The following is a 119,907-nucleotide window of genomic DNA, read 5'->3' as shown; positions in this document are numbered from 1 at the left end:
AGGTCTTAAAGCACAATGTGACTCAACACACCCATCCCTATCGCCCTCACTACACTTCAAAAGCTTCACAAAGTCTGCGTTTCCTCCAGGCTTTGCATGCTCCGATCTCAATAAATGAAGTATTTCAGTGACATTAATTTCACAGGGAAGGTTTGGGAGGAGGGGCTCTTGATCAGGGAGTGCAGGGATAGGACAAAGGATAACTGTTCTAAGCTGAATAAGGGGAGATCTAGATTAGATGTTAGGAAGAAGTGTTTTCCTATAGGGGTGGTGAGGCACTGGCACAGGTTGCCCAGAGGAGCTGTGGCTGCCCCATCCTTGGAGGTGTTCAAGGCCAGGTTGGAAAGGCTTTGAACAACCTGATCCAGTGGGAGGTGTCCCAACCCATGTGAGGGGGATGGAACTGGGTGTTCTTTAAGGTCCCTTCTAACCCAAAGCGTTCTATTTCTCTTAGCTCCCAAGGAAATAAACAACCACAGCCCAACTTGATAAATTACCGTAACAGTGCTTTTCCAACTAACAGAGCTCAGACAACAGAAACAGATTTTTCAAGTAACTTCTTGCTGCATCACCTCAGTGATCTAACAAGCCATTAGAGAAGTGTTTTGTCTTGCTTTCCTTCAGTATCATGTCAGAAAAAAACCACTGCAAAGACCTTTTTGCCACAAAAAGGGCACTGAGAAATGTCATTTGTCTTAATATGCTAAGCTGCTGATCTAAATACTTTGGAAACAACGAAACAACTGCATAAATTACATCTTTCTGCTCAGGTGACATTTTGTTTTCATGCATAATGTCAATAAACTGATTCTCAAAGTCAAAGGGGTAGACACATGCCCTGATGGTGAAGTAGGAACTGAAAAAATGGGGAAAAAAAATAAACCTATGACTAGGATTTCAGTCAGGCATCCTAGAATGTAATTGATATTCTGTTGAGGATGCTTTCACAGCTCATACTGCCTCCTTTATTACGCTCTTCAAATCCACCTGAATGACCTTAGCAGATATCACTACCCAAGGGATTCCAGCTTCTGTGCAAATCCAGCCACCTGCCCAGTAACTCAGTACTAGTTACGACTAAAAATAGCTTCAAAGAGAGTCAATCAAAATTTCTGACAAAGCAGCCTAGGGAAATGCCAGATACTTATTTAAATTGCTTATTAGCTCTAAGTATCCAAACAGCAGTGTTGCTGCGTAGAACAGTCCGTCCTCTAGTATTAAGTTTGCATCACATTACAACGCAGAATGTGACCTGTAAGGGGACACAGTGCAAGTGCTAACTCACAGGTATCTGCACTGATCCTAAACTCCTTCATTTGGATTGTGATGATGTTATTTTCATTTCGGTCTGAGGAATTCTTTTCACTGAAGTATGTGAGGTTTGTGAAGACTGTGTGATGACTTTAATGATAATTCTTGACCGAGCCAAGGGCTTCTTAAGAAACAGTTCACTGAGACTGCCCTGTCTCACAGAATTTATTTTGACTTGAAAGAGTTTCCTCTGTTAAAAACAATCACTTAGTGGTCACAAGTGCTGTACAATCAAAAGAATCACTGAAAGTGCATCTGGCAAGAAATTTTAGCGGTTATCTAGTCCACCTAAGTGCATCAGGACAAAAATAAAAGGTACACTTGTCCTAACAAGTGTGCGTTCTGCTTTTCTTGAAAACCATGGACTTCATAATCACAAGAGAAAATCTGTTATAGCGACAATATAGTTGTGGGTTCACAGAGAACACACACATACAAAATCAACCAAAAGTTTTTAAAGGTGTTTTCTTGCTAAATGTGTTTTATAACTATGGTAAGGGATGAGGCATTAGTTATTACTGTCAGTGAGAACAAGTAATACAGACCTCAGCTCTACTACAAATTCCTACTTTATGAAGAAGTCTCCTTTGGGCAAGGCTATGTAGACCTAGTTCTGCAGGGAAAATATTATCCATATGCAGAACACTGAGCACTGTTGGATCTTGAACTCACTAGAGTCTCACCTGGGAATTTAGTCAGGAGAAGAGAAGGTGAGGGGAAACCTCATCGCTCTCTACAACTCCCTGAAAGGAGGCTGGAGGAAGGTGGGTGCTGGTCTCTTCTCCCAAATGACAGGATGAGAGGAATCGGCCTCAAGTTTAGATGGGTTATAAGGAAAAAAATATTTACTGAAAGAATGGTGAAGCATTAGCAGAGGCTGCCCAGGGAAGTGGTGGAGTTTCCAACCTCACAGGTGTTCAACAAGTGTGCGGACATGGCACTTTGGGACACAGTTTAGTAGGCACAGTGGTGTTGGGCTTGAGGTCCACTCCAACCTTAATGATTCTGATTCTGTGGATCTCTACTCTTTACAGTTAAAAATGTAGGCGTACGTTAAAAAGATGTTAAAAATCATGTACAGCTAAAGAATAGAAATGCTGTTCCCTTTTCAAAACACATTCGGAAATGCATGTAAGGCACTTGATTGTCATTGAGAGGTTTGAACAAGAAAGGGGAAACAAATATACTGTAAATGACAACTAATAAGAGCTGCTTTTGCAATTGTCCTATAGCGATGACACAAAGTTGATTTCAAAGTCAATGAATATATTATATGCTGATATCCATTGATAAGTGGAATTATAAAGAAGGGCACAAACAAATCAACACAGTCACGAACAGGGAAATCAAATCAGGACTTCCAAAATGAGAAGACTAACATAGCGAGAGGCTGACAAGAGGAACATACACTGAACTTCCAGAGAAGTCAATTAAAAAAGCTACTTTCACCGTGATTCACATCCTGCTTGAGAACACAGCACAACGTGGTTCCGTACAGCAACAAATATGGCAGACACTTAAAACCAAGGCATCAGCTCAATTAGCAAAGCATACCAATGACCTCATTGTTTCCATAACAATATAGGCATGATATCAGCCTGGCTTTAGTGGGAAACCAGTGACTAATTTCACTCTTGGCACTCACGAAGCCAAGACTCAATTATACCACACAAAGTTACAAATACAGGAACACCTCTAAGATGTACAAAAGATATGAAGCGGGGGGAAAAGCTTATGCTGGCATAAAGTGAAATTCAACTGGATGTGCTGGCATTGCAGTCCGATACAATTAGCAAAACCAGAATATCCACTGGGCTTCGGCAGCATTTATACAAGCAACACAATATTCCTGAAACAGAGACTGCAGGGACAGTAACTTGATAGGAGGATTCCAAGCTGGTGTGTCCATAAAAATGTACTAGTCATTTAAACAAAACCTTATGACATACCAAGGAATTTACTCAAATTGGAATATATTAAATAACTAGTGTTTCAGAAACAGCCATTCTTTGCACAAACTATTTTTTCTTTCACTTATAAATTACTTTCTGCTCACACTCCTCAGTCAAGGATGAAACGTGTTATAAGTTTTACAGATGAGTAAATGGAATCACACAGATGACGAGTTTGACTTGTTTCTTAATGACAGGTATTTAAATATCAACTTCCTTCTCTGAAATAAATGGAATTTCACTAGCTAAGAGAGAAAAGAATGTTTTCTTGATCAGCATGGCAGGGTCAGTTACAGGATGAAGTTTTTAATTTGTTTTCCTGCCTGAAACAGACATTCCCTCCAGAGCACGACCATCAGAGAATCACAGCCCTTTCCTGTGTGAGGCAAAGCATCAAAAATTACTCAGGTCTCAAGATAACTCATTCAGCTCCCAGTCTCTTGCAACTCAAGCATTCTGACATCTAAACCTATCAGTGCTTCCTCAGAGCATGCTCAAGAGAGAAATGTCATTCTCCTGAGCAGCAGCAAATGGAATCCGAAGTAGGAAAAGTTTAAAGAAAAAGCCCAAGCTACTGAAAGGAAAAAACGAGGCTGTTCTGCACTGTAGCAACACTATCGTTTGTCAGCCTTAAGCAATAAGTATCATGGGCATAAGCACACTGTGGAAAGCTCTAAAGGAAAACCAGTCTGGTGTCTTAATGGCAGGAGGGAATATCAGGGAGGAGAACTAAAAACCCCATAATTAAAACTGAGCATAGGCTTTTGTTTAAGAAAGGAGTTTCAAAGCTACTGCTTCGCATACCTCCCAGCTTCAGCAACATCGTAAAGATACCCCTGCCAGTTTTAAACCACCTTGAGCAACCTAATCCAGTGGGAGGTGTCCCTGCCCATGGCAGAAGAGCTGCAACTGGATGATCTTTGACATTCTTTCCAGCTCAAACCTTTCTAGGATCCTATGAAGTACCACTGCACCCCATCAACACAGAGTTCAACACAGGTTTACTAATCCTGAAATACAGATGCAACCTCAGGCTTTACGGAATACTGGGCACGCACTGTTGGAAGAGAAGTGGCACATGTGAAGCCATCAACTCAAAGTATTCCCGAGATTGGAAATACCCAGGGAAAATACCCTAGCCTGACAGTATGTGAGTTTTCCTGGTGACACTCTCCCATTTTTCTTATTTTTCCTCCTATTCACTGTGAGTGAGGCCATTTCCTATTGAGGTGGAAGTGTCACAGAAGAAATGCAATTTCAGTTTTTGGTAATTTTAAACCTCGATGTGGGAATCAAATCGAACATTAGTACAAAGCAATACAGCTTCTCTAATTTCAGTGGAAATACAGCTGCTTATGTTTAGAGTCTAATGTAGTCCACTACGGTTTCTGCCCTTGGAATGCACTGTCCCATATTTGCTTCGGAGGAGTTGCATGGTTTAAGCAGGCACTTCAAATATACTGTCAGTCAAGATGGTGGAAAATAACCACGTTCATTTAGTTCTATTGCTAAAACTGACAGAAATTCAATTTTCTTTTTAGCTAAGCCTCACTTCTTATTTTAGAGGATGCTGAGAATGTTTACAAGGCTCTGCAGTTACAGGATTGTCACAGATTGTTTCAGATCCCAGGAGCACAGCAATGGCCACTTCTGATCATTTATTCAAAGAACTTTTATGCTTCACGTGACAGAGATACACTTGATGGCTCAGGGAATAACACAAATGTCCATAGTACAAATAAATACACCCAATAATTCCACATATGACAGCCACATATGTTTCCTCCTACAGTTCAGTTAGCTTTGCTGCTAGTATCAAGCATAAAGACAGAGGTAAATCCATTCATACTCTTTTAACAGAAGAGCAAAATAAACAGTTCATTCTGCACAGGTAGATTAACTCTTTTTTATCCATGATGTCTTAAAAGAATATCTATACTCAATAAGATGTATTTTTTTAACTTTAAAAGACTACCCTGATATGAATGCTTCATTTATTATCAAAAGCTCTGCTTACTAAGATCCCGTCTTCCTGCACGGAGGCGTTAAAGTGCAGTTCAAAATCCAGTTGTTTTCTGTCCAGTGGTCTTTTTGCATTCTATAAAACAGATGCAAACTTCACCTGCTTACAGCGAGCTCAGTGTACGGGTTAAGTGCAAAGATATGAGTTCTGCAAACAGATATAAAAACAAATGCTAATTAGAAAAAGGATTAAAATATGACATAAGACAGTAGTTACTCTCATGACTGTTGCATAATTCCATATGGCCTGGAAACATCATTAACAAAGGAATTGTTCCTAAAGGAGCAGTCTATGCTGACAAATAAAACAAGCTGTCAACACTAGCAGTTACGCCCACTGCTGCAATTGAATATTCAATAAGGAAGACCAAAGAAGCCTCTAGTGAACATCTAAATAAACTAAAATGTTAGGCAGCGTATCTGGAGGGGGTGGGGAACTATGCTGGCATTAAGCAAGGATAAAAACAACAGACTAGTGAATGTTCCGATACCAAACCACACTGAGCGCATGCTTCAGCCAACAAGTGTATGTGTGAATTGCATCTCCAGTGTACCTAGCCATTCAGCTGTCAAGAGAAAAGGTAACAAATCAAGAGATAAAAAGGTGGTGTAGTTTAGCCCCTGTCAGCAACAAAGAACCATGTGTCTGCTGGCTCATTCCTCCCTCCACCTTCCCCTGTGGCATGGGAAGGAGAATTGGAAACAAAGAAAATGGAATTTGTGGGTTGGGAGTAAAAAAAAAAACTTACACAGGAGAGCAAAAGAGGAGAAAAACATAACAATAAAAGGATACACAAAGCAAAGAAAAGACAGCACAAATGCTCATTACCCGGAAAACCAATGCTCCATGTGCTCCTTAACCTGCAATCCAAGCCACAAACTGCACCACAAACCACATTACAAACTCACAATCACCAGGCCCAGCTCCTAGCCAACTACCCTCCTTAAATACCCTTTGGCCAGTTTGGGTCAGCAGCTCCGGCTGTGTTCCCTCCCAGCTAGCTGTGAAAATTAACTCTAACTCAGCCAAATCTAGGATAAAAGGTTTACAGAGCTGAAGACAAAGAGCTAAAATTCCACCCGCATAGGAACAGGAGGCTACAGTCACCTTTGGATATTGGGATGCTCAAGATGGAAAGAGAAAGAAATTGTAGACTGAAGCCTTTATATGAATAAAATGCATCTGCAATAAGTTGATGCTGCAGCATTTTGGCAGGCTGAATTAAGCATAATGTCAGAGATTAAATTCTCCTTGTATAAACCAAAAATTAAGAGTTTTTTTGTTTGGTTCATTTGGGGTTTTTTTCCCAGATTATCTTCTGAGTCATAGGAGAACACTACATTTTTTTCTGGTGGTTTATAACTTAGAAGACAAAATAAATTTACAGAGATGGAAGGCATGAATAATAACCATAAGGAACAGGTCGTGTGCTCCTAATCGAGCACAGTCAGAGCCAAAACTTTTAACGAGATTTGCTCCAAACTTCATCATACGCAAGATAAACAGGTTTTGTTCTCACAAATCTTGGCATGGTGCCTTTTAAGGTAAAGCATGTAAGTGGCAAGAGCTTTTCCTGCTCATCTGTAAAGATGTACTTACTGCTACTATGACATTACTATGTTTAACGCAGGAAGCACAATGGGAAGACTGCAGACTACTGCAAACAGCAAACGTTTAGCAACTATGTTCCAAAATTAATAATTAATGATCAAACTGTTGAAACGCCAGACTGCAGCAGAAACTTTGCTTTTCACATTGAGTTTTCATCAGATTCTAAATGAATCTAATTGAATGAACAAGAGCAAGTTTCCTCATCTCTGAGAGCAAAGCTCAGTTCTCTTACTGAGAGGTAAACTCTGAAAGCATTTGTGTGTGTGGGCAGCAAAATATAGAAAAGTTTTGGTTTATAAAATTGGATATTCTTTGTAGAAACACATCACTCTATTTAGTGAAAGAGAGAGGCATGCAAACCACCATGATCACATCCTTCCCCTTCAATTAAAAAAAAATTAATAAAAACACACAATAAAAGCTCTTGTAAATATAAACTGGATTTGATTCAATTCTATATTTTAGGTAAATCAATCCTTCCCTGCCCAATTTTTCTAGCATTGCCATCCAGAATTAAGAGTATGGGAGAAAACGGCCTGTGTGGTGTCACTGGAAAGGGCTGTTCCTTCACGAGGCAGTGATGATAAATACAAAAACAAAATACACATTTCAGTGGTATTGGGGCAAGAAACACCCCGCTGAAGTTTTGTGGTTGTATCATTACAAGGGGCAATTTTCAAAAACAAGTTGTTCTTCTTGACATTTCTTGGACTTGGTGAAGTCTCCCAGAACTGCATTTACTTTATCATGTTGCTAACGCACACAGGCAAACTCGCAGGACAAGCCCTGGTGCTTGGATCACTTTGCTGGCTCTTCTTTGCTTCAACAGCTTGCAGTGCTGCTGAAATGCCCTCCCTGCACCAGCACACTGCCATTGAGCTCACTCCCTGGGCAGGTCACAACAATCTCTTTTGCATATGGCTGTGAAGCTAAGGCATAATTTATTCTAATATTTAGAATATAAAGTTAACTCATGAAAGCAGATCCGTACACGGATCCTTTCAACATCTTCCTGTGCCACACCTTAATTGTCTTAAGAGAGTGAATGATGTATTATGTGGTTTATTCCTTTTCCTTCTTCCCTTCACTCCAGCTGAACATGTTATTTCTAGCACTCTTGCATATTAAAGCAGTCATAAGTGAGAGAAGTTACGCAAACTTAAAAAAAATTAAATCTGAAGTAACAAGGAGCTCCTCAAACTTTGCCATCTCATTTAAACAAGCTTCCTTCAAAAGCACAGCCATCTTCCCATTTCTTCAGGGGACAAGGGAGGATACCACTGAGTAATTCTCCCAATCATTTGTGCTGTCTTGGGTATGTTTTGCGGAATCAAACCCTATAAAAGAGAACAATACATAGTAGAATGCTGGTAATAGCCAGCAGATCTCTACTAAATGCAAGGCATCAGCTTGACCCAGTCTGTATTGCAGCAGAAAAACTATGGAATTCTAAAGTTAACTTATTACTTATCCACAAAGAAGATCTGAGGGCTGACGCATCTCTGCTATGAGGACAAGCTGAGAGAGCTGGGGTTGTTCAGCCTGGAGAAGGCACCAGGGAGACCTTCCAGTACCAAAAAGTGGGCCTACAGGAAAGCTGTGGAGGGGCTCTTTTTCAAGGAGTGTGGGGAGAGGATGAAGGCTAATGGATTTGGTCTGAAAGAGGGGAGATTTAGATTAGATATTAGGCAGAAATTCTTCATGCTGAGGGTGGTGAGGCACTGGCACGGGCTGCCCAGGGAAGCTGTGGCTGCCCTCTCCCTGGAGGTATCCGAGGTCAGGTTGGATGGGGCCTTTGAGTAGCTTGACCTAGTGGGAGGTGTCCCTGCCCATGGCAGGGGGGCTGGAACTGGATGGGCTTTAAGGTCCCTTCCAGCCCAAACCATTCTATGATTCTATGATTGTTCTGTGACATTTAGCACTAAAAAAATAAAAACAGTAATAAGAATGATTTCAACAGGGAACCAACTCACTATTGCAGAGTTTTTTAAAGGGCTAATGGAACAACCTGAATTACAGATGCTTTAATCCAGCATAAGGAATGAACAGATTGAGAACAGCCCTGCAGAGAAGGACCTGGTGGTCCTGGTGGATGAGAAGCTGGACATGTGCTGGCAATGTGTGCTTGCAGCCCAGAACGCCAACCGTATCCTGGGCTGCATCAAAAGAAGTGTGCCAGTAGGGCGAGGGAGGAGATTCTGCCCCTCTATTCTGCTCTGGTGAGACCCCATCTGGAATACTGTGTGGAGCCCTCAGCACAGGAAAGACACGGACCTGTTGGAGTGGATCCAGAGGAGGCCACTAAAATGATCAAAGGCCTGGAACACCTGCCCTGTGAAGGGAGGCTGAGAGAGTTGGAGTTGTTCAGCCTGGAGAAGACTCCCAGGAGGCCTTATTGCAGCCTTTCAGTACTTAAAGGGGGCTGATAAGAAACATGGGGAAAAACATTTCAGCAGGGCCTGCAGCAACAGGACAAGGGGTAATGGTGTTAAACTAAAAGAGGAGAAGTTTAGACTACATATTAGGAAGAAATTTTTTTGCCAAAGGTGGTGAAACACTGGCACAGGTTGCCCAGAGAGGTGCCCCATCCCTGGAAACATTCAAGGTCAGGTTGGACAGGGCACTAAGCAACCTCACTCAGCTGAAGATGTCCCTGCTTACTGCAGGGGGCTGGACTGGATGACTTCCATGCTCCCTTCCAACTCAAATGACTCTAACGATTCTATGACATCAGTGCAGACCAGAGTAGAAGAATGAAAGAGTTTAAAGTTAAAGGCACCACAAATACCAGTCACACAACATCACAGAAATGGCACCAAACACAGCAGGTTCAGTCAGAAGCCCTATTACAAACCACATACAACATCCCATCCTTAGAATTCTGAAAAGCATTGGCCCTGGTACCACTTGACATTTTTTTTTAAACAGGATGACAGTAGTGATTTGTGTTTTAGCCAAAAAGCAATACAAAGCTAAACGGCTTGAAGCCAGAATTAGGTAAAGTCACTCTAGAATAAATGCATACATTTTAAAGTGGGGGTAATTAGTCACCGAGACAACCTAGCTAAGGGCAAGACAGAGGCATTGTCATTTGAAATGTTTAATATGGAAACGAGATCCCTGGAGATGGAATTGCATAGCTGTGGCCTCTCAGGCAAACACATTACCAGTACTCTCTTCTGTGCAGAAACCAATGTAGTCCAAGTATGTCTCTTCACAGCAGCCGCAGCAGATGAACATAGAGAGATTTCTTTCCTTCTCTTTTGGTTTGAGCATATTTTACAGTAACAGATGTCTGCAAAAGGCTGGCATAAGCTGCACATCCTGAAAGACAAATATAAGTTAATAATTAATGCAGAAATCCTAACCCAATTAATTCTGTTGTTGAGTCAGTGCAACATGTTGATGATGAAAGAACTACTATAAATAAAATAGGGTCAGATAACTCCGTGATTCCAAATTGTGATTTGGATACTCCACTGGGGTAGGGTAAAAAGTCCACAGGAGAGAGATTTAGATAAAGCTGAAGTGCTCTTGTATGATTATAAGGAGAAATATTACAGAGCATAGTGTCAGCATGAGAAAACGGTTCCAACAGATGAAAGGAAACTGAAGCGCAGTTGAAGACCTCGCCATACGAACACTGAGCCAGAGTGCAGCGACATGACTTGAAATTTGGACTGGCAACCAGCAAACCACCATAAAAACCTGTTAATAAAAAAATAATTACAGAACTATTGCTCATGTCTTAGTTCAGCAAAAATACAATTATTTGATATGAAGCTTTTGGGACTTAAGCATGGAGAAGGCCCAGAACTGTTTTTCATCAGAGGTGTAAAATATTGCAAATTGAAAAGACCATCAACAGCCCTGTTATAAAAACATGAGAGATGCAAGAATAAGCTTCAATGATAACATATAATTAGAAGCCATCATAAAAACAGATGGCTGGGTATCACAGATGATGACTCAGATGACTCAGAATTTCAATAACAGGGTGAAATGAAATCCAGTAAACACACAGTGAAGGGTAAAGGCAATTGTGGATTAATCAAAAATAATTATGCTGTTAGGAGACGTTTCTAAATTTGAAGATTACATTGAAGGAAGGATTTGGATGCAATAGCTGATCTCATGAAGACTATAAACTCTCCATGTAACAGGACTTAAAATGTGACCTTCTGAAGTATCATGAAACATATTTTTAGTAAATGAAAAATATTAGCATTACTAGTGTTAATTTAATAACAGCAACAGCCCTAACAACTCATGCTGAGAAGATTAATTCACTAGATAGGAAGAGCAAAGCAAAGGCACAGGTTGACCTGGGAAACAGAGAACGTATCACATGATAGGAGAGCACAAAAGCTTGACTCTTCATAGTGATGAAATCAAGACTGGAGGAGGACACATGTAGTGTGCAAGTCTGCTGTTAAAGAAATAGATAACAGCCCCGTTCACTTGTAAGCTAGACAGTTCCAAAGCATTAGCTTGACAACTACCCTGCTGCTTAACTACCTGAGTAGTATAAACACAGTCAGTAAAAATCAGCAGATGGGAAGCGTGGCTTTTATTTAACAGCTTTCATGATGCTCAAATCACAAAGGCACACATGAAGCAGCCTTACTACTCTTTTGCTTAGCTAAAGAAACCAAGTCCTAGCAACAGTACGGTAAAGGTGGTGACAGGAAGGGACAGGGGAAAAGAATACATCCTTGAAGCCATTGGCTGCCTTATTCAAACTTTTCCTTCTCCTTCTGCAGCAAGAAAGAAATCTTTGAAATATCACAACTTATTCTTTTAGAAACTCTACATCTACCACTTCTTTTCTGTTTGACAAAAATCACAGCATCACAGAGTGTTATGGGTTAGAAGAGACCTTAAAGATCATCCAGTTCCAAGGCCCCATCCAACCTGGCATTGAACGCCTCCAGGGATGGGGCAGCTGCAGCTTCCCTGGGCAAGCTGCGCCAGTCCCTCACCACCCTCCCAGTAATGATTTTCTTCCTAATGTCTAATTTAAAACCTCCCCCTTCCAATCTAAAGCCATTCCCCCTCATCCTATCACTCCATGCACGGAGGAAAACTCTCCCCCGTTTTCCTGTAGTCCCTTCAGGTACTGGAAGCTGCTCTAAGGTCTCCTTGGAGCCTTCTCTTCTCCAGGCTGAACAACCCCAGCTCTCTCAGCCTGATCCCACAGCAGAGGTGCTCCAGCCCTCAGATCATCTTTGTGGCCTCCTCTGGACTCACTCCAACAGATCCATATCCTTCTTATGCTGGGGATTCCAGAACTGGGCACAATACTCCAGGTGGGGAGTATTCACTCAATGTGACTAAGGTTTAGTGGGATATAATTTGCTAAAGCACTTTTTCTGTACAAAACAATGTACAATGTACAATTCAACTTGAAAATATCTCCAGCAAAGAATGCCCATCACAAAAGAAAAAATGTCATTAAGAATTAATGTTTTGTGACACTGGAGTGTCACTCAAGTGGAGAAAAACATAAAGCCAGGTAGGGTTTTTTTTTCATTTAATCCTAATTGTCAAACAAAAGCCAAGGCTGATGGATCATTAGGTGGTCACAACCCATCATATACCCAGGACACACCAACAATGCCATTTGAAAAGACTCAACTTTTGTTGTCTAGACAGGCACCACACTACCAGATACACCTAAAAAAGCTTCCCTGCATCTGTCAAAAGTAGCAATAAGAAATAAATATGTACATGTGTTAAATGTATGAGACTGCTCACATCATGAATCTTGTTGCTAAGACACAAGCAAAGCTGTAGAACAAGCAACAACGCCATTATCACTTGCTAATTGTATTTTTATGCCCTGTGGTCAAAGACTCTCCAAGAGTATTCACAGTGTTGGTCCATAAAGTTGTTTCTCTTGCAAACATATACTCTTGCCTATATGAGCCCCACAGGTGAATCCATATATTCTTTAATACAGCTTTACAATTGCATTGGCTGTTTCCAGGCTTTACAAGTTATTCTTTCTTGTTTAAATGGTTTGTTAAAATTAAGAGTTACAAACAGAAATAGAAGAAAGTGGCTTTTTTAATTGAGAAAATAAAAAAAGCCTGCTAAAATAAAAAGGTTGGGTTTGATCTGACCCAGAAAAACCTTTACTCTTCTTAATGTCAGAAATAAAAATAAAATCAGCATCAATTTGAGTATCTTCACATTTCACTATGAAATATTTCACCAGAGATGATCTAATTGCCGGCTGCTTACAATCTCAACTAACAAGCAGAAGGACGACTGCATCTCACATGTACCATTTGTTATGCACGAGTCCTGGAATCAGCACTCAGAACAACATAATTAGCCCAGAACAAAGAAACCTTGGATCATTTTGTTTGCATGAAGTAAGATATCTTTTGCATATACCTGTTCACGTGTTGATGTAAAACAAATCAGGGCAAAGCCACACAACTCTTAATCTTTTTTTTCATGACAGTGAGATAGCAAGAAATAAGCCATCCAGAAATCCAGAGACTGAATGTTCAGAACAATTTCTATCTGCAAGTTATGAAACCATACTAAGAATAATACTCTGCTTCTCAGCCCTCAGAACAAGTGATAGCATCCACACGAAGCCCAAATGTGTTGCCGTCTCACCTACTCAGGGAATTAGCAAGTACTAGGCATGGCATGACAAGCAGCTTCTATCATCCAAGCTTTCTACTAGCTTTTCTGACTCAGTGAAAATGTAAATTGAGGTACATTCTGCTCTTTTTAATGAGAACAAACCAGATACCAGGAGATGTTCTGAACAAGTAAGCTAATTGAAGACCTGAGCTCCATCTGCATGGACATGGCTGCAACCCTCTGACACTGCACCTCTGGCATACTGTTCAAAGACAAAGTTGATTTGCATCCTTCATGATACACATGGATTTCAATAGTAATGACAATTATTCATGCTCAAACTTAGCCAGAGCAGCCAAGAGACATGACATTTAAAATAACCATTTTCACTACCTAATACTGTGTCTAAGACACAATGCATGGACACATACACAGTGCCCTGAGCATGGGCTAAACCATCACCACTGCTGCAAGCTACAGAACTCTGACAGTTTGCCTTCTACTCAAATATCTGGTTTTGCTCTCTGACTCCCCAGGGGAAGGCTGGAAGAGCTCCATGAGCTTTAGAAGGCTACAGTGATACCTGAACGAAGCAGAAAGGCTGGAAGGGAGGATGACTTCCCCTCCTTCTCCCAGTTTTGGTGTTCTGAGGACTCTAGTTTTGCTTATCATTCTTCTTACTCAGTTCCTTTTTACTCTTGTTGCTGATAAGCAAAGGGCCTTCTAAATCTTCACATTTTCTTTGTGCAATAAAGTTGAAAGAAGGCTGGCATGCTCTGTTTAAAGGGAGTCCTATTACTGTCTTAAAATCATTTTAAGAAGACTTGAAGCTAGCTTTTCATTCAATGCTTATGCTTAAGCATGGAGAAAGAGATTAGATAGGTGCTTGCTCTCTGAAAAAAGAGTTAGCAATGGATTTATCACAGCCTAGTTTCTCTCGCAAGCTCTGCTTACAGCAGATGCTGACCCCTGTAGTAATAAACTCAACCTAGCATCAGAACAGTGATTCCACTTTCCTTTTAATCATATAGAGGAAAGCATCATTTCACTGGCGTGTTGCAGTCTTGACAATTCCTGGAGGAGCAGTTACCCAGCTGCTGAAAGTCCAAAGACTCTCTGGCTCCCCTTTTAATAGGGACTATGAACCATGAAAGAAAAAGAAGCCAAACTAAACAATGACATCTACCTCCCAATCTTATGCAAGAAACATGACCATCTTCAGAAGACTTCCTATTTACAACCTGCTAACTACAACACAACCCCAAATGTGGTACACATTATGCAACAGGACTTCAGAGAAACCAGGGCCTGTGCCCTAAAGCACATACACTTCTCCAGCTGCAGTGGCTAATATGAAAAGGTATTACCTCTACCTATAAATTTTGCTTTCTGTGTAGTCATGCAGCATTACTTTGTGTGCTGTTAGCTATTTATTCTGCCCTCAACGTCAATATGTCTGAGTCACACTTTGCCACATGAATTCACTAACACAACGTTTCTCGCCACTGTTCAGGTTAAAAATCTAGCCTTGAAATTAAATCAGAAGTCTTATTTTTGCTAATCTTCCATCCTAATTACTCAAACCAGTGATGCCTGTTAATGCTGCACAGCTCCACAAACCGGATCAATTTAATGTCACACAGCTTCTATTTTACATTTAAGGATTCTCAACAACTGACAGACACACACATACCCACAATCCATTTTACATCCATTAAGGAGTGGATGACTGCATGTAACATCCTGAGAGCCTCCTTCTCTCAAGGAGAAAGTGCAGCTTGAGTACAAGCCACCTCTGCACTTTATTCCAACAATGAAAGTTGGCAGGCAGCAGGGGAACTGTTTAAGTTTACAGTCACAAGCTGGAAAACACTGGAGAAGGGAAAGTCCTAAATCAGTGCACCTCCTTGCATCCTGCATGCCAGCCTGCCTTAGCCACTGTAATTCTTCTGGAGCACTCCCCAGTACTAAAACAGCCAGCAAACTTTTTATGAGGTGGAGGTATTTCTGAACACAGGCTAATCAAAAAACAAAGAACAAACAAAATCTTTTTCTCAGCCAAACTCAATTCCTTGATCTGGTTCAGTGTGTAGCCACATGAACAGTCCTGCCACACAACAGAGAAAGAAACAGAGGGTGGAAAAAAACAGTCCCGTCTGCTTCAGCCAGCTTAAACAGCACTGCATCTGAATGTCAAGCACGAATTAAACAAACAACTCAACTACTAGTTGAAAAATAAGAAATGAGAAGAGAAAGCACACATCTCCTCCAAAATCATGGAAAATTTATTCCGTGCAAGGGACCTGCATCAGTTCACTATATTGGTTGAGTCTAAATATTGTTTGAGGGCATACTTGCCCAAAGATTAATTTTGTTTTTAATAGACAAGCTAGGAATAGAAGAGCACATGAGAATGTAAACAAACTGGTTAGGTAATGGAGCTTGAAGATGTTCCCTTGCATTTTAAAATCACTTTAACTACAGAAACAAAATTCATCAAAGATGCCTGGCATCAGCAGAAGGCAGCTAGCCCATACAAACATATCTGTTACAACAACACTGCTGGGTTTCACATTAGACATGAAGTGCTGTTGACCAGGTCTAATCACTGCTGTGACATAATCAACAAAAGCTAAATGAAGGAGTGGAAGGACACAGGCAATGTGAGCAATTCTTTCTCTATTTAGTTAAAGGACTTTATTTTATCATATATTCTTCATAAAACACAACACAGAAAGGTCACTTACGGAAACTGCAGATTTATCAGCCTTTACAGAGTAACAGATTTTGATAGTTTTAGAACTCAACTGTAACCTGGCAAGAATGTTAACTTTGTCTATGCAAATGAAGACATCTAATGAGCAGAGAGCAATATTCTATCACACTTACAGGAAAGAAACATGTTATTCCAGTTAGACATAGCATAAAAACAAAGGTCAGAAAAACAACAGGGTCTTTGGAGGGATGATGCTCCAGGCAGTTAAAGGAAAGGGATATGCCTCTTAAAGGACATCATAAAAAGCTGACAAAACCTGCAGCTTTCAGGGAAGCAGCCACTTCTTAAAGATGAAGAATCAAGATCAGTACAAGCAGGAGAATGCTGACCTTAATAGAAAAGACTGTCTCAGAAAGAGTTCTTACTGCAAGATGTTTCATAATTACAGTACCAAGTATCCTTTTCCAAGTACTCCTGGATCGTAAGAAAAGAACATTTCATTAACCCCCCTAAACAGCAAAAAGAGGAATTATAGTCTGGCTGGAAAACTCGTACTTCTAAACAGATCCCCTTCTTCGTTGCCTGCTGTGCTAACAGCTCCCCCCTCTGTCCCAATCGACTTCAACCATCTTTCAGACTATACACTACTTTCCATTAGTAAGAAAATGGTACATCTGCTACGAAAGGGCAATCTATATTATGCCCCTTAATAAATGCTGGTTAAAATACTGTGCCTACATTTTATAAGAGAAACACAACCTGATAATTTTATCACAAACCATAATTCATTCCCAGCAGCACTATTTCTTCTATTAAAAGCACTATTACAGCACTTCAGTAGTGTTTCAGCACAAAAAATACTTCCTCTTCAAGCCAATTAATTTCATATTTGAGTCTGCATTCAAAAAGTTCTATATTTCATATGAAACAGTACGGAAAGAATCCAAGGAGCAGATATTACACACAAAGAATCATCACTTCCAGCTCAGGGCCTCATAGTGCACTTGGTGATAAAATTAGTTATCTCCTCATGCTATATTTACGTTGAGGTTATGCTGCTTTCCCAGTACATCACTGAGTTTGGCACTACAGCCCCAAAACCAGAGGACCCTTCAATGGGTTCCTCAAGCAGAGAATTGAATTCAGTCCAAGCCTTGCAGCTGCTCAGCACACACTGCAGAACTCTACCACACACAAGACCACCAGCAGCTGACAAAACCTCACTGGCATAAGGTTCTTCAGATATCTGGAGAAAAAATAAAGCAATGTACCTTCAAGAAAAGACTGGGAACTGAGGATTTAAAGCTTCAGCTTGCACTTCTTCCTTCAGTGGACCAAACACCTGGGCGAGGGGGACTTAAGACAAACCCCAAATGGGCATGTTTCCCCTGCAGCTGCAGGTTCCTCTACGTATCAAGTGGTGGCAGCTGCTGCTCCCCATGGGTAACCTAAAGGAGGAGGCTGGGCACGGAGCCTGGGCCACGCTGGCGGCCTTGCACCTAAGCCTACTGCTGTTTCCAGCCAATACATCTCAGACAAACACCTTCCGTCTCTGTTACTAGACATTGTGCCAGAGAAGAATCATAGAATCTTTAAGGTTGGAAAAGACCTCAAAGATCACCAAGTCCAATCGTCAGCCCAACCCCACCCTGCCTACTGAACCATGACCTGAAGTGCTATGTCTACAATTTTTTGAACACCTACAGTGAAGGAGACTTCACCATAGCCCTGGGCAATGTTCCAATGATTCACTGCTCTTTCAGTGAAGAATTTTTTTCCTAATATCCTATTTTTTTTCCTAAATCTCCCCTGGTGCAAATTGAGGCCATTTCCTCTCATCCTATCACTTGTTTCTTGGGAGAAGAGACCAGCACCCACCTCGCCACAACCCTTTTTCATGTAGTTGTATAGGGCGATAAGGTCTCTCCTCGGTGTCTTTTCTCCAAGCCAAACAACCCCAGTTCCCTCAGCTGCTCTTCACAAGACTTGTGCTCCATACCCTTCACCAGCTTCACTGCTTTCCTCTGGGAAGGCTCCAGCAACTCAATGTCCTTCTTGTAGTGAGGGGCCCAAAACTGAAGACAGGATCTAAGGTGCAGTCTCACCAGTGCTAAGCACAGGGGCACACTCACTTCCCTACTCCTGCTGGCCACACTGTTTCTGATACAGGTCAGGATGCCTTCTTGGCCACCTGGGCACACTGCTGGCTCATGTTCGGTCAGCTGTCAACCAAGACCCCCAGGTCCTTTTCCACCAGGCAGCTTTCCAGCCACTCTTCCCCAAGGCTGTAGCACTGCATGGAGCTGTTGTGACTGAAGTGCAACACCCGGCACTAGACCCTCTTAAACCTCATATAATTTATCTCAGCCCATCCAGCCAGCCTGTCCAGATCCCTCTGCACAGCCTTCCTGCCCTCGAGCAGATAAACACTCCTGCCCAACTTGGTGTCACCTGCAAACTTTCTGGGAGAGCGCTCCATCCCATCCAGATCATTGATAAAGATATTAAACAGAACTGGCCCCAACACTGTGCCCTGGGGACACCGTCTGCCAGCTGGATTTGGCTCCATTCATCATGAATCCCTGGCTTCAGACGGGTGAGAAGGAAGAACTGTACTTTGTAGTTAATACTCAAGGCAGTGAGTGAGCCCTTAAGCTTTGTGACAGTTCGTCCCAGAATTTAGCCCAGCTATTTAAAAATAGCCAAGGATCAACTAAACCTCTCTAGTGAGTGCAGACACCTATGTCAGGATAGCCCTGTTCCTTTTAATACCAGCATTCCCACTCATCCACAATCAACCTGGAGCTGACCCATCCCACTTGCTCCAGCCCAACATCCAGGCGTGGGTGCTTCCACCACGCCGTCCACCAGCGTCAAGGAACCACCACAGCCCATGGGCAGTGTGGTGGCTCTCCCTCCCCTCAGGAAGGGCTGTCGGAACCATGCAGGGTTGTCAGGAGTGGTTGGTTTTCTGCCCTGGGGACCACGGTGGCCACCACCCCACAGAGCACACACCCTGATGGCTGCTGGGGACACCAGGGAAAGGACTGTGCCCATGTGCTCAGCACTCATGGGGCTGCACCTTGAATACTGAGTTCAGTTTGGGGCCCCTCACTACGAGGGGGACATTGAGGTCCTAGAGCACGTCCAGAGGAGGGCAGTGAAGCTGGTGAAGGGGCTGGAGAAATGTTATGAGGAGAAGCTGAGGGAACTGGGGTTGTTTAGCCTGGAGGAGGCCGAGGGGAGATCTTATCACAGTCTACAACTCCCTGGTAGGACGTTATAGCAAGATGGGTGTTGATCTCTTCTCCCAAGTGACAGGATGAGAGGGAATGGCCTCAAGTTGTGGCAGGGGAAGTTTATATTGGATATCAGGAAAAGTTTCTTCACCAAAAGGGTTATCGTGATACTGAAAATGTTGGCAAATAAAACTCTCCAAGACTCATTTTGGAGTCTTAGAAAACACACATTCTTTATCAGGCCTGGGCAACATGCCGGAAGGATCTCAATCAATCATGTGCAACGAGACAAAGGCTGTTACAGAATATCGTTCCCATTTACATGCATATGTATAAATCTTCCCTGAAACCTTATGCATGTTCGATTACTTCCCAAGGTCTAATTTTAATGTAATGAAACTTTGCAACACTCTTGCTAATTTGGAGGTTGCTCCAGCTGTGCTTGACCTTGCCTTTCACATTGGTAAGAATTCCAAACAGAGGCGATTACAGGAGAACTCTGTTGAGCGCAAATAGCTCCTTACACACATTGCCATTTTCAAAGAAAGGACGGTGTCTGAAAAACACCATTGGAAGGAAAACAGAATCACAGAATCACAAAGTTGGAAAGGACCCACTGGATCATCGAGTCCAACCATTCCTAACACTCCCTAAACCATATCCCTAAGCACTTCATTCACCCGTTCCTTAAACACCTCCAGAGAAAGCGACTCGACCCCCTCCCTGGGCAGCCTCTGCCAGTGACCAATGACTCTTTCTGTGAAGAATTTTTTTCTGATATCCAACCTGAACCTCCCCTGGCGGAGCTTCAGGCATTCCCTCTTGTCCTGTCCCCTGTCACTGGGAGAAGAGCCCAGCTCCCTCCTCTCCACAACCTCCTTTTAGGTAGTTGTAGAGAGTAATAAAGTCTCCCCCTCAGCCTCCTGCAAAACATGCTATTGGAGAAATAAAAAGTGCTTATCAGAGGGACATTCAGTCTAACTTTCAGAACTACGGCTGCTTAGATGAAGCACAACTTCAGCTTAAATCAAAATATTCCACTTTGGAATATTCTGCGTATTGTGTCAATTGGGCATTGGCAGTGGCTGCTCAGGGAGGTGGTGGGGTCACCACCCCTGGAGCCGTTTAAAAGACGGGTAAATTAAGTGCTCGGGGCTATGGTTTGCAGGGGATGGGGTAGGACTGGACTCGGTGCTATCTCAAAGCCCCCTCCCCAAGCGCCGCCATTCGATGAACGAACAAACTACGGGCCATGCGCGCGCTAACCCCGCCCCTCCCTCCCCTCATCGCGCGCTGGCGGGCGCTGCCGCGATGACGTCAGACGCAGCCTCGCTCTGGCGTGGGCGGGGCGGTAACGGCGCGGGCTTTTTCAAAATGGAGGTGTGGGGGGCGGGCGGCGGCCGCCGGGCCCGGCTGCGAGCGGGGCCGCGCCGAGGCGGGCGGCGGGGAGAGCCGTGATGGCCGGCGCCGAGGAGAAGCCGTAAGCGGGAATCCTCGGCGGAGCGCTGAGCTCGGCGCCATGGCGACCTGCATCGGCGAGAGAATAGAGGTGGGGGACGCGCGGCCCCTCCCCTTCCCGCGGGGCCGCCCCGCCATTTGCCGCGGGTTCGGCCCTCTGTGGGGGCGGAGGGGTCTTGTCCCCTCCCCGGGGCTCATCCCTCCCCCCAAGGCACCCTTGGGGCTCGTGTCCCCCCCCCAGGGGCTCGTGTCCCCCTCCTCCCCCATTTTCCCCCGTGACTCGTGTCCCCGTCCCCAGGGACTCGTGTCTCCCTTAGGGACTCGTGTACCGTGCCCGTCCCTCCGCGTCCGTCCCCCTCCAGGGGCTCGTGTCCCCCTCCCTTCTGTGTTCACCCTCGGGGGCTCGTGTGTCATCCCCCACTGTGTCCCCTCCCAGGGGCGCGTTTGTCATTCTCCCCCGTGTCCCGTCCCCCCCCAGGGGCTCCTGTGTCGTGTGTCCGTCCTCCCCCCCGCCCCGGAGCTCGTTCCCCCGCTCCCCTAGGGCTCGTTCCCTTCGTCCTGGGCGGGACTGGGGTTTGGGGGGCTTCTTCCCTGTCCCCCTGGGGGCAGAGTAGGGGACTCGTCCCTGTCGCCGGGGAGAGGAGATGGAGGAGTGGCGGCTTCCTTTTTGTCCCTGTCTGCCTGGGGACGAGTGTGGGGGTGTCACCCCTGTCCCCCCGGGGCGGAGGAAGCGATGGGGGTCTCATCCCTGTCTCGCTGTCCCTGGGTGGGGGGGGTGTCGCTTCCTCCCTGTTCCTTTGGGGTGTGTAGGGGGTGCGTGTGCTCATCCCTGTGCCCCCAGGGGTTACGGGGGGCTCATCCCTGAAGCCGGCGGGGAGGGCTCGTCCGGCTGTCCCATGGCGCGGAGCCCCCCTCCGCATGTCCTTGTTCCGCCCGGGCAGGGGCTCGTCCTTCTCTCCCGCCGGGCTCGTCCCTGTCCCCAGAGAGAAGGGGGGAGAGGGGGCTTCGAACCCCTCGCCGGGCGGACGTGGGGCTCAGCCCCTGCACTAGTGGCAGCCCCGAAAGCCCCCGGGAACGCTGTGTTTGCGGCGGGGGCTGCCATGGAAGCGGGAGGCGGGTGCCTCTCGTCCCGCGGGAGAGGCGGCGGGAAGGCGGCCGCGGTGGGCAGAGGCGGCGGCAAAGGTTGTGGCCACCAGGATGGGGAGGACGATGCCACAGGGGAGACCGTGCGGCTCTGCCGCTGACTGCCGCTGCCGTGCCCCGGGGAGCTCCGTTCAGGTACCCTCGGGGCGCCTGAGGGGTTTTCCAGCATCGGGGTGTGGGTCATCCCATCTCTGGGGCTCTGCGCTAGGGATGTGGGGCACCCTCTGGGGTCCTGCAAGGAGAAAGAAGCTGCCTGGCACTGGAGTGTGGGGCACCTCATTACTGGACCTCTGCACTGGGAATGTGGGCCACGCCATGTCTGGGCTCTGCGTAGAGACGGAGGCTGCCCCAGTATTAGAAATGTGGGGTGCTCTATGTTTGGGTCTATGCATAGATATGGAGGCTGCCCCAGCATCAGGGATGTGGGGCGCCACATCTTTTGTGCTTTGCATCAGGAATGTGGGGTACCCTATCTCTGTGAGGGAGCTCTGCACAGGGAGGGTGGGTTCAAAGCCTGGGCTAGGGCTGATGGTTTGTTTGTGTTGCAGGATTTCAAAGTGGGGAACCTCCTGGGGAAGGGCTCCTTTGCGGGAGTCTACAGAGCAGTATCCCTGAAAACCGGCCTAGAAGTGGCTATCAAAATGGTAAGGCAGCCAGCCAAGTAAGTCTCAGTCTTCCAAAAGACTGCAAGTCTCAGCAGGTTGGGGTTATGCAGTCGGGCATTCAGGCCTGAACTGTGTATTTGTCTGTAACTGATATTTAAATTAGGGTTTGATCCTGAAAGGTGCAGCACAGCCAAATGGACTGTATTGATAATTAATAGAAATTACAGGGCTGTTAGAAGAACTTCAGCTCAAATGTTCAACAGTTGGTGGACAATCAGCCCTTTAGTTCTAATTCAGAATTTTTTGACCACAAAAACTTCATTTAAAATCCATGTTGCTGGAGGGGTCTTGGAAAAAATGCCTTGAAAAATTTCCCTCACTGCCAGGACAAACTCAGTGAAGGAAACTCACATATCACAGGTGTTTTGCCAGATACGCTTACCTATAATACTTCTATTTGGTCACGTTTTTAGTATAAACTGCATATCTTCTTTGTAAAATCAGAATTAGGTTTCTGTGACTGAATATTTCAGAGAATTTTCGAATTAGTCTTGGTATTGAAAATTAATGTTAAACTTCTCTGCTTTCATACAGTTGTGTGTTCCCCATTTATTGAAGATACTTGATGGATGAAAGCGTGTAGTAGGTTCAACTATGTGAAAAATTGCTTATAAATATAAGTTTTCAGTCAAATGGGCATTGAATATCTGAAATTTCAAGGTCACTTGAAACTAATATGTATGTAATCAGTGTTGCAGTGCTTGAAAAATATACTGTGATCTATTTACAGATAGATAAAAAAGCCATGCACAAAGTTGGAATGGTACAGAGGGTTCAAAATGAGGTGAAAATACATTGCCAGCTAAAGCACCCATCTATACTTGAGGTAAGAATCGTGTTTTTGTAGCGAGGACTGTGTGTGTCTTGCTGTACAGTCTACAAAATGTATTTTAATGTTTTCATGGTTCTATGTTCCAGCTTTATAACTACTTTGAAGATAGTAACTACGTATACTTGATACTTGAGATGTGTCACAATGGTGAAATGAGCAGATACATCAAGAACAGGAAGAAACCCTTTTCAGAAGAAGAAGGTGTGATTTATTTTTTTCTTTGTAGCTCTCTTTGCTTTTATGTATTGGCTTATTCAATATTTAATTCTAGCAAAAGGATATTTAAAATTGCCATCACTCTGAACCGGTTTGTATAGTTTAGAATCTTCTGATAATTGATAATCTAGAGATTAATGACTATTACACATCCTTACTTGAATTTCTGTGTCCTTTTATTTCTGTTTATGCCATTTTACAGTAATTTGTGCTATCTGGGGTTGAAAACAAATAGACGGCAAACTTAGAAGGTAGAGGTGTTTAGAAAGTAGAGTTTATCTTTGCATGTAAATTGATGTTAAAGTATAGATCAAGACTGGGAAGTTCCACAAAGGAAAACTGCCAACTTCACACCCACGGATTTGCTTTCTTTTTGTTGCAGCTTTTCACCTCGGTATTACCATATTACGTCATCAGTTAGAAAGCCTTCCAGAGTATAGTTTGCCTTATTTAGAATCATAGAATGGTTTCGGTTGGAAGAGACTACGGAGGCCATCCAGTCCAACCCCCTGCAGAGTAAGCAGGGACACCTTCAACTGCATCAGGTTGCTCAGAGCCCTGTCCAGGCTGAGCTTGAATGTTTCCAGGGATGGGGCACCTCTCTGGGCAACCTGTGCCAGTGTTTCACCACCCTCAGCAAAAAAAAATTCTTCCTGACATGTAGTCTAAACTTCTTTGCTTTTAGTTTAAAATGATTACTTCTTGTCCTGTTGCTACAGGCCCTGCGAAAATGTTTTTTCCCCATGTTTCTTATAAGCCCTCTTTCAGTATTGAAAGGCTGGAGTAAGGCCTCCTGGGAGTCTTCTCAACAACTCTCTCAGCCTCTCTTCATAGGGTACATATTCCAGGCCTTTGATCATTTTAGTGGCCTCCTCTGGACCCACTCCAACAGGTCCGTGTTTTTCCTATGCTGAGGGCTCCACGCAGTATTCCAGGTGGGGTCTCACCAGAGCAGAGTAGAGGGGCAGAATCTCCTCCCTTGCTCTGCTGGCCATGCTTCTTTTGGTGCAGCCCAAGATACGGTTGGCCTTCTGGGCTGCAAGTGCATGTTGCGCATTTAATATCCTTGGAAATAGTTGCTGTGTTATGAGGTGTGTGGAAATGATCATAATGCAGGTAACTGTGTTGCTGAAGGGCTGGGTTAGCAAGGAAACTGCCAATTCGACAACGCACCTAGAATTTTTGAAGGACTGGCAACTGAGGAGAAATTCTGATATGGTTTTGCCTCTCTTTCTTATGGAAAGCACTGAAAATTCTGTAATTTGCACATAGTGAAGCTGCTGGATTTTGTGCATTTGCTGTTTCTGAAAGCGTGGAGCAGCTTAACTTTTTAAATTCCTAAAAATTTCATTTTAAAAACTTTAGGCCAATCAAAAATATCTCCAGTCCTGTTTGCATTTTTCTGTGGGCAAAGAAAAAACGCAATTACTGCATTACAGAACACTTGTTTTTTTATGGACTATCTTAGAACACAGGCATGCTGTATTACTTAAAGCAAAAAGCAGAAGGTTAATTCCAAACTCATTAGTGCAATACTTAAACATCCTTGTGACATCCTCATTATCTAAGGGGGAAAAAAAAAAATCAAGAACAGTAGCAGACTTCAAGAAGTTGTTACTTTCACAGCTGTGATTTCACTTATTTGACTAAAATATCTGAGTTTGTTTTGACAGCCCGACACTTCTTGCATCAAATTATCACGGGTATGCTGTATCTTCATTCTCATGGAATACTGCACCGGGACCTCACCCTTTCTAATATCTTACTCACCAATAATATGAATGTCAAGATTGCTGATTTTGGACTGGCAACTCAGCTGAAAATGCCTCATGAAAAGCATTATACCATGTGTGGAACTCCAAATTACATTTCTCCAGAGATAGCCACGAGGAGTCCACATGGACTTGAATCTGATGTGTGGTCTTTGGGCTGTATGTTTTACACTCTCCTTATTGGAAAGCCACCTTTTGACACTGACACAGTCAAGAACACGCTGAATAAAGTAGTGTTAGCAGATTATGAGATGCCAACCTTTTTATCGAGAGAGGCACAAGACCTTATACATAGGTTACTTCGCAAAAATCCAGCAGATCGTTTAAGTCTTTCCTCAGTGTTGGATCATCCTTTTATGTCTAGGTGTAGCTCTGCACGGAGTAAAGATTCGGGAACTTCAGAAGATTCCATGGACAGTGGAAATGCTACCATCTCTACAACCTTCACAGGTTCTTCAAACATCAGTACCAGTGGCTGCTTGAAGGAGAAGAAGAAGCTGTTAGTTGGACAGCCACTCCCAAATAAAATAACTTTTTTTCCTAAAACCAAGAATTCCAGCAGTGCTTCTTCTGTAGATGGAAGCAATTCTTTTAATCAGTGGGGAATTCAGGGAAAAGAAATTGGCGTAACTGGCAGGGGAAGAACCATGCAGCTTGCTGAAGACAGACCACATTCGCGCTACCTCCGAAGAGCCCACTCTTCAGATAGGTCTGGCGCATCACATAGTCAGACTCAAGGCATATCAAATATTGTTGAGAGATGTCACTCTATGGAACTGCTTTCCAAGCCTAAAGTAGGAACAAGGGAAAATATGGAATGTTTTTCACCTGTGAACAGCTATACTGATATAGTTGAAATATTTAAGGAGAAGACTTCTAGTAGTTCTGGTTCATTTGAAGGGAAAATATCTCCACCTGTAAAAGATCAACCACAGTAAGAATCAGTTTTTATTAAGATGAAATTTAGAGCTGCCTATGTGTTAAATGCATGATTTTTCCTGTAACTAAGCTGTGACGAGTATCCGCTTGTAGTGTGGATACCAAACAAAAAGGTGATAGTTGATGCTGTTGCTATGTGGAGATTTTCCTCCTTGCTGTCCCTGTCTTCAGGCTCCTAGATGCAGCGCATGAGCTAGATAGATCTTTTATTTATCCTGGTAGTTCTCTATTATTAACTTATTTCCATGTGCAGCAAGTCAAGTATTTCTTTCCCCACAGTAATTGTGGAGAGCCTTGCTGATTCTTCATTGTAGAGGAGACACAGACAAAGTAGGAGGCATCCAGAGTGTGATTAGCAATGCTTTTACATGCTACTCTGGGGTTTTCTTTCTGTCGTGCTTGGACAAGGTAAAGGAAACAAGCCAAATTAAATACAAGGTTAGGTGATAAAGCTGGCATGCCAGAAAGGAAAATAGCATGCAAAGATAACAATCTGAAACTTAGTACTGTCCTTAGCTGTAGTTTCTGGGTGAAAATCCTGGCTTCTTTCTATACATTCATGGACTTGCCCAGCTGATGCAAACCAGCTCAGCTGTCAAATCTACAAGTGATACTCTGTTTTTTGTGTTGCTGAAGGCCTCAACTCTCTTCATGTGCACTGCTGTGGAATAAGCCATTAACTCAGTCTGTGCTCAGAAATTTGCTTTGTTTTTTCCATCAGCAGAATGTCAAAGACATCTTTCCTATTTTAATACAAGGACTATTCCATTAGTTCTTGCAATTCTCGCTGCATTAAGAAGTGGCAGCTTTGTGTCATGGTTTCAGATGTTTTTCTTTTTGCAAATGAGTTCAGGGAAAATGAAAAAGAGTGCTTTGCCTTGTAGAAAAAATAAATGGAGTAAAAGGTTTTCCTTGACTGATCACAAGTGTTTGACATAAGCCCCTTCTTACATCTATAGTTGGCCTGCACAGCAATCTTAAATTCAGGGTTCTTAAGACCTAAGTTAGATGCTTATATTTTGTTGAGGGGTGAGAGACTGTGATAAGTGAGTCCTTGTGAATGCTAAAGCAGTGATTATCACGAAAAGAAAGGACAGGTATAGACTGAAGAGAAAGGAAAACCTCGCGGGAGCTTAGTGTGAATTGACAAGTGGTCAGTGATTCTGCAGTAACTGTTGTGTGTATTCTTTGTTCTTCCACACGTGGGTTATAGCTGAGTTCACTTGTGGCTGCATATATCATTGTCTAAAAAGCTGGTAAGAAAATCTTTATAGTCTTAGGGATTTGCTATATTTTATATAAAACCAAATTATTTTAGGTGATAAGATTGCCTCCGTATTTCGGCTGTGTATTTCTTATGCTGAATGCGATCCACTGGGATCATGGGCATCAGCCCCGTGACTTCTGAGGTTGTTTCCTATAATGTGAATTAAGAGCTCGATACAAGAACAGCTGCTGCTGGCAGCGTTATCAGAGGTGCTTTTATTTCAGTTCTAAGAGTCGACCAGTGAGTGGTAACAGGCTTAAACTTTGTGCTAAAATTTGGTAATAACTCTTCATTGCATTTGGAAACAGTATTTTTTTTTTATGCTATACTCAGTGAACATTCCCTGTGAAAAAAAGTGTGTTCTGTGCTCACACAGAGCTGCAAACACAGAACACAGAGCTCACACAGAGCTGCAAAATGCCACTTGTATTTTTTGAAATGTTCCAAAAGTGTTGTGGTTCCTGCAGCTGTCACATTCTAACTTCTGTTGTGCAAATGTCTTGGATGTAATCTGGATTACACCTGTAACTTTTATTTTGCAGCTCAAACTCTCTCTGCCCGATGAAGCTCCAGGTCGGTTTGTTAGAACAGAAGCCCCAGGCTGAAACAATGCAGCAATGGCTTGGAAGCGTGCAAACAAACGGTGTGTTACTAATGAGTTGTACATTTTCTGCACTCAAGTAAGGACTTGCAAATGTTTCTGTGGGTTTTCTATATCTTATTTCATGAAACTTGTGACAGAAGGGCTACCTGTATGGCCAAGTAACTCTGATACTGGAGAGCAATGCTGGCATCCAAATTAGAAGTGGTTGGATGTTAAGAGGCTACTGCAGACAGGCTTTTTGTCGGAATGAAAAGCACAGGAGACGCTGTGCTTGTCACTGCAACGAATTGACACAGATACTGAAAGAGGCAAAATAATTTTCAGCATGGCTAATCTGTAGAATCATTCCTAAGCAACAAATACCCCATTGAAAACATTGTTTTGTTCTCTCTTGTGGACTACGCTCTACAACTTTAGTTTCCTGAGGTAGGAATTAATTTCAGGTTTTGTAGTTAGTGTTTCTCCCGAGTCGTTGCGTTGATATAACAAACTATATGTAACTGCCTTCATAAAAGTGAAGAACTAGTACATTGGATTTAAGTATTTAGCTTCCTAAGATGAGGTCATTCTTTTCTAGTATTTTAGCAATAAATAAGGCAAAAATTGAGGAAAACAGAATTTTAGAACCTGCCGTAATGATTCAGTTGTGACCTGAAACATTTGTAAATATGAATACGAGACAAAAAAAATTGGCAGGTGACTCAAAAGCCAGGTTAATTTAGTTGTGCAAACACACTAAGGGAAAATGGGACCCTAGTGAATGAGAAAGATAATGAAGCTGCAGAAGGTGGGGATGGAGGAAAGGACAAAAGACACAGATGGGAAGGAGGTGTTTTGTCATGGATCATATTACATCATTTATAATGTAATATAATCATAAAACTAAATCACAAATCCATTCTGGCCTTTTTTGTTTTGATAGTAGTGGACTCCCTTCCTGTCTACAGGGAATTGGACTCATATGGCATGGTCTGAGTAATCCTATTTAATTTTTGGTCCCTTCTCAACTGCTGTGCAGCATGGCAGGAGGAGTGCAGTATTCATGTGGGTGAGGCGAAAGTTGATCAGGGGCTTAAATATCAAAAGGAGGGAAGCAGTTATAGGAGGCGTAAATATAAAAATAGGGTTTTGTGTTTTAAAGAGTGACAAGTGGAATAAAAGAAGGGGTTTGGAGCGTGCATTTCGCATCTTGAATACTAAAACCTCTGCTTGATGCTAAAACACTGGTTAGATAAGCTGCAACTTAAATGAAACTTGGTACTGGTAGTTATCTGAATGGCAAGTAAGCTGTGTTTCAAGAGAATAGACTAATTGTTGTTTAAGTATCCATTTTAAGTCTTAATATTTTGTTTATAAACAGTTTTCCAACATGATTTGATATGTGCTGAGGCTGAAGGACATCATAACTGAAAAGTAATAATAGTTTAAGTAGCACTGGAATTCTGTTAGCACTGGTATGGAGTGGTACTAAAGTTTTATAGCCTAAATAATTTGGACTGAGGTTTAAAGAAATCCCATTCCCTACTTACACATACCTCCTAAGATGATATTTTGAAAAGCTTTAAAATGCATAATAGCTTTTTTTCTTCTGACTGACTGTGATTCTAAATCTCAAATGTACCTTTGTGATGCTTTCAGCTCCGCTGAGACCACTTGCAGATCTAGCTGGCAACAATAATGCACATGGAGGTTTTCGGTATCACCTGGATGTGCAGCAAGACGCATCAAGAAATGCATGGAACACCTTAAAAGATATAAGGAATCAGGATGCACCTGTCGACTACCCTCATTCTTTAAACCAGAGAAACCCAAAGAAATACATCCCTGAAGTTCTCTGCAAATCTGAGAATATTCAGCCATCTCCTGTGTATGGCCCTTGGCCAACTTCAGAACAAAACCAAATGTGGGGCAAAGAACCACCAGCTCATCAGAAACCTGCGCTGCGAAGTATAGTGTCACCTCTCAGTGCTCTCAGGCTAAAACCCATCAGGCAAAAGACAAAAAATGCAGTGGTATGTGTCAGCTCTTAAATGGAAACAACTTCAATATTAAATACAGCGTGGCTATCTCTATAAAATCACTTGGTAAACTCAAAGCAGTTGTAATGTAAAGTTTTAGTAGTGAAATGCATCTTAGTTTTTGTATATGGAATACTTGTGGTCACTTCCTGCAAACAGTGACTCAGCATTGCTTTTGACAAGCAAAGAAAGCGTAGGCAATCCTAACAATAGGTGCGTATTTGCTTCTTACAGTTCATACTGTAGAATGTGAGCCACCAGAGTGCCCTGGTCCTGGGGTGCATCCAGTATGGCATTCCCAGCTGGTAAAGGGTCAAGGAGGGGATTGTCCTGCTCTACTCTGCACTGGTGCAGCCCCACCTTGAGTATTGTGTGCAGTTTTGAGTGCCAGAGTGTAAAAAGGATGTAAAGCCACTGTCCAGAGGAGGCCAAAAAGTTGGTGAAGTGTCTAGAGAGGAAATCATATGAGGAGCAGCTGAAGTCGCTTGGTCTGTTCAGCCTGGAAAAGAGGAAACTGAGGGGAGACCTTGTTGCAGTCTACAGCTTCCTCGCAAGGGGAGGAGGAGGAGGAGCAGGCACTGATCTCTTGTCTCTGGTGACCAATGACAGGACCTGAGGCAATGGCAGGAAGATGTGCCAGGGGAGGTTTAGATTGGATATTTGGAAAATATTCTTCACCCAGAGGGCAGTGGAGCACTGGAACAGCTCCCCAGGGAAGTGGTCATGGCACCAAGACTGACAACATTCAAAAAGCATTTGGACAACACCCTCGGACACATGTTGCGATTGTTGGGGTTGCCCTATGCAGGGGCAGGAGTTGGACTCAGTGATCCTTGTGGGTCCCTTTCAGCTCAGGTCATTGTAAAAAAAACTTTGTACTGCTGCACAGTTGCATTAAAGCTCTTAACTGTGTCAGACTCCTCAAAGACTTTTACAGATTACATAAATAATTGGATTAGAAATTACAACAGTCTTGGTCAAGTGAAAACTTAAACTTTTTCCTGTAGAGCTTTTTCCGTGTTTTGTGGGTAGGAAGGCAAAACAATTCCATTAATCCTTGCTGATCTCGTACGTTTTCTGGTTGTTTTGTTCCTGGTATCACCCTTTTGCCTGTTGTTCCATTTCGTATTGTCTTGCTCATCCTGTCATCTTCTTCTGCCCCCCAATCTGTTTTTTAAGAACATAATAGAGCAGACCTGTCTTCATTTGATTTGTTGGTTCAGAAGCCACTCCCTCTCTGACTAGGTTTTTAACCTTTAGTTGTGTTGAAGTTGTGTTCTATTTTGGTAACTCTAACAGCAACAGTTAACTGTAAGAAGCATTTATAAGTTTGCAGTGCATGTAAAGAAGAACAGAAACTGTTTTTTAAAAGCATTTGTGGAAAGAAATGATATCGTATCTTGCTAGAAAGTAAATGTCGCCTTGTTTATCTTGTGTTTAATACTTTTTAGGTGAGCATTCTTGATACTGGAGAAGTGTGCATGGAGTTTCTAAAAGAACACCATTCACAAGAACTTGTGAAAGAAGTTCTTAGAATATCTTGTGATGGAAATGTGGTGAGTGTTTTCAATTTCTTCACTGTTGTATAGAGAGCTTAGAGTATCCTGTTCTTTTTTTATTTTCATTTAAGGGATTATTTGTTTCGAAGTGCAATGTTTACATATGCACAGCTGCAAACTCCTTTTCCCTCTGCGTAGTGCAGCTATGCAAATATAGGTAGCAAGCAATTTTTTCAGAACAAAATTGGTTTTGACTTTTGGAACAGGTGAAGTTTTGTTGAAAAACTGCTGCTGTTAAATAATTGCCTAGAGTAACACAGGGATCACGGTAAATTACAGTAATTAAACTGTGACTTTTTTCCATACCTGTTAAAAGTAGGGGGTGCTGGTGTAATTTGCTGCTGTAAACACATTTTCTCCCCTTCTGCAGATTGCAGTTTATCATCCAAATGAAGGAAGAGGTTTCCTTCTTGATAACAGACCTCCTGCTCCTTCTGAAGACATCTGTATGTATAACTTTGACAACTTGCCAGGTAAGCTGAATTTTTTTTTAAAATTATGTTCCTTAATGTGATTTTTAAGTGAATCTTGCTGGACACTTTTTAACTTTTAGCTACTACTTTTCAAGTAATTGTGAAGATAAAAGTCCTTTCAGTATAAGAACCAAACTACAGTTTAGCTGGAAAGTGTATTTTGAAATTTCACAATAAGGTGTAAGCCCACAAGTTTTAATTCATTTTGTATGGAAGTTGTAAGGAGTCACTTGCCCATTTACGGTCTAGTACACTAAAACGAAAGCTTTTGTCATCTCAGTCATATTGGAAACTGGTTTTAAATATGAGTGGAAGGAATATTATCGAGTCATTTTTAGAACAGCAGCATTACTTTGTGCATTCTAATACAACTTGGGGGGGAAGAGGAAGAATATATATTGAAAAGCATTGACAGGGTATTAGATATAGACAGTTGAAGAACAAATATAAGGTAGGTATCTAAGGTCTTAAGAGACAAGTGGGTTTCTCTAATTAGTAGAGATGAAACCCAGATTTTACCTGAAGCCAGCTGGACCATGCTGTCTAGTTAAATGATACATGCAGTGCTTTGTGATGTTGTTTAGATTCTGAACTATGTTAACAGAAGCTATGCAAGTGAAGCTATTGAAGATGCACACTTCTCTAAAAGTTGGTGGAAATAAGTCAGTGGTTTTGAACATAGTTATGTAAAGCACTTGAAGATTACTAATCACCTTCAGCTATCAAATACGTATTCGTATTTTAAACTGTCTCTCCAAGCTCATGCAAAGTGTTTAATCTAATGACTTTTTGCTAAAAGTTTTTAAATTTATCTTTTTTTAGAAAAGTACTGGAAAAAATACCAGTATGCAGCCAAGTTTGTGCAGTTGGTAAGAACAAAAACCCCCAAAGTTACGTTCTACACAAGATACGCCAAATGCATGTTGATGGAAAATTCACCCTCTGCGGATGTTGAAGTTTGTTTTTATGATGGTAGGTGTTCATTTTTGCAATTATGCAAAAAATATTAGCATGTTCAAGGTTTGACAGAATTTTAGTAGCTTTGACACTTCACGTTGAAGAATTGTAGAATCATAGAATCCCGAGGTTGGAAAAAAACTTTGAGATTATTGGGTCCAACGGTACCTAAATCATATCCCTGAGCACTTCTTCTACCTGTCTTTAAAACACCTCCAGGAAAGGTGACTCAACCACCTCCCTGGGCAGCCTCTGTCAGTGCCTGAGAACCCTTTCTGTGAAGATATTTTTCTGAATGTGCAATCTCAACCTCCCCTGGCACAGCTTGAGGCCATTCCCTCTCATCCCATCCCTTGGGTGAAGAGACCAATGCTCACCTTGCTACAACCTCCTTTCAGGCAGTTGTAGACAGTGATAAGGTCTCCCCTCAGCCTCCTCTTCTCAAGGCTAAACAACTCCAGCTCCCTCAGTCACTCCTCGTAAGACTTGTTCTTCAGCCCTTCTCCAGCTCTGTTGCCCTTCTCTGGACACGCTCCAGGACCTCAATGTCTTTCTTGTAGTGAGAGGCCCAAAACTGAACACGGGATTCAAGGTGCGGTCTCACGATTGCTGAGTACAGGGGCAGATGAAAATACTAGATATGTATTTTTTTTTGCTACTCTGCCTTTATTCTGTAATAGCACTCACAGATCAGTTTATTATTCATTAGTTCCTTACTGATATCATCTTCAGGGAGCAGATGTTGCAAAGTGTTATGTAAATTATGCCTTGTTTTTATTCCTGATCTCTTTGCATTTACACGATAGTTAACTTGCTTAGTGAAAAGTGCATCTCTGCTTTCCAATCAAGGCAATAGTATTACCAGGAACACTCGCTGAAGAAAGCAATGCCTGCCCTCTCCCACTTTGCCCTTCATAAATGAAATGGCACCAGCGATTGTTTTCTCATTGTAGACTACCATCAACTGGTTGGATTTGCCACGTGCATACCCCAACAGAATTTACGACAAAAAATAAGACTCAACAGCTGTGGAGATCCAGTGTGGAATTGAAAGAATGGGAGTCTTTATTAAAATACCCATAGAACCCAATTAACCTACTGTTAAATGTTATTTTTTATCTCGGATTAATGTTTAGAAAGGTAGTTCTTAAAATAGCCCATTTAAGTAGTGAACTTTAGTACAGGACATTTTGTTAACATCAGCATCCCAATTTAAGTGGCTTTTTGTTGCGACACAGAGCTCACGCAGGAGTGGTTATATTCTTGCAGGAATGAAGTCTGAGAGATACACTTTTTCATAGAGTAGAATGCAGTGGCAGAAATGAGTATTTTATAGATGCTGGTATTTTCTACAATTCACAATAAATTACTTTTTTTACAGGGGCAAAGATACACAAGACAGCTGGGATAACTCGTGTGATTGAAAAATCTGGGAAATCCTTCACTTTGAAAGGGGAAAGCGAAGCAGGTTTGAAGAAGGAAATACAAGTGTATATGGATCATGCAAATGAGGTAAACTGTTTTATACAAACCTTTTCCAGGGCAAAGCAACTTTCTTGAAAATTCAGCTTCTCTTTCACAAGTGTCCTTCTGGTGTTGCTTTTCATATTTTTCGTTACACTAATAAGGAGGGATGGTAAAGTGTGTTCATGGAAGACCAAATATCAATGTAGAGGTAACAGTAACAATGCTTTGCAGTGAAGATTGCGGGAGGAAATTCTTACATATATGTCAAGCAGGTAATCCTGGTGAAAGGATTAAATAGAACAGATGAAGCTGCTTTATATAAGTTTAAAAAAAAAAAGAGAAAAAAACACCACAAAAAATGACCTTGCAAAAAAACCGCAAAACCCTACCAGGTGTTTAATTGGCCTGTCTGCTGTGCTCCCCATCTCTTGTTTCATGTCATCCAGTTAGCAGCCTCCAGAGGGATCTTTTGCCTATGAGCTTAGGAAACAGTAAAAATATGGTACAGGTTTCTTATTTACTCATTCTTATGTTCTGTCATTTTCTAGAATAGAATTAGGGGGTCTTCTAGTCTCCCATTTAGTTCTGCTAAAAGGGGAGGAGATGTGATTATTAAGAGCATAATATGTGCTGAAGTTACAAGGGAGTCTTGCTGTGTTACAGTTGCACTCATGTACTGCAATACAAAAAGCTCTTATCAATATTCAGTACCATTAAGGAAAGCATTTCCTTTTAATAGGGTCTCCTGCCAGACTAAACGTCTACGAAATGGTTCTACTGTTCTCCAATAAAAACTTATCAATCTCCTTCTAATTGCAGGGACATCGTATATGTCTTGCACTGGAATCTGCTGTTTTAGAAGAAGAAAAAAGGAGTGGAAGTGTCCCATTTTTTCCAATAATTGTTGGAAGGTAATATTTTTCACTTGGCATTTGAATTTTCCCACTAAGCAGCCTACGTAGCCGCTGTTTGCAGAGGCCAGGGTTGTTTGACAGATATCACAGTCATTATCAAGATAAAGTTTAACTTGACAGCGTGTATGAACACCATATTTTGGACCTGCACAGCCTCTTTTAGAACTAGGACATCGTACACTGTGGATTTAAACTAAGCCAGACTATCAGTATGCATAAAACAATTCTGCAGAAGAACCAGTGCCATTGAGTGCTTTGGATAGTCCATGGTAAACTGAAGAAAAGCTGCATCTCCTCACTTCTTTGAATCCCTTTTGGACAGACCTTTTACCAATTTGTCATTATTTTTCAGAAAACCTGGCAGTACTGAATCACCACAGGCTGTGGCACCTCCATTGCTGGACAATACAAACTGTCCAAAAGAAGTTATGGTGGATAGAAATGTAGCTGTCAGTCCTACTCCAGTTCAAGCTCCAAACTGTCCTCCTTCTGTAAGTACACAAACGCATGCTGTGGAGACTGCTGTCCTGCAGGAATTCAGATAGCGCTGTTTTATTTGAACTAAAGGAATTGCATCTGTATATAGACATAAGCTTTTCTTAGCCATTTGTGAGCATCTTTGCTAGAAATGTTACTTTCATTTCAATGAACTTTTGTTTTCTAGATGTAGAATCATAGAGTCATTAGGTTGGAAAAAACCTTTGAGATCATCAGCTCCAACTGTACATGTCTGCTACTAAATCATGTCCCCAAGCACCTCATCTACCTGTCTTTTAAACACCTCCAGGGATGGAGACTCAGTCACCGCCCTGGGCAGCTTAGTCCAGCACTTGATAAACCTTTTGGTGAAGAAATTTTTCCTAATGTCTGATCTAAAGTTCCCCTGATGCAGCTCAGCGCCACTCCCTCTTGTCCTATTACCTACCACTTGGGAGAAGAGACCAACACCCACCTCCCTGCGACCTCCTTTTATGTAATTGTAGAGAGCAGTAAGGTCTCTCCTCGGCCTCCTTTTCTCCAAGTTCTCTCAAATGCTCCTCATAATACTTGTTCTCCAGCACCTTCACCAGCTTCATGGCTCTTCTCTGGACATGCATGTAGGATCATCTGAAAAATCAAACTCCTCCAAAACTGTACAACAAATGACTCATTGAAACATAGTTTGAAAACTGCTTATTTAAGTTACACAAGACAGTCTCCAACTTGATTTGGAGAGCTTTGGTGTGCCTCCTGTGCATCAAATGGTAATCACTAAGGATGTTGGTGCTTGTGGCTGCTGTTCTGAAGTAGTCAAGCGTTGGTGTGTCTAACAAAGAAGTGTGGCTGTGTTTATACGTGTTGCCAACAAGGCTTTGAGTGCGATGTCACCTAACTTGTTTAGAAGACCCACCAAGCTTCAGCTGCTGCATCACAGTCCTGATGCAACGTCCCCAGCTGACTGAATTACATGGAGGACTTAGCACACTGAGTTTATGTTGTCTTAACTTTGTGGAATTCATGCAGGTCTGCAGCTATGTTCTTTGATTGTTCTTAGTGCAGAATCTGCCTGTTTTCACTCGACTGAAATGCACCTGGCAACAGAAATCCCTTAGGGCTTCAGTACTAGTATTGATTTTTCACACTGAGAATGTTACCCATTGCTGGAGTTCTGACCTGAAAGTGTAGCAGTCAGACTCATTCTTTGTTTGCCATGTAGCAAACACTTAGGACTTTAAGACTTTCACTGTTGCTTTCTCTTCTGAAGTATGTATTTCTAAGCAAAATAACACAGTAGCTGGTTGCCTTTCCATGTTACTCTTGACTCTTTTTGTCAGATTCTTTATACTTGACCTAGATCTGCATATCCTGAGGTACAGCTTGTTGTTTCTTTCAGGTTCCTGTAACTGTCTGGATCCTGATCACTTTCCTAAGCTCTCCTATTTCAGAGCCATCCTCTGACTTGCATCTGTTCAGTGAACCCTGAATCTTAAATCCCGCTCAGCATACTGTCATCTCTGTCATCTCTTTGACTAAGGGAGGAGGTGTCTGAGTAGTAGAACTTCCATAGAAGCCACCCTGTTACTCCTAAATGGTAGCAGTGGTGATGTCCGAAAGTCCTCCAGAGTTTGATCCTCTGTTATTCTTGATTCATTGCTTTTGTCTCTCTAAACCTATAGCAGATCGCGTGTGCTGTGGAACTCTTCTCTCAGTGTTTAATATCTAGTTTCCAATTAACAGCTATGTCCGTCTTTTTGTCAAGTGCTCATCCGAGTGAGGGCTGTTTTATACTCTGAGTGCTGAATGCTTTCCCTGAAGATGGACAGGGTTTTCTGACAGTCAACTAAGGAAAAATGGGGTTTAAGTAGATAAAGCCTGCTCAGGGGAAGTGATTCCTTTGTGAGTAGAGGGAAGTGGTTGAGAAACTGTCATAATAGTGTGTCATATGAAATGCTGTGTTGTTCTTTTAATGTAATGCTGTTAAATTAAGCATCTAGGCCAAATCTGTCAAAGATGAAGACAGGTGGTAATTGACCGCTGTAGTTGGTACATAATCCATTGGATTAATAGTGAGGCTGCTAATACAGAGCATTTCTGGGTTTTAGGTGGCGTCGAATGAAAACTCTCCATTTATGACTAATGCTGTTGAAACTACGTGCTCCTCTCTCCACCAAACGGAATGCAGTCCAAATTCTGCTCAGCTTTTAAAATCTGTCTTTGTGAAAAATGTTGGCTGGGCTTCTCAGGTGAGAAATGAATACTGATGCAGGAGGGAAGTTTGGTTCTTTTTTTCATGTTAAACTTGAGATACGTATTTTAAGTCATTAACTTTAAAATTGGTTTTTGAGGAACACATTTGGTATCCCTCTGCTACAGTTTAAATCCAGGAACTGGTGTGTGGAAAGATCCTTTCTAATAAGCATCTTGGATAAATAGCATGGTGAACCACATAAGTAAAAGAAACCAAAATAATAGTTGAGTGTTTCAGTTACCACAGCTTTCCCGTGGTCGCTATTGCCTATTTCAGTGTCTTCCGTCATTTAAATTCGACTCTAGGAAACAACTAAAGCCATTAAACTCCTTTCTGTTTATGTGCATGGATTTGAGGGCACGAGGACAAAAGTGTTTTTAACAGATGTACCAGATCTCTCCAAGAGGAATGTATTTGCCTGTACAACAGGGAATGCTGCTTCCTCACAGAGATATTTTTCCTCTGCTTTTCTGTGGGACCAGCTTTAGTTTAAAAAGCAGTTTTCTCCAATCCAGATCAAGTCAGCTTCCCACCCCAACAGAGAAAGGTTGCCTTTATACATAAACTCCAGACTGTATATAGCTGTGAATTTTCACAAATGGGCTTTCTGTTTTATGTTTGTTCCTATTTAAAATTTCTTTAGGAGTGGTAATTCTTTATTTAACTCCCATTGGAAAGGATGACTAAAGCTGGGTGGCTGAAACCTCAGGAATTCTGATCCTTGAGACTGTGTGACACAGCTTACTCCAAAGCAGTCCACGTGTACTCTTTCTGCTTGAAAGCTGTCCAGGACACTAAAGTCACTTCATTAATTCTGAAGAGCTTTCAACTTCAGCTATAAGAGTTCTAGGTAGGGTATCTTGTATTTTACATCCTCAAACCACAATGTGTCTTCTCTTGTTAGCTGACCAGTGGAGCAGTGTGGGTCCAGTTTAATGATGGATCCCAACTGGTAGCCCAAGCCGGTGTTTCTTCTATCACTTACACATCCCCAGAGGGACAGACAACCAGGTGAGTCCATTACTGCTGTAACAGTAGTTCCGTTTATCAGGTAAACTTCATAGCTGCTATTCATTTTGTGTTGTAAATATTAAAACATGGCTTTTCAATCAGTTCTTGGTGGATTAGCTTATAAACACTATAGCTTTGAACTCTGGATAAGGAATGAATGGGAAAAAAAAGGTGCAACTGCATCTACCTCTTTGTCTCCACAGTACAGCCACTCTTCATGTCTAGTATTTAAAAGAGAGAGGAGGGGAAAAGTAAGGTTTGAATGCTTCTATTTTTCTTCCAAGACTGCTACTTTAAGGAGATAGCATGTCAGCAAGGACCTGAAGTGCTTGGGTGAAGGTTTGCGTAACTTCTGGGCACGGGGCATGTCCCAAACAAACAGCCACTTAGTAACTTGCTTCTGCTGTAGGAAGTTTGAGGCAGTAATCTACAGTCTGTCCTGATATTATTGCAGCTTAAAACACTGCTTAGATGACATTGTTTTACTCTGAAATACTTCTTTCAGTTAAATCCAGGCCTCTCCTCCCTATACATATTTAAGCCATCAATTAATGTGCCTGGATAAACTTAATATCCACTTGATTTAGTGGTTTGCTTATGTACAGACAAGTGCTAAAATAATTATACTGTCCCAAAATAGAATGAATCATAGAAAGTTTGGGCTGGAAAGGACCTTTAAAGCCCATGCATTTCCACCCCCTGCCATGGGCTGGGACACCTCCCACTGGATCAGACTGCCCAAAGCCCCATCCAACCTGCCCTTGCTTCCCTGGACAACCTGTGCCAGTGCCTCACCATCCTCAGCATGAAGAATTCAGAATTCCCTTCTTATATCCAGTCTAAATCTTTTCCTCTCCAATAAAACAAATTATTTCAAGCATCAAAATCTTATATTTTATTTGCCTTTCTAGGTATGGAGAAAATGATAAGTTGCCGGAATACATCAAAGAGAAGCTGCACTGTCTGTCTTCCATCCTTGTGATGTTCACAAACCCAGCTGGTCCCCACTGATTAAAGCAAAGCAGCTGTTGGGACACATGAACTTAATAAAGGCACTCACTGGCTTCCAAGTGACGTGACTGATCTTACTCAGCTGGTGCAGAATTTCTTCCAAAGGCTGGTAAAAAAAATTGGTAAGGGAAGGGTTGCTGTGTTTGTGTGTAGCAAATTGCTTGTAAAGTATCTTAAAAAAAATCCCACGTTTTTCATCAAAATGATGGATAAACTTGCTCAAGCAGAACTTTGAGCAATTTAGTTGTAGAAAGCATCAACTTTTTGGAAACAATCTGAATCTGTTATATTTTTTTTCTTCACCCACTGCATACTCAGTGCCAACAATCAAGGAAAATGCATCTGTGCTTTTGAAGTGTATTTGTAAATAACTTATATTTTTACGTCTTACAAGTATTATATGTAAATATGTACATGTTTTATAACCATTTGTTTTTATTTTTTGTAGCAGCAGCTTAAACTTCCCTGCACAAGCATTTTATACAGAAAAATAAATGCAGTGGTGATTGTCCAGATCTATTTGTTTCATGTTCAAGTGATGATTTATAATGGTGAGCCCTTTCCTCTACGTATTAAACTCCACTTAAAACAGGAGCTGACCTGAGAAACAGGGCACATCGTATGTTGGGAGTTCAGGGCTAGGTGACGCTTCGGGGGAAATGGTATAGAACTGTTAACCAAGTTATTTCTAGGCTGCTGAAAGGAAATTGCAGTCTGGTTTGCATATTCATTATGAACCGATGCAGCTCAGTGCTGTGTAGGAACTTAAGGTAAAAATATCTAAAGTTAATGGTCTCGCACTTAGTGAATCACATAATGAACTGAAGCAGCATTAACAGTAGTTGTAAGGGTTTTACTTTATGTGCCAATTTAAATATTCCAACTTCTGTATAAGGTAGGAGAAAGGCTTAAGCGGAAGAGTGGGATCTGTAAAGGTGTCAGTGGAGGGGAGAGTGGAGAGTTTGAGGAGCTGATAGGGGCTTGCATGTGTGGTTTAGGCAGAATTAGCTGAGCTGTGAAACCCTTAGGAAAGACATTCCAATACACCTTTTCCTAATTTGCAGGCTCAGATTAGCCTTGACTTTAAGCCTGGTCTCCTTATTCATTGGGTCTTTAATAGCAACAATTTTGATTGTGTCCAAATGAAGGAAATAGCTTTTAAATAAAGAATTACACTAGGAACATCAAGACAGACATACAAGTAACAAGTCATGAAATAAAAAAAAAAAAGCCTTAAAAGATTATTTAAAAGGAATTTTTGTTCTTTAACAGCTCTTTCAGTTGAGAAGTGAACCTTCTCATGTTGGACCTTAATGCTCAGATGGAATGACTGAATGGGAGAATTATTTGACTGTTACAAGTCTTGGATAAACCACATAGAATGCATAGCTCTTATGTAGACTCTAAAGCTCTTTGAATGTACCTGTAGATCCGAACATACAGCTTTTACATCTTGTCATGGTACTTGAATCTTAAATCAACTGATGTATAAAGCAGCAGCAAGTCAAGCTTGATAATCATGCATGTTAAACTTGCATTCTCAGCCACACGGATTACCTTTACTTCACAGACCATAAAGCACTTTGCTCTGCAAGCTGACCTTACCCACAGCTGGAGAAAGCATAAGAGGTAAACATGGGAGGGAGAGAGGAATGATGCTTAGAAAGAACAATCTGTGTGTAATGAGCCCTGTGAGGTAAGGACAGTTACCTTGTGTTGCTGACCAGGATGAAAAGGAAAAACAAATACAAGAACCTGTTCTAGGTTGTCACTTTCTCATTGCTGCAGAACAAGCAAGCCATAGTTTATTGAAAACGCAGCTGATGTATGAAACCAAAACTGACTCTCATGGCCAAAGAGCTTCAAACCTTGCTTTCTTATTCTGAATCATTACATAAATGCATTCATGTGCAGGGCCTGGCCTTTTGTAGGGATATTCTACATCCTTCCACTCTTCACTGCAGAAGAAGAGACTTGAATCTAGTTTTATTCTTAAACCTTTCAAGTCACAACTAAAAGAACCCCTCCAGGTGCCCAAATGTTTTCTCACTTGCAAGTCAGAAGTTGGCTAACCTGAAGAATAAGTGTTGCAGCCCAGTCTGGAAGGTGAGGGGTGGGTCCTGGGTCCTCCCTGTAAATTTAAGTACTTCCCCTAGCTGATTATATAAAAAAAAAAAAAAAAAAAGCACCAACAATTCATCTTAAAGGTATTTATTCCCTAAGGCAAAAATGTTGGAAACAGGAAAGTGTCAACTTATCAAAGCCTTGGTAGAAACAATGAGCATCTGGGCTGCTTGTGAGAGTGAGATACTTTGGTGAAGGACTCTACTGCTGCTGCAGGCTCAACAGAGATTTTAAGGCAACCAAAACAAAGTGGTTTAAAAAAAAGAATCAGTCTTATAAACAAGAACAAAACCCCACAACAGGGATACTTCAAGCACAGAGTCGTACAACACTGAATCCCATTAGCCATTTCTAATCTTGCTTTTCTCACATCTAAAGTAACACAAATTTCTCATGACTGAAGTAACTTTTGATTGCTGTAACTAAGCACGTCATTCTGCAGTCTGTTTTCACCACCAAACCAGGGGATTTCTGGTACTGTTTATTAGGAATTAGCATATAAATGAAATCCCTATAAAAGCAAAGTCCTTCCTCATAATGTTTTGTGACTCTGCAGCTGGAAAGCTCAAGAGAGAAAAAAGCTTTTGTATTCCCTTCAGTCAGTATTGAAAAAATAAGTAATTTTATTCAGTAGTCTTGTAGTGTTTGAACAATTCATTACATTAGAATACTTAATTACATTTAATAAATTCAAGAAGCATCAAATATTAAACATGTTAAGCAGCAGCTACAACTCCAATACTGGAGTTCTTCCAGATAGAAACAGATAAACCAAACCCATATAGACAAGCTTACGCCCCATTCTGATGAAAAACTATTATTTCATTTCTTACAATAAATACCAAATGATTCAAATATTGTAGAATCTTGTACCACGTTATCAGAAAAAGTAAGTCTACAAAGAACAGTTAACACCCCGAGGAGCCAGTTTCCTCCTTTTTACTTAATTGGCATCAAAGCTGGCTTCTGGGCACAGTGCAGTCATTCTCACCAATGACAGCGAGAGTATAAACAATCTTGCTTAGTATTTCCTCCTTGTAATAAAGTTACAAAACACAGTGCATAATCCCACTCTGTGCAGGTTCTCTATTGCTACAAAAAGGCATTCAGCAAACAGTAGAAGGAAAATTCCACCTATAGTTCACTGTAGTTCAATTAATGGCCAGAGGCTGCGATTTTCAATGCCTCTTAAACAGCTTAAATACCCCAATCCCACAGAAACTGCCTGTGAAGCAGGCGCCTGCCTTCCTTTGCAGCTGTCACCTTTCATTTGGAATCCTGGAGATGTGCGATACGTGACAGTTTCTAAAGGGAGATATTTTGTATTAACTAGAGCTTACAGGTATCAAACATCAGAAGGGTCACTTCTGTAGTGATCATAGAATCACTAGGTTGGAAAAGGGCCTTCAAGATCATCAAAAGCCCACCCGTACCTGTCCACTAGTAAACCATGTGCCTAAGCACCTCATCTGCCTGTCATTTAAACCCCTCCAGGGACGGTGACTCAATCACCCTCTCATCCCATCACCTGTCTCTTGGGTGAAGAGGCCCACACCCACCTCGCTACAACCGCCTTTCAGGTAGTCCTAGACAGTGATAACATCTCCCCTCAGCCTCTTCTTCTCCAGGCTAAACAACCACAGTTCCCTTAGCCACTCCTCATAAGACTTGTAAGACCATCACCTTTCATTTGGAATCCTGGAGACATGCTGATACATGGCAGTTTCCAAAAGGAGAGGTTTTGCATTAACCAGTGCTTACAGGTAGCAAACACCATCAGAAGGGTCACTTCCCTAGTGATGTTTCCATACAAAGTGCACGCAGCTCAACTAATCTCATAGTTACAGAAGTTATTAATCCTGATTCACAGAATCAAGACAATGTTTCTTTCACTTCTCTCTGGAAAGGATGCGCATAACCTGTGACCTTTCCAGCCGCGTTCAGTACACGGGTGCACCAATTACACTGTATACACTTCAGAAGTGTCGTCCTACTGATCCGCATCCCTCCTCTGCTGCTGGAAAAGCAGAACACAGCAGAACTATCGCAGCAGGTGTAGCTGGGTGTTAGGATTCAACCAAGTTACGTCTTCTGTCAATGCGTAATAAGTACAGGTGCACAGTTCCTAGCACACAGCCAACAAGGTCAGCGGTTAGGTACTTCTCATTAAAAAGTAGTAATAAAGAATTATTTCTGGTTGGTTTTGCTTTTTAAAAATGCATATTTAACAATTCTCTTCTTGCATCCTTCCGTATCTGACAGAAAATGCAATAAGTCTCTTGTATACTATCTCCAAGACTAGAAGAGAGAGTACAACTACTCCACAGATTAAGCTAAATGCCCAGCGTGGTCCTAGGTGAGTGTACACTTGGCTCACAAAAACAGGCCCAAGTATTCGTGCTCCGCTTCCCGAGGCAGTTAACCATCCCATGTAGACACCCTGAAAAGGATCAAGAGCTTAAGTTAGCAATACAGGAATTTGGCTTGGCAATAATTGCCACCAACTGCCCTAATTAGAAAATTCGGAAGTGTTTAAGCAATTTCTTATCTTTCGTAACTCGTTAAGATCCTGATCTTGTTTCCAAGAGAACTCCGCTCCTCTAAGCATTAATTTGAAGGCTCCACTGAGCTACATTTTATATAGCTTTGCAGTAAAACTGCATTCTGGCTCCAAACACTGAGTCCCTTACAGTAAAATATAACATGGAAAAGATGAGATAAGTGAAGAAAAAGGAGAAAAAATTCTTGGTTAAGCAGTAGTATCAGCTTGCTTTGTGTTTCACTACTGTAAAATGTCAGTAATGACAATAACGTATCACAGCATTTGTGTCTTTATATAGAATCATAGGATGGTTTATGCTGGAAGGGACCTTAAAGATCATCCAGTTCCAACCCCCCTGCCATGGGCAGGGACACCTCCCAACAGATCAGGCTGCCCAAGGCCCCATCCAACCTGGCCTGGAACACCTCCAGCGATGGGGCAGCGGCCACTTCCCTGGGCAACCTGTGCCAGGGCCTCACCACCCTGTGTGAAGAAATTCCTCCTCATGTCTAGTCTAAATCTGCCCCCTCTCCAGTCTATACCCATATAATGTACTTGGGGAGAAGAACATTATTCTGCACTGAAATTCCAAATATATAATTGGATGTTGCAAAAATGACTCTTCCAGGACAGCTGTGAAAACCACAAGCTTTGGATTGAGTTGTACAGAAATTTTCACAGCTTTAAGATTTGCCCTAAACAAGTAGCACAAGCCTTGCTTCCCAATTCCTCTAGGGATTTGCCTTGGATTTTAGAAAAGATTAGAGTTCCTTGAAACTTCTGCCCCAGTTGAAACGTACTAAAGTGGTTGGTGACCAAAGGAATTTTAGCTAAATCCCTCATTCCAATAAAGAGGGTGCAAATCCTGGACAGCAAATGAAATAAACCATTTAGGCATTATGCTTACCTGTGGCTTTGGTCCTAGGATTTTGGAGTATAAAGTGTAGGACATGACATTACAAACGGGATAGCCCAATCCAATTAGCACATCAGAGCTGAGGTACTGGGCCAGGTAGATCATGGGAGTATTCTGGCACCAGGACTGCGTGATGGGGCAGCCTACGGGTTCTGTCTGGTTGGATGGAAGCTGCACGGCTTGCAGACTCCAGAAAGGCACCAACGTTTCAATGGAAGTTGTTCTGGGAATGGAGTTGTTCTTTATTTCTGTAAAAACAAGTTATGTGCACCGTTAAGGAAAAAATACGACAGAAAGCTTTGAGAAAAGCATTACGATGATACATGCATCTTGAGTTATACCTTGCCACTGGATATTGGGTAGTTTTTTCCCCCAAGGCAGTAAGATAAAGAATCCAACCAAGACAATCAGTAAACCTCCATGGAGTATGGCACGCTCACCAGTCCTATCAAACGTAACAAATGACGTAACAATTAAACATATCATTTCGTTAAAGTAAAATTTATGTAGCTGTTGATCATGCAGTCCATTAGTTTGGTGAAAAGATGCCTGACCCAAATGCCTGCAACAAACATTGTGAAATCACAGTAACTTAAAACCTGTTTTTCTCTCATGATTCAAGTGTAGAAGACAGACGAGGAAGGGGGTTGGGTTAACGGAGTAGAGAACAGTGGCATCATGGCTCTGTCACAACTGCAAGTATGTGACAGTTGTCACAGTAAACCCAAATTCATTAACAAGTAATAGATTTAAGTAAAATAGCATAGGCCACACCATAAAGCTTCTCACCCTTAGCTCATGTGAGTGACAACTTCAAATGCTTACCTTTTAGACAGTATTTTAACCACCATGAAAACAATAACTGATTCAACGCCAACTACACTCAGGATTACTCCATTATAAAAAACAGCTTCTTTCCTGGTCCAGGAATACATATCCATCGTCAATGGGGTAGCTATACTAAAGTGAGAGAACAAAATGACATTAATTAAAACCCAGCTTCCTCTATACAGCTGTTTCCATATATACATTGTCCCAGACAGCAAACACAGGGGTATAGAAGCCTTTCCTCCTGAGAGATACATCAGGAAAAAACAGTCTGGTTATAAACTAACTCTGTTACACACCATTTACTAAAAATAAATCCTCTAGACAAAATTCACAAGTGCATTACACCAGCTGTACTCTGAAGCATCGTTAATCTATTTCATGAGAAGAGGATGAGTTGAAGCAAAGCAATAGTGACAAGAGAGGAAAAAAAAATAGGCCCTGCAAGTATAAAAATAATCAACATTCAGTACCATTTCAGTTTCAGCAACCAACCAGTCTCTACAAACTCAGTTTTCTAAAAATAATGCAATTAAGACAGAGATATCTTGTTTAAAGAAATTTTAGCTATATTAGAGCTCAAAAAACTTAAAAATCGTATATCCTCAAAGTATTTTATGAATTAAAACAGGAAGTGTACTTCAGTCTGTGGTCTTGTCATTATGTTTTACTTGTTTTCTTATATACAGAAATAACATCTCTCTTGTAAGTAAGTAACAGTGAATAACATCTCTCTTGTAAGTAAAAAAATCATGTAACAGTGCATTTAAAAACACAACTGCATTAACTGTCAAGTAATTGTTTTCAGCATTACTGAAATAATTATTACTAAGAAACTGGAGCTTTTGGAGCTAATCAGAATCATACTAAAAACTACACAAAATTAGAATAGAATGTCTAGAACAAGGTCCTCAGCTGAAGAAAGTTTTCTCTGAAGATTTTAGGTAGCCCAAGTTAAGCTACTTTTATTTTTTAAACAGGATATGGGTTTGCATCCATATCCTTGCATCCAGAAGCTTTTACATTCATGTTTCACAGACCGCATATGCTGCACATTTTCAGTTACTGCTGACCTTTAATTCAGTAAACATCAACTTGATTGCACGCGGGTTTGGATGTCTATTTCGGAAGAGTATAGTTAAGAAAATGAGGGTGACAGAAAAGCTTTTACATGCACACCCAGCCTATGGTCCATGCCTAGGTGTTTTGAGAGAAAGCAGACAAACTTACGTTTCAAAGACAGCAAACACAAACAAGATGACAAAGAAAAGAAAATTCAGCGCTACCACAGCAACGTGGTCAATGTTTCCTTCTGCATCCTGATCCACAACATCGTTTTCTGCAACAAAACAGAAGAATAATCTAAACTGCAAACTGAGTTTTTTTTCACACAACCACAGATTACAAATAGTGATGGTATCCTTGCTTTGTTAAGTATTTAATGGGCAGGTTGGCAGGTGGCAAGGCAGTTATACTTTGATAATCTTAAGTATTATGGCTTTGCATCAAAATGGAATTTCAGTTCCTCTGACAATGAAGGAAAATGATCTCCAAATTGCTTCTACCTTCTGCTGTCCCACTGTAACGCTGGGACTGACAAGACCCGAGTGATGGCAAAGTAAGCAAACTTCTTTCAGCGCCTTCTCCAAGGGAACAAACCCAGTCTGTTCCTCGTGCGAGGTCAGAAGTACACAACAGTCAGATCTCCACACCACGGAGCCTGTGCTGCTCTAAACTGGGCGCAGCGTTTTCAGACACACTATCCACGTGTGGGATGTGCCTACAGCTCCCTTCTTAGACAGAAAACTAGCATGATACTGAAACTGCTGACTTCCATAGATTTCAAAAAAAGGATTAGGAGTATCTTACACACACTTTTTGTTCTTTGAGTGAAAAGAATACTCATGGCATTTTAAAACAGCTGCATCTGTTGAAGAGAAGCTGTTGCACTGTTTGTGGCAATTACTGTCCTTCAGCCTCACTGATCAAATTTACTCAGGCAACACATACCCTTTAATAAGATGCTGTATGCGGGAACTGATACACAACGACAGTATTACTCGGCACGATACAGAACAGAAGGGAATTACAACTGCAGAGTAGAAGTTATGGAAGATTTTTTGATGCCCACGTTCACTCAACCCTGTGGCTTGGAAAAAACAGTTCTAGGGTGAAAATCTGGAAGGTTCCATACAATTTTTTCCCCTTGTTTGCTACCAGACAGCACTATGGACACAACATCAACATGAAGAAATTCCTAGACCAGTTAGAATGAGATGTAGCCTGTTTTCTATTTTGAGTTCCCAACCCATAAGACTTTACAATACTTCTAAATGGAATAACAGAGTACTTTAAAATTATCATCACAGAGTAAGTTTTCAAGAAAACACAGATACCTTCTCCTTCAGAATTGACACTTTTGCATTGCCGTCCCAAGTCATCCACTCGATGCTCTCTAAAAATTTAAAACTGTTTTCATTAATACACAAATTTATCTGATCTACTATCGAGTCAAGTTTCTATTCAAGTATTTCTAAATGGCATAATCTTATATTCTAATTATTCCCAACTCCTCTAAACATCATTTGCGTAGTCTACATTTGACTGTAGTGAACACCACTGTGTTCAAGAAAGGAAACACTCTAGCAGGAGAATATTACAGCATATCCCCTCACTGCCACAAATGGGATAATGCAAACAAATGCCCCCTTGAGATTCCCAAAAGAAAGACACAGACAGCAAGAACCCTACAGAAAAGATAACCTTATTTATCTTTATAGGAAAAACATAGGCAGAAACCATCAACACTGAAAATATATCAAGGCCAAGCTAATAATCTAACAGCTCTTAATGATTTTTCATCAGTTTATATTCCAGCTGTAACATCACAATGAATAATTTATGAGTAATGAAACAGATAGATATTAAAGGAAGTAGAAACCCTAAAAAATAAACAACAGCTTATAGTTTTACCGCTCCAAATTTCAGGTTCATTACTCCTCCTTCTGAGTGCATATTATTTCTTACAAGCCACCTGCTAAAATGAGTTAGAGTATCTTATTTGACTTGATTACCTGAATATGGCAAAGATGAGAATAATGTTAATTACTCCTAACAGAGCTCCAAATAAAACTGGTGCTGTATACATGTTCAGCTCAAGATGAATTAATTTCCATGTTACTCCTTCTTCTCCAATAAGCGTAAAACATGTCTGAAAAACTTAAAACGTAAATGCATTAAGGAAAATCTTGAGACTCATTAAAAAAGTATTACAACACATCTAGAATAAACATATAACATTTTCAGTCATTTGTGAAAGTTGGAAATGTTTGCCCGAGTACTGTAACATTAAACTCCCTTCTCCATAAATAAAGTGCAATTGGTCATAGACTATGTAATGGATACAGGTACAAGAAAGCATCTCGGAACTTGTTTTTCCTGCAGCCGCCAATAAAAACCAGATAGTTTTTACCTATAAATAATTAGAATTTTTTTGTACTACATTATTTTATTTATATTGGCATACACAAGTACATATAAGTGGATCCCATTTATTCAATTTTGATACCACTGACAAACTATGCCTTACAAATTCTGAAGCTGCTTAAAGATTCTTACTTCCAATGCCCAATTTAATCCTAAAAAAGTATTCAGAGAAGTGAGGAAAGAAGATATGCTTTACCTGGTCCTAATATGAAGCCAACTGCTTGGCACGCACTGGTATTGGCCATGGCACTTGTTCTTTCCGTAAGAGAAGTAGCACCCGCAATATATGATCGAACAACAGCGACATTTCCTTAAAAATCAAAACCAAGAAAAGTGTTCATGTACATACTAAGTTATATTCTTAAGCTATCCAGTTACATTTATTTTAGAGTAGGTTTTTTTTCCTTTTTACGCAAGAAAACGAAACCCGCACTCTCCCATGTATTTATACACTGTTGCACAATTACACAATTTTATTCTAAACTAGTATAGGGTGACTCTTTGCTTTGTTAAGTAATAAGTTATCATTCATATAATGGTAAACCTGGTACTAAAGTATCACATTAACTATCTCACACAAGATCAGAAATGTAAATTCTGCTGTGGTTACCTGCTCCGAATCCCACTAGAGCACGTGCAGTCAACATGTAGTATTTGTTGTGTGAGTGAGGCGCGTGGACGTAGGCATAAAGACAATTAGCAGCTACTGAAATAGCAGTTGAAACAACAAGAGGCTCTCTCCTTGGCCTATAATTGGACCACAAGCCAAACAGGGGAGAGGCAACCATTTGGCCAATGCTATATGAAGCTATAATCCAACCCAAGAAACTCGCATCCGCTGTCGGGTCAATCTGCAGAAACAAACCCATCAATTCCATGAGTGAATGTTGGAGTTCAGCCTTTCGCTGTCAGTTAAACAGTACGCAGCTGCTCTCTCTCTCTAAACACTGTAAAATTAGAGTATTTTATAATATCAATAAAATGATTTTACAATCAGTTCCTGAAATGCCTAAGACTCTGCGCTGTAATTCTGGGATTATACAGCGCTATGCAATGCCACGTCAAAGCTACCATTAAACAAGCTGGTGTGTTTGCATGGTACTGGAATATAAATAGACCACTCTGGGTTTCAGAAGCAGTTGTTTGCACATAATACTTTGTCTGGGGTAATAAATCTTGGCTAACTGTCTCCAGCAAGGCACCAAACCAATAAAATGTGCTTTGCTTCGAAGCTTGGAAATGGCTCACTTGCAGCAAACTCAAACAGCTTCAGTACAGGGCTGCTGATGTTACAGGCAAGAGACGCCACTTAAGCAGTATAATAGGCAGGTTACATGCCAGGAGCAAAGTATCTCTTAAGCCACCTCTGGACGTGCCTCAATCTGTTGTGCAACAAGGCTGTTGATGCATTTCCTCTTCTTCTCCAGGAATTCAGCACCAGCCTCAATTTTAATGATACCCCTAGAAGCCTGCCCAGCATATGTTCTCCCACATTTGCATTTGAAGCTGCTTTCTCCAATTCCAGGACCAGCAAAATCCTATCACAGATTACAGTTTTAGAGAACTTTTATGCCACTTCCAACAAGAATGCAACACAGATGGAAAACAACTCAAACTAACTAAAAAAACTATTCAAGAACACAGGCAATTCCCTGTTTTCCCTCTGTGTTGCATTCTTGTTAGACGCAGGCATAAAGTTCTCTGAAACTTCTCATTCCTTGGTATTGTTCCAAAATACAGATAAGGCTTCTGTATCATGTTTTAACACTATCAATACATTCGGATAAAGAGATCGCTATCGATTTTTTATGAAATAATGAACGCTGCCTAAGTGGATGTTAGAAAAATCTTTTCTAACCACACATTTCCTTTTACTGTTTCTTTTCCTAAACAAAAAGCTGAGTTTTGCATTACATACTTTCAGAGCAGGCGTTTTCTGTTCTTATCAATTAAAAAAAACACACGTATTTACAAACCTTTTGGAGATATGGCCATACAGACATAATTACAATGGAGAAACCTGCAATAAAAAACATAATGGAAGTTTCTTTATTTGCTATGTTTATCAGTAATTTGCTTTACTGAAACAGTTATTACAGGTTTATTCTTGTTCCTAAATGTATTACAGTCAAAAACTGTGCATCAGTCCGTTACCTGAAAAAACTTTTTTTAAGGACCGATAATTCCTTCTAAGGGGAGGAACTATTTTTGAGAGGGGATTTTATAGATGCGTATGCACTAAACAGTAAAGCTCCTATGAAAAGAATACTAATGCACTAAGCAATGGGATTTTTTCCTCCCGATGGAAAAACAGCAAGGTTCCCAGAGAACAAATAATTTCTTGATACACTGACATAGTTGTACGCATTTAGCAAAGAAATTCTAATTCATCAAATTAAAAAAAAAAAAAATATCACTGAAGCACTCTATGATTTTCAAGATCATTTCTAGGCCCACAGAACCAGAAGTCAAAAATCATCAGAATTCTCATTTCCTGGGGCAGTTATTTAGGAATGAAACAGTAATTTGTTCTGCAGTGGAGAGGCAAAATCCCAGTGAAGAACACCTGCTCTCACATACATTTTGACACACATAACAAACATTCCCATAAAGATCTCACCTCTTATGAGCTCAGCATTATTTCTACTTTCATTCCCTAGAAGTTTCACTTTGGATGATAAAAGTGCGACCTTTGCTTTGTCTGGTTCTGAGCAATAACTTTACTCTGCCACTACCTTTTACCCGGAACTACTACAAAGCCACAAGCCAAAGAGATTTAAATAATACATCATTTAGAGTCAAAACAGAGTATTATTTATCTTATATTTTAAAATGTAACTTTCTGTTTGATTTGCCAGTCTTTTCTTCTCTTGTGAAGAACCAGAAAACACACCTTTTTTAGAGGAACATTAAAGGAGCTACGTAGTTGAAATCTAGAAAACCCTTTTGTTTTCAACCCCAAATATATTCATTAAGCAAGTAACATCGGAATTCAACTGTGTTTACTCACCTACACTACTGAGAAACATCGTAAGGTACATAATCCAGATGGATCGCCACCTGCTCTTATAATGCTCTTGTGTTTCCACATCATCCCTGTTTTTGAACCAGAAGGCAAGAGAGAAAGAAATCATTATCAGATTCTCTTCTAGTCATCCTCACAGAACATTGAAAACATTTCTCACTACCCTCTTAACACAATTGTGTAAATTGTTAGGCAGGAATGGACTTCCACAGAGCAAAGAATACAAAGAATTTATTTTAGAAGAAAGGTAATTTTTCACTGAAAAATACTGGACTGACAAATCAAAAAACTAACAGAAATGCTATCACATTATCATTGCATTCAGATGCTACACAAAGAGACCTTTATCTATAGATCTTCAATTCTGCAATCTCTTTGTACAGACACTTTGGAGCACCACAAATATGTAAAGGCTTGAAGAAGTGGGTATTAAACCACAGAACTTAAGACATCTTCTCAGAACTGTGACTTTAAAACATAAAAAAGTCAACAACTATTGGTTAGACTAAACGGCACAGTCAGTCTATTTTCATCATTAAAAAATAACTATGTGGTGTAAAAGAAGTATGAAAAGATATTGCTGAAGATTTCAAGGGATGAGAAAAAATTTAAAACAGAAGTTACAAACTTTGTGAGCAGCAAGTTATTTTTCCAAAAATCCACAAGCACGTTCACAGACACATGTACTTCTTCGGAAGCAAGTTTTTATGCTATTCAGACACTTTCCAAGCGAGGGTGTTTGCTGGTTGTCAGAGGGAAGCAGGGGTCACCTGAAGTGGTGCCACCAGCCTCGATAACAGACTGCTAAGGGGGCAGTGCAGTCTGTAACCCCCCTGATGGCTCCCAGCCTGGGCTTTCCTGGCAGGATAAAGCATCCACACAGGTGGAAAGGGACTTGTCACCCACAGACGGGTGCTCTAGGGACTGTCAAGGAGGGTGGAGTGATTCCCCGGTGCCCTCACTGCCTCAGGAAGGAGTGTGAGGAATCACACAGGTTGTTACACCAGAAAGACAGGATGTCATCCACAGGGATCTAGACAAGTTGGAGAAGTGGTACAGTAAAAAACTCATGAGGTTGAACAATGCCAAAGGCAAGGTCCTACTCCTGGGTCAGGGCAATCTGCAGTTTCAACAAAAGCTGGGGTGATTGAGCGCAGCCCTATGGAGAAGGACTTGGGGTTCTGGGGGATGAAACTCAACATGAGTCAGCAATGTGCGCTCAAAACCCAGAAACCCAACCGTAACCTGGGCTGCATCAAAGAAGCGTGGGGAGCAAGGAAAAGGAGGGGATTCTGCTCATCTGCTCTACTCTGGAGAGACCCCACCTAGAGCACAGTGTGCAGTTCTGGAATCCTCAATATTAGAAGGATATGGAGCAGCTGTCAAGGACCCATAGAAGTCTACAAAGATGATCCGAGGGCTGAAGAACCTCTCCTATGGGGACAGGCTGAGAGAGCTGGGGTTGTTCAGCCTGGAGAAGAGAAGGCTCCAAGGAGACCTCAGAGCAGCTTTGACTATTGACAGGGGATACAGGAAAAGAAGGAAGGACTTGGAACAAGGGCATAGAGTGACAGGATGAGGAGAAATAGCTTTAAATTGGAAGGGGAAGATTTAGACTAGACATTAGGAAGAAATTCCTTGTGCTGAGGGTGGCGAGGCAGTGGCACAGGTTGCCCAGAGAGGCTGTGGCTGCCGCATCCCTGGAGGTGTTCCAGGCCAGGTTGGATGGAGCCCTGAGCAGTGTGATCTGGTGGCAAGTGTCCCTGCCCATGGCAGGGGGCTTAGAGCTAGATGGGCTCTGAGGTTCCTCCCATCCCAAACCGCTATGGAACGGCCCCTCGCCTCGGGCAGGGAGGGAAAGAAGTAACCCTTACCTGCTGTCATCCTCCTCTTCCCCATCCCCAGGACTCAGCAGAGGCGCCTGCCCCTCTACTCCTGCCGCCGCCATAGCCTCCCCGTCGGGGGGGGGGCGTGGCGCGCTGGTCACGTGACAGGAGCCCGCCTTCCTCTCCTCCGTCCCGCTAAACACCTCCCTGCATGCGTGCGCGCGTGCGTACGTGCATACGCACCTCCTTCGCGCGCCTGCGTGTGCGCGTGCGCCGTGCGCCGACGGGCCCCCCCATGTCAGCGGGGAGCTGGTCATGTGACCTCCCCCCAAGTCCTGGGTTTCCCCGCTGAGAGCGGACCCCACCCCTCTCTTTGGTTTCCCATCCGCCCCCCTCTCTCCCCTCCATGTGGCGCCCAGCACCGGTAGCCCCCGGGCTGACGGGTGAGTGACCTTCGAAGGGCACTGGATGGGGAATGAAGGGTTTGAGGGACGCCTTGTGAGGCGCGAGGGCCCCCAGTCGAGTGCGAGACGCGGGGCGGGGCGCGCTGGTCATGTGGCCAGCACCGCCTCCCTCCGCGTCGCCGCTCAGCGCCTGCGCGCGCGCGCGCCCCTCCCACCCCGCCCGCCGGCGTGCACCGCCACCCCCCCCCCGCTGCGCCTGCGCACGCCTGCATGCGTACGTACTTCCACCCCGCCTGCGTACGTGCCCCCCCCCGCCCTTACGGCGTGCATTACTGCGTGCGTGTGCGCGCGCACGCGCGGGGCCGTCTGGCCCCGCCCTCTCCACCTCCCGCTTTCCCGCCCGCCCCGCCGCCGCCCCCCCATGTGTGTCGCCCCGCACCGGTATCGCTGGGCTGACGGGTGAGTGACCTTCGCGGGGCGCTGGGTGAGGGGGTGCAGGGAGTCGGTAAGCGGTTTCCTTTTCTGCTTCTTTTCCCGAGGGCGCTGAGGGGGCTCGCGGGGCGCCGGCAGCGGCGGGGGAGCCCCGCGCTTCGGTGTTGGGGCTTCGGTTGCCATCGGGCGGGACGGGAATGCAGCACGGAAGGGACAGGCTGGGACCGGGGTGGTTCAGCCTAGAGAAGAGAAGGCTCCGGGGAGAGCTTAGAGCAACTACCAGTACCTGAAGGGGCTGCAGGAAAGCTGGGAAGGGGCTGTTTACAAGGGCATGGAGTGACAGGACGAGGGGGAATGGCTATAAAGTGGAAGGGGCAGATTTAGATTAGACATGAGGAAGAAATTCTTCACTGTGAAAGTGGTGAGGGACTGGCCCAGGTTGCCCAGGGAAGCTGTGGCTGCCCCATCCCTGGAGGTGTTCATTCCATGATTCTATGATTGTATGACTTCCTGGTCTTTGCGTACTTCCCAGTGGTGATTTTCTTGTAACTGAAGCTGCATGCACTGGATTAAAAGTAATAGCTGGCCTTTTAGTTGTTGACTTTTAGATGAATTTTTGTGTCTTCTATGAAATAAACATAGAAAAAAATATATCTAGTATGCAATATGTGGGTTCAGGAAGCAAAGAAAAACACTTCTCCTGGAGCAAGAGCTGAGCTGTAATTTATTGCTGAATTTCCTTGTCTTCTTCTCTGGAAAATACTGATTTAAAATGCAGGAATTTTTTTTTGTGGGTCAATTGTTAAACATACTTTTGTATCTGTTAAAATTTGTGTTCACAGCTTACCCTTACATAAAGCTAACTGTAAAGCAATGTATCATTGAATATGCAGAATGCAAGTATTGTGTCTTGGGCTACACAAATATGCGGCATCCTTTATCCAGGTCACTGCTTCCAGCTGACCTGCCCTACAAAGGGATCATGATGTGACATATGTGGTATGAAGCAGCTGAAATCCTGGCACGTTCCAAAACAAGCTCTGCTCATTCTTTTCTCCAGTTCCAAACTCTCACTCTTTGCTTCTAGGGTGAAGTTATAAGACTTCAGTCTCCAACTGAAGTCCAAATCTCGCTGGATTTACTTTTTCTGACAGTTAAAGTATTTGTAATTGTTTTTCCATTGATGGGCAGTGACTGAAGCGTATCCTACCTTTGTGTTAGTAAGATAAACTAAAGGGGAGAATCTCCCCTGTTTTATCTCAGTAATATTTCTGAGAAGTTCTATTCAATGTACTCCACATACTTGGAATATTTTTTTTTGTTAAGTGTTCTTTGTACTCTTTCCAGTGGCAGTTTAATCTTGAATCTGATTAATTGAGATATACTGAATTGCTTTAGAGTCAGTCAATGAAATAGAATACAGGATGAGACAACCGTTTCACCTCAGTCAATATTGCATTTAAATGTAAGGTACTTACAGTCTAGAAACTTGTTTTGGCATTCTCTTAGTCCAACAGAGAGAGCTTATCAGACCAGCCTTCAAACTCCTAGCAAAATCAAAATCTTCATGTCTTCTCTCTTATCTCTCTTATTTGGCTTTCATTTTGGAGATGATTTGGGAAAAAAAAAAATCCAAGACAACAACTGACCAACCAGAACATGCAAGTCTGCTTTGTTAAACTTCAAAGCTTTCATTAAGATATGTTTTTGACAGCGTGAATTTTGCGTGTACTCAACTCTGAACTGTCTTCCCAGCCCCATGGAGGGTCCACTCTGTGTTGCTGTCCCTCTTTCCACCACTCAGTACTCTTCTAGCACCAGGAAAACACCAAGCTGTCACATCCTCCTGCTCAAAAAAACAGAGGAGGGACCTTGCAGGGGGGCAGCAAACATTTCTCTGCTGACACCCTAACAACATGTGGGTGTCTCCAGAGGGAGCAAGAAAAAAGATTATATTAAGGTTGTGATTCTATGAGACCAAATAGTTGTGGATCAGAATAATATGTTTACACAGTCAGCTGTTTGGGCACAGTGGAGGAGGAACAAAGGCTTTCTATAGTGTTAAAATAGAAGGTCCCTGCTTTGATTTTCTGGTGATTTTGGGGAATTATTTCTGCCCTGTAATGACTGCACGTGGAACCATAGGATGCTTGTTGTAGTATTTAAGTAACTTCAGTTGTGTATAATTTCTATTTTGATAGTAACTTACTCTAGGCATTAGTGGGGTTTCTTTTTTTCTGTGTATTGGTTCTTAAGTATTGGCAAAGGAGTGTATTTATTCATTGACCACAATTTTAACTTGTTATGTTCAGGCTAGCTTATTTTAAGAATGACCGTATTAAAGTGTGGCAGAATAAATGAACCTTTTATTAAAATGAAAAGAAACCCCAAAACGTCCACAAAATGAATTATGCTATTTTGGAGTGTGAAGAAGTTATTAAAACCATTTAATAGAGGGATCTGGAAATACTAGAAAATAGTTGAAGGTAACTTACTAACCCCTTTTATTATTAAATCTGTTATTTTCTTAGGTGTACACAGATCCTGGACTGGACTTTTTTTTGTGTGTGTGTTTGGTTTTTTGTTTTTTTTTTTTTTTTTAATTGAATAATCTGTACCCTGCTGACTGAGAATCCAGATTTGAGTTATCTTCTTTTTTTTTAACTTCCTCCCTTCATCACTGGAAGAGCACAGCAGTGGCTCCTTGTTCACTTCAGTAAGTATTGCTTTGAAAACAATGCTCATCTTGCTTAAAATTTTGTTGGCTCTAGCTATATTTGAGGTACCATATTTGCTGAAAGATGAATGATACTGGAAAGGATTTTGATGGTGTGATTTCTTCCCTGAAGGGAAAGACAGCATCACTTTCAAAACTCTAAGAAATGAGCTGGTGAAAATTGGAAACAAATGAAAAAAAGAAGGGTTAGGATATGAAGACAAGTTTACAAAAAACAAGTTTTCTCTGCCTCAGGGATTAAGGCTACTCCTTTTTTCTTCTCTTTTTTTTCCCTAAACAAATAATTACGTAGGTAGAGATAGAGTCTTCTAGTTGTTTGAAGCCAAATATTGTTTCAGGCTTTCATTCTGAGATGTGTTCATGGAAGCCCATGTTGACTGCGAAGTGTTTGCTGTCATAGCTATATTGACAGGACAGAGATCAGTGCCAGGCTTTGTTTTATCTGTTGAGGTGTGATACAGACTGGTTGAAGATGTAGCTCTGTGACCTTAGATGCCTTGTCATCAATTATGTCATACAGTTGTAGTTATATTAGGCAGATTGAATTCCTACACCTAAATTCCATTTTCCTAAAAAATCCAGAGTTTTTATTGACTGTCTTTGTATTTTTGTTCAAAATGTAAAGAATTGTTGGGAATGCCAGGATTAACTTACTTGGAATGATATGGTATTGCTTTTCATTTATTCCAGAATAAGAGCCTACTTTGCATTACAGTCAATGAGCTTGCCACTCATGTTAACCCCTTTAACTGCCTTGTTTTTACTTGTTCTTTTTCCTAGATGTCAGTTTGCTGCTAATGGGTGTAAGTAAATTAGACGTCTTGTACAGAAAGCTTCTTCTCACTAAACTTTTCATCAGAGGATGGGGAAAGCCAGAGGATCTGAAAAGGTGACTTGTTAAAAAATAACAGCGTAAACAGTGCTTTATATTAAAAGAAAAAACCCAACCTTTGAAGTACCAATGGTTTTTACTATCCTGTATTTAAAACAAACGCGGTAAAGTTAGTTCTGTTCAGGAAATTGTGTTTTCATACCAAGGGAGGAACTGGATATAAAAGAAGCCGTAAGGAGATTTGCTAAATGTTTGTGTTTAAAGAGGCTTTTCTCGAGAGAACGTATATGTGTCCAGTTACATTTTTCACTTAGCATATATGATAACATACTTCAAGCAGCATCTCTGAAGGTGTTTCCTAAAACCAAAACTTTTTGAATTTTTGCAGAGGAATTGTTGTTTAACATTGAAGAGGATCTTGCTAGCTTTCTGTAACTTCTTAATAATAATGAGCTTTAAAAATGTAAGATGTAATCGGAAGTTTCTCTCATAGCCCAAAGCAGTAAATTCATTCTCCGTAGATGTCTAGAAAATAAGAAAAAAAGAAAGTACCTCGTAATTTTTAAACAAAAGCTCTTGTATTTCTTGAGGTTAAAAATTAAGTGACTGAATATTCTGCATCATGTAGTGTTTAAATAGAAAATGACAAATCTGCGTTTGTTATGTATTGGAAAACCAATAAAGAATTTTTTTAAAAACTACTGAAATAATTTTTTTTCAACAATGGAGTTATGGTGGGGCTTTGTTTTTTGTTTTTATGTCCAGTGAAACATCTGTTCTTGAAATGGCACTTGGATTGCTTTATATGTCTTTCTTCAGCTGATTTTTCTCCTAAGTAGCAGACTTCACTACAGAATGAGGGCATTGGATTTTTTAAATCTTTCATGTAGTTTTGTGGGAATAAGGAGAAAATGTGAGGTTTTGTTTTGCTTGCAGCATTTCTGTGTTCTGCTATGCGTGTGTGTATCTGAAATGGGACATTTTAATGTTAGCAAAACCCTGTCTTAAAAACTTTTAGGTTCTTGGTGAGACACAAGGTTTCACTCCCCGTCCCCCACTGCCCCTCACAGAATTGCTATCTACGAAGAGGGACTTCTGACTAATTCCACTTTGCGATACTAGGCAAGACTGTTCTCTTTCATGATGCCTATAGTGTAGTCACACTTGATGTCATACATCAGTAAAGAGGCATTGCTGATTATAACGGCATCAGCTATGGCTCTTCTCTTTTCATAGGGTATAGAAAGCCTCTCATGTGAGATCAAAAGTTGTAGGGGAGACATGAGGCAGGCTTGCTGGCCTACTGGTCTGAAAAGTGGAAGACTTTGTTCAGTGTGTTACCCCTGAGTGGGAAGAAGACAAGCTGTTCTCCAGCAGCTTGGCTTTACCTGGATGAGGAAGGAAGACCAGCACCTCCTCCTGACTCCTCACACGGGCTAGTAGGAGGGAGTACCACTCCCTAGCGTGCATGCCCTGTTGTGCCAGAAACAGTGTCTGCATTGTCTTTTTTTTCTAGCCTGACCACTGTGAAGCTCCATTAAACGATATTGTTATATTTCTTACACTTCAAGCACTGAGATTGACTCATACCACAGGCTACCCTATGCACACCTTTGATATGATGACTATTAATAGCCCAATGCTTTATCCTCAACTTGTTTATAAAAGTTGAAATTTCTCAATGCATGCAAGGTTTAACCTTCAGTATCCTCCTAAATGCAGGGGAAATACGTAAAGGTAGTATTTTTAGAGGATTTAGTGTCAAGCAAAATAGCTCTTCATTTAGCTTACTCTCCACATCCATGTCTCACACGTTTACCCTTGTTTTCTGAGAAATACTTAATGTGCTTGCTGTTCTGTATATGAAAAGCAAAGGCTATGTAGCATGGCATTTTTCATGTGGTAAACTGAGTTTTCTTTCTGTCCTTCTGGCTTGATTTTTCTCTGGTGTTGGGAGTGTGAACAAATCATTCCTGTTATCCCTTTGTTCTGTACTTTCCACCTAAATCTGCTGTTCTAGTTGGTCAGATAACATCATTCTGTGTGTTTACAACCATGAGAACGAGCAAGTTATTCTTAGCATAGTGTTTAAGGTTGGGAGGCCACCTTGAGGGCATCTAGTCCAAATCCCTATGGAAAAAAACCAACAAAGCTGACTTTTTAGGCTACTCGAGTCACTTGGCACCTCATCCATTTGAGTTTTGAAGGCCCCTGAGGATGGAGATTATTCATAGTTTCCCCAGGCAATCTTTTTCCAGTGCTTAACCGCTATCACTGTGAAAATAAATTTTTTACTGTGTTCCAGAAGGAATTTCTTATATTGCGACACACAGCCATATCTTCTTTTCTTCTCAGTGTATATCTCGGAGAAGAGGCTTGTTAAATTTTCTTTGCCAGACTCTGCAGCCCATTTAAGTAGAAGAAGAAAGCAACTGGATTTGCCCCTTAGCCTTCTGCTCCCCAGGCAATGCAAACCCTGTTCCCTTGGCGGGCTGGCTGAACACAGGATCTTCCTAGCTGCAGTGATGTTCTGCTAACTGGCATTCCGTTTGCTGTCCACCAGAAACCCTGTCCCTTTTCCTGCAGAGCTGATGCCTAGCAGGGATGTTCCGAGTCTGTTGCATGGGACTATTCTGTCCTAGCTGCAAGGTCTGCAGATCTATTGTTGAGCTTTAGGATATTTGTTGAACTGTTCCTCCAGCTTATCCAGGTTGCTCTGGTAGCCCTAACTTGCAGCTATCACCTCACCTGACCTGTCAGTTTGTGTCATTCCTAAACTTTCCTGACCACTGGTAGTAATCTGTTTCCAGCTAGACTTCAGGTCGTTGGCAGCTACATTTGGACATTGGCCGTCCAGCCTGTTTTTTGCCCATTCTGTCTGTATTGTCCTGATATGGGTACAAAGATTTGTAAGTGTAGGAAGTTGCTATGTCTTAATTTGGCCCTGAAAAATGACGTGTTTTCAATATATGAGATAAAAAATACTTAAGAGCTTTGTAACTGCAAGCAATGTACGTGAGCCTTTTGTTCTTGAAACTGAAGAACATTCTTCTATGCCTGTCATGTGGTAGCCTGATAAATCTGTAAATGCAAAGCTAGCTTCATAGCTTTTAGGTTCTTCGTGGCTTGCTTCAGCTCCTGAAATATTTTATATATATGTATCTTCTCTTTTTTTTAGATTAAAAGTTGAATCTTCTCTACTTGTTTCCTTTCAACAGAATATTTGAATTCAGAAAGATTATTGGAAACAGGGAAAAATGCCAGACGCTGGTTTCAAAAGATTACCCAGTGTTCATTGACAAGGTATTTAAAAGCAAGAGATGATGCAGTTTAACTGAATTTATTTTCCTGATGGTATATAAAAGTGAAATCAACTTAGTGCTCACCAAGCTTCTTTTATAGGATAGAAGAGTTGAATCTTGATGTCATATGAATGTACAGTTTCCTGAAGTTTGGTATTGTCAGGGCATGTCTTGCTGCTGGGGTTGGCAGCTGAGGACTTGATTCAGGGAGTAAAAAAAGAGAGGGTGGTGAATGCACCTCTGACAATATGTTGACAAATAGCTTTTGTTGATCACCAGTTTTTGAACAGGTGGCATTAACTGAATGCATGGGTGTTATCAGTTGCTGTCTATGAAGAAAAGGACATTAGAATTTATCTGTGAGGGAAGAGGAAGCGAGGCTTTAGAGGCAAAAGAAATTAATGTAGTGCAAGTCCTCAAATGCTCTTGGCTGGAAAAAGGACACTGTTTCTTCAAGAGAGGTGCAGAGATCGATGTAATCATTGCTCTGAAGACATTTCAGTATACAAAATGTGAATAGGGAGGCAGAAATGAAGAGCTGTTTTAAAGTCACATATATGCACTGGTGGTCAGTGCTGTGGCAACTGCTTTAACAGTTTGCTGTTTCAATTTTTTTTTAATTGAGCTGCTGGAGATAGAATTAGGAAGCAATGGCAAAAATATGAAATGAGGTTGAAAGGCTGGGAAAATGATCAGTCGTGTTGGCTGCTAGTGGAAAATGGCAGGAAATTGAGATAATAAAGCAGTGACCGTACAAATACTGTTTCATTTTTTATAGCTGGAAGGTGGGGTGTCAGATCTTAAAGCTCAAAAAATGGTTGTAACTTACTGTGTGTTGAATTTTTTTAAAATGGGACAGCATTACACTTTATTCCTTGATTCCTGTAATGGTTCAATTAATAAAACCAAATTTTGGAACAAATGTTTTGACTATTAATAAGGTGTGTATCCCTTTATTTGAAATGTCTCTCCGCTTTGGTTGTTTTAAGTACTTTTCTATCCTGTAATGAATTCTTCTACCTTAAGATATTTCAGAGCAAGTTAAACACCAATATGAAATATACTGTTATCATCCCATTCTCTCTGTAGGTTGAGGAGCAATCTGACTGTAAAATCCTTGAGGGACACTTCATTTCACCATTGGCTCATTATGTCCCAGGTATCCTGCCTGTCGAATCTATTGTAGCAAGGTAAGAGAAACCAAGTGGTGTTTCCTTTCTGAAAGTGGCACTGCAGAGAAATAAAAATGGTCTATACATAGTTTTGTTGTGAGGGTAATTTATTTTAATACAAATGGTCTGTAAAATATTTCAAACTGTTTCTTGTACTAATGTGTTGGAATAGATTTTGATCTCCTAAGTGAAAATAAATCTTATTTGTGTGATAACTTAATCTCTGTGTAAGTAAAAAAAAGTCCCTTAGCCCCCCTTTGTTTTTTCTCAAATGAGTAGGATGCTGGAAATGAGGGATACTATAGCTAGTAGAGTAGTTGTTTCATATGTAGCAAGAGAAGCTATTCATATGAAAGATATATGTTATGTTGTATTTGAAGGAAACATTCCAGCCATTCATTGCATTGAATATAAAATACTGTACCTGTATTGAAGGAATAAGTTAATTTGATTGTAGCAAGAGAATCTGGTGCCTTTCTTATTTTGCAAGCCAAAAAAAAATAACATCCTCACAGAAAGCTGGGTTATCCGTAACACTCAGAAAATACTTAATGGCATATTTGCTGGTTTCACACTAACACTGCTTTACAATTGAGAAGTAGGTTTGGAAAGGGAACATAATTTCTGTTTGCTTTCAGTTTTGAGTTGAATCTCTGTGATGGATATTTTTCCCCAAGCTTTGTTTAATAACTTAAAAAGTAAGCATAGAAGTTTGTGAGCTCGAGTTGATACTGGCATTGCCAATTTTATCAGTATTACTGGTTGGTGGTTTTATGTGTACTTACACAATTAACACTAAGGAATGTCAGGAAAAGTTTGATAGTCAACATATCAGTTCTCTGCCACCTCTCCATTAGTTAGAGAAAGAAATTGTCTCTTAACGCTGTTGGACTAATTTAGTACCACACTGGAAAACGTAGCATACCAAATGTTTCCTTATCTGTGTTTGCTTACAGTTTGTAGTCAAGTTATGCTAATTGTTGCATTGACCTGATGGTATTGTTACAGTTTTGAAGCGCTCTACAAATTCCCTTAAGATTGCTGTGGGCTATATGGATATTTTTCTTTGTAGGTAATACTGCTCCATCTTGTGGGGAAAGCACTAGTGGCTCAAAAGTGATTCTTTTCTTTTGCCCAGTAGTTAGACTGTAAATAACTTGAGTATCAGCAGAAGACATTAAGTGATTAATGTTGAGTGTATAGAGTAGTTTCATGGTTTATTTTTTTTTTTTTATTAATTTAAATATATTGCTCACCTTAACCTTCAGTTTCAGCTGCTGTGCCCTCAGGAAAAAAAGTAGTGATGATGCCCAGGAGAGCTAGTCATACTTGTTTAGGGAGCTCTTCAATTTCTCCACAACTTAAATTGTGATGATGAAGTAGTGATCTTTTTTAGGAACATGATCTTTCAGTTTGGCTCCTTTCTTGTTTGACATTTGTTCCATCCTACTTCTGGATTCCTTTCTCTGCTGGATGTGTTTATGAAAAATGATATTGCGGAATTGCTGGCAGTTTGCCTGCATGACTTACAAAAGTACTTTGTTCTTTTTTTTTTTCAGATTAATTTTTGTAAATAGACAGACTTTGCTAAAATAGGTGTTTGTTTCTCAGATTTCAGTTCATCATACCCAGAAGATGGAATAGCAAACACAGACCTGTATGCATTCACTTAGCAGGCACTGGGGATCATGTGAGTATGTAAAATGTAAAATTCGCTTTTATTGAGAAATTAAATAATCAGATTTTATCTTAATATATGTTTGTACTTGTCATCTTTAGTACTTCTGGAGGAGACGCACACTAATGGCACGCCCAATGATCAAAGAAGCCTGTATGGCTTCCCTGTTGCTAGAAAATCCTTATTATATCCTTTTGTGGAAAGCAAGTTTCTTATTCACAACGTCCTCTCTAGAAGGTAGGAGACTTATCATACTGATGTAATAGCTGCTTTGTTGCCAGAAGACTTTTCAGTGGATAGAAACAAAGAGCAAAGTTTGACCATTGCATGAAACACAATGTAGAACACAGTTAATGTAATATGCTACTTTTACAGCAGGTGTTGCTTTGTCTTCTGCAGATCCTTATTGTAGTCATTAGAGTAAAAGTTCTGATACAGATCTGTGTTTTGATCAAAGCACTGATATGATTCCTTTAGCCATGACAAAGTGAAAACTGCAGTTGTTCTACATTATTACTGTGTGGCTGCTGAACGTACTAATGACAGAAAAGAAAGTTGCCTCTCCTGCCTTCCCTTCTCAGATGCAACCCTTTGGTACCTCAGGTACTTTTGAGAAATGCTGCCACTTTAAGATTTGGTTTTTGTTTAAAAAACAGTCAAGTTTTGTCCTGTCATCAACTCACCAGTAACTTCTGTAACAGTTACCTTGTTTTATGAAGTGTAACCTGTGGTTACACTTTTTCCCTGCCCATGTAGAACCACTGAATAGTTTGGGCTGGAAGGGACCTTAAAGCCCATCCAATTCCAATCCCCTACAATGGGCAGGGACACTTCCCACCAGATCAGGCTGCTCAAAGCCTATCCAGCCTGGCCTCGAACACTTCCAGGGATGGAGCAGCCACAGCTTCCCTGGGCAACCTGTGCCAGTGCCTCACTGCCCTCATCGTGAAGAATTTCTTCCTCATGTCTAATTTAAATCTTCCTGCTTCCTACCAAAAGTAAAATTTTATGTTGCAGGCGACATCATCAAACTACATGTAACTTGATTTAATTCCAGTTAAACGTTTGCAATTTAAGTTCCAAATTTTAGTTAGTTAATGTGTCATTTATGTATATGATTTATTTTATTTTACTTTATTTTAATTATTTTACTTTATTTAATTATTTTACTTTAATTATTTTAATTGCCAGTTATTATATAGAAATTTTGTACTTTCTTTAACTCGAGTCTTCAAATGGCTGTAGAAAACCTAAGGATCAATTGTAAGTATTACCGTTACATTCATGGATACTGTCTTTTCAAAATACCGTTGTTATTTTTTCTCAAGAAACTCAAAGTACTATGAACTTAGATAGCTTATTAGGAAAAAAAATATCAAGCGTGGACCACTTTTAACCTACTAATGTGAAATTGCCTGCCCTTTCTAGGCTGCTTTGTCAGACTTGTGTTAAGAGATCACAGTGATCAGGAGATGAACTTGATCAGGAGTAGGGCGAGATGAGTGTGAATGCAAACAAGCATCTATTTTCCTGATTCGCAACCGTGCATGTACAAATGCTGCAATTATATTTGTCAGCTGTGAATCAGCTTTGTACCGTACTTTCCTGTTACAACGGCTAGGATTTTGTTTTTCCAAGATATTTTGAGGGGATCACAGTCAGACCTGTAAATGAATTTGATGTTGCAGGTTTGTTAGTGGAAACTTTAGTGATAGTGTTTTACAGGACCTGGCTCCCTCAGTCAGTTTCTTAAATGTGAACTTAGAAGCCTAATTAGACTGTCTTGGTTTTTTTTGCTTTTCATGTTTTCCTAATCACTAAACAGAATTCAACAGGACACGTGTCTGAGTCAAAGCTGTGGGTTTAGTCTACCAGTATTTCTTAAAGTTCAAACATGAGTTGGTGTTTTAATTCTTTTTAATCCCAACTCAGACATTTAACGTGAGTAGGAAATGTACAGAAAGCGATTTGTTTTTAAAGGTGAAATTCTTAAATCTGGCCATTCTATTAGATCTTCACTGGGAACGCTGTCTCACCCAGCAGCTTTTTAGACTTTATAGATTGTATTTAAATTTCAGCATTTGGATTGCCTAAATCCAATAGCTTAAAAAAATCACTTTTAAGGAGAAAATTCAAAAATTCAAATTCAAGAATTTTTTTTTCAAAGCAGTGGTGAATGCTGAATTTTATTTATTTTGACATAAGAGCCACTTTTTAAAACATAATTACATTTACCAACCAAGATGGTTGTAAAATTGTGGGGTTTTTAATAGGAAAACTGCTTAAACATATGTATATATATTTGTTATTGCATTTAGAAGTGTAAGGTTATAGGAAAGTGACAGGAGAGTGTGCTGGAATACATCCATTGGTGTTTTTTTTTTCCCAGTTACTGAGGTCCTGAAACAGAAAAATAAACTAAATATTTTGGCAAGGCTATTTCTAACCCAGACCCAGTTGTGTAGCTTGACAGCTTAGTGTGTGTGTGATTTATGGTAGCACGAGTGCTCAGTCCAGTACCCCAACTGGTAATCTTCACTCTGATACAAGATTACAAAGCAGCAGCCCTGGCTTTAGTTAATACACTATAACAGTGTTTAATAAATAAAGCAGCTGGAGAGGGCTGAGGAATCTCTCATAACAAAGCTGTAGGAAAGAATGATATTAGCCTATAAATACCGCCCTGCAGCACCTCTGTTCATTTCTCTGTGACTCGCATGGTGAACTTTGTCCTCACGTTTCAGCGTCTCACATGATTGTGTGCTGGCAGGAGAGGCCAGTAACCTTTTGTAAACTGTGTAATACTGAAAATACACTGTCCCCCTCCCCACATTAGAAGTGTATTAATTGCTCTGTTAAATAAGTGGGTTTTTTCTACTTTTTGAGAGTTCCCCTGATGGCTCAGCTGAATAGCTTTCTACTTTTTCCTGTTTCTTCTGTGTTTTAATGCTTTGCATTACGTTACCTGAATTTCTCAGTACCGTGACAAACTTCCCACTTTACAATTTCAGTCTTACAGTGACACTGATGAGTGCTTCCAAAGCTGACATACTGATTGCTCTTCCAATGTTGTGTGCAATTTTTCAATGATGTAAAACAGGTAAATAAGAAAAGAAAAAAAAAAAGAATTGTTTATGCAAACGAGATGTATGTCTAGGACTGTATCACTTTGATTCTGTTTCTGAAAGATCCATCGTAACTTTACAGGATAGAAGATTACTACGAATGAGATTCTTATGTTGGTAATGTCTGTTTCTATAAGAGCAGGCTGTCAGTAATATTAAATTAGAAGCTTAGCACGTGTCTATTCCTCTTACTCATTTAGATGAAAAAGTACAAGTGCCAGAGAATCTGGATTTGCTTTTTCTCCTGTTGAATCAACAGGAGGTTGGTTCCAAGATTTTCTGGGCTCACAGTCAGGCTTTGTATAAAAGCGTGTATAAAATGATAAGAACTGTCAAAATCTAATCTTAGAAAATAAATCCTATATTTTCCTTTTCTGGGGAGAAAAGACGGTCGTGTTTAAAAAATGTCTCGGACCTGTTTGTGATGGGAGGAGCTCTTGTTCTAGAATCGGCAGCTCTTTTGCACTGGCTAGAGAGAGAAGGCTATGGACCACTAGGGATGACTGGAATATCCATGGGAGGACATGTAAGCTTTTATATTTCCTGTTCAGTAACTTTTGTTTTAACTTCTCATTTGATGATTTAACATTCAGAAATGATTTGGTTTTTAGTCATCTTCTCAGAAATACTTTAGATAAACCTTTAGAGTCATGATAAACAACTTGTTGGCAATTGTCGTGTTCTGTGGTGTTCAGTTAGTGTAATACTCAAAAAGTACTGGCAAATCGTAGAGCCCTTTGCCGGCTACCTCCTGAGAGGCTTAATATGAACATGAGCATCTCACATAATTATGTTTTTTTCCACAGTGGGTGACGTGTGAATGTTTTCTGAACAAAGGGCTGTACAGATCAAATGCTGGTTCTCTCTCTGCCTCCATTTTTTTGCATAAACTGTTGGGTTTGGATGTATTGTGTGAAATGCCTCCTTTTTGAAGGCAGTTTGTAATGAAGGTGACTTTTGGTTTCAGTTCTGCTCTCAACTAATCTTTTTTTCCTTGATCATTGGTATTGATAAGAAATTTTTTGTAGTGAGGTGGCTGGCGTTTCATGTATGACATTGTGTGTATTCAAACTAAACCAGCAGTGTATCAGTAAGATGCTTGAAAAACAAATGCACAATTAAAATATATGTCTCTGCTGATAACAGTTACTCTGCGAGACACAGGTACAAAGCTCATTAAAACAACTTAACTCTGCTTTGCTGATCCTTGTTCATTTGTTGTTAGGAGCTAGGTAAATAATACTAGTAACGGTAAAGTCTGCTGAAAGGAAAATAATTTCCCCCCAAAGCAGAGTTTTCTAACTCTAAACATCATGACTGTACAAAGCACCTTTGATTTACATAAACATCACCCCGCTGAAACAACTTGGGCGTTAAACATGTCTTCCCTGTCTTCTTTGTATGTTGGATCGGAATTCTGAGTGTCTGCACTGCTAATCATGCAGGACACTTGAAATGCTGGGAAAAGGCCATAGCAATAACCACGTACCGTGTCCTGCACTGACGATCGCATGCAGCATGGGTGTAGAAGGAGGCAAGATCTGAGAGAATCCTGGAAACTCCTTTGACATTTTTCTTTTCTGAGTCCAGAAATATACATTTTTGGCTAGTTCTGACTTACTTATAGGACTTCTGCTACAATTTAAAGCCACGGAAATAAATCATATTTTATGTTGATCGTCTTTAGAATGTGTTTTACAACAGAGGTAGATAGCACTAATTCAGCTCTACTGATGACAGGTGACACTAAATGAAAGAGTTTCTGGCTATCACAATGTAGATATGTGGTGTTCTTGTTAATAAAAATAATTAGAATAGAATTATAATTCTGTTGTATAAACCCATTACTAGAACATCTGGCACAGACACAGGGTATTTTATATTAGAAGGTTTACATTTTTATTCAGTTTGGAGCAAGAAAATAAAACTTGGCAAGAGCATATCACATAGGCAACTTACGTATGTTGAGCTGCTTTGCTCTTTTATTTTTTTCTGGGATAAAGAGAACATTCACAAAAATGTATTCTGATGTAAAAGTAATAATTTAAACTTTAAAGGACAGAGAAGAGTCAGCATAGCATGCTGAATTCCTTCTTTTCCACATTGGGTGTACAAATTTTAAAAGTATAGAATTTTAAATGGTCCTTCCATAGATTGCCTTCATTTTGCCTTGAAATAAGCTTGCTGGAGCTTGATTAAAAGGCTTTATAGATGTTTTTCATGGTTTTAAACAACTAATAGGTCAGAATATTTATTGGGAATTCTTATAACAAAAACCTATTCAGCCTTGAAATTAGTCCTGTATTGAGCAATGTTTATTGTTAGAGAAATCACTGAAGAATAGGCTTTATCTTCTAAAAAGGTTAAAGTATGTCAGACTTTGGCACAGTCGTTAACTGCTTTGCCACGGCATAGTTGTTTGATACTGTGTAAACAAATAAGTTGAAGGTGAGAGAATTCTCTTTACTGTATTGTGAAGTCAATAATGAAATATTTAATAAGTGCCTTTGATTCTAGATGGCTTCGCTGGCAGTGACAAACTGGCCTAAACCATTGCCATTGATTCCGTGTCTTTCCTGGTCAACAGCTTCTGCAGTCTTTACTACGGTAATTAATATAGATTTTTGTTGATATACCAGAATGGAATCACTTATCTAAGTTAAAAGGTTTGGGCTGGCCACATTCCCCTTGTCAAGGCATTTCGTCACCTATTGGCCTCGATTAGTGACTGGTGGCAAAACCCAGCGTATACAGCACATGATAAGGTAGCTATGAGTTCTTTCAATTGCTTGTGTACCTAATTAGAGGCTGGTTTGTGATTAGAATCGTGGCCTGGATGTGGGAAGGTGAGGAAGCAAGCCATGAAAACTTGTTTTGCTTAAATAGTTGGGTGATAATGGTGCTAATGCATTAAGGTGTACCTGTCTTCACTGCTGCTGACGGAGTAGGTGAATGAATAGACTGGCTTTGATGCCTGTTATTGGCTTAGCCCAGTCTAGATGTGTGTAAACCCTAGGTGGGACTGTTTCTCCCTTCTTTCTGTTTCCCTTTCTTTATTTGTTTGGTTTTTAATGGGGCATGGGTTTCCATGTGCTGTGTATAATATGGGCTTACACTTTGATTACAAGAATTCTAAGGGTTATGTGGAAATTTGGGTAGAATTCCAAAGGAAAAATCAAGTCAGATCAGTTTTCTCTGTGTATCATTGTGTTAGAGTGTGTGTACTGGACATTTGTGTTTATAATCTCAGGGTGTGTTGAGCAAGGCAGTGAACTGGAGAGAGCTAGAGAAACAGTATTTTACCCAAGCTGTTTATGAAGAAGAAATCATTCAAATGCTCGAATACTGTGGAGTAAGTACAGTTTATTTCCTCTGTTTGATGATATTTACATGTGCAAATCTAACAAATAATCTAACTTCTTTTTACTTCCAGTAAAAGCAGCCAATTGTTAGCTAAAACAGGTTTGCCTGTTATTTCCTTGTGCTTTCGATAAATTTAAACTCTGAAGGAAAACCTTCTGAAAACCAGAAGCTAGTATTTTGGTTTTATGGTATGTTAAGCATAACCCTTTCTACAAGGGTTTTTTTCATGACCACGCTTAGTATAATCTGCAACATAAAATGGATTTAGTCAAAACATTGAAACTGTAGATAATATTTCCCAGTAACTGGCTTTATAGTCTGGAAAACTGATAGCCTGGCGCGTAAATATGAAAACACATATTACTGCCCTTTGAAGCAATTGCTTCCAAATATTCAATACTACAAAATGTTTCTATTTGGTAACAAGATTAAGTAACTTTTCTAGCTTGTAGTGCCGAATGCCTGTTTCTGTTTCTATGTGTGATGCCAGCCCTCCCTCAGCTTTAGACTTCGTTGCACAACTGACTGGGATAGACGTAGATAGAGCTTTTGTAATTAGCTTCCTGTGCCTTACAAAATAGAATTTATTGTCTGCATGATTTTTTTGCTTTCTTCTTGACTTTTTTTGCCTAGGATTGACTCTTCCCCAGGGGAATTTCGTTGCTTCACTGCTCTTTAAGATTGAAGTGCTAACTTTTTAAGAATTGCTTGTGTGTTGCAACACTGTCTTCTAGCCAATTCTGATAAATACCTTTTTTTCCTAAGATTCTTTGTGACAATCCTTTTTCAAATATCTTACAACAGAAGAAGAGGGGCTGGGGTGGAGATATTATAATTACTTAGGTGCTTGCCATTTTTAAGTAAAATACACTTCAGGAGAAGAAGAAACAGTTCAAGATGTTCAACTTGTGTCTTCATAGTATTTAGAGACATTAGATTTTTCATTAGATTTCCTAAACTTATCATTAGACCTGGGGGCTAGTGTTTATTGCCCAGAAATTTAAGCTTAAGTGACTGCAATTATAAATTCAGCATTTAATATAGAATTAAAACCAAGGGCTTGTATCATAAGCTACCACACAGAAGTACTTCCTGCATGTTTTTAAGCTGACAGAAATTTAGAATGAAATTATCAAAACGTTACAATAATCAGGATTTAATTTAGTGACTTGCAGGCTGAAAATAAACAACGCTGTGAGCAGTGCTATCTGCATCATTTTTTTTCCTTTGTTTGTAATATCGAGTTGATCGTAAAAATAAGATCAACCAACTGATTTAAAGGAGAAACCCTTAATAAATGGCCTGTTATCTTTGTGTAGACGGATTCTTTCAAGATGGGACAAGACTTTGTTAAAAACTTCCCTGACAGTGTGGATAGTCTGGAGGATGTGGATGTAACTTCCAGAATGTTCAGCCTTGATTCCTCAAACAAGACTGTTCACAGCTTTCCCACAAATAAAAGTACGCTAAGTGCCTCATCAGAAGGACTTTTAATACAAGAAGCTCCTACAATCCAGTGTATAAATCAAACATTTTCAACCAGTAGCAATAGCAATAAAAACTTCACCAGCCCACAAGGACACAGGATAAATAAAAGAAGAAAGAGCGACACTTTACAGAGAGAATCATTAAGGTTCATGAAAGGAGTGATGGATGAATGTACCCATGTAGCTAACTTCTCAGGTAGGTATGTATGTATTTGTTTGAGCGTGCAGTTTGGAAAGTTGAATAACATAGATGGAAGGGAAGTTATTTTCTTCCTTCTGCATTGTGTAAACTTGCTGGCACCTTAGCTGAAATACAAAAATATTTTGAGTATTATTCAGTAGCATCAATTTACTGCTCCATTTCCTAATTGTTTTAATATTTTTTCTTAGTGACTGACTAGTGGTAAAGTGAAAAAAAAATTTGCCTTTTGGTATTTTTGCTAATTTTTTATTCTGCCTTCCTGTGCTGTTTTCAGTTATGAGTTAGTGTGAATTTGTATTATTTAAAAGAACAGAACATCTATGTGATGTGATGTGAGTGATATCTAGATGTAATTAATCTGCTCATAATGTTTTTCAAGCAGATTCAAGTAAATCTCATAAAGCAGGAATCTGATATTGGCTTCAGATAGAAAGTAGCTTCCATAGCTAAGAACCAAGCTTGAACGGTACTTTTAGACTAGTGTGACCAGTAAAAATGTGCAGAGGTCCTTCTGGGACAATGCACCCCGGTGAATGCAATGTTTCTTAGGACAGGTGTAGCATACTGAGGGAGCTGTAGTCCAGCAAGGCCTTAGATTTGATGACCCTGAGTATCTTGTCATCAAGACGAATCCCTTTCAGCAACCCAGTTACAGTCAATGATTTCTTCCTAGAGCTGATTGAAAGGATTTTGCTAGAATGGGGGGCTTGGAATTGCTTTTGTGGCAGTCCATTCAGCCAAAATGGTTCCACTGTGCACCTGCCCACTGAAGGCTCTCAACGTATCCTAGGAAGTAGTTTGACTTCAGACAGGTTACTGAAAGAGTTCTCTTTGAATGTCAAAATATGCTTGATCCTGAAATCCTGTGCCACCTCGGTTTTTTTTATTCTGACATTCCAGAAACGGGAAAAAAAAAAAAGAAAAGATTTCACAACTAGCATAAATTTTTTGACTTGGACAATGTCCCAGATCACTGGTAGCCAATGGATGTTTTGTGACAAATACCAGCAAAGTGCTTTCCTTAAAGGTTTAAAATTTATTTCAGTATATAGAAAAAAACCCCATAAGCTTTATTTGAAGTACAGACATTCTTGTCTGTCTAGAGAGCTATCCCTGGTATCACTTCGCTAAACCTTTCTTGAAACTTATGAGGATCTGTGATCCTTACGCACTTAGCAAAGTGATGTCAGCCTTCATGTCAATTGTCTCCCAGGTCTCCTCATGCTCTGGGAGACATTGCATACCTCCTGGGGCTTCCTTGGAGTGCGTCTGGAGAGGAGCTTCAGAAAATCTGCCTAATGGTCAAATTTAATGCACAGTTGAATGGAAGACAAGAATCTATTTTAGCAGTGCATGCCCTCTATATGTAATGTAATATATATGAAAGGAGAGGGTCTAAATTATTTGTGACACCCAATTTTCAAATATTTTGGCTAATCACTACTTACCATATCACATTCTTTGTGAAGAGACAACTGTTCTTGTGCCCAGCGTTGTTTTGGTGTGATGTTTCTTGACATTGTTTTGGTGTTATGGTCATTAGATTGGTGCAATTATAAGTAATAAATCTATATAACAATATGTTGGAATTTTTATGTTGTAACAAAGATATGCAGGAAATGGAAAAGAGAGCAAACATATACAGCACTTTGCCTGACCTCTCATATGAAAAGTTGTCTTTTTTCCTCTCCTTGAAGGAAAAAAAATGCACAAAGCTTCTACTCTGTTGAATTTCAGATGTTTGCTAGTTCATTGAAAAAAGGACATCTCAGAAAGCTGATCTGAGTGCTATTATAGAGTTTTCTTGATAAGAGGAAAGACAATTCTCCTGTCATTCCTCAAAGACTTGTGAAGTTTTCTGATTTAAGGGAGGAAAGGGGATAAATTATTTAGGTTTACTGATGACCTCGCTACTGTGATGTCAAAACCCAGGCAAATTCTGCTGGAGACTTTAGAAAATATGATTTTATTAAAGCTTAGAATACTTTTGATTTCTTTAGAGAGAGAGCATTTTTACAACAGAAATCTCAGCTGTCATGTTTCTGTTTCTTACTTTAGATGGATTAAATTCTGATTTGGTTTTCTTTAGTTCCTGTTGACCCAAGTTTAATCATAGTTGTACAAGCTAAGGAGGATGCGTATATTCCTCGAACTGGTGTGCGCAGTCTTCAAGAAATCTGGCCTGGATGTGAAATCAGGTATCTGAATGGAGGTCATGTCAGTGCCTACCTCTTCAAACAGGGACTCTTTAGGTAAGGCAAACAGGAACGTCTAAAAATAGTTGACAGCTTAAAACCGTAATCTTGAGACACACAATATTTCTTCTAGAAGCAAGTCTATAATTATTCAAAATCAACAAATACCATATATCGCTTTGAAGAAAAAGTTCCTGAATCTGACATAATTTAAGGAGAAAGCCAGCATTTCCATTTTCTGAACAAAGAAGAGATGCAGCGTAGCTCGGATCTTTCAGTAAGCCAGTGACAGGAGAGGGAGCCTTCTCACTCTTCTTTTCACATAAAAGCTTTTAATTAGTTTGTTTACTGGACACTAGAAAATATTTTAAGCAGTGACTGCTTATGTAGCATTGCGCAGCTGTTTTCTTTTTGCATGTGCCTTCTGAGAGTTAAAAATACCACACAACTGAAGATCAGAAATGAATGAAAACATGGCCTGACTGCAAATGAGTAGTACTTGCATGAATTCTTGCCTTAGTAGTACCAGGCATTGACTGAAGAGAGTTATCTATATAAGTTATATAAATGCAGTTCTTAGCTTTAAAAAGTGAAATTCTTGTACTGTTAATTTTGAGATATAATGAATTGATAAGGCTGTACATCCCATTTAGAAAGTCTAAGCAATGACAAAAAGGAATAGCAGCATACCGGGTCAAAGTATGCTAGCCACTAGCTTATTGATATTTCAAGATTCAGCCTTTTTTTGTGACACTTGCTCAAAAATTATAAATTATGCATGCCCCTTTGATGCATTTCCTGACATGTTTGAGTAGAAAACTCCTAATCTGTTAACTTTGCACTCCTATTAATAAACAGTCACACATTTCTGAAACATAAATATATTACGGATTGAAATGAGAGATCCCAGAAATAAGTGAAAGAGAAAAGACTACCCAATATCTCAGTTTTATTGAATGATGTTTTGAAATTGCAATGATAGCTTTATAAGTATATTTGTAAATGTGTGGAAATCTGTGGCTTACATCCACCCTTTCCCAAATCATACAAATGGTCTTTTTTTCACGTTTTAGGCAAGCGATTTATGATGCATTTGACCGCTTTCTTCAGAAATACGCAGTCTAAAAATCTTCATAACGTACTGGAACTGATCTCATTTGTACTGCCACTTACTGGAACTCATGTTTGGACAACAAGCCTATTGCAACGTTGAGTAGACAGTCACTGACTTTGACTGTTGTAGGTGAGGAGTATGGAAAATGGTAAAGTACCAGCATTACTTCCATTTCAACCAAATGCCGTCCTGACACACTTGCTTCAGCTTTACCTGTGAAAAAGCAAAGGCAGCATTTGCCAGTGCATGGATGATTCATGTGCTTCGTATTTAATCACATTGTGTGTTCTTTTGATTCTGAATAAACTCTGAATGGTGTACCTGTTGAAAACAAACCAATCTGAGAATTGAAAGAATGTAAAATTTGCTGCAGGGCTAAGATGCTCACCTGCCTTCAGTGTCTTTCCTGTTGGTTCCAGGTACTTAGGTTTCCTCCTGCTTTCTTGTAGCCTTGCTATTCCTGTCGTGTTGTATTATGGCATTGCCAGCACTCGACCTCTTGTGTTTGTCACCAGCTTCCTCTATTAAAAATTGACAATGAGCTGCAATAGAAGGGGCAGCATCAAATCTTGCAAAAAGAGACTTTGGAAATTCAGGGAAGAGCAAGCGAGAGAGAAACATTTTCATTCAATGCATCCATAAGATTTTTCTGCCACTGAATTAAATGGTGCCATTCTAGAAGAATCATGTAGTAATTAATTGATTTGTTTCACAGAACTAGAATGAGTGAAAATGGAGTGTCTAGTAGTTAATTGTTTACATGCATACAGTTGGGTAACAAACTTTTTCTCCTGGATTATTTTTTAGAATGCTAGAGGAAATAAGAGTGTAATCATTTTTCTGTACGAGCAGCAGCACAGAGAATTTGATTCTAAGCAGTTAATTCAGCAACAAATTATATGGTGCTATAAAGACCTGTTGGAAATATTTCAGCAGATCCTTTTTAAAGTGCACTCAGTGCCAATAAGAAAAATAAAGTTTCACTGTATAGTATTAGAAATGCATGTGGGACTAACGCTGATCAAAACAGATTAGCTTTTTATTTTTCAGCACTGTGTTTTTAATTGGGCGGAAAATAAATAAAAGAGGATTATGAACACATTCAAGAAAATCCAAAGTCTGTTGTTTCCTCTTTGGGGATCAAAAATGCCAACAAGTCACAGTAGAATAAACGATCATTGTGCATCAGCTGTACGTGGTATCTGTCCACATCTTATTTTGTGGCAATTGTGTGTAACGTCCTCAAAAAGCTAGTTTGCAAAGAAGTTCAAATCTGAAACACTTCACTATTAATTGTAGTACAGTTATGGCTGGAGTCACATAGAAACAGAGAAATCCATCCATTTCTCAGGATATGTGACTTCTACACCTTTCAAATCAAGCACCTAATTGATCACCATGGTTAACTTATAATGATTTGTAGTAGGCAGAGTATGAAGCAAGTGGAGTTCAGTGGATATAAATATATTCTCCTGAATTTTAGTCTGGCAGACAGGACTAATCTGGTCAGAAATTATGGTTCACCTGAAAATTAGATCAGTTCAGGTAAAACTGAATTGCCTCTATTTGTGAAAACTTAGATTATTTAACATACAAATCTACTGAAAATGCGAAAGAAGTTATATTCTGTTGGAAGTTAAGTTGCTTGTTTGAAGTGGGTTTTTTTCCTTTCTTTAGGCAGTGTTGGGTTTATATGTATGGGGAGCAAACATGAAGTGACTAGTGTGTTTAAATAGAGTAAAGCACAGAATGTTGAAAGGTTTGAAATCAAATATTGGTAAGCTTACAACTTCACAATTGAAGGCTTGGATGCTATCCTAAAAGATTTATGGGGTTTACATTTTACAAGCTCATTCTTACACAAGTCTGATGTTCACCAGCTTTTTTACATCTCACATTTTAAATGTATTTGTCTGTTTTATGCCCTGTCTCTATTGCAGCTATGAGAAAGGGAGATAACCGGTGGCAAGGAAAAGGGCTTGAATAAATGGAGTAAGGCAGGGAGAAGGCACACAAAAAATCAGCTTCTTTACGCTACAGAGTGTAAGATGCCAAAGTAAATATTTTCAAAGCGCACAATACTAGGAGTTACACAACTGATGAGAGCTTGACATCCTGAGGTTAGTGTTCTGCCCATGTTAACTTGCCAAGAGGGCTTACTCTTTGCAGGAGCAGATTTATTGTAATAGTACGCCTGTTTGTGAGAGTGTCTTTTGGGATAAGTAGTGAAAGACTGGTCTCTGACATGAGTAAGAAATGACACTTTGCTCAGTAACGACAGTTGTGTTGCCAAATGTGAAAGCCCAGTAAGTAGCATTTAAGAAATTTCTCAGGTTAGAATATCAAAAAGGAAGAATGAGTTCTGTGATCTGTTTCTGCCAGTTATCAGACACGGGAAGCTCTTAGCTGGTCTGTGAAGGGGGGAATCTTGCTGTGTAAATGTTTTTAACCTTTGGAAAACAGACTTTTTAAACCAGATTTTAAGGTTAATTCCTAAGAAAGCATTGTTAATAATCCATTTTGATGTTTAATGAGAATGTGATTTTAATCCAGCAAGTGCATGAGAAAAACATTGGGTTAAGGTACCTGCTGTTTGGGTCTAGTGCAGGAAAACCATTCTGTATGTCTTAAATTCATTGTCAAACTGGCCTTGATCATTTTTTTTTGTTTTAATGTTTTTCAATAAAAATCCTAAAAAAAGTTAGGTGTGAGCGTTTTATTTGTGTTAAGAGGAATTTAAATGAAATTTATCTCACTGTCGTCCTGTAATCCTTTTTGTTCCTACTAGAACTGTAGCACGAGAAGAGTAGTTCATCTACAGTGCAAGATAAAAGCTTCACATAACAAACGCTGCTTTCATCTTTTTCTACATGCAGTACTTGGTAAAGAAAATAAGCTTGTGTCATCTGGGTAAGATTCCATTGTGTTTCCAGTTTTCTACTTTTTGGTGGCTTCATCATGCTAGAATTTCCTGGACTTATTTAAAATCCCTTCTCCTTTTAAAGGGATCCAAAACCTGTACAACTTCTCCCTGCTTGCTGGTGTGTTCTAAGCAAGGGAGTGTTGTACGGTAATAAACTCAGAGTGTATTGTAGCATTGTCCAGCTGCTATTGAAAAAGATTACCCTGGCTGTTGATGATCAGTCTTGCATGGTGAGAAGGTGGCCGTAGGGTTTTGGAATCCTGCTGCCAGGAGAAAAGAGGCTATTTCATTATCTATGGTATGAATGGGAATGTCACGAACTAGCTGAAAGGCTGCTTTGAACAGATAGACCTGTAAATGTTACTGGCAGGTGAGTCTTTTGAGTCTTAATGATGTTTATATGCAAACAAAAATAATGTTTTGGAAAATCGTTGTGGCTTTGGGGAATTGGCGCGGTCATTGCAGCAGAAGCCTGCCTGTTGTACCCAGTGGCCAAGATGCAATCAGTTTTATTTTGGTGCTCAGTTATGTGGTCTGAAAAGTGAGGGCAACGCCTTTGCATACTCGGTCTAGGACTGCCCACACGTGAGGAGGACAAACAGAGCAGGTTGTGCCTTTTTTCTATACTCAAAAGGAAAAGCTCTAGACTGAGTGAGGGGTTAGGTCTGATGTGCTGTCTATGAGTAACTCAGGAACATTTTATTAGGGTCTTGTTGACACATTTCTCCCCTGGCACCATCCAGAGCAGAACACATCATTATTGAATGGAGCTGTTTGCAATTTTATTTCTCCAAGTGTGAAGAAAACCTCTCTGAAAAGTGGCCGCTCAGCAAGGACAGATCACTTGTGTGGCTCTGCTTTAAAAACTCTGCAAAGAGGTCCCAATATATGAAAGAGTGGAGTTTTATTTTTTTCTTACTGAATGAAAATGCATGTATGTAGGTTGGTAGAGTAGAAAGTGAAAATCTTTAGATTCTCAGCTATTTTTGTTTGGTAGCTGCTAACATTTTGAGGCAGTTAATATAATTTTTATTTATCTTGATTGTTTCTTCTGTCGCTTTAAGACGTTGATCTTAATTACGGTTGGGTGGGAGGGAAGTTTCTTTATCTTGAGCTGTCAGGATCTCTGTTCGCTTGGCTGTAATGATAAGTTAGACAGCATTGAAAGGAGGTTCATGCAGTCCGTAGGCACATAATTAAAACTACTACATGCATAAAACACCACTATATTCTGCAATCCTGTAATTTGCAGTGTTTCCCTGGTATGCTGGGATGCCTCTACACAGGATAAAACATGATCTTTAAAATGTGATGCAGCTTGTAACAATTGTTACTCTCTTGGTTTCATGGGGTATAAAGCAGCTTCTTTTTCAAACCTGGGTGGTTTTGTGCTCTTAAAGGAAGCAGCAGGTGACTTTTCCAAGAAGTCTGACTTGCCCTGCTAGAAAGTAACAAGAGGGATGATACAAAGTGGACAAAGATAAGGATGAGTCTTGGGCAACTGTAAAAGCTTTTTATGTACTCTTGGTGCCCAATCCCTTGGATAAAGTACACAGTAAGCCTTCTGCTACTGCGAAGTCAGCAAAACAAGTACAGAACGTACAGAAACTTCTCAAAATGCCACTGTACTGGTTATTTTTACTGGGTTTTTGCCCCCCTTGCTATTCACTTCTTTCCTGCTTTGTTCAGGTTCCTGCACTGTAGTATGGCAGTGTTCCTGAAGTCCCAGTTAGTCTCCGCATCTGCTTCCTTGTCTTCCTAACCCTTGCATGAGAAAAAGAGGAAATGGGAGGTTAATCCCCTTCTTCCCAGTGACTGGGGTGAGGCCTCCATACTTTCATAACACACTAACCTCTGCATAACTTCTGAGTTGGGAAACCAAATAAAAGATGCAAACGTTGTTTTGAGTGCGTAGTCTGACGGATACTCCTGTTTCCAGGAGCATAAATGTAAACATATACAGATATTGGCTTTTTTCCCAGTCATGATTATCTGCTAAGAACACTTTCATCCATTTCAAATGAATTTGTCACTGCAATATGCAATTGATATGTCCTTGGTTAGTAAATCTATTGCATCCAAAACAGTGGAGTTCTTCATTGGAAAGGAAAAGGCTAAGAGTTTGAAAATTTGCTTGAATTTTAATCATTCTACCTTTTTTCCTTTTTTCTTGATATCAATTTAAAATGAAGAAAGAATACGTCACTTTCTGTAGAAAAAGTGTTTAGAAGCAATAGTATTCTTTTTACAAAAAGAGAAATTCCTCACTTATTAACAATATTTGGAGCTTAAATTCGCAGTTACAGAAAAGTGCATTGGAGTATCTGTGTAGTTTGCCTCTAGCAGCATTACAGTTGGCACAGATGTTTTACTTTCAAGCCTTTACCACACAAGATCGTTAATATCCAAATATCTTGAGCAAAGCAGCAAACATCGTGGGGATTTTGCCCCACCAGGTGACCCAATCTCACCACACCTGACAGAATGGCCCTTTGCTCCAGAGGGAGGTGTCCACAAACCATGTTTGCGGGTCAGGACAGTCGAAGTGCTTTGTGATATAAAAGGTGGCCTCAGTCCTCACAGTTCCAGGGTAATCCCAGAAATGCCTGAAGAAGTTTGAGTGGAGTTTTGATGGGTTCTTGGGTTTTGTTCTGATGAAGGGGTAAAACTGCACAGAGTCTCAATAACATTATGTCAAAGAGAACACATTGGTCAATGTGGTACCTCCTTGTGACACTACTGCAAAACTCTTTGGCTTTATAAAAGCCTATTTAAGAACTTGCTCAGTTCCTTAAAGAGATGTTGGCATGGTTTCTTTTGGAAGATCTGTTATAAGGAATGGAATTAAACAGGGCCAAGAGACTGAATGCAAGGAATGGGGGAGGAAATGGTGTCTTTAGGTGTAACTGCGGGATTTTAGGGGACAGCAAAGAGGGAAAAGGGTGGCTAATTTCATGCTGGTAGCTTTCCTCTCTCTGTGACCGTAGTGCTGCTGTGGCGGCAGAAGCGCGGGTACGACCTCCTGGCGAATCCAGCGCACACGTGCTACTGCAAAGCGATTTCTGGGAGATCTTTGGCAGCAAGTGTAAAGGTAGAGGAGACGCGGTCACTAAGGCACCTGCCTAGTGCCATGCTTAAACCATGCGCCATTCCCCCGCTGCTTGGCCCCGAGCGCCTTCTCCGGGGCCCGCAGAACGTTCTCTAGGCTGTGCTGCCGGAGAATCATCGAGTGCGTTGGGTTGGAAGGGACCTCAAAGGTCATCCACATCTGACCTTAGGTCAGAGCGCAAAGGAGCGAACCCCCCCCCAACCCCTCCCTACAATCCACGCCCCCTCCCGGCTGCTACTGCCTCGCGTCCTCCAAAGCCCCACCCATCGTTCAAGCCCCGCCCCCTCCGCCCAACCTCGCCCAACCCCCGTCCTTCCCCCACGCCCGGCCCCTCCCGGCTGTTGAGGCGCCTCTGACAGGTTCCTCCAAAGGCCCCGCCCCCTTCCTGAAGCCCCGCCCCGCCCGGCACCCACCCCTTCATCAAGACACTCCCCTCAAACGAAACCCACGCCCTCTTAATTAAGCCCCGCCCCCGTGTGCTGCGACGCCGCTGTCCGTCCCCAGGCCCCGCCCCCAAGCCCCGCCCCCGTTCGGTGCAGGCTGAGCGCGGCGGGGCCGGGCGGCGCCTCCCGTGCGCTCCGCGGGTGGTTCTGCCTCGCTCCTTCCCGGAGCAGCAGCTCGTTGCGAGGAGCGAGGCCCCGGGCGCAGGGCATGTCCGCCGCGCAGGTGTCCGAGCGGCGGGGTTGGGGCGGCGGAGGCGACGGCCCGGCGGGGATCAGCCGGTCCCGGCAAGAGGAGGAGCAGCAGCCCCGGCGGCCGGGACACGGCTCGCCCCGCGGGGAGGAGGAGGAGCCCGGCCGGCGGCAGGCGGCCCCCGAAGCCCCGCCGCCCAAGGAGAACCCGTGGACGAGGCGCAGGGCGGCGGAGGACGCCCCGTCCCCGCCTGACCGGGACACAGGTGCGAGCAGGGACCGGGACCGGGGGCGGCGTGTGCGGCCGCTTTCGGGCTTTGGGGCCTTTATCTCCACCGTAAGGAGGATATGGAGCTGTTGGAACGGGTCCAGAGGAGGCCACGGAGGTGATCCGAGGGCTGGAGCACCTCTGCTCTGGGGACAGGCTGGAAGCTGGGGCTGTTCAGCCTGGAGAAGAGAAGGCTCCGGGGAGAGCTTAGAGCAGCTTCCAGTGCTTCCAGGGAAGCTGGGGAAGGGCTCTTGATCAGGGAGTGCTGGGGAGTGGTTTTGAGCTGAAAGAGGAGAGATTTACTTCAGCTGTTAGGAAGAAAATCTTTCCCGTGAGGACGTTGAGGCACTGGCACGGGTTGCCCAGAGAGTCGTGGGTGCCCCATCCCGGGAGGGGTGCCTTCAGTATCCCTCAGCAGCTTCCAGCACCTGAAGGGGCTCCAGGAAAGCCAGGGAGGGGCATTTGACAAAGTCGTGAAGTGACAGGGTGACGGGGAATGGCTTTAAATTGGAAGGCGGAAGATTTAATTTAGACATAAGGAAGAATTTCTTCACTGTGAGAATGGTGAGGCCCTGGCCCAGGTTGCCCAGGGAAGCTGTCTCTGCCCCGTCCCTGGAGGTGTTCAAGGCCAGGTTGGATGGGGCCTTGAGCAGCCTGGTCTGGTGGGAGGTGTCCCTGCCTATGGCAGGGGTTGGAACTGGATGGGCTTTAAAGGTCCCTTCCAGCCCAAACCATTCTGTGCTTCAGTTCTAAAATGAACCACGTTTCTCGGTGGTCTCCGGGCTCTTGACACACATGGGTAGAGGGAGGGAAGGGAGTGGGGGAAGGGGAGGTTGGGGTGAGGAGGAGGCACACGGGGACCCAGTCTGTATGCAGGAGCCGCTGTGCTCGCTGTGAGCTCCCAGGGTTTGCAGGCACTTGTTTCTGGCCTGGAAAGGGCGAACTCCACATGGCTATTTAGCTGGGAAGATACTTGTTTCAGTTTGCTTTTCTGTGTGCTAAATCCCGTTTGCTTTAAAGCAGATCTTTCTTTCTCTTTGCTCCATTACTTTTGCTTCCCAGAAGATTTGACCTTCTTGATTCTGTTTGAACATTAACCAAGGCAGTGAGTTAGGACACCTGCATCTTTCCACCTATTTACATTCAAACCCAGTCAGTTTTTTGAAAACAGCAAACAATAGGGGAAAAAAACCCAACCCAATACATGATTACAGGCTTAGAAAGCTGGGATTGTTCAGCCTGGAGAAGAGAAGGCTGTGGGGAGACCTTAGAGCAGATTCTGGTGCCTGAAGGGACTACAGGAAAGCTGGGGAGGGGCTTGTTATACAGGCATGGAGTATTACGACAAGCAGGAATGGCTTTGGATTGGAAGGGTGAAGATTTAGGTTAGACATTAGGAAGAAATTCTTCACACTGAGGGTGGTGAAGCGCTGGCACAAGTTGCCCAGGGAAGCAGTGGCTGTCCCATCCCTGGAGGTGTTCAAGGCCAGGTTGGATGGGGCCTTGGGCAGCCTGATTTAGTGGGATGTCCATGCCTGTGGCAGGGGGCTTGGATCCGCACGATCTTTAAGGTCCCTTCCAGCTCAAACTCTTCTGTGATTCATCGTTGCACTAATAATAAATAAATATTTAAATGTTAAGGAAAGAAGTCAATTTGCTTGCTGTCAGGGTTCAGACTTTTTATGTGAAAAGACATGGCACAAGAGCAGCTGTGGTGTAATTTTCTGGACTTCAATCACTAAATGTAAGGTAAAGCTACTTTAGAGGCTCTGTGACGACTAAGCAGGCAGGTGGCTTTGTGAAGTTGGTTGTTGAAGACCTGACTTGAAGTTGTCAGGCTTTCTGCTTAGGCTAGCAAAGTGTTCCTAGAAGTTAGCAGCTTCTTGGGGTATTGTTCTTGGCTGGAAGTAAACTGCTGACCTCAAAATACGTATTTCAGCCTGTGTTTCCCAAGAATTTCAATCTCGGCACTTGTTCCTGAAGGCACCTGACAAACCTTTTTGTGATCTGACAGTTGCTTTTATGCCTGAATTAAATACGTACTTCCTTCACAAAGAGAAATATATAATTTATAGTTCCAAGTAGACAGGTCATGCAAGCAGAGGAAAGTTCTCCAGACCGCAAAATCTCTACTCAGCTGAAGATCAAACCTTTTGGCGATGTATATAGTCATCTTTATCATCACAACTGTTTTGTTTGTGTGTCCTGACGCACGCATAAATACCTATTTATGCACAGCTTCTACAATCTGGCTTGCTGGGCAGCAGCTTGTAGCCTTGTCCATACATGAAAGGGAACTTGTCACTCATTTGACTTGCTGTGGCAGTAATTAATAATGGTACATCAGAAGGACAGGGAAAAGCCTTTGGTGCATTAGCACCTCGTGCTTCACCTTCTGTAAAGTTTACTTTTCCACTTAAGATAAAACACAAATAGCTGTTAAGAAGAAGAAAGGAGGCGGTGAGTTCATACGCTGTGCACATTATATGCTTAATTTAATCATTTCGGAGGACTTAAAATTATAGGATGAGAGGAAATGGCCTGGAGTTGCATCAGGGGAGGCTTAAATTGGATATTAGGAAAAATTTCTTTACTGAAAAAGTGGTGAAGCATCAGAAGAGGCTGCCCAGGGAAGTGATGGAGTCTCTGCCCCTGGAGGTGTTCAGAAAATGTGCAGACATGGCACTTGAGGACATAATTTAGTAGGCACAGTGGTGTTGGGCTGATGATCTGAGAGGTCCTTTCCACTCTTAATGATTCTATGATTTTCTTCTTCTATATAAAACTTGTGCTTGCCCTTTATCAAGTTAATATTAAACAGAGTAGTTGCTCTGGAACTTCTTTTCCAGTGGCGAGTGTTTAATTTAGCAAGTATAGGAGTTGCTGTTGCTGATAATGGCATCGGTGAAGAATACATACCAGGGTGCGTGTTGTGGTTTGGCCACTGCCACAAGCACCACAAAGGAGCCACTACTACATTTTCGCTTGTAAAAGACAAAGCAGCTTAATCTTTCCTGTCTGTTTGAAGGAAGGAATTGCTGTGTGCCTCCATCTGCAACGGGGGATGTATTTTGAACTAATTGCACGTTGGCCAAGGAAAATCGGTCACACTAGGCCCTTATGAATGCAGTAGTATGGAAATTAGTCATGTGAAATAATAAGTAGATGAGCAGAAATACTACTGGGATGGAATGTAAAACTATCCGTAAAGAGGATAATAAAACGTAAAAGAATCTCACATCAAAGTAGTGACTGAATCCTGTTTGACTTGTTGATCCTGGCTTAATTTGTTGGAAGTTTCCTGAGACGTGCACGTATGGTGTGTGCAGTGATAGTTACGCACTTGAAAACCTTGACCCCGGTCTGTCATCTTTTCACATTCAATTTAACATGGTGTTAGTTTGTAATAGAGGCAAACCTGACTCTCGTTACTGAAAGAAAGTGTTAACATTGCCCAACACTGGAAGGAAAAGTAATGTAAAAGGCTTAGAGTTATTGATGAAAGAGTTTGGTCAAAGTGTTGTTACTGTGACCTGTTATTGTTTTGTCTGTGATATGTTAGTAGGTTTTAATGGTATTAAAGTAAACCAAACACCTAATGTAAACGTACTTGAATTCTTCACACTGTTTTTCTTATCGCAGTTCATTGTTTCTGACCGAGCCTTTTATTAAACATCACTTTTAAACAGAATAATTTCAGAATTATTCAGCTACTTTTAGTTCCTAATCTGCATTTAACTCATGGGGAAAGACTTGTAGCAATATGAAACTGCTAGTGGAATTAATAGGCTTCTCTCTAATCCCAGGGATCATGAACACAGGGAGTTAGCTTTAGTGCAGGCTGTCAAATGATGACAGGTACTTCTGCCGAGTTTCTTCCTCCCCTCGCCCAGACAATATATTGCAGTAAGACTTCAGTTCACGTTGAAGCTTTGTGAGTAAGAGGAGAGGAATGATTGTAAGAAGTTGTCCTATATAATCTTGTAGGTGATTTTTCACAAGGTAAGAAGATAAGGTTTTTTAATACTGAGAAACAAACGTGTCTATGGAAACTGCAGAATAGCCCAGTGTTAGTTTTGTCTTCCTTGTCTTTCTTCAGAGTCGTTTTTGCCCTCGGCTGCACCTCGGTGCTGGGCTCTCACAGAAGAGGCGAGTTACCCTTCCTCCGTATAAATAATTTCCCCAGAATGGAGTTGTTGGAATAATTTTATTACAAAAGTTCTCCCACTTTTTCATTTGATGAAACCTGAAGTGCTGCCCTCTTTGTAAGCTTGCAGAAGGGAATCTGAATGCCAAGTTCGTGTGATCTGTACAGCTTATGTGGGTCTCTAGTGATTTGTTAGATAAATATTTGAAAATAGGTCATAAAATATATGGAAGTATTCAATGAGGCAAAATACCTGGGCTGGTTAAGGGGTTGGAGTGAGTTTACTTCCTAGTGTGCTTGAATGATGTAGTTAATTAAAATAACTGCACACTTCAGTCTTTTCTATTGTGCTCAGTTTGTCTTTCTTCATTGCGTTTATCTCTGGGCATCAAAGAGCATCTTTTATCTGACTGATATTTTGGTAGCAGAACCAGTTCACTGTAGTGCTGGTGTAGAAATTAATTTGCTTTAGTCTGTTAGCAAATAGGTTGTAAAAGTGCAGTTTAGTGAAGGTACAGTGTGCTACAAGGAATACCGAGATTTTGATTAATCCGTCATCTGATTATCGGAGATTTTTGGTGTATCTAAGGCAGATATTATCGCTCGCTCTTATGAATTCACCGAGTGGTTGAATAGCAGCTTTGATAATTCTTGAAATCATTTTTAAGAAGGTACCACACTAACAATTAAATCAACCCTGAAGGGATTAAAACCATTTTTGTTGCAAGCCTGCTGTCTGTGTTTTAGTTGTAAAAGCATGTATAACTTTGTATGGCAGGGCTTGGTTTGTTTGCTTTCAAACTGGAGAGCTGTTAGGAGAGAGCAATCCATCCTGCCGCCTGGAGTCTCCGACACGGTTCTGGCTTGCTGCGCTCCAGCACGTGCTCCCTTCAGAACGTGAAAGCTTTGGGAGAGATTGAGTTGCAGGTTGCAGCTTTCTGTGAAGAAGCTGAGAAAAAAAAATCAGATGAGACATGAAATGGAAGGGAAATAAATAGTAAAATGATTAATTGATCGTATTGAGGGTCTTTTCCCCTATTGCTTCTTGTATTGAAAAACTGGGTTTGAATGTAAATAGGTGGAAGGATGCAGTTGTCATAACTCACTGCCTTGATTAATGTTCAAATAGTTTGAAGAAGGTCGGTCTAATATAGTTCTGCTATAAAATGCCAGAACTGCTGTAGGAAAGGGTGTTGCCATAATTACTGTCTTTTTTTATTTCCCAGAATTTTGGATGTAAATGCACGCTCTAGATTTAAATTATCTTGTACTCCAAGGGATTCTTTTGTCACATTTGCAAGACTTCCACATTTATTTGTTAAAGCAATAGATTTAAATAGGTTTAGAATGTTTAAAAATGGATTATACTGTGAAGATTCAAACTGAAATGTACTGAAAGGAGTTGTTGTACCAGTTCAACAAGCGTGTTCCACTGAAGTTCTGAAGAGCTGTTCTGCTGCTGATTTGAGCCGATTCCTGAAGCGCTTCTGGTGTTAATGCCATGATGTTCCTTCACTGAAGGAAAATCAAATGGAAATGCACTTGGAAATTCATGTCCAAGTAAAAATAAAACTTTGGATATTGTCTATAAATCCTTACAGCATATACTGCATTTTGTATCAAAATTAGAATGTGTTCCACCTTTTACTAACAGACTTTATTTTCAGAAGAAATGTCCCTCCCCTCATCACTTGCTGACGAGTTACTTGCAGAACTTCAAACCATCCATTCTGAAATACTGCTACTGAAAACATGAGGTGGTGTTCAAGGCCAGGTGGGGCCTTGGGTACCCTGATCTAGTGGGATGTCTCTGCCCATAGCAGGTGGGTTGGAACTGGATGATCTTTAAGGTACCTTCCAGCGCAAACTACTCTGTGATTCTACGGTTCTATGGCTTTTCTTCTAATGGATAGTACTTTTTTGATAGGTCTTTTATGTCCAAACTTCTCTTAATTTCTGCACAGCCTCCAGCTTGCTTTTCATTTTCTGTTGCCGTTGTCTCAAAGAATTGTTGCTGCTTTAGTGGTTCCAAAATCCACCTTCCAACAACTCTATGGAGTTGCTTTTGGGTAGGGAAGTATGAAGTGTGGTGAGATCTCAGGCCTTTGAATTCACAAAGGGCATCATCAGCTAGACGCTGCGTTGCCTAATGTTAATTTTCTTTTCATTTAGTGTGCAAATGCATCTTCCAAGTCTTGGATTACTGCATACAGATAAGAGAGATTCCTTAAAACGAGTTGGGTCTCATTCTGCTCCATTCAGATAGTCTCTCCTGCCACCTGGGATAATATCCCATGACTAAGATAGTGCAGCGACTTGGAGTCTTTTGTTCTTGAATCCCTTGCTACGCCCTGGTGACACATGGAGTAGAAGTTCTGGCAGAGCGGTCCTTCAGCAGCAATTTAAGTAAAAGTGCTGTGAGATGGAAAAAGGGCTTCAGTGAGGTAATTGGTGTGTGTTTACAGGCTACTGGAGGACAAATGCTTTGGACAGGCAGTTTACTTGTACAGATAATTGGCAGGTTTGTTGAAGAAAATTACAAATTTGTTTGCTGCTCCACCTCTACAGCTGTTTGTCTTGTTTTGTAAAGGGCAATTAGTTTACTAGTGAGTGACAAGTAAAAATTGGGATTACACGCTCACCCTGTGTTTCTGAAAGCCCTCCTAAAGTCAGTTGAGACTGAATAACAGGAAAGAGGCAGTTTGAGAGGGGTGGGTGTTTTGTCTTTGTTTTAAAAAGCAGATCTGTAGGAGAGGAAGAAAAAAACCTGCTGGTAAATGGCTTGGTAGAAAGTAAAAGGCTGGTCAGGATTCACTAAATTCACGTATTTTGATGTGCAAGTTGTATGTAGCAGTGTTGCTATAACTTACAGTGGAATATGGAGTATCCATTAGTTTATAGTTCAACATTCACGGTTTATTCCAGGAAGCAGACAGAGAGGTTTTTCAGAGCCACTTGGGCAGGAGGGTGGAGTTGCCACTGTGAAGTTGCGATAAGGATGATTAGTCACTGGATGTGAAAGAGATAAGGGGTGAGGAGGTGATGTTATCCCTGTGTGAAATAATAATCCACTAGTGATTTCAGTCATGTTCAGTGTTTCAAGTTTGTCTTGCAGTAAAATACTGAGTAAGAAGTTTTAAGGAAAGGTTGTGACCACTTCTCTATGGGAAAATACACACCAGGAGAACAGAACTGGGGCTTCTCGGGAGAAGAGGTGGTTTCCTCTGTCTCAATTATAATCTCCAAGAAAAGCTGCCTGATACTAGTGGGGTTTTCCCCCTGAATTCCCAACGCAAAAAGTAGGACACAATTGAGATGGGCAGGAAGAAACTGCACAGAGTAAGAAAATTGGATTCATAGAATAGCTTTGGTCGGGAAGAACCTTGAAATCCATCCAGTTCCAACCCCTTTGCTATGGGCAGGGACAACCTCCACTGAGTCAGGTTGCTCAAAGCCTCATCCAACCTTGCCTTGAACACCTCCAGGGATGGGGCAGCCAGTGCCTCACCACCCTCACAGGAAAACACTTCTTCCTAATATCTAATCTAAATCTCCCCTCTTTCAGCTTAAAAACCACTGCCCCTCGTCCTATCCCTGCGCTCCCTGATCAAGAGCTCCTCCCCAGCTTTCCTGTAGCCCCCTTTAAGTACTGGAAGCTGCTCTAAGGTCTCCCAGAGCCTTTTCTTCTCCAGGCTAAACAACCCCAACTCTCTCAGTCTGTCCCCATAGCAGTGGTGCTCCAGCCTTCAGATCATCTTCATGGCCTCCTCTGGACTCACTCCAACAGATCCATATCTTTCCATTGCTTTATTTGTATCCGGAAGGGTGATTGCACATGTACTGAAAGCTGTAGTGACTTTAAATAGACATTTTTTTCAATATATGTTGTTGATCTTAGATCGTTAGGCCCAATACTGCTGCCATGTGTGAGAAAGAGAGCTATTTCCAAGCATTCTATTAATTCCTGGCAGGTATTCCTGGTAGAAGTATGAGGGACTCTTGCTCAGGGGACCAGATGTAATCATTATTATAAACTTAATGTCTTGACTCAGGACAATTCTGAAAATGTGTGTCAGCTTTATTGCAGGATCTCATATTTATCAGAAAAAAAATCCATTGTGGAATTTGGGAATTAAAATGTATTAATCTTAATGTAGTTTTTGTAGTAATTTTTTCTTTTTACCTTCCGTTTTAATGTTTCCTCATAACTTCATTTTGCTTATGAGCAATATGGCTAAATTTTATTTGGCATTTGAGTAATTGCTTATAAAAGGAAATTACTAGGAATTTCTGAATATGTAATTGCTTCCATTTTTTTCCATACTTGCGTAATGGTAGATTTCATAAATTAATTCTTCTAAATACAGCTTCTAATCAGATAACTCTTATGTGGTTGAGGGCCTCATTTTCTTTGCTAATTCTTAGGTTAAAAAACCCAATATTTTGAGGCAGTGTTGACCTTATAGCTGAGCAAATGCTTAAATACTACATTATACAGTATCCTGTGCACCTGGTTTTCAGGATTATTTACACTCAATGTCATGTTGGTTAATTTGTGAATGTGTTCATGGACTTCGATACCAAGGCCTCAAAAAAACTTCAATGTAGTAAGATAGATAGATAAACACAATTGTTCGAGTATACCTTCCTTACTCTTTGAAAGTGCAGTCTGATTCTTCACCTGAAAATATTTTTCTTCCCTTACAGAACTACAAAATTCTACTCAAGTTATAAAAGCAGCGAAACCCAGGACAAGGAAATACAGCAAGGTTTGTATTTGTCAGGACATTTATCTATGAGTTACTGGACTGATTGTGTTAGAAGTCCCTGTTAATCTAACCCGTTACTCTGAACTGGCATTAACTCAGCTGATAATGTGAATTTTAAAGGAGTATTTCTGGCTGTAAGTATTCAGTATGGTAAATAACTGATACGACTAAAATAAAAAGTTAGCAAGGTATTTTGAGGTTACAGCCAGAGTGTTACGTACCGTCTTGGCAATAGTTAATTCTGAAGACAAAGAAAAGTAAAAACAGGAAGGGAAATTTAAAAATTAGAAGGAATGCTAAAGCAATGTATAGGTGAGGGGTAAAGAAAGGCGCTTCTGTGTAAAATAGCAGTGGAGTTATATAAAAATGTGAAGGGCCTGCGAAGAAATAACTTCACTTGGGCACGAGTGATGCTGGATTGGTTTTAGAAATCCTTTTTGCATGTTATGTGATGCGTGTGCTTTATGGGCTGTGATAAAGTTATCTTTATCAAAACAGGAGACGCTGACTCCATTTATTAAAATAATCTACTTTCTAAAGTTTTATACAGTCCCCCCTTTTTAGGTTGAATAATAACCTGTGCTTAGAGATCTTCTGAAAGCTACAAGACAGTAGATACCTTTAAATCATATAGTAAGTTACATATAAGACAACATTTGATGTGACAATTTCATGTGCCAAAAAAGTAAGCCCTGTTAGTTTGTTTTATAATAGAACATGAAATATTTTCCTTGCTTGTTAACTTTTTTGGCTGTGCACACTTCAAATATTCTCCCTGAAGGCATTCTTTAGACAGTTAAATGAATTACAAGCTAAGGTGGATTGGACCTTGATTTGGATGTAGTGGTAACAAACCGTTGTCTTTACAATTGGTCACGTTCTGTTTTCAAAAGTTGTATTTCTCAGCTTTTAAAACCTGCTGCTTCCAGCAGTTCCGCTCCAAGGGGCAGTCTGGCCATCGGAGTCATGGCTGGCGTCTTCAGTGTATTAAAAACCACTAAATCTAGGAAGTAGGATAAGCTGCTTGTTGTCTTTGCAGGGAGGTGATTTTGGTGATATCGCGAGCTGGCCGACACCGAGTGAAACAGCAAACAACGAAGTAAGTGTCTTTTATCTTCAGTATTATCTTCACCTTCTGTCAGTGACCAGCTGGAGTGCATGGAGCCCTACCTGGAGGTGGATGAGGAGCATATGGGCCAGGATTAAGGGGAGAGTGGGGAATGGTGACATTATAGTGGGGTTCTGCACAGTGTGCTGGGCCAGGAAGAGCTAGGAGCCTCATGTTGAGAAGTCCTGGTCCTCATGGGATCTTCAACCACCTGAGTATCTGTTGGAGGGACAACACAGCAGGACATAAGCAATTCAGGAAGTTCATGGAATGCGTTGGTGATAAGTTCCTTCTCCAAGAGATAGAAGAGCTGACTAGGGGAGGTGTTGTGCCGAACTTTCTTCTCACCAGCAAGGAAGAGCTTGGTGGGGAATGTGAAGCTCAGGGGAAGCCTTGACTGCAGTGTCTGTGAAATGTTTGGAGTTCAAGATCCTTAGGGCAGCAAGGAGGGTGCACAGCAAGCTCACTACCCTGGACTTAAGGAGAGCACACTTTGGACTCTTGAGGGATCTACTTGATCAGGTACCATGGGGTAAAGCCCTAGAAGGGAGGGGGGACCAAGAGAGCTGGTTAACATCCAAGAATCACTTCGTCCACGATCGGGACCAATGCATCCCAGCAAAGAAGTAGTAAGGCAAAAATGCCAGGAGGCCTGCATGGATGAACAAGGAACTCCTGGACAATCTTAAATACGAAAAAGGAAGCCTACAGAGAGTGGAAGTGAGGGCAGGTGGCCTGGGAGGAATACAAGGAAATGGTCTGAGCAGCCAGGGATCAGGTTAGGAAAGTGAAAGCCCAGATAGAATTCAATCTGCCCAGGATGTCAAGGACAACAAGGAAAGCTTCTATAGATATGTCAATGATAAAATGAAGACTAGGGAGAATGTGGGCCCTCTCGGGAATGAAACAGCAGACCTGGTTACACAGGATATGGGGAAGGTTGAGGTAGTCAATGACTTTTTTTGCCTCAGTCTTCACTGTCAAGGGCTCTAGACACACCGCCCAAGTTGTAGAAGGCAAAGTCAGAGAATGAAATAATGAAGAAATGCAGGAGAGGATCTGGTGTGAGACCATCTAAGGAACCTGAAGGTGCACAAGTCCATGGGACCTGGTGAGATGCATCTGTGGGTCTTGAAGGAACTGGCAGATGAAGTTGCCAAGCCACTGTCCATCATATTTGAGAAGACATGGCAGTCCAGTGGAGTTTTCACTGACTGGAAAAGGGGAAACATAACTCCCATTTTTAAAAAAAAAAAGGAAATAAGGAAGAGCCAGGGAACTACAGGCTGGACAGTCTCGCCTCTGTGTCAGGCAAAATCATGGAGCAGATCCTTCTGGAAACTATACTAAGGCACATAGAAAATAAGGAGGCGATTGGTGACAGTCAGCATGGCTTCACTAAGGGCAAATTGTGCCTCACAAATTTGGTGGCCTTCAGTGACGGGGCTACAGGTTTGGTGGATAAGGGTAGAACAACCGACATCACATACCTGGACTTGTGCAAAGCATTTGACATTGTCCTGCATGATTTCTTGTCTCTAAATTGGAGAGACATGGATTAGATGGATGGACCACTGGGTGGATAAGGAGTTGGTGGGATGGTTGATTTCAAAGATTTGTGGTCAACAGTTCAATGTCCAAGTGGAGCCCAGTGACGAGTGGTATTCCATAGGGGTTGGTATTGAGACCGGTGTTGTTTTAATATCTTTGTTGCAGACGTGGGAACCCTGCACTCTCTGAGGGCACCCTCAGCAAGTTTGCTGATGACATTAAGCTGTGTGTTGTGGTTGACATGCTGGAGGGAAGGGATGCCATCCAGAGGGACCTCGGCAGACTTGAGAGGTGGGCCTGTGCGAACCTTATGAAGGCCCAATGCACAAGGCTGAGTGCAAGGTCTTGCACCTGGGTTGGGGCAATCCTTAGCACAATTACAGGCTGGATCGAGAATGGATTGAGAGCAGCCCTGCGGAGAAGGACTTGAGGGTGCTGGTGGATGAGAAGCTCAACATGAGCCAGCAATGTGTGCTTGCAGGCCAACCATAATGCTGGTCTGCATCAGAAGAAGTGTTGCCACCAGGTCAAGGAAGGGGATTCTGCCCCTCTACTCCTTTCTTGTGAGACCTCATCTAGAGTCCGCTGTTCAGTTCCAGAGTCCTCAGCACAGGAAGGACGTGAATCTGCTAGATCGAGTCCAGAGAAAGGCCACGAAAATGAGCAGAGGCTGGAGCACCCCTGCTATGAGAACAGGCTGAGAGAGTTTGGGTGGTTCAGCCTGGAGAAGAGAAGGCTCTGGGGAGACCTTAGAGCAGCTTCCAGTACCTGAAGGGGCTACAGGAAAGCTGGGAAGGGGCTTTTTAAAAGGGTGTGGAATGCTAGAACAGGGGATAATGTTTTTAAACTGAAAGAAAGGGGATGAAGATCAGATGTTAGGGAGAAGCTTTTCCCTGTGAGGGTGGTGTGGCACTGGCACAGGTTGCCCAGGGAAGCTGTGGGTTCCTTCCGCATCCTGGAGGTGTTCAAGGCCAGTCTGGATGGGGCTTTGGGCAGCCTGATCCAGTGGGAGGTGTCCCTGCCCATGACAGGGGCTTGGAACTAGATGAGCTTTAAGGTCCCTTCCAGACCAAACCATTCTGTGTTACGCATATCTTAACATCTCTTTTTTTGAAATACTGATTTTAGTGACTTAAAATCTTTTGCATTCTCAGTAGTACTGCAGGTCTTTAACATCTGCTTTGTTATTATGTAAAATTTTTTTATGATTAATAATGCCTGTACTGCACCGGTCAGAATTACTGAGGGATACAGGTGTGTTGATTCATAAGAATGTGCACATTCGATGTTTTCTATCTGAAATTGTCTGCTTTAAAAATACTTTTTACAAGATTTTTTGTTTTGATGGATGATCTCGATTATTGCGTAGATTTTAATTAATCTTTTACAGACTCATGTATGTGAGAGTTTTAGTACAAAAATTCGCATAGTGTCTTTTAAAACAAATACCACCTAGTTTGTATTTGATAAGTTGAAGGGAAGGCTTTGCATTCAAATTAATTATGGCACAATGCTGCACTATCTACTGTATGTATTCTAGCAGGTTCAAAGCTGTCTCCACAACATAGGAGCATTCTTTCTGTTTGGCAGATATAGCTGTTAAACTTAATTTTGCAGGTAGGTGTTATATCCAATCATAGAATGATTTGGGTTGGAAGGGGCCTTTAGAGGTCATCCAGTCCAACCCCCTGCTATAAGCAGGGACATCTTCAACTGGATCAGGTTGCTCAGATCCCCTTTGCAACCTGACCTGGAGTGTTTCGAGGGATGGGGCATCCACCACCTCTTGGGGCAATCTGTCCCAGTGTTTCACCACCCTCATTGTAAAAAAAATTTCTTCCTTATATCTAGTCTAAATCTACCTTTTTTTACTTAAAATCCATTACCCCTTGTTCTACTTCTACAGGCCCTGCTAAAATGTTTGTCCCTTTCTGTCTTACAAGCCCCTTTTAACTACTGGATGGGCTTATTAAGGTCACCCCCGAGCCTTCTCTTCTGCAGGCTGAACAACCCCAACTCTCTTGGCGTTTCTTCATGGGAGAGATGTTCCATTCCTCTGACCATTTTTGTGGCCCTCTTCTAGACCTGCTCCAAAGATTCATGTCCTTCCTGTGCTGAGGACTCCAGAGCTGAACACAGGGTGCCAGGTGGGATCTCACCAGGGCTGAGTAGAGGGGCAGAATCCCCTTCCTTGTCCTGCTGGCCATGCTTCTTTTGATGCAGCCCAGGACACAGTTGGCCTTCTGGGCTGCGAGCGCGTGCTGCTGGGTCATATCCAGCTTTCCATCCACCTTGGATGGGCAGGGCTGTTCTCAATCCCTTTACCTCCCAGCCTGAACTGATAACCAGGAAAGAATGAAACGTTCCTCTATTCACTAAAACACTGTTCATTTTGCCGTCTTTGAAGCCTGTTCTGTGGGATTTCCAAGAAGTGATGATTTGCAGGGTACTGGCAGTGCTTGGAGGCACGCAGTTCCCCGTAAATGCCATATTTTAATTGTGGGAAAGAACGAATCTGCAATCATCCACCTCCACATCCTCTGATCTTTAGTTTGTGTTCTGATTGAGTGAAACAGAATTGTCAGAGTTAAGACCTATGGCTCCTTATAGTTCACATGAACATTAGGCATGCTGTTGAGATTGTGCAGTATCATGGGAATTTCTGATTTACCATGCTGTAAGCAGAGCTTTTTATAAAGATAAACAGTCTGAGCAGTAGGTACTGGTGAGTAATATTTCTTTCCAATAAAATAAGTATGAGTTCTGAGGTATAAAACAGGATTGCACGCACTCTGCAATTTTATGTCTTTGTTTAAAAAACAAACTTCCTAAAAATTCTTTATATGGTCTTGCCAAATTAGCAGAAAATAGAACTATTTAAAACGAGAATTTAGAAAACAACACTGTTCTTAAACTCACCCTACTGAAGAGGTTGAGAACAAGTAATAATGAAGGAACTTTAATAGGTAAAGGAAATTTATACCTTTTGCTGTTGGCAGCTGTAGAATCATAGAATAGCTTGGGCTGGAAGGGACCTTAGAGATCATCCAGTTCCAATCCCCCCTGCTGTCGACAGGAACATCTCCCACTAGATCAGGCTGCTCAAAGCCCGTCCAACCTGGCCTTGAACACCTCCAGGGATGGGGCAGCCACAGCTCCTCTGGGCAACCTGAGCCGGTGCCTCACCACCCTCAGCGTGAAGAAATTCCTCCTTATGTTCTTGTGTTTCTGTACTGTGAGAAATAATTACCAGTATCTCTTGCAGTGTAAGAGTGTAAGTCACAGTAAGAAGCCAGCAAATAGAAGAGAAAAGGAGGAGAAATCTGATCAAAAAAGCAATAATGGAATCAAGGACAACTCTGAGGCAAAGCCAGATGGGCCAGGAGATTGCGTTAGTGAAGATGAAGCTCAAACTAATAACCAAAGGAAAAAAGGTCAGTCTGGGCACTATGTATGATGCAAAAAGTCACCATTGATACAGTTACAATAGTTCCAGTTGAATGACTTGATGAAACTTTATATGCTTTTGCATTTTCTAGGTGATAAGGGGATATATTGCTTTATGCTAGGAAGCTTAAGACAGGCTTCCTTTCTCATATTTTGGAGTGTTGTGGTTAATATCAAATAGGATTTCTGGGGAAAAAGCAGCTTGTTATCCTGCTGATGATCTGTGGAGCTCTGACAATTTCTGGACAATTCTATCATGGCCGAACAAACCATTACTGTCTCATGTCTTTATTTCCCTAAATAAATCGCACGTTAATTTAACTTCATATATACATGTGTTACTATATATAGGAACACTTAATTTTGATGTTTTCCTGCTAGCTTACACCTTGAAGCTATCACTTGAAATCTAAACCGGGTTATTAATTTCCTTTTGATCCAATCTGTTACATTAAAACTAGGAAGCAAACCTGTATCTCCTTGGTCATTAACTGGAGTAGGCTGGAGAAACAGCCTGAGAGAGTTTTAAGCCTTTGCTGCCCCAGCTGCTTTTTTCATGCTTCCCTGCTGGTATTGCTTCAGATATCAAAGACCTTTGTTGTTTAGATTTGTTAATCTGTTTAGTTATATGTTTAAAAACAAATCCTTTATTGCTTTTAATGTTTCCAGTCTAAGTGGAAATCTAAACCAAAGCATTCCAGGTACAACCTGTATTTTTTCCCAGTATGGATAATGCATTTTATGTATTTGCTTATATTTCTTGGCTACAAAGGCATGAAGCCACAATAGAAGTCAAGTATAGAACAGTAAATATTATCGTTACATAAATGGCTAATGGACATTTTAGGCCAGCCTGCAGCAAAATACAGCTTTGCATATGAATTAACTTAATCTGAATACCTCAGGGTAAAAATACAGTCAATACAGCTGAATTCTCAGGAAAATGGTTATTGTTTGTGATTTAAATCTTTAGTGGTTAACTTGATATGTTTTTTTTTTATCTTTAAGTTTCATCTGCAGGTTGTGAAATTCTATGGTAAGGAATTTGCTGTGTGTATTTAACACTTACGTAGCTACAAATTCTTGGTAATGGAACTTAGATCTAAAAATTCATCAAATGAAATGAATTCCCCTTCATTTCAAATGTTTGAAGCTTAGGTAAGGTTACCTTTCAGTTTGAGAAACTGGTGTTTACTGCTTTATGATTGTTTAGTCATACCTCAAATCTTAGCTTTTCGATGTTAAACTTCTCTAGGTTTTTAAACTTTGAAATGAATTCTTTCTAGTTTTACAAAAAGAATTCTATAGAATCTGAAACTTCAAGTACTGCTATAATTAAGGGTAATATATTAACTTTTCAAGGTAACAAGCAGAAATGGGTGCCACTTCACTTGGATGACGTAAGGTCAGATAGTCAAGAAAGACCAGGCTCTCGAAGTAGCTCAAGATTTCTGCTGGAATCAAACAAGTTAATACCTTATAACAACAGACGCAATGAGACAAGAAGTAAGTAGTTTTCAAACTCTGAGTCTTTTAATTTGTGGCAAATAAAATATTATACCACGAGAGTAAGAATTAGATCAGTGGTTTCTATTGAAACTTGACTGTACCCATACATAGTAAAACCTGATGTTAATATTTGCCAATAAGCAGTAAAAAAAATAAACAAATTGTACTGTAGTTTAACAAATTTTAAGTTGGAAAGTTTTGTTTAAAAGCTTATGGTCAGATTATTTTTTTAACGAGTTCATGAATTGATCAGAGTTGTAATGTCTCCGTCGTTGATTCTGCTGGATAACTGAGTTTGGAAACAATCTTTACAGCATGTGACTGACTCGAGGCATATGTTTTTCTCTTCATTGCTCCCTACAGAGTCTTGGGCCACAGCTTTATGATGCAGAAAGCTTACAAACAGTCTCATAAGGTGGCTGCTCTGTCCTGCTCTATTGCTATTCCTGCAGCTTGTTGCTTCCAGGCAGTTGCTTGTGGGACTTACACTTTGAACTCTGCTTTGACAATTCTACTGATGTTTTTTCCTTTAAGTTGGACCAGTTCCTCAGTTCCCTGACCTATTTCTCAGCATGGCCATGCAAACAGTTATGCTAGAGCCACAGTGGAAGAAAAGCACCACAGTTGGTACTGCTTCTGATCCTCAGGTGTTCCAGATGCAGCTTGTCAGATGGCAGAAATCTTAGACTGAGTGTAACTCTGGTTTATGTTATTTGCATTTAAATTTTAAAATCGCAATATACCTTAAAAATGGAAATGTTTGCTCGTTATAAGAAGTGCTGGATGCTACTGAGGCAGGATTTGTTTATGAAACCGTTTTAGGAACATGGATGTAAGGGTTTGATCTGGAGGTCTGAGGGATGTACAGAAGCAGGGGGAGGGTTTTTACTAGTGTGTCACTTCCTTCAGCAGTTATCCAGGATGGACAAATGACCAGAAACTTGTAGCATGAACTCTACCTCAAGGCTGTAGCGGTTCTAGACCAGTTTTAGTGTGAGAGAACATAAACCACCTTTTGTTGTTCAGGAACACTGACTGTTGAAGTAAAATACTTGTTTCAGGCTTAAATACCACGCTGTCTCATGAAGATGTTATATGTAGGGCTTTCATATGTGTTGGAGCCATGTGGACTCTGAGTGCAGAAATTGAATTGATTTGGAGAAATAGTTTGAATAATGCCTATGCATTTGGGACCCCTAAGGTTGAAGGTAGGAAATGCAAAGGCTGAGGTCCTGGTTTCAAGCGAGAGACACACAGATTATGATATTTGTAAACTTAGAGTCTTATTTGATAGAAAATAAAGTACAGGAACTTGAATGTATGAACATAAATATTTTGGTTTAAGATTCATTCAAAATAGTTGCTTATAAATGAAGATTTCTCATGCAAACAAAGAATCGTATCTTTAATTAGTCCTGTGTTAAATTCAGCAGCTCTCATTTGGTCAAGTTAGGGGCTCTGTCCCCAGGCATTCCTCTAACAAGGACGTCCTCTGGAATCTGGAAGACTTATCCCATTACAACTTAAATAAACTTTAAGCAAGGGTGACTGACTGAAGTTGGAAATCTCTGGGAGTGTTAGGAAAAGAGAAAGAAGTAGTGTGAAAGGGAGCTTCCTTTTCTCTGACCCATCTTTAAGTTTTGTGCTTCCAAGGTCCCTGGGGTCTGGTTTGGACCCACTTGCTTTCCTTTCTTTTTCTGCTTCTCTTGCTTTCCTTTCGTATGTGCAGATCGCATAATTCTATGAAAACCTTACCTAGATTCTTAGAGAGTAGTCTTAAATTTGTTATCAAAAAGGGGTCCTTAACTTAAGCTCAGTTTGGGGCACAACCAGCCGAGACTAAATGATTGCTGTTAAATGGCGGAGGCAGGGAATTGCCTTCCTGACCATCCAGAAGACAGAGAGAGATACTTCTCAGTACAATGTTTTATGGTTAATATTTATAGTTCAGACACTACTTAATTACTGTGATATTTAATAATTATTACAAGTATTATGCTTTTTTCTCTTAAAGATTGGCGTCGTGATAGAGAAAAGAGAGATGACCATGATGAAGTGTGCAGCGTGAGAAGTGAGGATGGCAGTGGTCGAGGATACTCCAGAGGCAGAGGAAGAGGTAGAGGCAGAGGAAGAGGACGAGGCAGAGGAAACCCTAGAAGTATGCCAAGTAGTAGATGCTTAGGAAAAAAATTCATGTTATATTTATAATGTTATTGTTTGCATGTTAAGTAAGAGTTGTTTCAAAAAACGTATCCTGTAACTTAATGTAAATAAGTAGCTTGAGTCTTTAAAATCAGATGTTGAAAGCCAACAGTAAAATAGCAATGCGTGTCATGCCTTAAAATATTTATATGCTGGGCTTAATATTTTTCGTCATCGTTCTTTTGTATTTTCCTTTATTTTGAAGTGAACTTTGAATATTCAGTGGATTACCAAGAAGTGTATGGGGAAGAAACTGACCAAGTATTCCAGCCTGAGCTTAATGCTAGTGTGATGTATTACTATGGTGATGGAACAGGAGTGCAGATGTATTCTGTGGATGAAGCACTTCTCAAAGAATATATAAAACATCAAATGTAAGTAGATTTTTTTAACGTACAGATATTTTTGCAGATCTAGTTTAGATGAAATAACTCAGTCCAAACAGTGTTTAATCTTTGCTACCCACATAAAGATGGAGATTAAGGCATTTCAATTTAACTTTTTGATTTGACTGTTACCGTTGTCAATTTTAATTTAATCACTAGTGATGTGGAAAAACTTGAGTGACGGGGAGGAATTTTGAGGAAGCTGTTCTGCATCTTGTGCTGTGGTCTGGCTCTAACTCGTATTACCTGCGCTATTTATGGTACATAGCCCTCTTTTTATGTTGTCATGTAATTGAGATTTGGATGTCTCTGAGCTTGTGCTTTTGAGTACTGTTGGTCTGTTTGCCTATAAAGCTCTTCTTGGGTGATGTAGCGAGATGTTTTCCTTATTTGCTCTCATTTTCACTTTGAGAAGTCTTGTTAGTTTGTTTTCAGGGTGTTTCACCTGAAACGTTTAACTGAAAGAGAGTACTTTTGCAATGGTACTTGATTGATCAATAATCTAAAATGTTTACTTTCTCGTGTACACCATTAGGCAATGAGAGACCATCTGGAAGACTGATTATCACCAGGAGGCGAGTCAAAAAGGGCCTGGAAACCACTAGTTCATTTTAAAGAGACAGTTTCCACCACTTGCAGATGTTTCATCTTCTGTACTTGCAACGGCATTTCTCTGCGATGCCTTTGTGGTGGTTTTTGATTGCCCTTGTATTCCATAAAGCAACTTGCTTATTTTATTCTTGCTTCTTTTGTTACAGTTGACGCAAAAAGGAAGAAAAAAGCCTCTTTAAGGGCAGAATGTATCTGACATGTGGCTATCAACTTCAAAACTTCTATTGCAGTCTTTTTTGTTACTCTTGCTGCCAGGCCCCTATGAGACCTGACAGTGGACATGTACCCCCATGTCAGGATAATCGGCCTGCACTGTCCTCAGACAAGTGAGGGAGGAGCACAGACACTCCACTGTTGGCCAGATTTCTGGGCATGCAGTGTAGAATCCAGACCTTCTAAGGTAGGACATGATGATGTCCCCCTCTGCTGAGAAAAATGTCAGTTACAGCATTGGTTGCATCTGACTTCTGGTTATATTTGTATTATTTTTTAGCAATGAGAGGGTGGCAGGTGTCAATAGAAGACTTGGCATGGCTGGCTAACCAGAGCCAGTGGTTGCTTGTCCAAACTCCGAAGGCAGTTTAATTATGGAGTTTGCTTTCCGTGAGAGAGAGGAAGATTCTTGAGCAGATTTAGAACATAACTTCACTATTTTTATGCTCCTTAAAAAGGAAAAAGGTGTTTTTGTTACCTATTCACGTCCTTTATCACATTAAAAACGATGAGAAACAGACTTTATTCATCATACCTGTTATTAGCTTCTAGATGGGGATGGTTTTGTCTGCCTCTCATAATGTAGTTGTAAAATATTAAAGTGACTATGCCAAAGAAGGAAGTATACGTGGAATAAAACTACCCAGAGTGGATAGGTTTCAGAGTTCCTTATGGAGTCCAAGATAGATTAGGATAGGTTAGAGAGCTGAGAATCCTAGTGAATTGATGAATTTTATAACAGTTTACATGCTTAATAGGGAAAAAAAAAAATCTTAAGACAGTGAGAAATACACTGCTCTCAGGCAGTTTATGCTTGTCCTAAGAACCAGCTTGAGGTACAAGAGAGAGTTATATTGTATTACGTACAAAAATACCTGAAGTCATGGATGCCCCCTCCCTGGAGGTGTTCAAGGCCAGGTTGGATGAGCAACCTGATCCAGTTGGAAGTATCCCTGCCAATGGCAGGAGGTTGGAATTGGATTATCTTTAAGTCCCTTCCAACCCAATCAATTCTATGGTTCTGTGATTAATTACAGGCTGAATTTGTCAGCCTGAAAAGTTTCAGTGCTTAGCAACTCCTCAACCTGCAACATATGGTAGAACTCTCTTTAAAATCCTCTTTCTTTAGAAAATAAAGAAAGAACTAAAAATTCAGACACATATCCAAGTCTGTATCAATTCAAGGATAAAAAAGGGGACTGAGGAAAATGAAAAAGAAAAGAAAAGCTGAAGGGGGTGTGTGTTTAGGTTTATTCCTCTACAGAGAGCCAACTTGTGGTTTGTCTTCATTTATTATTAATGGTCTTTCACATTCCTTTTTCTAGAGTGGTGGACATCAAGTGAGGCAGTTTGAGTCACGTTCAATCATTGTCCATTTCTGCTTGTGGAATTTTTAACTAGGTGAATCATTACAAGATTTTACCTTTACTGTATGACTGTAAAGGTAACATTAGCAAAATGTTGGTATACTGCTTTTGTCCTTGCTTATCTTCTAGGTGGGAAGGGGAAAAATATGTAGCAGTTCAGAACAGCAAATAGGATGAAAAAAAAAACCTCTATTTGTGCAGAGTTGCTTCACTGATCAGTTTATTTAGCTCTGAGTAAGAGCTTAATTCTCAAAAAACCTTACTGTCTTCTCTGTTTGCCGTATGTTGTATTGTCCAACTTTGAGACTTTGCATTCATTCTGTCTTGGAGCTGAGTGTTTCGTGTAGAGAGCTTTTGCTTTAGCTACCCCAAAATTAGAGGAAGAAATGGTATCAAGCTTCTCCTTGGGTCAGAGATGGCATTGAAGTCCTTTCCTCTTGGTAACTTTGGCCTCGATCCCAACTTTAGTGGAGACGCTTAGCATGTTATACTTTGTTGAGATTAGAATTAACTTTATTTGCATCTGCATGTGGGTGTTTTTCTCAGCATTTTAATATCCTCTTGTTTTATTTTTGCACTACCTCTATTTTTGTGTCATAGAATTGTAGTTGCTCTCCATTAAGTATTTCACTCCCTACATTTTCCTGAACCTGATGAGGATAAGTGTTCTTTGGAAGCAGTATGCAAAATCTTGCTGTGAGGTATAAACTCTGAGAGGCCTAGATTTTAGTCATCGTGATTAAATTAGTTTTTTTGCCATTCTTTTCCATAGGATGTTTTCTAGTGTCCTTGCTTTGTGTCACAGATCATGATTTGAATTCCTTACTTTTTCTCTTCACTAAGTATAAAACATCTCAATACCCTGATCATTTCATAGACCAGCTTCATTGTTTAAGAAGATTTGTCCTTCTGCTGTTTCTTTGTCGCTTGTCTCTCTTGTTCTGTGGTATTGTCAGATTCCTGAAATGGTCCTTGTCCTCCTTCTCTTTATCCACTAAACATCATCTCTTCCTTTAGACTTTACGGTTCTCCATGAACTGTTGTGCCTTTTGGGACAATTTCATGATGGATACAACATTACTAATTTGTTTCCTCGTCTTCCCACAAGCATGCTTGAAGTAATTATTCAGAGCTACATAGATTTGCCTCATCACTCAGATAGGATAAGTAAAAACTGTAAACTGGGAAAAGAAACAGTTGAGTTTCCTGATACTGCTGCATAGGAAATAACTTACGTGCTTACTGTAAGCAGTAGTTGTCCTCCATCTATATGGAGGCTAAGAGAATGTTGTTTCCTTCTGCTCATGTAAGTAATAAGGGAGGGGATGGATGAAGGAAAAACTGAGCATAGCTTTGCCTGATGTAGTTCACACACGCAAAGCTAACAAGGCTTTCATTTACTGCCCCTGTGTGCTGTACTGGATCATAAGTCTGTTCTAACATGTTTAGCGTGCATGTTGTTCTATAAGTCTGGCTTAGTGTGATACGCCTGTTGGAAGAACAAGTTTGTTGACTGCAAACTGTGCTTTGTTTTTAACGGAAGACTTTAACGAGGAATCTCTAAGTTGCTGTTTTAGGGTTTTCTTTAACCTGTGATAGGCTCATATTTGTGTGTTTCTTTCCGCAGCGAGTATTATTTCAGCACAGAAAATTTGGAAAGGGACTTCTTTCTAAGGAGAAAGATGGACCAGCAAGGATTTCTGCCCATTTCACTGATTGCAAGCTTCCGTCGAATGCAAGCGCTGACTACAAATGCTGCACTCATTTTGGAGGTGAAAGAAGTCAGAAGTAGAAAGTTGCTTGGTTAATTTTGTACTCCTGTTTAGAGTCAGTGCTGTGAAGTTAATAAAGATTTATATTTGCAATGACAAGGATTTTATAAAGAGGCGTGAAGTGGCAAAGTTTGTGGATTCTTCTCTTTTTTTTTTTAGATGGTGCTGGATATGTAAAGTTTTCAAGTTGTTATATGCTTGTCACACAGGCCCTAAAGGACAGTACAGAAGTTGAAACTGTGGATCAGAGGATAAGAAAAAGGGTTGATCCAGAAAAGTGGCCAATTCCAGGTCCTCCTTCATGCAGTCTGCCACCGACTGACTTTTCCCAGCTTATCGATTGTCCAGAATTCGTACCAGGCCAAACTTTCGGCTCGCATACTGGTAAAGGATTTATTTTGTAGAAACATAAGTTTAGCATTACCTATCTAGCTTAGAAAGTTTGCCTCTTGATACTGATTTCATAATAGAAAGCTGTGCATTTGGCAGTGGTTTATAACAACCCTGTGGTTGCCAAGCCACGTGGCTGGCATGGCTGATATAAAGTAGATAAAAATGTTTCTTGTGTGTTCCGGCTGTCGCCATTCTCTACAATATAGTATGATGGATTAGAGTGCTTTAGTGTTAGTAGAAATAGTAATAGTAATCTTAAATTAGTGATAAAATCTGCTTCATTTTGGTAGCAGCTGTTAACTCTTTACTTGGTGCATTCTAGTTTTGGATGGGGATCTCATTCACATAATTAATAGGGAGATGGCTTTGTTCACTGACAACCCTTGGCAAAGAAATCTTGTACTGAAATGCTGGCTGGAATTAAATGAAGATTGAGTTCGGCACCCGTCCACAGAGCTAGTGTGGAGAAAACATGTCCCTAATGATGCTGCTCTTGTTTTCTGAATAACCACACATCATTTCTCTCAGGCTGTTAGAGACTCTCTTTGTAAATAAGTTGCTAGAATCAGTCTTTCCCTAAAATGTTGGAAGGAAAATATGCATCTCCTAAAAATGAGAAAAAATTCTGCTGATTGGTGTTATGTTTAACCAGAGAGGTAGAAAAATGGTAGCTGCAGTTAAATGGAAGACTAGTGAAACGATTTTAGAAAACCCCAACAACAGAACCCCTGGCAGGAAATGAACTATTGTTTTCCACTGCTAGAGTCTGCCCCAAGTTCTCCAAGAATGAGAAGCCTGCTGAGTCTGAAGGAAAACACCGAAACATGTAATTTTCCACCAATGTCTAAAGGACTGTCTACAAGTTTGCCTGACTTGGACTCTGAACCTTGGATGGAAGTAAAGAAGAGGCATCGTGCATCCACGGTCAAACTAAAGGTAAAATCAAACCCTTTAAAGTTATGTTTAAACGAAGGCAAATCCTGAGAACTTTCGAGTTATACTGTAGAACAATATTTTTCACATCTTACTGCATCATGAAGCATCGCATGCATTACAGTTACCATGTGTACTTCTCACTCTACCAGACCTAGAATAACCTAGTGCTTTTAAAATCCTGATCCAAAGCTCACAACAATTAAAGGAAATACTGTGGTTATTTTTCTGCTGAGGGACAGTTGTACTTGTTGATTAGTGAAAAATGTATTATGTAAACTGAGAATTGTTCTAAAAGCTTATGGCGGTATTATTTAGAACGGTAATTTACTCCAGAAACATCTGAAAGTGGCTGTAATGTTTCTAATTCTTACACATAACTGAAAATGTTACGTTTGTCTGCCATTTGGATAATCACTATCCCATTCAACTATAAAATGCATCACCTTTTCCAACATAGGAAAGTGTTCCCAATCAAACATCAGATCAACAGCAGCCACCCCCACCTCCAGCGGAACAAGAACAAGAAGAACTGGATTTTTTGTTTGATGAAGAGATGGAACAAATTCAAGGTCGGAAGAATAAATTTACTGATTGGTCAGACAGCGATTCAGATTATGAAATTGATGATCAGGACGTGAACAAGATTTTGATTGTAACACAGACACCACCGTATATGAGAAAACATCCTGGTGGAGATCGCACTGGCAACCATATATGCCGGGCAAAAATTACATCTGAACTCGCTAAAGTTATTAATGACGGCTTATACTACTACGAACAGGATTTGTGGATGGAGCAGAATGAAAATGACACTACAATGAAGGTAACTCTCTTCATTTTTGGCCTGAAAACTGTGCGTGTCCAAACAGTTCCAAAATTAATTACACAGGTGTAAAACGCTACACTGTTTTGAAAGAAACGTGACAGCAGTTGAATTTATGGGGCTGTTGAATTCTCTTTAGTTTGATAGTTTTGTAAACAGTTGAAAGCAAACCCAGTAAGTTTTTCTTGTCACCGATTTGACCAAAACTGTTGAATAAATATTTTTTAGAACTATTCTTATTGTTTTGGAGATGCTTCAGCTTTCCCAGTGTGTTCTTGTTCTATGAATAGCTTCTTTCATAAGATCTGCAAACCCCTATCCACTGGGGCGTGTTTCTGGGGTGAGATAGTAAGAGAGGAAGACAGTACAGTCATTTTCAAGTGAGTTTCTACTAAGGCTCTGTTTATAAGAGAGGAAGTTAATATGGTCATTTTGAAGTAAGTTACTATTAGGGTTCTGTTTGCCTCGTAGCATGTTGGAATGACAGCTCTGTGAGCAAGTGAAGTTTTGGATTGCACACCTGACTTCAGGAAATAAATGGGCTTCTATAACAGCCTGTACGTGGACCTTCGAGGCTTTCAAAACTTTGCAAGAAGATTTGTCACTTTTGTGGTCGTTTGTTTTTTTGGTTTTTTTTTAATTCTTAAGGTTAAAATATACTGAGCAGCTGTAAAATGACAGCTGAGTTGAACTCCAGGACTGCATCGGCAGAGGTTGACATGGCAAGGCGCAGTCCTGTCACTTGCTGCTCTTGGTTTATTAAGAAATCCTTTTTTCTGTGTGGGCGAGCCCAGTGAGTGGCATGTCTGCAGGCAATCCTGCTGTATCGCTAGCAGATAGGATGTGTGCAAAAATACCAAGTTACCTAAACACTAAGCAGTGAGGGGAAGGAGCTTTATCTGTGCGTAAGGACAAAGGTGGGTTGGGGGAGAGGGGCAAAGTACCTTAAAGGACAAATGGAGCACGTGGGTACAAAAAAGAGCTGACAAAGGTAGACAGGAACGTTGAGAATAAGAGCAAGGAATGGAGGTAGAACTCAAAATATGGAGGTTTTACTGCAAAGGAAATGGACAAAGAAAAACACCCCACTGGAAAAGGACAGTGAGAAATAGCACACAGCAAGGGAAAACGTTTTCTTTGTTGTTGCTGTCACCTTCTTGACAATGATTTAAACAAGATTTGTCAATGCAGCATGGACATGCACCCCACGTCCCACCCCACCTTCAGCTGAGGAAGGGCACGAGTGATTCCAGATGCTACCACACATCTTGGAAAATCCTGTCCTTTTGCAGTTTAAGCTACCAATCAAAAACCGAAAGACAACTATCCATGTCTTCAGATATAGCCTAAGGAAGGGAGCATGGTGTCTTCTGCTTCCCTAAATTATTAGGACCTTCCTTGGCACGCATACTGCAGAAGGAGGACGGTTTGGGGCTTGGTGAAGGGCAGGATGTCAATCATTTCTATTTGTTATTTGACTGAAAATTCACATGTAAATGGCCTCGGCTGCCTCCATTTCCCCATTCATTGGCATAACTTTCTTTTTGCCAGTGCAGTGTGGGCTGCATTAGGTTCACAGCAACTTTTATACAATATGGGCTGGAGACTCCTTCCATCTTAATTAAAACCTGCACTGGCTGCATAGGAGTGGTTGCGTGTCGGTTCTGGCTTCCTTATTTTTTCTTGTATGAACTTCACCTGTTTCTCAGGATGATAACTATTATCACGCTTTGCATTTACAATTTGCTTTCTCTAATCCAGCAAGAGATTGAGAACTTTAAGAAGCTAAATCTCATCAGTAAGGAAGAATTTGATGGTCTTGCACCAGAACTAGTTACTGCTCCAACCCAAGAAGTTCCTGCAGGGTTACAGAAAGGTAAGTGATACCTATTTGTCTTTAGAATCTCTACAATAAAGAACAATTCTCTATGTGTTTTAACTCTTTCTGCCTGTGTAATAGTTTGATTTTGGTTCAGTCAGCAGTCTGAGGGGCTTTTTCTTTGCTAACTTTTCAAATTGCCAGCTGTTCGTCAGTAGCATGGTTTCCATGGAATTAGAAAAAGCTGGCACGAGTACTTTTCAGGATATATGCAAGTATCAAAAAGACAGTATTCTATTTTATTGTCACCATATACCAGCACCAGGTGCTTTTTGACAAACTTGGCATTTACAGTGTGTAAAGTAATAGCTAGTGATGCTAGGAAACATTTTCTAGAAGCCAGTATTTTGATGGGAAATGGGGACAGAACGAAGTGAGATTAGAGTAACTTTCCACTTGTATCACAGTGTCCAAATCTTACCTTCTGAGGTATTTCTGATCTAGTGGTGTTATCAACATTTACTAGTATACGTGGTAAGAGCATCTTTAAAGTAGTTGAGGAAAACCACCTCACTAAAGCCACCACCTCGCCAAAAAGTAAGAACATGGTTACCCTTTCACCAGTGTTTCTTTTCCATTACTTTGCTAGTGTTGATACTTAGGAACAAGCAGGTAAGGAGGAAACTGGTTTACATTTTCTAGCAAAGATGTGCTTGAAACGTTATTTCATAGTTTTGAGCAGTTTGTGCTGCTTCTACACCAAGTGCTTTTGTTAATTTGATTCACCTTTGAGGATGATGTATTTCACTTGGAATGAAACAGGCCTTTAAGATACTAAATACTAGGGAAGCTTCATCTTCGAAATCTTAAGACTCTCTTGTAAATTAATGTTTTCTTCCGCCTAAAATTTAGCAGAAGAGCTGGTTCCTAATTTGCTAAGTATTGAAGTACCTCCAACAGAAGCAACAGCTCGATCACTGCCAACAGCAGTTCCGGATTCCTCACGTGTTTACCCTGGCTTTACCCCACGAACACCTCGTACCCCACGGCTACAGGATCCCAACAAAACACCCAGGTTCTACCCTGTTGTTAAAGAAACACGATCCCTTGATGTAAAGGTAAATGGAAAGATGTAATTTTTTTTTAAAACCAGAAAAAGCCTACACAACTCAAACCTGTGCGTATGATTTAATCATAGAATGGTTTGGGTTGGAAGGGACCTTAAAGATCATCCAGTTCCATCTCCAGACACCTCCCACTGGATCAGGTTGCCCAAAGACTCGTCCAAGCTGGCCTTGAACACCTCCAGGGGTGGGGCAGACACAGCTTCCCCGGGCAACCTGTGCCAGGGCCTCACCACCCTCACAGAGAAACATTTCTTCCTAATGTCTAATATAAATCTTCCCCTCTTTCAGCCTAAAACCATTCCCCGTCATCCTGTCATCACACTCCCTGATAAAGAGCCCCTCCCTGAAACTGAAACTCTCGTACTTTTTTTATTTTATATCTTGAAAAGATTTACCATATTAATTCTTCTATTTCTATAAAATGGTTTCTGAGTTTTCCCTGTAACATTTCTTAGAAATTCTTGCTGAAAAAGTGTAATGTCTAAAGATTTTTCATTTGTTACGTAGGACTAACCTGTAGGTTATGAAGCTGGAGCATCGTGACTTGATGTGTTAGGGCAGAAAATGTTTAGAACTTTGTTTTAAGAGAAAGAGAATAAGTGATATCAAATTAGGGAAATAAATCCTTCGTTTAATTTCTTAGACACCGAGAAAAAGAAAAACACGACACAGTACGAATCCTCCCTTAGAATGCCACGTCGGTTGGGTGATGGATTCCAGAGACCACAGACCAAGATCCTCCTCTGTGAGGTAATTTTCTTTTTGTCATAGAAAATTTGTTTGCAGTGTCATTACGCTCTCAGTGCTAATGGATAAATAAGCTGCGATAAAAGACAATTTATAAATACAGTGGAAGCAAGAAAAGTGCAGTCAAGAAAGACAAAAACATAGAATATGAGGCTCTCTGGAAGTAAGCTAGCTCAACCAAGTTCACAGCATTGTTTGATCCATGATATGGTAGCAGTAATATAACTTCAGGTGTGTTCACTTCAGTGATTGTGCCTTTAAGTGGTCATTTAAACCCAAGCATTGCAGTAATGTTTAATTTTCATCATCCAAAAACTGCCTGGGTTTTGATGTATTCGTACAGAATCTGATTTTCTTGAGATTGCACCCAAAACCAGGTGACTGGGCCCCAGGCCATCAGCTGACTGTACCGCCCTGACAGCTCGTGTGCAGAACAGAATGGCTGAAAACTGTGTCTCTCGTAAAGCGCTGTTTGTAGGAGAGAAATGTGTTTGGTTTTTCTTCAGCAGTTCCAATGCTTCACCTTCTGAAGGAGCTCCGCTAGCAGGAAGTTACGGGTGTACTCCAAATTCTCTTCCGAAATTTCAGCATCCCTCTCATGAGCTGTTAAAGGAAAATGGCTTTACTCAGCAGGTCTACCACAAATATCGTCGAAGGTGTCTAATAGGTAAGGTCCTAAATGCGCTTCCTAAAAGGTAGAAGTTCCCAGGTGCCATCCGATACCAGTTCTCTCCAGGTGGTTCCTCATCCTTAATTTTTCTTGGGAAAAGAAAGCAAAACTTATTTGATGTGTCTAATTTACAAACTCTGCTTTCAATTTACCTTTACATTCCCTGACAAAAAAGTTACCCTCCAATTTAAATTTAAGTTACTGGGAGATCTTGTGTGTGCGTTACTGATGGAATAGCACTTGAAAATATTCTGCTGAAAAACTAAAAATAGGTTTTTCTCCCCACCTTTTCTTTCTACCCCCCTTTTCTTCTTCTTTCTTCCCCTCCCACTTTCTTTGTCTTTCTTCTCCCACCCTTTCTTCTTTCTTCCAGAGAGGAAACGGTTGGGAATTGGCCAGTCCCAAGAAATGAACACACTTTTTCGTTTCTGGTCCTTTTTTCTGAGAGATCACTTTAACAAGAACATGTACGAAGAATTCAAACACCTTGCTCTAGAGGATGCAAAAGAACACTACAGGTATTTTTTTTTCCTAGAAGCTCAAATCTGTTGAGGTCTTCCCATTCTTTTTAATGACTGTGAAGTTTATGTATATCTGAAGTGAAAATTTCTAGGATTGGCTTTGACTCTTGGTACAGTAGCAGTCTGTAGAGATTATTTTAGTACCAAAAATCTGTCTGTATGTATTTGTGCTTTGCAGATAAATAGCTAAATGTGCAGCATTTCCTGACCTTTAATTCTGTTTCTGTATTCTACAATATCCTGTTACTTATTGTCTGTGACACTAACGCTCCTGAGAATCTCCCTTCCATAGGTGAAGACATTCTTAACCTCATTAAACTTGTTCCAACTGCTTCTTGCCTTACAAAAATACCGGAAAAAGTGACCATAAAAGAGATTACCACTGCCTCTTTAGCTCTTTGATATCATTCCCTTCCTTCCCCCCCAGTTCCCTTTGCCCAAGTGACGGCTTACTAGCTCTAGAAATCCTGAAGTTTGGATATGTTGGCTGAGACTGCAGAGGAGTAATCCCTAGGATGCAAAAGGGGCATTAATAATTTATCGTGTCTCCTTTGCGCTCTCTTGATGCTCTGTGATTATCCAAGGACTGTTTACAAAGGCTTGTAGTGATAGGACGAAAGGCAATAAGTATAAACTGGAGAGGGGTAGATTTGGAGGGGGAACTGGATGGGCTTTAAGGTCCCTTCCAACCCAAATCATTCCACGATTTACCAGGAGAAGCTTCAGAAGGCTCTGAAAGGGACTAAGGTGACAGCAGATGAATGCAGGCCTGAGTCCAGCCCATCACATCGGGTTCTGCACTGGTGGTGGGTTTGGCTGACTTTTTGTTCGCCCCACTGTGGTTGGTTTGATGTTGAAACCACTTGTATACACAAACAGACTGAAAACGTGAAAGCATTTCTCTTCATTTTGCACCAGTGTGTGGTGTCTGTTGTTTGTCACTTGAAACCGTCTGACAAACCTGACTTTCCTAAGTTGGTTTTGATTATTTGTGAAGATGTTTCACAACAATAGCTTGATAAAAAATGAAAAGAAAGTGAGTTTTATGAGCAGGATAAAATGAAACTACGCCAGTTACTTAAATGCAAGGAGAGACTGAAAACTTGGATCCTTCGGAGGAATGAGGAACCTATTTTTTTAAGATTTTCGTATCTCTCTGTTCTGTTACAGGTACGGATTGGAATGCTTGTTTAGATTTTACAGCTATGGCCTAGAAAAGAAATTCAGGCAAGAAATATTTGAGGATTTCCAGGAAGAAACAAAGCGAGACTATGAAGCTGGTAATTATCCTAGGCCAGTTACTTTAGTTAATCCTAACTCCTTGGCACTAACTTCTTAACTAATCCACGAGTAGCTTTTGTGCATGTTCCTTTTGTTTTACAGTTATCAGTGAATAATTAAGTTTTTAATGAAATTGGATCTTTGTTAATTGGTAAAATGATCTTTCTGTATTTTTAGGTCAGCTGTATGGACTGGAAAAATTTTGGGCTTATCTGAAATATTCTCAGCACAAGATTCCAGCCATTGACCCCAAACTGCAAGAATACCTTAGTAAATTTAAGAGACTGGAGGACTTCAGAGTGGATGTGAGTTTCAATGCCTATTTTAAATAAATATTTGGTGTATGAATATTTTTTACAGCAAGGTAAACTGAGAATAGTGCTTATTTTCACAAAAGAAGCAGCTTCACAAATCCAATGAATGACAGCATGATTAAAAAGCTGAATTCAAATGAAAAATGCAGTTTTATTCTAGATATTCTTTTTAGAACTGAGGAGCGGTGGCTCAAATGTAAAAAGTGTTGATCTGTTTTCACTGTGTAATGAACTAAATAGCAAAACCCAGTTTATTTGTCATCTGGTAAGACTTCTATACCATTTAAGAATTTAGCAATGAATTTATGTCCAGCAGGCAATTCTTAATTAACTGTGACAGGCATTGTTCTTGCTGAGCCTTTGTATGCCAAATTCAATCCATCCTTCCTGTAGAATGCTGAATTCTTCAGCTGCGTGATTCCAGAGTGCAGCGCTGCCGTGCCTTTCAGAACCGGGTTAGGATGCACTGCGTTTCCATCCGCTTCAATAATCTTCCATTTTCTATGAGTTGTGTCAAACTTTTCAGCAGTAATGATGAAATAAGACTGTTTAAAGTCCTTAAAGTGTCAACTCTTCTAGCTGAACAGGAAAAAGCTTTGGAATATCATCAGGGAGTTGCGAATACTGAAGATCACTAGGCCTAAGTGCTGGCCTGGTTGTGGAATGCTCTGTCTTTTTATGATCCTTTAAAACCTGTAACAATTTCCCACTTGTTTGTTTTCAGCCTCCTATTAGTGAAGAGTCTGGCAGGAAGAGACCGGTTGCTGCAACAGGTGAGGATTTGGGTCATCGCAGACATCAATCTAATTCTTCTAAAACACTTCTTGCCACCAAATCCACGGCTGCCTGTCGGTCCCAGACACCGGGAAATGTTACCAATGGGAATATTGCACAAGCATCCCTAAGCCATGCAAATACTGCCACGAATCCTATAGAAAGCAATGTACCGGAAAAATCGACTTAAAACGAGCTTGCACCCTCCTTGAGAATCGACTTTTACACCACTCTTTTAATTTGGAGATCTTCAAGGCAAGCCAATCTGACACTTGATTACAAATGTATGGGAGGACAAGGCATTCGATTCTCTTTTTCACAGGATTTAGTTCCAAAACACTTACCCTAGGAGAGTTGCTCTTGGTTTTGGGATCATCAGAAGGATCCTAGGGGGAAGATTCTTTGGCTTCAGTATTGCTTTCCTCAAGCTTTTGTTTACAAAGAACTGCATTCCTTGCATATGCAAAAAAAATACTTTGGGGGATGCCTTACATTTCAGCTCACGTTTCTTTAAAAGTTACAACATACCCACGCTATTTACTGTGCTTTCTTTACCTGGATTTTCCCAATATTTGTATTTTACCAAAGCAAAGAATTACGTTATGCGTAGAACCTTAAATGCAAGAAAGGATCCATGGGATTGGTTTGCTCTTGAATCTAACTCTTAAAAAATATGGTTTTGTGCAAACGCACACTTGAGAATGTGCAGCTATTCATGAAACTGCATTTCTGGATTCTATTTAAAGACATAGTTTCTATTTTTTCAGGGTCTCCATAGTTAGTACTTTATTGAGTATGGAGTTTGAGTGGACATAACTGGGATCGTTGCGCAGGTATTTCCTTCGGTACTGGTTCTTGATAACTCGAGCAACAGAAAAATGCAGGGGCAAATGGATCTGTTGATTTCATAGTGTCTTAAATTAACATGACAGTATCTAGAGTTTGTTACAATAGCAAATTATTCAAATTGTTCTCAGTGTGAGAGGCATCTTCATTTGAAAGGCTTAATTTTTAATATTTTTCTCCATAGTTCAAGTAATAAAAATGAGTTTGGAGAGAAACAAAGTATTCCTCGTAAATCTTATTTTTTTTCCTTTATTTTGTAATATCTGAATGAAGTTGTGCTAAGCCTAAATAATTTCATACCAGTTTAAACGCAATTTCACTGAAATGTGAGTTATTCAGATATAAATCTATTTCTGTGGCTGAAAGATGGGGATGTTTATATCCCATAATTTCTTATTAACTCCATTTTTAAAGACTCAGAAAGAAGTGAGCGGGTAACTTACTTCTTCCCAGGGCAGGTGAGAAGAATTTTTGGTTGGTTAACTGCAGAAAAGACCTCAGTTAACGTTTAAAAAGTCACGTCTCGCATGAATGCCTTAATCTGTAAAGGTGTCCTGCCTGCACAGCCACGTGTGGGGTTTTAAACCAGTATCAGATCTCAGAGGTTATAAGAAGTCCATTAATTTTTCAGTCCTTGTCTTGTGAATCGCAGTGAAACAAACCAAGAATGTCCGCAGCGTGAAGGAGCATCTGGTGGTCATGGCCTTCCCACCAGTCAATGCAACCTCGGTACGAGATGGAGCCTTTTGTAAGTGGCCTGTTCGAAATGAATTTAAACCAACACATACCAATATTTGAAGTAATAACCTATAAAGATGCTGAAGTGACACATCTCACCCCTGTGTTTGGTCCATGCCTTTTGCTAGCCAAGAAAATGATGCAAATGTAAATTTGGATTGAAATTGTATATACAAAGTAACAGATTGAAGATATTTCCTTTCACTTTTTCATTGGAAAATGTGCAGATTAAGCTTTCAATGTGTGTAATTTTGTGATATCTTGACAAATTTTATAAAAACAAAACAATCAAAAAACCCTAATACTGTTGTATATCAACTTTTTTCCCCTCAAAGCATGAAGAAAAGCAGCTTGAAAGAGTGTAAGGCTGTAGATTTGCATGTGAATTTCTGTTGCTTCTGGTGCACTAAGGCGTCGGGGAAACCCAGCCCATTGAAGGCTGAAGTGGTTCTCAGAAGGTGAGCCAGCTTTCTTCAAGTTCAAATTGATTTATTTTTTTCATATCACTGGGTATTTGTCAAAGAGAAGCATCAGGTGAATGACAAATACGGCTGAAAGCAAAGACAGTGAATACCTTACCTGCTGGCTGTCCTTGCTGGCCTCTCTCGGGCTGGTTGCTCAGACAGCATCCCTTTATTTAGGTAGACAAAAGCCCACATAAGTTTATCCGCAGCTTTTTTGGGAATAATTACTTTCACTTCCCATGGGCATGGGTCTTCTGCAGATGGGTGTACAAAATGATATTCCATTACTGCTGTTTGCACGCTGAGCTGAGAACAAACCTCCTGAATTTCAGACTAAACCCTGAAGACTTTGGCTGAGCAGCCTGTTTCTCTGTAGGCTTACGGGGGCGAATCGCCCTTCTGTCACTGGCCTACCTTGCACAGCCCTTAATTTGTCGTGCATACACACGTACATGCTCAGCATCCTCTACAGATGGTTCTTTAGATCCATTCAAGCCAACCTTGAATGTGTCTTTCTGAAGACTGGTTGCATTCCAACAGCAGTCTGTTACTGAGCACTTAACAAGAATTTAGCCCTTCCTTATCTAAAATCTCTCCCCTGTGCTTATTGAAGAAGTCGGTTTAGGTTTGTTTTCATTTCTTCTGTTGAGAAATGACTGGACAAATATTTCAGAATACGACCTGAAGGGGGGGGTGCGCTGAGAGAAAGCTGGGGAGGGACTGTTTACAAAGGCAGGGAGTGATAGGATGAGGGGGAATGGCTTTAAACTGGAAGGGGAAGATTTAGATTAGACATTAGGAAGAAATTATTCATGCTGAGGGTGGTGAGGCACTGGCAGAAGTTGCCCAGGGAAGCTGTGGCTGCCTTATCCCTGGAGGTGTTCCAGGCCAGGTTGGATGGGCCTTGGGCAGCCTGGTCTGGTGGGAGGTGTCCCTGCCCATGGCAGGAGGTTGGAACTGGATGGGCTTTAAGGTCCCTTCCAACCCAAACCATTCTGTGATTCTAAACTGTAAGACTTTTCGTTTGTCATGGTCAAAATATTGCATGCTAAAGGGTTTTTAAAAAGGAAGGAAGACTTGGAAGGACTCTTGTTCCCGATGGAGAGCAGATAATATTTTCCTATAAAGAGCAGCAGTGGCCTGTCTGTATGACTGATGCT

At 40.9% G+C, this 119,907-nt stretch overlaps 4 protein-coding genes across 11 annotated transcripts; 3 read left to right on the top strand and 1 right to left on the bottom strand.

The window, feature by feature from the left end:
• Positions 1–20,843: 20,843 nt before the first annotated feature.
• PLK4 (polo like kinase 4) lies at positions 20,844–40,949 on the top strand. Its single transcript, XM_054065349.1, has 16 exons — positions 20,844–21,004; positions 22,605–22,700; positions 23,452–23,547; positions 23,640–23,754; positions 25,443–26,475; positions 28,290–28,390; positions 29,990–30,363; positions 31,821–31,925; positions 32,299–32,401; positions 33,224–33,373; positions 34,740–34,870; positions 35,645–35,736; positions 36,092–36,230; positions 38,322–38,462; positions 39,372–39,478; positions 40,390–40,949. The coding sequence occupies exons 1-16, from the start codon at positions 20,975–20,977 to the stop codon at positions 40,487–40,489; spliced, it is 2,913 nt and encodes a 970-aa protein (XP_053921324.1). The 5' UTR covers positions 20,844–20,974; the 3' UTR covers positions 40,490–40,949.
• Positions 40,950–42,724: 1,775 nt separating this feature from the next.
• Positions 42,725–55,432, bottom strand: MFSD8 (major facilitator superfamily domain containing 8). Its single transcript, XM_009566191.2, has 12 exons — positions 55,285–55,432; positions 53,396–53,481; positions 52,362–52,405; positions 50,996–51,236; positions 50,582–50,695; positions 49,974–50,118; positions 49,296–49,354; positions 48,130–48,238; positions 46,897–47,031; positions 46,413–46,516; positions 46,063–46,319; positions 42,725–45,053 (listed from the first exon to the last, which is right to left on the bottom strand). Exons 1-12 carry the CDS (start codon positions 55,356–55,358, stop codon positions 44,838–44,840), a joined length of 1,584 nt encoding a protein of 527 aa, XP_009564486.2. The 5' UTR covers positions 55,359–55,432; the 3' UTR covers positions 42,725–44,837.
• A 228-nt stretch (positions 55,433–55,660) lies between these two features.
• ABHD18 (abhydrolase domain containing 18) lies at positions 55,661–79,959 on the top strand. 5 transcript variants are annotated; one of them, XM_054065440.1, is made up of 14 exons: positions 55,661–55,679; positions 58,604–58,788; positions 59,590–59,698; positions 62,860–62,944; positions 64,033–64,133; positions 65,727–65,805; positions 65,895–65,981; positions 67,031–67,056; positions 69,306–69,444; positions 71,436–71,525; positions 72,169–72,270; positions 73,601–73,964; positions 76,060–76,222; positions 77,239–79,959. In XM_054065440.1, the coding sequence occupies exons 3-14, from the start codon at positions 59,607–59,609 to the stop codon at positions 77,288–77,290; spliced, it is 1,380 nt and encodes a 459-aa protein (XP_053921415.1). In that variant the 5' UTR covers positions 55,661–55,679; positions 58,604–58,788; positions 59,590–59,606; the 3' UTR covers positions 77,291–79,959. The 5 variants fall into 5 exon arrangements, with proteins under 5 accessions (XP_053921415.1, XP_053921418.1, XP_053921416.1 ...); XM_054065443.1 differs by having other exon boundaries at positions 55,663–55,679; positions 62,820–62,944; XM_054065441.1 differs by lacking the exon at positions 55,661–55,679 and adding an exon at positions 56,039–56,099.
• Positions 79,960–83,831: 3,872 nt separating this feature from the next.
• LARP1B (La ribonucleoprotein 1B) lies at positions 83,832–118,601 on the top strand. 4 transcript variants are annotated; one of them, XM_054064411.1, is made up of 19 exons: positions 83,832–84,209; positions 93,066–93,127; positions 94,167–94,226; positions 99,052–99,220; positions 100,596–100,739; positions 102,757–102,900; positions 103,150–103,318; positions 107,150–107,294; positions 107,504–107,678; positions 108,451–108,623; positions 109,081–109,446; positions 111,208–111,322; positions 112,181–112,383; positions 113,036–113,142; positions 113,649–113,806; positions 114,183–114,327; positions 115,501–115,610; positions 115,789–115,916; positions 116,650–118,601. In XM_054064411.1, the coding sequence occupies exons 1-19, from the start codon at positions 83,963–83,965 to the stop codon at positions 116,887–116,889; spliced, it is 3,060 nt and encodes a 1,019-aa protein (XP_053920386.1). In that variant the 5' UTR covers positions 83,832–83,962; the 3' UTR covers positions 116,890–118,601. The 4 variants fall into 4 exon arrangements, with proteins under 4 accessions (XP_053920386.1, XP_053920385.1, XP_053920387.1 ...); XM_054064410.1 differs by having other exon boundaries at positions 83,833–84,209; positions 112,178–112,383; XM_054064412.1 differs by having other exon boundaries at positions 83,833–84,209; positions 102,757–102,858; positions 112,178–112,383; positions 116,650–118,600.
• The last annotated feature ends 1,306 nt before the right edge of the window (positions 118,602–119,907 follow it).

The sequence above is a fragment of the Cuculus canorus genome, chromosome 4 (assembly GCF_017976375.1).
Source record: "Cuculus canorus isolate bCucCan1 chromosome 4, bCucCan1.pri, whole genome shotgun sequence".
NCBI classification, from domain to species: domain Eukaryota; kingdom Metazoa; phylum Chordata; class Aves; order Cuculiformes; family Cuculidae; genus Cuculus; species Cuculus canorus.
Note: the sequence above shows the minus strand (reverse complement) of the source record. Positions and strands in the feature narration are given on the sequence as shown.

What these genes read in the sequence shown, in the direction of transcription:
- LARP1B (XM_054064410.1), top strand. Translation starts at nt 83,963, where the DNA reads ATGTCCGCCGCGCAGGTGTCCGAGCGGCGGGGTTGGGGCGGCGGAGGC. An exon ending in AACTTTCGGCTCGCATACTG is followed by an intron (nt 107,679 to 108,450) that starts GTAAAGGATTTA and finishes TTCCACTGCTAG; the next exon opens with AGTCTGCCCCAAGTTCTCCA. An exon ending in AAAATGACACTACAATGAAG is followed by an intron (nt 109,447 to 111,207) that starts GTAACTCTCTTC and finishes TCTCTAATCCAG; the next exon opens with CAAGAGATTGAGAACTTTAA.
- MFSD8 (XM_009566191.2), bottom strand. Translation starts at nt 55,358, where the DNA reads ATGGCGGCGGCAGGAGTAGAGGGGCAGGCGCCTCTGCTGAGTCCTGGG. An exon ending in GATGTTTCTCAGTAGTGTAG is followed by an intron (nt 52,406 to 53,395) that starts GTGAGTAAACAC and finishes TTTTTATTGCAG; the next exon opens with GTTTCTCCATTGTAATTATG. An exon ending in GTGTTTGCTGTCTTTGAAAC is followed by an intron (nt 47,032 to 48,129) that starts GTAAGTTTGTCT and finishes CTCTCACTTTAG; the next exon opens with TATAGCTACCCCATTGACGA.
- ABHD18 (XM_054065440.1), top strand. Translation starts at nt 59,607, where the DNA reads ATGGGTGTAAGTAAATTAGACGTCTTGTACAGAAAGCTTCTTCTCACT. An exon ending in AGAAAACCTAAGGATCAATT is followed by an intron (nt 67,057 to 69,305) that starts GTAAGTATTACC and finishes TGGGGAGAAAAG; the next exon opens with ACGGTCGTGTTTAAAAAATG. An exon ending in AAATGCTCGAATACTGTGGA is followed by an intron (nt 72,271 to 73,600) that starts GTAAGTACAGTT and finishes ATCTTTGTGTAG; the next exon opens with ACGGATTCTTTCAAGATGGG.
- PLK4 (XM_054065349.1), top strand. Translation starts at nt 20,975, where the DNA reads ATGGCGACCTGCATCGGCGAGAGAATAGAG. An exon ending in TGGAAGCGTGCAAACAAACG is followed by an intron (nt 28,391 to 29,989) that starts GTGTGTTACTAA and finishes TGATGCTTTCAG; the next exon opens with CTCCGCTGAGACCACTTGCA. An exon ending in TGAAGTTTGTTTTTATGATG is followed by an intron (nt 33,374 to 34,739) that starts GTAGGTGTTCAT and finishes CTTTTTTTACAG; the next exon opens with GGGCAAAGATACACAAGACA.